The 144,179-nt window shown below is 41.2% G+C and overlaps 6 protein-coding genes across 11 annotated transcripts in view; 2 read left to right on the top strand and 4 right to left on the bottom strand.

The window, feature by feature from the left end:
- Positions 1-6,220: 6,220 nt before the first annotated feature.
- LOC139447191 (monocarboxylate transporter 14-like) lies at positions 6,221-14,174 on the bottom strand. Its single transcript, XM_071228407.1, has 5 exons — positions 13,979-14,174; positions 9,761-9,904; positions 7,484-8,320; positions 6,707-6,757; positions 6,221-6,384 (listed from the first exon to the last, which is right to left on the bottom strand). Exons 1-5 carry the CDS (start codon positions 14,172-14,174, stop codon positions 6,221-6,223), a joined length of 1,392 nt encoding a protein of 463 aa, XP_071084508.1.
- Positions 14,175-26,942: 12,768 nt separating this feature from the next.
- LOC139447190 (monocarboxylate transporter 14-like) lies at positions 26,943-34,608 on the bottom strand. Its single transcript, XM_071228406.1, has 5 exons — positions 34,413-34,608; positions 32,750-32,893; positions 30,869-31,696; positions 27,549-27,599; positions 26,943-27,164 (listed from the first exon to the last, which is right to left on the bottom strand). The coding sequence occupies exons 1-5, from the start codon at positions 34,606-34,608 to the stop codon at positions 27,016-27,018; spliced, it is 1,368 nt and encodes a 455-aa protein (XP_071084507.1). The 3' UTR covers positions 26,943-27,015.
- Positions 34,609-46,377: 11,769 nt separating this feature from the next.
- Positions 46,378-53,415, bottom strand: LOC139447192 (uncharacterized). Of its 2 annotated transcripts, XM_071228408.1 has the most exons (6): positions 53,250-53,415; positions 52,181-52,355; positions 49,886-50,010; positions 48,686-48,782; positions 47,828-47,956; positions 46,378-46,564 (listed from the first exon to the last, which is right to left on the bottom strand). In XM_071228408.1, the coding sequence occupies exons 1-6, from the start codon at positions 53,287-53,289 to the stop codon at positions 46,558-46,560; spliced, it is 573 nt and encodes a 190-aa protein (XP_071084509.1). In that variant the 5' UTR covers positions 53,290-53,415; the 3' UTR covers positions 46,378-46,557. The 2 variants fall into 2 exon arrangements, with proteins under 2 accessions (XP_071084509.1, XP_071084510.1); XM_071228409.1 differs by lacking the exon at positions 46,378-46,564 and having other exon boundaries at positions 47,824-47,956.
- A 6,790-nt stretch (positions 53,416-60,205) lies between these two features.
- On the bottom strand, positions 60,206-117,533 carry LOC139447189 (putative ammonium transporter 1). Of its 3 annotated transcripts, none has more exons than XM_071228405.1 (11): positions 117,472-117,533; positions 76,288-76,377; positions 74,735-74,962; positions 74,098-74,198; positions 73,536-73,673; positions 67,782-68,015; positions 66,127-66,265; positions 64,912-65,006; positions 63,483-63,609; positions 62,774-62,890; positions 60,206-61,990 (listed from the first exon to the last, which is right to left on the bottom strand). In XM_071228405.1, the coding sequence occupies exons 2-11, from the start codon at positions 76,373-76,375 to the stop codon at positions 61,830-61,832; spliced, it is 1,428 nt and encodes a 475-aa protein (XP_071084506.1). In that variant the 5' UTR covers positions 76,376-76,377; positions 117,472-117,533; the 3' UTR covers positions 60,206-61,829. The 3 variants fall into 3 exon arrangements, with proteins under 3 accessions (XP_071084506.1, XP_071084504.1, XP_071084503.1); XM_071228403.1 differs by lacking the exon at positions 117,472-117,533 and adding an exon at positions 81,891-82,050; XM_071228402.1 differs by lacking the exon at positions 117,472-117,533 and adding an exon at positions 78,846-79,032.
- LOC139447188 (polypeptide N-acetylgalactosaminyltransferase 5-like) lies at positions 95,607-132,729 on the top strand. 2 transcript variants are annotated; one of them, XM_071228401.1, is made up of 12 exons: positions 95,607-95,628; positions 114,259-114,780; positions 116,749-116,893; positions 117,444-117,610; positions 119,287-119,451; positions 122,482-122,692; positions 123,756-123,873; positions 124,781-124,969; positions 127,142-127,264; positions 128,098-128,190; positions 130,676-130,795; positions 131,865-132,729. In XM_071228401.1, the coding sequence occupies exons 2-12, from the start codon at positions 114,330-114,332 to the stop codon at positions 132,000-132,002; spliced, it is 1,920 nt and encodes a 639-aa protein (XP_071084502.1). In that variant the 5' UTR covers positions 95,607-95,628; positions 114,259-114,329; the 3' UTR covers positions 132,003-132,729. The 2 variants fall into 2 exon arrangements, with proteins under 2 accessions (XP_071084502.1, XP_071084501.1); XM_071228400.1 differs by lacking the exon at positions 95,607-95,628 and adding an exon at positions 113,615-113,724.
- A 9,245-nt stretch (positions 132,730-141,974) lies between these two features.
- Positions 141,975-144,179, top strand: part of LOC139447692 (uncharacterized) — a 17,271-nt gene continuing 15,066 nt past the window's right edge. For both annotated transcript variants that reach the window (XM_071229130.1, XM_071229131.1), the window contains exon 1: positions 141,975-142,046. The gene's annotated coding sequence lies outside the window, so the exon portion shown is untranslated. The remainder of the gene's footprint in view (positions 142,047-144,179) is intronic.

The raw sequence follows: 144,179 nt of genomic DNA, 5'->3' as shown, positions 1-144,179 counted from the left end.
CAGCTCGCTATGGCGGTCAATGAATGGAAGATGATTAGGTCATGTAGTGATTTGCTGTCAAATATCTCTAAACCACAACCACGTCTGATCACGTGGTGTAGGACATGGCCCTCCACACCATGACACTACAGCCAACGAAATTGACGAATTCACGTACACAATGTGGGGCATTTCGACGACGATAAACACGTTGTCTTCCATCTCGCCGGTGAAGAAGAAATCGTGATTCATCGCTAAACCACACTCGTCTCCAGTTTCTCAAATTCCAAGGCTGTAGGGTATGGCACCAACGCAAGCGTCGGTGTCTATGGATCTGTTGCCTCGCGAAGATGGTTCCTGACAGCGTGGTCCAAAATCCTCCTCAAACCAGGGATGCGTCCTGCAGTCTCCGTAGCTGTGGCATTGCGATGACGTAGGTGGAACAGTCGAATGTAGCGATCCTGTGCAGGGGTGGCAACTGTGGGTCGGCCGGTTCTCGGGCGGTCTGCAGTGGAATTGAACTGTGTATATCTGTCACAGAGACGGCAAATGGTGCTGTGGTGGACGTTGAAGTGTCGTGCAACAGAAGACTGCGATTCTCCACTTTGGATACGTCTTATGGCGATGTTCCGATTGGCAGCGCTAAGTCTCGGCATTTTCCAACTTGAAAAATGTTGACAATTGAATGACAAATTATTGGCTTATGCTTGCATTTTCGTAGCCACAACCACGAGTTACAAATGTCATAACTTGCACGTGCATTTTGCTTTACTGTTTCCCTCCATGACATTTTCTAACAAGTGTGAAAACAATACCGTTTAAGACACTGCAAATCTACAATGACTTGTCAAATATCAGGCCACCAGCATTTTCCAATAATATAAATCCAATTTATATACCTGATTGTTTGTGTAGTCAGGATTAATGAACAACATACTACCTGTGCGTTTCTTGTTTTGAAGAGTGTATGTGCACACAGCAGTAAGAGACAGCCAGGAGGATGTACACTCTCTCGTCACTTAATTGCATATTTTAACGTCTGGGACTTTCCAAGTAGATATAGCCAGTATTAACGTTATACTGAACCCATTAGTGGTCAAACAAATGCATGGCTTCCTACCAGTCAACAGTCTAAAACATAATTATGTTTTTTTAAGAATTTTCTTCTTTTTCTCAACTCCCAGCCTCGCTTACTAACCACCCCCACCCCCTCCACAACGAATGTTTCACATGCTTTAATTTGACCTTGGGATCGTTTATACCTACCACCTTGATATTTCTGAATCTTGATTGGGCTGGGGATTAGACGTGAGAAAATAGCATTTAGTAAACTCTCATGAGTGATATGAACGGTGTGATGTGGTTTAAGGAAATGGGCTTTCAACATCGCCTTCAAGATGATTGCACTTAAAATGACCTATGACCTCTTGGTAGGACGCGACCAGGGGATCGAATCACCGATCTTCCGCTCTCCTAGCCATATTCCGCTGACTCGTCACGATATAGCTGAAATATTGCCGATGTGACGTCAAGCATTAACTCGCTCACTCATATTCCGTTAATGACGCTCCACAGTATGACGTCATGTCACGAGGTTCCGGTAACGTTGCGGAACTTCTCGTGTCTCTTTTGCCGAAAGCAATACACGACCTGTCGTAAACAGGAAATTAATAACTCAGTCTGACTTTCTATTTCAAAAACTCTGTATCTGTGGAAACGTGACGGCCAGTGTATGATTCTAGGCTACGTCTCTTCAACTTGGCAACATACTGACTTTACATTATATGTCGTTACACATGCATCCTCGTGTTCTCTGCAGTACTGGCAGCTGCTCCATTCGGGAGTCATGTGGCATCCAAATACCCAGAAGTGTGTGTGCAGGAAGGGGAGCTAACCCATGCCCAGTGCTGGGGAAACATGGCGGGCAACTGGACGTATACCGAGGTGTGTTCTTGATTTTTTCGAATTTTTAAACCATGTTATGACAATGGGTCGACCTGACGGTAGATATACAGAGTACTGTTTCGTGCCTGGTTTAGATATTCCCATACCCCAAAGAGGAAGACATTGTAAAACCCTTTAGTTTCCTCGTCATTGTGCGATTAATTTTCTAGGGAGTTTTCTGATGAGATTACGATGTCATGCAAGATGTCTGCTTCATGTGTCCATTTACCCTGTGAAGATCCGACTTAGAACTAGTCTTTCAGATGCAATGCATGTCCTAGGAGGTGACGTTAAATTGGGTTTAACGTCGCGTCCAAGGTTATTGCACTATTATAGCGACGTGCATGCACGTGTGTGTGTGTGTGTGTGTGTGTGTGTGTGTGTGTGTTAAGCTACTTGTACTAGTCCGGACTTATGCCGATTTATAGTGCTAGCCCATTGAGATACCATGCCGCAGTTTTAACATGAATACCCCACTCAGACACAGTATACTGACTCCGAGCCGATCAGTCCTTGTTTTAGCCACTTAATGCCGAGCGTCAGACAGGGTAACAACAAGTACCATTTTTAAACGTCTTTTGGTATGACGCGGCCGGGGATCGAACCCCGGACCTTCAGCTCTCCGGGCGGACGGTCTACCACTAGACCACGGAGGCGGTCTGTAGCCATTTATCATTATTAGTCATTGACTTCAGAACGGGTCCCGTTTCAAATGTCTACATATTCAATGCATCCATGCAGTTTTTTAAGGTTAAAATCATATATCTCCGGGCGGACGCTCTACCACTAGACCACGGAGGCGGTCGCATGCCCTTGGAGGCGACTAACAGGATCGGGAGGTCATGCTCGCTACCTTGTTGATGAATGTCATCTCGAATATAGATGAATGCTGCATTCAACAACAAACAAAGAAACAACATACTTTTAATATATCACCCCAATCGTCTCTGTCTATTCACAAATGTGTTACCGTCTAGGATTGTTGCTGCTCCACCGAAAACGGGATGACGTCATATTATACTGGAAGAAAAAGTGCCTATTCTGGCTATTTCAATATTTGTTAAACTGGTTGTTGGCAATGCATGCTTATACAAATAGGAATCATTAAGCATTTGCAGCTACTGGGTAAATCGGTCTTCGTCAATGTATGCATGTGAATATTCAAAGCGCTTATTGTTAACCTGCTAGGCAAAACATAGCAAGACATTTGTGAATGAAAAAACCCTTCACATCACCAAAACGTCAGGAATAAAACAGTTCCTATAAGCACGTTGATTAAGTTGAAGTTTATATTATACCTTTCAGGAGAAGAGCCTTCAGCTGGGAACAACAGACACATGTCTTACACTTGGAGCGAATACAACCCTTGTAATGAGTCCATGCAACAGGGATGCGAATCAAAGATGGATATTTGAGAAATCTAAATTTCAGCTTCAAAAAGCATAACAAATTTTATTTTCAACAATGTCTTAAATGTATGGGTTTTGATAAAATCTTTGTAAATAGTCATTCCCACTCATAACTTGAATCTGTCTTGTAAAGAAGGATGAAAATAAAAGCGACTAAATCCTTTCTCATGACACAAGTTCACTGGGCGATTCCATGTGTTTGTGATGATTGCCACCTATGGGGCAGGATACGCACACCTGGTATCATCACTATTTCATAGTGCCTCATAGGCACATGCTTATGATTAAGTCGGAATCTTATAGTGGACTGTCCTTTTTTGCAGTGAACTCTTTCTGCTTCTGGTAGCGCAGGATGTTAACTCCTTTTGAGGGGCCTTAGACGACTGGGTCCCCATTAAGAAGAATTTTACACGTGTGAGTGATGTAACGGTATATAACACCATTTGTTATCACGGTTTTACACGCATCATATGTTTTATTATATAAATATTTCAATTTATATTTTAAGTTGATGTGTAAGAACCAGTTTGTATATTCGTTAATGCACAATATGTGAAATACTCATATATGTGGCATGTTTGCCTTTATTGGGATATTCGCAGGACGTCGACCAATTGAACAAAATTATTTGCCCAACTTCCAATTGCTCCTCCTTTCGTGCTTAATCCGCTTAACTGATGTTGTTTTAACATATATAATCTTAGGGGGCATCTCATGAGCGATGGATAGAGTCATGTCTTTTTCCCCTACATTTTAAGAGGCTGAGATTTGTTTTCATTAAATTTCAAATTCAACATATGAAAAGAACGTAAACATATTCTCACTGTTCACTTAAACACTACAGATGTAGGTAATTTTAAAACAGATGATTGCAAATTGCAGTTTAATAAAGCATTTTTACATTATGAAGAACATATTTCACAACACCACATGCAACTAATGGCCAGTGCGCAGTTTTCTTCAGATTGGCAGATAACTGGTCAACTTGACATGTTTGTACTCACAGCTGCTCGAGGAATGTACATTTCAGTGGCTAAGATTGTTGATGATGGACATAAATAGCATAACTTTTAATGTTAACTTGTTGATGATGTTGATGATGTTGATGATTGACATAAATAGCATTACTTTTAATGTCAACTGACGAAGAAACGTTACCAAGCTGAAATTTGACTTTGGGTCTAAACCCCGAATAGCGTTACAAAATGGTTGAGAATCAATCGCCCAAACACAACCAAGATTATTTGCTCAATAATGAACATGCTACAGTACCAAGATTAATGGAACTTGAGTTTTAAATTGAAAATTTAACTGCACTAACAACATTCCCACCTACAAAGATGTGGATATAAAAGACACTTTTTACTGTTCATTCACACCCAAACCACTGGACAGTAGCATGCAAGATTAATTCGTCAACAGAAAGAACAGGCTGTTGGTCAAGAAGCAATGTATGATCACGTTCCAAGGAGTTTTGGTTACAGATTTGGGCAGACCGGGTGAAAGAGAGACAGGCCTAGTTGTGGCATACCTCTTGTCACCACCACCCAGGAAACTTTACAAGTGTATCCTTCATCTGCGAAATGATATTATCACTGTGATGTCATTAGCTAAGACACTCATCCTGTGAGTCTCTGGACAGTGTCCAGAAGACTGCGTGGGTATAATGTCAGAGAGTGCAGATCACTATGAGACGTGACAGCAATATGTCGAACCGTTTGGAGGTGGCAGTATCATTAGCAGCCCCGTCAAGGCTGTATCATTAGCCCTTCAATGTGGCATCATTAGTCCTGCAAAGCAGCATATGTAGTGCGGTCAATGCGGCATCATTAGTCCTGCAAAGCAGCATATGTAGCCAGGTCAATGCGGCATCATTAGTCCTGCAAAGCAGCATATGTAGCACGGTCAATGCGGCATCAGTGGTCCTTTAATGTGGCATGAGAGTCTTATCAATACAACATCTATAGCCAAGTCAAGAAAGATCTGAGGATATTGAAAGGAAGCATCACTGGACAGCATTACACTGACAAATCTCTCTGCACTGTTGTATTTCAGTTCTTGCAACAGAACAGGACAAACACTATTTCAACTAGACAACATCTTGCCTTGGCCAGTAAGGTTTGCTGTCAAATTAGATCTACAACTATGGTGTTTGAATGGGTTGGTGTTGTCACGTTACCAAAGTGAAATAGCACTTCTGTGTCTGAACTTGGTGGACGCTAGTGCGGCCAGGGGTGTAACTTAACAGTTTTCAGTCATACGAAATACGAACTGGCCAACAGGAGACATAGATAAAAGCATGATTTCAAGGTGTACTGCTTGATTCCAAAATTCGTATCTTAAATGTGAATACAAATTACAACTTACAGTCCGTTTGACTCCAAATGAGAACGATGAATTGCAAAATAACTCGAAATCCAGAAAAGTGTATGAAACGTCAATACGGTACTTGACCATGAATACCCTGTACCCAACAAAATCTGAATTTTGTTTATTTTAAGACCCATGACGGATGAAGTTCTTTAAGAAACTATCATGTAATTTTGTATAGAAATGTGTACATGACACGTAGGGGGGACAAACCGTGGAAGGAACAGCACAAGCACAGGGTACAGGGTATTCATGGTCAAGTACCGTATTGATGTTTCATACACTTTTCTGGATTTCAAGTTATTTTGCAATTCATCGTTCTCATTTGGAGTCAAACGGACTGTAGTAGACACTATTAGTTGTAAAACATTTGCAAATTCCATCTTGCAATGGAAATCGGATACCGGAGATATTGTCATTCGTATAATGCGTGTAGTTTGAGTTACCACAAGAGAGAGTGAAACATTGTACTATTTTCTTGATAAATAGTTCACATATTGAAGAAAAGCAATTCATAATCAGTGGATGTGTAACATTTGCCCCTCTGTTTCAGATGCTACGGCTGTATATTCTTCAGCAGCTGCCTCGTCCATTTCCTTGTCATGATAGACACTTGACGTACTTGATCTCTTAAAGATCGGTATGCCCAGAGAAAATAGACTTCCAATCACAAGTGCGCTACCTGAAACAAGTATACATATATCGGCTACATATACTCTCCTGATTGTAAACACGTCGTCATACATATTGCCACTGGTAGGGCAGAATGAGCTAGCCCTTTTTACAAACAACTGTCATTATTGTCACCACTGTTTTGTCTTTTAAGACCCACGGAATGTGACTTTGGCTGATAATGGAGACAGGATATTTTCCCGTGGAGAGGTTATATCTTTAGTTCAGTTCAGTCAAAACAATTAATCAAAGGCAATCAAAGTTTTGGTTTAACACTGATAATTAAGTCTTGCACAAACAGTGTAGCTCCTTTAATTTTGGAAGCTGCTTACCACAACAAGCAAAGCTAACACCATAGCTCCCAGACACTTCCTTGATCAACCCTGCAAACGACATTATGATATATTAATAATGACACTTGGGATTTCAATAGTTTCGTGCGCTTATGGAGGTACAAATGTGAAAATCGGTGTGCATACGGTAAATCCGCGTGATATTTAGCCATCAATAACTTCACAGAATGCTTATTTAATCATCGACACAAAATAGATCTGTAGACAATGATACAAATTCAGTGATGTCTTCAGCATAATGTTGGTCCAGTGCCTTGAAGATGCGGGGTAGAATAGGTCTTCAGCAACCCATTCTTGTCTTCAAAGGTGACTAACGGGATCTGGTGGTCAGACTCGCTTACTTGGTTGATGCATGTCATGCCATCATATAGCTGGAATATTGCTGAGTGAGGTGTTAAACAACAAACAAAAAACAAACTACAGTGCAATGATACAAACGTAGGATACGATAGAATCACTTTCATAATTATATACTTTTACACAAACCAAACGTATATTGTTATATATGTATCTTCTACAAGAGAAGCAATGTTATATTCTAAAACATTGATATTAATTGAAATAGTGTTCCGAGCCACATTAAACCTAGCTCACTCACTCACTCATAATGTGTTCTTGATTTCACAGCTATTTCCTATCACAATATTTTCGTAGGGAAGCAATAACACATGTACATGCAATCAGTCACCTGTGCTATGTTCTATACGAGAATTTATTATCCTGCAACATATACATGCTGACACATGTTGCCATTACCTGCAAAAGGAGGTCCCAGAAGTAATCCAAGCCCACCGATGAAATTTGTCACTCCATATCCAGTCGCGAGTTGTTTCACGCCAACCAGCTCAACAGTAATGGGTTTTACAAGGGCCATGGCCCCACCACTGTACACACCATACATGCTACAGAACAAAACTTGATGCAGGTAGGAACCAGACAGAAGGGGACATAGTATGATCAGGAAACCTGCTACACCCAGCATACCCGTATGTAGCATGAAGACGCCTATTGTTGGATCAGTACCAGCAAACCCTGCCAACACCCGCGCTATAGTACTGGTAATTCCCATAGCTATGTACAACATGGCAGAATTCTGTTGGCTTGTTCCTTTGGATTCCACGAAATTTGTTAAATGTACATAAAGAATAGATTCTCCAAATCCCCATAACGTGTAGGAAAGGACGTATAGCATAAAGCTAACATTAGACACAACTGTCCTCATTTCACAGGCTGTTACGCGAAAACGTTGCAGATAACTGGTTGTGTGATGGGTATGTTCATCTACCTCTAGATCCATAAGATTATGGGTCAAGTCTCCCGGTGTATCTCTTGTCTTTGTTCCTGCTTGTTGCTCATGCGGTGATGGTCTAAACATCATACCACACACACATGCATTAGCTGCTATAGCGCCCAGTATGAGAAACATCCCACAAAGGCCGAAAGTATCAAGCAGGCATCTCACTAAAGGAGGACCCATGAGCATCCCTGCGCCTCCTCCGGACATCTGTATACCCGAGGCAAGAGGGAGGTATTTGTGGAAATAGTGACAGATGATGACAGCTGCCGACACGTCCATCAACCCAGATCCTATTCCTGGAACACATAACACGTGTAATAATCTAAATAATAACAAGAGGGGAGGTGATGTTAAATGGGCAACAATAACAACAGTAATAATAATAATGATGATACAGAAATAAGTGTCAACCAAGCGAAGTGTCATATCAAGTCGGCCCAGACTCAATTTTTCAAAGAGAGGCTATCTGAACGACCACTGCATCGAGTTTATGTGCAGTGTGTTGAGAAGATCAGCAATCCTGCAGAGTCCGTCGCTTGGATGAAGTCGTCTGGCCTGAAAAGTGAAACAGAAGGCTTTCTGTTGGCTGCTCAGGACCAGTCACTTCCAACTCCAAACCGTCAATGTGTGATTTTGCATCAGAATGTAAATATGAAATGTAGATTATGTAAATAATTTAATGAGACTGTCCAACACATTGTCAGTGGATGTCCAGCTTTGGCACAAATACAGTATCTTAAACGATATGATGATGTAGCTGGATCATTTTATTACCGTCGTCCAAAGTTCTTTGGAATAGGCCCGACTACAGCCTCTGACCTATCCAAGCCAACAAACCTGATCTTGTCCTTTTTCATAAATTCAATGACATCATTTATATCATTGATTTTTCTTTCTCTTTTGACACTAATGTGATTGACAAGAAACAAGAAAAACAGGGCAAATATGCGGACCTCTCGTTTCACGCTTGCATCCACAGTACAAAGTTGTCTGACTCCCCATTGTTCTTGGTCCCTTAGGTTTGGTAACTCCCAATTTGTTGACTTGATTCGGAGGGTACCTGGATTGGCTGCCAGGAATACAGCGCTTCAAACAATCTGGGTAATGCAGAAGGATGCAGTGTTGGAGAGTCTTCTCATTCTCCGAAAAGTTCTGGGTGGGTTCGACTGAGCAGCGCTTCCTGTTTTGTCTGCGTGTAGAGGTGGCAAGGGCCCTGAGCTGATAATGACCAGCCTGAATGAGCCAGGAGCACCCAAACCCTCCTTACTGTACTTATATATTTTAATCGGTAAATAATAATAATAATAATAATAATAATAATAATTAGAACAGTCGATTTCGGTTTGTCCGTGTTAATATTAATGTGTAATGATATGAGCAAATGTGTTTCGTCAGAAAAATAATATAGATACAATTTTAATGATTATTTTGTTTGGATATATATATAAAGCTGTGCTTATTATTTTTCGTGGTGTACATTAGTAAGGTGGTATCTCCGTCGCGTGGAAGGGCATAGTTTGATTACCCTTTCATAAAACCTAATTGATGTGTGTCTCTGACATATTTCTGAACCATTGCTAAAAGAAGAATATATTATTGACAGCTGACTTTGAATGGTTACAAATCTTAAGTGGATTTAACATGGATAGTTATTCTAAATCAATGAAGAGTGTTTTGAGGTGGTTTTGTGAAATACATGTTAAAAAGCATTTGTTTTTATGCATATTCTTCTGCACCTGCAGTAAGTCCATAGGACACAATCATCCCATCTACCGACGTGGCGAAGAAAGCAGCCGACACGCCAACCAGAGTCAGAAGACCTCCAAGAACTGCCGCAATACGGCACCCCAAGACATTCGTTAAAGAGCTGGTCACAGGGGCTGAAAAAGGTAGGGAATAACCAATCACATTGATACTTTAAGAAGATGCAATAATGGCAGGTCAAACAACAACAATAACAATAATAATAGTAATGTCAATGTACATTATGCAATGAATTTAAAGAAAAGATCCAACACATTGTATGTTAAGCAACATGATGACATGGCGCCATACTTTTGTTACCGTCATAGAAATGCTTGTGGTTTTGAGTCATGGTATGGCAGAATATGAAGAGGGCGTGGTGGAAAACGATAAATACCAAATGTCCTGAATAGGCCCCTGTACAACCTCAAACGTTTGCAGGCAAACAAATCTGACACTGTCCTTTTTGATATATCCAATGAAATTATTTATATCATTGAATTTCTGTCCCTTTTGGCACGAATGTGATTGACAAGATTCAGGAATCTGACACGCCGTGATATAACTGGAATACTGTTAAAAAGGGGCGTTAAACCCATCTCACTCACTCACTCACTCACTCACTCACTCACTGTGTGGGCAGAATATCTTGTTTGCTTGTTGTATAACGCCTCACTCAGCAATATTCCAGCTATTATGAGGGCGGTCTGTAAATATTCGAGTGTGGATCAGACAAGCCAGTGATTGATACCATGAGCATCGATCCACGCAATTGGGGATACGATGACAAGTATCGAACCAAGTCAGCGAGCCTGACCACCGGATCCCGTTTGTAGCCTCTTACGACAAGTATAGTAGCCTCTACCAGTATGGGTTACTGAAGATCTATTCTAAACCGGATCTTCACCAGTCAGACCTGTGGGTAGAGGGGAAAGTACCCTGATTTGATGATGAGCCTGACTGTGCCAGGATCACACGAGCTCTGCTGCATTTATCTATATTAATCTGTATAATAATCATAATCACATTATTAGTTAAGGTGTCTTTAGTTGCTGTATACAGTGTCATATAAGGTTAGTTAGAAAATATTGGGCGAAACGTGAGCAGTCCGCTTTCCCCTAACGACGGGATACTATCTATTCTATTGCTATGTGACGTCATATGTGTCACGTTTCTTGTTTGTGACGTCATCCTATAGTATATTCTATGACGTTGTTATTTGTATTCCGTGACGTCCGTTGTGAGCTTTTTTTTCTCTATAATGCTTATAAATACAATCACGAACGTGGTTTCTTTAATAAATAATGTCTTTGCTCATCACAATTAATGATATTAAAACACGAAAACAGTGTCGAATAACGAATTTCTGTGCCAGAATCTCCATGACATATGTGAGGTGGGTTTTGGAAATCCAAAATTGCTGTTACGGACGGCATACGGTACCGGTCTCATATAAGGTCAGTGACAACCATCTTGGATTTTTACTGACAGATATGGGGGGTCAGTAGTTCTTCTTTCTGATTGGTCAAACTCACTTTGTGGCATGGAAAACAATGCATGTAGGAAATTCCACACAACGGATTAACCCTCATGGAGCCTTGCAGTCAACTGACTTTGCATACCGTTCGGTGCCGCACTGCCGTCGCGGTTGTAAAAACGTATACATTGTATCAAAAGTGTTACAACGTTCTTATTTCTTCACACAGTGTAACCAAATTGTATAACATGCAACTCGATTTGATTGTCATTCCAACAGTTTCCAAAGACAATAAATCCAAAAGATCTATGCACTGCCTAGCCTTGATACAAGTGATGGTATTGTAAGTTTCCTACTTTTCTACATAATCGTAATATGGAAGTACCCGACTGTGGCAAGTAAAGTCAAGCAAGCGCCTTTGTTTGAAATCTAAATGTCCAATAATTCATATAATTTGAAAGTACATATCCTAACGGTGATAGACATATGACATATATGTCGAAGTACGCATTCATTGAGAATGTTCCGTGGTTTATATTTGCCGATAAAAAAATCCAGATGAAATTGTCAGTGTCAAAACAAAATTGACGGAAGTGTTCGTGATTGGTTCATACGCAGACCGTATAAAGGATTATGTTACAAAAAGAATGACAGTTTTGAATGTATATCTTGAAAAAATCCTGATAACGTCCATGTAGGTATCAATGTCCGTGCTCTTTCATTAGTGATAAAAACAACTTCGGGGTATTTGACATCAGACATAGGACATTTTCACTGGACAAATGTGTAACATCGCCAAACAGCCCTAACAATACTCAAATTGACATCGCTGATCATCGGAGCGCATTATTAATTCTTAATAATAAAAAAGATTATACTAACGCACTACCACCCAAAAGTAAGAAAGATTCAATCAAAATTGTTGAAAGTAACGTTTTCATGGGCAGCAAATCTATTAAACAAAACTATTTTCGATCACTCGTAACTCGGGCGCCACATGTCATACAAGCATTGCTTCGTTGTGCAGTCACACAGACCGATTATTTATACTTCGGGTGTTATAATATGTTGTTGGTACGAGCTACAACATGTCAAACATATACATATATACTATATATACTATACTATACTATATACACTATACCACCTTTATGTTAACGATCATAGCTATCTTTCCATATCTTAGTTTTGAATAATTTCTGTAAATCAGCATCATAAACAGAAAGACAATCTGGCTGCCGTTTCGTCTCTAGCGCCGTGCTAAATCGCCATGACACACAGTCGATAAACATATGCAATACTTGAACAAAACACTTCCTTTACGGACTAAACGTTAGTAGTCTTACGCCAATAACTGTGCAGTGGGGAAAAGTAAATATTTCTGACCCGTCTGATCACTTCCTTTTTCAAATTGGCTGTCTGATATCATAAAAGTTACGTGTATGTGGCATGGATTCAGAATAAAAAACTCGCCGTCATTAGCATAAAATTCAACATGGCACAAAAAGGTCGAGAAGAGTGGTAACCACTTTACTAATCTAACCATATTTAGCAATCTGTAGCACTGTATAAAATATATGTTACACGAGGCTAAAGCTGAGATGATTAGGGTGATGATGGTTATAATTTTGATTTTGCGCACTCAGAGTTTGACATCGTAATTCACAGCTGAAAATGGACATTTTCGCGGGACCATATATGCGGTTTTAAGTCACATAAATATTGATCCGATTTTGTGTTTTTAACAAGGTTTTTTGATTGCCTGCAGCTTACTCCATTGTTCCAATGACCCACTTTGCGTTCTAAATCATTTTACATTGTTTATTATGCATATAATACAAAGCCACACAACCATTTCCATAATGATAAGAGTCCATTGTTCGATGTGGAATAAATGGGGACATACTCACAGATTAATGGAATATGGTAATTCGTTGAGAAATATTAGTGTAATTTATTATGGATCCAGCAATGTGCTATCAGTAATGGTTTGTCGCACATTCATTAATGCCACAGGCTGGTTGACAACCCACGTAATCCCGGTATGTCCCAGTATTCCACCCAAGGACACAATGCCAGTGTGACAGATGTTGACATGACATCACTTCAGAAGGTCAGACAAATTGCAAAGGTTCCTATCCTTGATAATGCGATAGTTTCGCCTGTTGCGTCTACTTCAATGGAAGAAGAGGGGGCACGGGTGGCCCAGTCGTCTAAGGTGCCACAATTCGCTGTGTAGAATTGCGTCCCTTGAGCACGCCAGAAACCCTTAGATTGTGGGTTCGAATCCCGGTTCGCCCCGATTATGTTTCTAGGTCTGTCAGCACCATACCCGTGCTCGTGGGTTTAACCGAAGTGGTAAACGTCTGAGACCTGCATCACTTCGGGCTTTCCTGCCACATTAAGCTGACACGCCGTGATATAAGTGGAATACTGTTAAAAGCGGCGTTAAACCGAACTCACTCACTCACTCACTCACTCACTCACTCACTCAATGGAAGTACAGTCAAACACCGTTATGTCGAAGTTGAAGGGACCCGCGTTAATTCTTCAAGTTACCCGAGGTTCAACACTACCGAAAATAAAGGGACCAAGCTTTTACTTCGAGACAACCGTAGGTTCGGCACATCAGGTTTGACACAACAATGTTTAACTGGACAACAAAAGATACACTCCAAGTAAAATAGATTAGTGTTTACGAATAGCACCCATCTCTAAAGCTTATTATACTTACCTGTAAACATAAACGTCCCATACACGGTAGACCCCACCCACGATGTTTTGACCACGCCCTCCTTCATCTTCTCCAGAAGGGCAGTGTTGACCACGGCTGGTGAGTAGTAGACGATGCTGCAGATGACCAGTTGTAGCCAGCTGATGACCAAGACCACCCACGCATACCCTCGGTCAGTGTTCTTGTGCTGGGCCATCCCCTACCAGATCAGAAAGTGACAGATATTGGACACATTAATCAGTGTGAGTGAGTTGGGTTTAACGCCGCTTTTAACATTATTCCAGTTAAATCACGGCGTGTCAGCTTAATGTGGGAGGAAAGCCCGAAGTGATGCAGGTCTCAGACGTTTACCACTTCGGTGAAACCCACGAGCACGGGTATGGAGCTGACAAACCTAGAAACATAATTTGGGCAGACCGGGATTCGAACCCACAATCATAGGTTTCTGGCGTGCCCAAGGGACGCAACTCTGCAAAGCGAATCGCGGCGCCTTAGACGACTGAGCCACCCGTGCCCCCCACTAAAGAAAGTGACAGGTGGGGTAAATAAATTCCTATTAATGTAAAACTAATTTATTTTTATTTCATATAAATGTTTTTATTGGTTGGTTGGTTGGTTTGTTGTTTAACGCCGCACTCAGCAATATTCCAGCTATATGACGGCGGTCTGTAAATAATCGAGTCTGGACCAGACAATCCAGTGATTAATATCATGAGCATCGATCCACGCAATTGGGATCGATGACATGCATCAAACAGGTCAGCGAGCCTGACCACCCGATCCCGTTAGTCGCCTTTAACGACAAGCATAGTCACCTTTTACGGCAAGCATTTGTTGCTGAAGACCTATTCTACTCCGGAATCTTCACGTGTATTGTGCCGGGTTGTAATCATTGCAAGGCACACTGTATGGGGTTTGTGTTTTTCTTGGGATTTCTATTTAAAGTATGTACATATTCTAGAGTTTAGTTGCCCTCTGCTAATTTCCATTGGTAACCCTGGCCACGCTATCAACAAAGTCACCAAGCATGACCACCTTATCCCCTTACGACCCGGGGTAGAATAGGTCTTCAGCAACCCATGCTTGCCGTTAAAGGTGACTATGCTTGTCGTAAGAGGCGACAAACGGGATCGGGTGGTCAGGATCGCTAAATTGATTGATGCATGTCATCGATCCCAATTACGTGGATCGATGTGCATGATATAAATCACTAGATTGTCTGGTCCACACTCGATGATTTACAGACCGCCGTCATATAGCTGGAATATTGCTGAGTGCGGCATATTGCTTTACTTTTTTACTTCCATTACATTTTTTAACAAGTGTTAAAACAATGCCGTTTAAGAAAACTGCAAATCGACCAATGGCTGCCACCAACATTTTCCAATAAAATATATCCAATTTAGATACAGAATTTTTTGTGAAGTCAGGTTTAATGAACTACACACTACCTGTAACTCATGATCACATATGGGTACAGAGTACCCTCTTGTGTTAAAAAATCGACCACATCCATTACAAGATGTGATGAAATTAAGTTTCATGCTTGTTTACCAAAAGTACTTAAGCATTCCCACGGAAAAAAACGTCATGGATTTTTAAAAAAACCAAGAACATATATACCAAGAATATATTTTAACAAAGATATAATGAAATATTGATAAAATAAACTTTGTTTCATTTGTTTTTGAATAGAAATAGATTTGTGCTACACGAAATTGTGTATCGTGATTTTCCTCGAATTCACATACACATGTCGAGGAGAAAAATATCACATCTGTGACAATAATAATTTTGGGATCTTGCTTTTCGAAAGAAAGGACGAGTACGTCACATTGGAATGGATTACAAAATGTTCACCAGTTGTTGAGTCGATGAGTATCGTTTCCTTCTTATTTGATGGCATTCACTCGTCACGCTGAAGACCCGGTTCAATTCCCGACTTTATCACTTCCCGTTAATTACTGTTATTTATAGAATGACATTTATTGCCTTAATTGTTCAGAGCAACGTCATTGTCTTTCCACTGTTGTTCATTACTATATATGTGCTACCATTACACTGTTACTACGGTGTTAGTAAAGCTTGGTATTCCGAGCGCTGGTGTAGGGACGACCTCGAGTAGGATGTGCCGCTCGTAGGAAACGCCCTAAGGTGAGCTGGAGCTCCGCTCACCACTTGTACGCCTGAGCTGGAAGGTCCGCTCATCGCTGTGTTTGTGTTGTAAGAGCAGGTATTCCGCTCATCGTACAATTGTTTGTTATTGTTTACGTGTTGTGCATAAAGCGTTCCTGGACAGTGATGTCGAACTTGTCCTTTATTCCCGCAAGAGCAAAATTCCCCGTCAACATGCGCGTTGACAGTATAAACAATACCGCTTTAATAAACCCAAACATGTTTAAATATCTGGAATCAATGTCCAATATCTTGCATATTACACCATTTGCCTACAAATGCCAACTATGCATTTTTTTCAGGAAAAATATGTATCATTTGATCAATCACCTCATGCAACATCATTGAATTATAAAGTATTATGTTAGTAACGCACACGATTCGGTGTTACCAAGTATCTGCTCATGTTCACATATTATTTTATATCCACTTACCTTATCAGTTTGTGTACGTGAAACAGCAGGCGCTGTGTTTAATTATCATCATCATCCTGGGTGACCTGATAACTGATAACAGCAGAGTGAAATACCCTATGTCATGTGTGACTCAGTCACTATCACACCCTCAGAATACACAGAAGTAGCTATCCAAGGGAAAGTTTGTTCTTTACTACTCTGGGATTGAGACAGACGTCAGAAACAGGATGCGTCTGGAAAATGTCGTTCAGGCGTGAGATGCGTGCGCACGACTTTGGACTATCCAGTGGCGTTTTCAGAATTGACCTGGCTGTCAACGCAATGGCGAATGGAAGCCTTCGATGACCCAATTTACTGCAGGTTTTCGCTCTTCATGTAGCTCTCGTTTTTCGTACATTGACACATGAGTATCGTGGTCGCTATTGACGGAATCCCCAATGTTTGATTGTTCATGTGATATGTGAAATGTGCGGGTGTGGTCATGTGTTTCTATCCCGAGAGCCATCCGCAAGCAAGTCCCAAGCATGTGGCGGACATGAATGGAACACACGGGTCTGGTCAGTGCATCTCACGAGTCAAAAGAAGATTGAAACTGCGACAGATCAAATCTTCTCCTTCGAAGGTCACCTATGCAATGTTGAGTGAAGGTGGCGCAATGAAGCGTAGAAGGGGTAATCCCTTGAACGCACACACTGTATCCAGTGGGTTTGCTCTAGGTATTAAACAGCGCATTCAAGTAATGCTTTTCTGAATATGTGGGGTATAAGTAGTTGAAGCATTATTTTGTCAAGCTAAAAGTCGGTTTGATGTCCCATACGAGTACAATGTGAACCCTGTAATCTGGTGCATCTACATAGACGTTTCCTGGCGATATAGTGCTGGACGTTTTAATAACCGGTGTGTATCCATAATATGTTCAGAATGATCCGTTCACAGTGGCAAATGTGGCAGTGTGGCAACACAATGTATATGTATCATGTGTACAGCTCTCAAGCAAAAATGGGGCCACGGGTGGCCCAGTCGTCTAAGGCGCCGCGATTCGCTGTGCAGAGTTGCGTCCCTTGGACACGCCAGAAACCTATGATTGTGGGTTCGAATCCCGGTTCGCCCCGATTTCTAGGTTTGTCAGCACCATACCCGTGCTCGTGGGTTTCACCGAAGTGGTAAACGTCTTAGACCTGCATCACTTCAGGCTTTCCTCCCACATTAAGCTGACACGCCGTGATATAACTGGAATACTGTTAAAAGCGGCGTTAAAACCCAACTCACTCACTCACTCACTCTGCCATCTGCTGTTGAGATACAGTAACGGCTCTCGTCTGAGAAGAGGACTCTTCGCCACTGCTGGTGGCGCCAATGCTGGTGCTGTGTTGCCCACTGAAGACGGTCCCGGCGATGACGTGGTGTCCTCGGTTTGGCCTGTGACAGTGGAGATGTCTGCACGGTGTCCGCACTAATGTGTCGCTGGTGTGCCCCATGGTCTGTCGAGCAGATTCCGCAGCAGTAACAAAGCAATCTTGAAGATGCTGTCGCACCATCTGACGATCCTGACGTCGGTTGGTGACCCTTGGTCTTCCACTACGTAGTCTGTCATCTGTAGTGTTGGTGGTCTGGTACCGTTGCTGGGGCCTGTATATGGTCCTTACGTGGACTTGAAATGCACTGGTGACTTGCCGGGCGGTTTGTCCAGCTCGCAATCGTCCAAGGGCTTGTTGTCGCTGATTTCTTGTCAATCTTGGTATGTGGTAGCAAATCAATAACGAATGAATGTTATCCGATCTGGGTGGATTTTAATAGGGCAAGAAATGGGGGAACGCGTGTGCATTTCAATTTGCACGGAACTCACGTGCATCGGGTTACCATGGCCGTTGCCGTGATGCGTTTGGGCGATCGGATTTATTGTCATCTGCTTTGTTTTTTATCATCAAATTTCATTTTTTCCGGGTAAGGTAATGTTAAATTTTAGAAACTTTGACAAAAATTACCCATATATTTAAATGACAACTTTTCATGCAATGTTACTTGGGGTGACGTTTCTTTTGCGGTTCAGTATATATTCCGATTTGGGATAAGCCTTGGAACTTGGGACCGCCTTAGTGGTCTAGTGGTAGAGCGTCCGCGGTTCGATCCCCGGCCGCGTAATACCAGAAAACGTTAAAAGATGGTACTTTTTGTTACCCTGCCTGGTGCTCGGCTTTAAGGGGCTAAAACAAGGACTGGTCGGCTCGGAGTCAGTATACTGTGTCTGAGTGGGGTATTCATGTTACACTGGGGCATGGTATCTCAATCTTCCGGAGGCAAGAGGGTTAACTGACTGTAGAAGTCCAGTTTCCACTCTTGCCGAACTAGGCTCGAATTCCTGGGCTCGATCGTAGCGCCAGCAGTGGCTTTTTCGAGTTATGTCCCTTCCATGCCTCTCCTATGGACCAGTCAGATTCCACCTCTCGTATGACTTGCATTTGCTTCAAACAAAATGGCGGCGAGTGATTGAGTGGTGAGTATAGTTATACGCCGCTTTTAGCAATATTCCAGCAATATCACGTTGGGGACACCAGAAATGGGCTTCACGCATTGTATGTCGGGAATCGAACCTGGGTCTTCGGCGTGACGAGCGAACGCTTTAACCACTATGATGATGATGATGATGATGATGATGTCTCACAAATTATCTCTTAACAAAATTGAAATATTTCCCAAACATATCTCCTCGTTTGTGGCCAAGTGAGATAAGCTGGTCGTATCAATCCTCCTATTTGGAATGATGTGGTACCAATCATTCGGTCGGGTAAGAATCGTAAAATGTATGACTAGATGAATGATCTATTCATACCCGATACAAAAAAAAGCAGCCAGATTTAAGTAACAGTGCTATCACATGACAATTGAAAAATTCTAATTAGCAGATAAATTAGAGAAAAAAAGACTAATGTACGTAATCCCTATTAATCAAAGCTGTCAATAAACTGAAAATCATTCCTCTCGGAGACGCCCAAATAACGTTGAGTTCACGTTTACTGCAATTCAAAATACTTTAGCTTTACACTTTTCAGAGGAAAGGGTATACACACAAGAATTATATTGCTTCAGTGTGTGAATGCACGTAAAACTTGGCATCCCAGTTCCCAGCTTCATAATGCTTCACACAGGTGGCATATCTGAATTCTTAATGTGTATATGGAAGGTTATACATACTTTAGCATGACAAACACTTACTATTCGCCAGTCTACAACAACTCAAAATAGTCAAAAAGGTTTGTGTTGTCTATGCAATAAGCTACACGTTGGGAATCGCTTGTTCACCGGCAAATTGTTCAATACAATGTCTTTTTAAAACAATCTATTTCAATTTGTTTCCACTATTTTCTCTACATCCTTGTCTGTATGTTTATGATGCATAATCATATTGCACTTGTCAGTGTTCCCAACTCTCGTGTATAATAAATGGGGTGGTCGTTCAAGCGAAACGGACGACACTGTCTGTGTCTACTGGGCTGCCCCTTTGATATCGCCTCCAAACATACATGTAATTTAATGAACCATTATTCGATGATACACATCAGGAACGCGGAGAAAAACAAGATTCGTTCTTGTTGTATAGCAAGGCACAAATTCATCTTTCATAATTTGTGTCTTTGTGCCCACAGCAACACCAACACAGTTAATAAGACAACAAAAGGTGGAAAATTACAAAGGGTAGCAACTAACAAGGGACGCCAACAGATGATTGGCGCTGATGGGTGATTAGCATTAGACAATGGAAGCCAAAACTTTACAGTAATTAGCGCTGATAGTATGGAAGACAGTACTTAAGTTATCACAGATAAGTAATAGGCAATGGGCAATGGGCAAACAGGAGGCCGGGGGTAATTAGCACTGACAGGTGTAAGTATGGACATAGCAATGGGCAAACAGGAGGCCGGGGTAATTAGCACTGACAGGTGTAAGTATGGACATAACAATGGGCAAATGGGAGGCCGGGGTAATTAGCACTGACAGGTGTAAGTATGGACATAGCAATGGGCAAATGGGAGGCCGGGGTAATTAGCACTAACAGGTGTAAGTATGGACATAGCAATGGGCAAACGGGAGGTCGGGGTAATTAGCACTGACAGGTGTAAGTATGGACAAAGCAATGGGCAAACGGGAGGCCGGGGTAATTAGCACTGACAGGTGTAAGTATGGCCATAGCAATGGGCAAACGGGAGGCCGGGGTAATTAGCACTGACAGGTGTAAGTATGGACATAGCAATGGGCAAACGGGAGGCCGGGGTAATTAGCACTGACAGGTGTAAGTATGGACAAAGCAATGGGCAAACGGGAGGCCGGGGTAATTAGCACTGACAGGTGTAAGTATGGCCATAGCAATGGGCAAACGGGAGGCCGGGGTAATTAGCACTGACAGGTGTGAGTATGGACATAGCAATGGGCAAATGGGAGGCCGGGGTAATTAGCACTGACAGGTGTAAGTATGGACATAGCAATGGGCCAATGGAAACCAGCAAGGTAACTAGCACTGACAAAGATCAAAGTCCCGAACACGAGGCAGATAGGTTCCCTGGTCACAGTTCATGGCTGGCTGGTATCTCCTGATGTCAATGGCTTCTTGTAGTTTTCTTTGTCGCCAGTAGTTGGTAGACAAGACTTTGGTGGCTTCCCATACGATGTTATGGTTTTGGTGCTTCATGTTCATGGACTTGCCGCTAGAGAATGTGACATCTAGGTTGGCTTTGATCTTGATGAGGAGGGAAATCTGATGAGGGACAGGGCCATGGTAGGGTATGGTGATTCTGATGGGCGGTGGAACTTATGTGTACCGCTTCTACAGGCCTTTCAAAGGCCTTCAGCGTAAAGTTCTACCTTAGAAAACTCAAACCCAAGTGTATTTGTTGGAGTGTGTTGTCACCTGTGTCTGTGACTCGGTTACAAATGAAAGTGAACAATTTCCCCGGCACAATGAACATGGATGGAAACCATATGTCATATAAGGGGGGTGATGATAACTGAATCACAAAACAAGTTCCAAGGTGAGGTGAGGTGAAATTTGGTTCAACGTCGCGTTCAAGATTGTTGCACTTATATAGCGACGTGCATGCACATGTGTGTGTGGTTGCTTGTACTAGTCCGGACCGATGCCGATTGATAGTGCTAATCGACTGAGATACCCAACTTCCCGAGGTTAACTGACTATAAAAGTCCAGTTTCCACCCTTGCCGAATGAGGCTGGTATTATGGAGTTAGATTTTGGATGGACTTACGAATCTACGCATAGTCCAGTCAAAAGAAACTGTCATGCAGATTTCGGACGATTGCAAGATTTGCAAAGCATGTGCACCGCCAACTCGTTGTCAACAGATATTTTCCACATCTTTTCATGTTTTTAATCAAGGTGCTAACGTGATTTGACGCACTTCGCGTTGTAAGACCCGTTTTATCACAATATAGATCTTGATTATCGATCAGATCGTCTTGACTGGGCGCCGCCATTTTGTTTTGAAGCAAATGCAAGTGATACGAGAGGTGAAATCTGATTGGTCAATAGGAGAGGCATAGAGAGGCACTCACCAACATAATCAGGCACGATTATGTATTGTATATCGAGTAATGAAAGATTGTTACCTTATATATCTATCTATCTAAATAAATATATATATGCTTTATTCTTTATATGTTGCTTTATTCTTCCCCGCCCTGAAGCCGGGTTACTATACGGGTTAGTCTTATTTTGACTGAAGGATGGCGCCATTTTGGAGTCTCTAAAAAAATCGAGATTTTAAAATGAAATGAGAGTAACTTAATCCAGACTTGTTTTAACCAACCGCCTGTCACATTCAGTGATTTAGTCATGCTTCGTAATGTAGAAAATCCATTCAATTTGTTCATTTTGTTTTTAAAAGAGGTAAAATATTCAAGGAAAATATATCTCCTTTTGCTAAAGTTAACCGGTATAAATTTTGTAAGAATAAACTATTGCGCATTGAGCGATTGTCTCCTTCAGCTATAGGCGTAGTAAAGAGCTTTATCACGCACTGACCTTGCAATGCTGAACATCGTATCTTATTCAAGTTGTATACCTGAGAGTGAGTGATTATCTCCCTTACCCGAACAGCACATTCGTCACTAGTCGCCTCTTTCCGTAACTTGCAAGAAGACTCGTGCCCCTGTCGATGAATGTTACGTGCGACCATACGACAAACTAATCAGAATGCGCGTATGATTTCAAGTTCTTCGTCAAGGAATCCCTCAGAAATATTTTTTTTTATTTTACATACGTCTTACATCTAAATAAATACCCAAGACACGGTTAAATGTGTTCAATCACACTGTATAATTCCTCACGTCCAGATGTGTTTTTAATTGCATCTGAAATATATATAATATATTAAGAAATATATGCGAACCATTACGCAGCAAGTTTTAGCTATAGGTATGCCCGTAGGTATTCCTCATTCAGTCTTGCTTGACAACGGTATAAGGATCTATACCGAAACGTCGCTTTTCACAGTATTAAAGAAGTTGTTATCCATAAAAATTGTGTCTATCTTGGGGTTAAAGTAGTGTAAACTTATTGTCCCCCTGAGAGGGTATGTAAGACCACGTCTTTCAAAGTATATTTATTTGTGCCACTTTTTTAATTGTATCATATGTGTTGTTTTAATGTTTGCTAAATTTGTCAATAATCGCCAACAGCTGTAGGAATGATGTAAATCCGACTGGGGTCCATGCAGGTACCAAAAGTACTGTAAGTCCCCATGGACCCTAGCATGGTGATCTCACTTCGGTGGCTGGCGATCTATAGCTCATTTGTATCTTGTATTGTTACGTATGATGTTATATTTGTATGTATCTACTAGTTTTAAATATAATCTGTGATAAATATATTTACTGTCTATCGTTGACAGGTCTTTATTCAGTCTAATTATAAGTATAATTAATGTATTTCTCGTCACGATATGGCTGAAATACTACAGATGTGACGTTAAATATTAACTCACTCACTCAAAAAGCGAACAAAGTCTTGAAATAATTGGGTGGATGTCCAAAACAAACGAAAAAAATCACAAACACATTTTTTTAAAGTAGAATACCAATCAGCGTTGTCTTCCTGGATTTGAGGAATCAGTGTTCACCACATATTCGCATCCTCTACGATTAGGTATTGTCTGTTTGATACTTCGTAGGGTGTGCCTCGTATATACTCCTATTGTGTCTCTTGGGAACGGGATCTCTGTCAATGCTTGATGAGCACGCTATACCCTTGATCCATCTCAATAAGGCTTGGCTCATGTTCCCCGATTGTCGGCAGACAGGGGTTCCAGATTAAATATGACGGGCCTAACCTTTGCAGCAACCCATGCTTTACGCCAACCCAGTTACCATGGTTACACAGGTTCAAACATTTGACATCTCATTTGCACATGCGGTAACGGGCCCGTGAAAATCCGGGGTAAAGTAGGTCTTCAGCAACCCATGCCTGCCGTTAAAGACGACTATGCTTGTCGTAAGAGGCGACTAAGTGGATCGGGTGGTCAGGCTCGCTGACTTGGTTAATGTATGCCATCGATCCCAATTGCGTGGATCGATGCTCATGATGTCAATCACTTGATTGTCCAGACTCGATTATTTACACCGTCATATAGCTGGAATATTGCTGAGTGCGGCGTTTAACAACAAACAGAACAGAGACAGCGGGTTAAAGTCTTAGTAAGGGCCATCTCTCAATTCCACAGGTCTTAGTAGCGGTACAAAACCTTCTCCCACGAACGAACTATCGCACAGGTTGCACCTGATGTCTATATTATTATCATTAACATCTTTTACCTCGACTTTGCCAAACTGCACCAGACGTAGCCACCACACTCCATCTAACTTCAACCGTTTGAATAAGTTTACCCGAAAACGATAGTATTGTGCTTTCCTGTGTTATAAGTTACAACTCGTAAATTAAGAAACCAGATTTTACATGTAATATAGTGAGTGAGTGACACCAGAAATGGGCTTCACTTATCGTACCCAAGTCGGGAATCGAACGCGGGTCTTCGGCGTGACAAGCGAACGCCTTTTCCACGAGGCTTCCCCACTCAACTCATCTGATATAAAGTACACTCAGTTCACTGTGTAGTGCCTCGTGAGAAACCAATGCGCATTAGGTATTACTGGAGTTGAGAAATGATAGAAGGCATTAGACATGTTTTTTTTGTTTCTTTTTTAAATTGACTTTCGCTCAGTTCCTTGTAGTATACCGTGGGCCAAACTGCATGCTCCGACGTTCATAAAATGTGGGTAGCTCAATCACGGATCGTGTCCATAGTTTGGGTCTGCAGTTCCTCGTCTGGTTAAAACTGGATTGTTCACAGGCAGCCGTCGTATGACAGTGGTATTGCTGTGCGGCGTCAGACAACAAACATTAACATTTTCATTGACATTAAGTGAATGGTGGGTGTTACCGGTAAATCTGGATATGTCTACCCTGTTTGCAAATACCTGGACTCATCCCTGACTTACAGTTGCCCATTCACATAATTCTCACTGTTATTTTCCCCTTATGCTCAGTGTAATCTATTTAAGCAGATGGTCGAGAATTAGTAGCCTCTTGTGTTGAGGTTTTGTTGCAAGGATGTTCGACCATGGACATGCAGTCACACACTGTAAGTGTTTACAATGTATGCACAATCACTGAATTCAAGATTATATTGGATATATGACAAGAAACAAAGCTTCTGTATTTATTTGTGCTCGGGAATTGCCAAGGTTTTCACCAGGAATGGGGATGTAGTCCAGTGTTTACTCATTTCAAGAAAACTGTCTTGTGAAAAACGTATGAACGTCAAAATTAGTTGTTCATATTGCAATGAACGCCAGTTTCTCGGTCATGTGACTTGCCTTTCGTCCAGTGGACAAACCGTATATCTTGTTAACTTAGCATCAAGAAGTGTAGTAGGGGGCACGGGTGGCCTAGTCGTCTAAGGCGCCGCGATTCGCTGTGCAGAGTTGCGTCCCTTGGGCACGCCAGAAACCTATGATTGTGGGTTCGAATCCCGTTTCGCCCCGATTATGTTTCTAGGTTTGTCAGCACCATACCCGTACTCGTGGGTTTCACCGAAGTGGTAAACGTCTGAGACCTGCATCACTTCGGGCTTTCCTCCCACATTAAGCTGACACGCCGCTGTCACGCCGCGATATAACTAATATAAACCCAACTCACTCACTCACTCAAGAAGTGTAGGCTTGTTGACATGCATAAACATCCTGTTATGTATGGTAATCGTGCAGGCAGGGCAGATGGTTCGTTTACGTGCGCTTCAGTTGTTTGCATTTTAAGAAATGACACTGTAGTTTGCATTTCTCCTCGCCTTTCCAATGTAGCATATATCAATATTTAGAAAAAAATAGTACAAAATATCCCTTTGGTCAGTGGTACAAAAACATGTGTACGCGTACGTTAGTGAACAGCTTGTACACATTCTCAACACATCAAAGGAAACACTGCAACGTCCCTCAAGGTTACTTGAGGTCCAGGTATTAAAACATTATAACGACGACACTGTTCTAGGTTATCTAACACAGTCCAAACTTAAAACGTGGTTTCTTTCATACTGAACTACAAACGAATTAAATTCAAAGGAAATAATCAGTGTCGATTATCAGCTGAAACAAACTTCACTGGATGTAAAAGCAAAAGAGTTACATGAATGAATCACTGAAAATCAGTGATGACACCAGGTGTTCGCGAAAAGGGTAAGCATGTCCTGCTCTATCGGAAGCACCCGCCACGTACACAATGTGCATACAAAGTGAGTGAGTGAGTATGGTTTTACGCCGCTTTTAGCAATATTCCAGCAATATCGCGGCGGGGGACACCTTAAATGGGCTTCACACATTGTACCCATGTCGGGAATCGAACTCAGGTCTTCGGCGTGACGAGCGAACGGTTTAACCACTAGGCTACCCGACCACCCCGTGCATATAAAGTAGTGTTTGTAATGATAGGTGTAAAACATGTCTAAATGTTAAAAGTGTTCTTCTGTGTTTAATCCACAAAGGGCGTAAAATGGAACATTAAAAGTAGTTTATTTTCTGAGACACCAGTGTGGCAGTCAGGAGCTATACAGTCTTTTCTGCTTCATAACAAAACCGTTGGCAGTACGAAATATAAATACATTATTTTAACTCATATGTATGTATTGCTAGAACTGAGCTGTTTGTACGCTTTGAGCTGAGCTGAATGTACTGTTAGAAGTGAACTGCATGTATTGCTAGAACTAATTAAGCTGTTTGTACTATTTGGGCTGATCTGTATGTAATGTTGAGCCATCAGTCTGTCTGTAAGAGGGTCCACCAAGGAAAAAATGGATAATAAACAATTGCAGAAAGGCATATGTTGTGGTAAAATGACAGATGGTCTAATATAACGAAAAACAGAACTCTTTCGCAATGAGTGTATGACATTTATTGGCCCTCTGTTCCACATGCCACAGCTCTGTATTCTTCAGAAACAGCCATGTCCATTTCTCTGTCACGGGAGACACTTGTCGCACTTGGTCGCTTAAAGATCGGTATGCCCAGAGACAGTAGACTTCCTATCACAAGTGCGCTTCCTGAAACAGTTATATATCTGGGTTACCTACTAACATTTACATACAAGCTCCTGTTTGGAAATATATTACCACACACATTGCATTGTGTGTAGTATGCATATGTAGAGTTCATTAATATTATCATCACCTTACTTCTTTAAGAGATTCCTATCACAAGTGGGTTACGTGAATGATCCATGGTGGATGTGGAAACTCACTATTATTTCAAGAAACTCCAAGTTTGAAACTACATTAAAGTACACAAGCTTATTATATTCCATGTAACATTCAGTGTGTACATCACCATCTCATTCAAATAACGTTCACATACATTACTACAATAAATTATAGTGTATCGTTGTCTTTGATAGCCAAATATGAACCATCAAGACTTATGGTTCTTACCAGAACAAGCAAAGCTAACGTCGTAGCTTCCCGAGACGTCCATGATGAAGCCTGAACAAAAATAAACAATATGATACGAATCCGTCTAGATTATAGGAACGTATAAGATGTTGACAAGATCAATGGGATTCGGAGGGAACAACCATTTGAAGGGAGTGGGACAAAAGACTGGCCGGTTGTGTGCAATGCATTAACTCATGTAAACTATGTTCACTGGACCTTTTTGTAAATTGCGTAATTGCAACACTTAAAAAGATATTACTGGTGTTGTTTTGCCATCTGCAGTTTATGATAGAATACGTAACTGTACAAGTAATGCATTGTGTTATTACTTAAACAATAATCAGAGAAGTAAGGGAGTTCTTACTTTACTTTGAGATTAATGAGAGCAGTGGTCACCATGAGGTGTACTGAGAAGTACAGCACCAATTATCTGAAGAACTGAGCAGTAGACTGGAGTCTGGAATGCTACACACTGGCACGATCAGTAAACAACAAGTCCAGTGTAGCTCCTAGACAGTGAGTTGGAGAGTGAATGAGTTGAGTCATTTTCCGCACATTAAAGAAATCTTCAAGTTTCAGCGTTTCACTCAGATCACAGTTGAAATCCCCAGTAACTAGGACATGTTCACCTTCATGCTGCTTGACATGAGAAAGTGAATGTGACAACCGTGTCCATGACACTTTTGGGGGAACATACACACAAGCAATGCAGAACATGACAACAAGAAAGGAAATGTATTCAATACTGCGAGATAGCATTACATCACACAGCTGGACACTGTTCTGAAAACTTGTTGAAACATACACAGCAATACCGTGTGTCTAGTGTCTCCTAGATAGACTTTATATCCTGGCAGGTCTCTTTCACTGTAAATATTCATGTGTATTTCTGTAAAACACAAAACATCAAGCACACCAACAAACTTACTAGGCTGGTTCGGGTACCCCTGTTCATGTTACCAGCATGCACTGCGAGGAAGTAGGCTGGTTCAGGGTGCCCCTGTTCATGTTACCACTACTCACTTCGAGGAAGTAGGCTGATTCGGGTGCCACTGTTCATGTTACCGGCGTGCACTGCGAGGAAGTAGGTTGGTTCGGGTGCCCATGTTCATGTTACCGATACCCACTGCGAGGAACTAGGCTGGTTCAGGGTGCCCCTGTTCATGTTACCACTACTCACTGCGAGGAAGTAGGCTGATTCGGGTGCCCATGTTCATGTTACCGGTGTGCACTGCGAGGAAGTAGACTGGTTCGGGTGCCACTGTTCATGTTACCGGCGTGCACTGCGAGGAAGTAGGCTGGTTCAGGGTGCCCCTGTTCATGTTACCGGCGTGCACTGCGAGGAAGTAGGCTGGTTCGGGTGCCACTGTTCATGTTACCGGCGTGCACTGCGAGGAAGTAGGCTGGTTCAGGGTGCCCCTGTTCATGTTACTGTCATGGACTGCGAGGAAGTAGGCTGGTTCAGGGTGCCCCTGTTCATGTTACCGGCGTGCACTGCGAGGAAGTAGGCTGGTTCAGGGTGACCCTGTTCATGTTACCGGCGTGCACTGCGAGGAAGTAGGCTGGTTCAGGGTGCCCCTGTTCATGTTACCGGCGTGCACTGCGAGGAAGTAGGCTGGTTCAGGGTGACCCTGTTCATGTTACCGGCGTGCACTGCGAGGAAGTAGGCTGGTTCGGGTGCCACTGTTCATGTTACCGGCGTGCACTGTGAGGAAGTAGGCTGGTTCGGGTGCCCATGTTCATGTTACCGTCATGCACTGCGAGGAAGTAGGCTGGTTCAGGGTGCCCCTGTTCATGTTACCACTACCCACTGCAAGGAAGTAGGCTGGTTCGGGTGCCCATGGTCGTGTAACCGGTACCCACTGTGAGGAAGTAGGCTGGTTCGGGTGCCACTGTTCATGTTACCACCATGCACTGCGATGAAGTAGGTTGGTTCAGGTGCCACTTGTAAATTGTGTTTTCACAATAATTCACCATATACCTTGACCAAGTTCCTTTGTCAAGTGGTATACATCTCAATTAGGTAATTATGGTAACGGTTCTCAGACAACCATGCGTAGATGTTTTTGTAGAATAGGTAAACGGTTTCCGAGTTAAGCTTTTGCTAAGGAAACATTCGTAAAACTCCCAAACTATCAAAAGGCACCAGTTTACCACTAGACCTATTTATATGCCAAGTGTGGAAGAAATATTGTACGGTTTTCAAGATCTGTGACAAATTTAATGATTTTCAGTGTAAGTCGTGGCCATGGAAATTCGAAAAATAATTCTCTAAAAAGTCCCAAAGTATCAAAAGGCATCCGCTTTCCTTTAGACCTATTTATGTGATAATTTTGGTGAAGAAATAATGTACGGTTTTCAAAATCTGCTCTGGAAACAAAGACTACCGCCATTTCAGTCTAAGTTCAAGTCGTTGCCAGGGAAACTCAACATTTCTTTTTAAATCCCAAACTATCAAAAGGCCCCAGTTCACCACTAGAACTATCTATATGCCAAGTTTGGTGAAGGAATATTGTACGGTTTTCAAGATCTGCCCCGGATACGAGGACTACCGCTATTTTCAGTCTAAGTCAAAGTCGTTGCCATGGAAACTCGAATTATTTTTTTTTTAAATCCCAAACTATCGAAAGGCACCAGTTGACCACTAGACCTATCTATATGCCAAGCTTGGTGACGATATCTCTCATGGTTTTTGTGTTCTGCTCCGGAAACGAAATGTGACGGACGGAAGGACAGAAGGGCGGAAAGACGGACAGACGGCCCCCATTCCTATATTCCCCTCCCACCTCGTGGCGGGGTTTAATAATGCCGTTAATTAGGCTTTACCCGAAAAAGTAACATGTTCGCTGGACGTGCTGGGTGTTCTGAGAGCTATAAGTTGTTAAAAGAAATTATCTTGTTCCTCTCTGGTCTGCAGCTGAGTCCCTTAGACTTGTCAGATTCTCTCCTTTACCCCAGCCGGGGCCCCCATGCTTACTATACAACACATCGAGTAGGGATAGTAGGGGTAGTGCATGTAACAGATGTGATGCCAACTCACGCTGCCTATAATGTCTGTTATGACGACCGTTTTTTGAAGACCGGTAACTGCTGCTTATAAATTAGCTTGTTATAACCGAAACAGTGTTCTGAGCCGAGTTGAACGGCTCCCTTCCTCATTCATTCACTCGTTTGTCACAGTGCATTCTTCATTTGACAGCTACGCCATATCGTAATATGCTTGTTGGGAAGTGACAATAAGTAGACATGTAATGAGACAGTGTAATGAGAAAACTCTATCATCATGCAACGCTGATGCATGTTTGTGTGTTACATACCTGCAAACGGAGGTCCGAGAAGTAATCCAAGGCCAGCAATGAAATTAACCATTCCGTATCCAGTCGCCAGTTGTTTCACGCCTAACAGATCAACAATAATTGGGTTTAATAAGGCCATAGGCCCACCACTGTAGATGCCATAGATACTACAGAACAGGAGCTGCTGTGTGAACGAACTGGCAAGAAGGGGACACATCATAATCAGGACTCCCGCTACACCCAGCATACCTGTATGTAGCATGAAGACTCCTATTGCTGGATCGTTACCAGCAAACCCTGCCAACACACGAGCTATGATACTAGTAATTCCCATAGCTGTGTACAACATGGCGGAATTTTGTTGGCTTGTTCCTTTGGATTCCGCAAAATTAGGTAGATGTACATATATAATAGATTCTCCAAATCCCCATAATGTGTAGGAAAGGACATATAGCATAAAGCTAACATTAGACACAGCTGACCATATTTCACTGCCTGTCGAACGTAAACGTTGCAGACAACTGGTTCTGACTTCTGGTTGTTCTTCTACTTCTTGATCCACAAGATTACGGGTCAAGTCTCCCGGTGTCTTTGTTCCTGCTTGTTGCTCATGTGGTGATGGTCTGAACATCATACCACACACACATGTGTTAGCTCCTATGGCGCCCAGTATGAGAAAGGTCCCACTAAGTCCGAACGTATCAAGCAGCCATCTCACTAACGGAGCACCTATGAGCATCCCTGACCCTCCTCCTGACACCTGTAGCCCCGAGGCAAGAGGGAGGTATTTCTGGAAATAGTGACCATTTATAACATTCGCTGATATATCAAGGAACCCGATTCCTAGACCTGGAATAAAAATAATAATATATAAATATAAAGCAAAATGAATTATCCCTGGACCTAGAATAAAAATGAAATTAAAATAGTAAAAAAAAATTTAAAATATCAAAAGGATTGTCAAAGCGTGATATTATTAGCCTGGTCAATGGTAAATAATCATTCAAATTACTATCTCAGCTTCCAACATAAGGTTGCAAGACAGAAGTAAAGATTTATAATTGTATCCTGTATTAATTTTACAACTAGCCATTTGGCGTAGAGATCGTTCCTTTTGTTGACGTCAGTTAAAGGTTGACAACTATGGATGAGTACATGATTCAGGAAAATGACGTCACGCACGCACATCACTCACGTGTGTGATATCTGATGCCAAAACTTATACCTGGTGTCTCCTTCCGCGATGTCGCTAAACGCGGCATCCATCTTCATTCTCTCAACTATGAATTATACTATGGTCGATAATGGTAAAATTGGTGTCATTTGTGGCGTAAACAGATTACAAGCTAACGAGCAATAGATGTCATGCTGCCATGTCATAGCGACTAAATCAAAGTGTTTTCTTTCCTGTAAGTTTGTGGAAGATTGATGTAAATGTTATTTTTATTCATGTTATATTCAACTACAACATAAACGTACTGCAGCAGTTTCGTCATTGCAAATGTGAAAAATAACATGTGTACATTATTGCCTGTTACTAACGTTATTGCTTTCCCCGTGTATATATATAATCATATGAATGAACTAATTGCAACATACACATGTAATTAAGTAGTTGATCGTCTTCACTATGTTGTTATCCAAAATCTAAGTGCCGCTAAATGATGGTATATACATATATATATATACTTGTGGTAACAAGTTTCTGTGTATCACTGACTATCAATGGCAAAAGCAAAAGAACGAATCTGCAGCAGAACAATATTGATGTCATGAACGACAAACACCAAGCAAGAACGTTTTGAATGATTGAATGATTCTGAAAACTCCACAATAATATAAGTTCAATGTGATTTGTTATGGAATGCAATTATATCGTTTTCCATAAAAGTGACGCTTTACCGGCAGTAAGTCCATAGGACACAATCACCCAATCTACCGACTTGGCGAAGAAAGCAGCCACCATGCCCACCAGAGTCAGAAGACCTCCAACCACTGCCGAAATGCGGCACCCAAACACATTCGTTAAAGAGCTGGTCACCGGTGCTGAAAGAATAGTAGTATTCTGTTAAAAAAAATATAAAAATAATGATAATCTTTGTAGTCCCTACGTGAACTGTCACAGTTGTGAAACAAGCATGACATCGTAGTGGATTGACATGACGTCACGACACATGTTTCAATGTATGACGCCATGTGTTTTCGTGATTATTGAGCCCGCCTGTTGAGCAGAATGTGGACAAAAGCAACAAAATAGAAGTTTCTCTGATATGTACTGACAAGGCTTATTACCGATTAGAATGATGAATGAAAATTTGGAAATGTATGATTGACGTCATGTTTGCTTGCAATATGTTATATGTTTTGTTTGTTTGTTTGTTTAAAAACGTTGTTGTTTAACGCCGCACTCAGCAATATTCCACCTATATGACGTCGGTTCGTACATAATCAAATCTGGGCCAGACAATCCAGTGATTGACATCATGAGCATCGATCCATGCAATCTGGATACGATGACATTCATCAACCAAGTCAGCGAGCGGTTGAAGTAAGAGGGAGTGTGGTGGCTACGTCTGGTGCAGTTTGGCAAAGTCGAGGTAAAAGATGTTAATGATAATAATATAGACATCACGTGCACCCTGTGCGATAGTTCGTTCGTGGGAGAAGATTTTGTACCGCTACTAAGACGTGTGGAATTGAGAGATGGCCCTTACTATGACTTTAACCCGCTGTTTCTGTTCTGTTTGTTGTTTAATGCCGCACTCAGCAATATTCCAGCTACATGATGGCGGTGTGTAAATAATCGATAAACTTCGTGAGCATCGATCCACGCAACTGGGATCGATGGCATGCATTAACCAAGTCAGCGAGTCTGACCACCCGATCCCGTTAGTCGCATCTTACGACAAGCACAGTTGCCTCTTTGTACCACTGCTACCACTACCATCATCACAACCACAGCATGCCCACATTTTACTATAAGACGCGGGTAGAATAAGGGTTATCTTTCTTTAAAGAAGTACTTATTGTGTTCATGCACCAGTGAGGAGACATTCTAGAGGGGCAAGGACTCTCTATTCCTCCTTATGGTACGAGTTGATCACGAATGGTGCAACAATGCCTAAGAGGGACTGCGTATGTTTTGATGTATGTTCTGGTACCAGAGTCGATTTCATCGACAAACACCCAAACCCTGCACGCTTTTCCTCTCGATAATAAGGGAGTGAGTTGGGTTGAACACCGCTTTGAACAGTATTCTAGTCATATGACACGTCCTATCAGTTTGATGTGTGAGGAAAGCCCAAAGTGATGCAGGTCTCAGACGTTTACCCTTTGGTGCTGACCAAAAAAAGAAACATTGTCGTGGCGGAGTGGGATTCGAACCCACAATCATAGGTTTATGACGTGCCCACGGGACTCAACTCTGCTCAGCTAATTGCGGCGCCTTAGCCGACTGGGCGTCTCGTGCCCCTTCACGAAAATGTCACTTTAATCAATGGTATATTCAAATTGACATGATAGCTTATTATTTACAAATACCTCTCTTCCATACTTTAGTACTCACCTGTAAGCATCATCGTCCCATACAAGGTAGACCCCACCCACGATGTCTTGACCACGCCCTCCTGCATATTTTCCAGGAGGGCGGTGTTGACCACACCCGTTGTGTAGTAGAAGATGGCAGAGATGACCACTTGTAGCCAGCTGGTGACCAACACCACCCACGCATACCCTCGGTCAATGTCCTTGTGGACAGCCATCTCCTTATAAATCCGTGGGAATTCTGGGATAAACTAGAACAGCGCAACCATCTTTCAACAAGAGGGGACACTCGGGTGTTGCCTTGGTGACATCGATCTCGATGGCATGGATCGTCCTACATAAAATTAAACACTGTTTTTTATGGAGTACTGCTGCGTGATGAGTTCTGCTACAATCAAACCAACAAATCCCTTAAATTCGGTCAGGTATGCGTCGTCTCATAGCTGTCACACCAGCTGCAGGCGTAGTTCGTGCAGGGTAGAGCTGACCAAACAGAAGTTAGTTATCACCAGAGTGTATCATCTCGCAAGGAAGACTCGTGCCTCAGCAGAAACATTCCATGAATAATAACCAAAGCGGACGCTGTGCAAAGAGGTCGTTGGCCCAAATCTCAAACTGGCCCCTGAAAATGTACCAAAGAATAAAGTGAACGTTTTTTTCATACATTAAGAAAAAGAAAATATTGTCCAACTTGCAACCAATACATTGTACATGGATACAACATTGCCCTTGTTGTGCAGTTTTGTTTACTTAGTTTACAGGTGTATTCCTGTTCATGAATATGCTTGTCTCATTATTGACGCACATGTCACTGATGAAGACCTTTCCACGTCGTGAAACTGAATACAATACCTTTGACACACATCAGAGACATTTACATGTGACAAGATATCTCGACTAGCAGTGTAAATAACGAGGTGGGGAAGACTGAAATGTCCGCATCCAAACGGATCTGTTTGCTTACATATGTTATCCTGATACTTGTTGGATAACAGGTTATAATGTTAACTCTAAAATAGAAGCGAGAATTCCGTGAGTCAGTGATCAGTCAAAGAGATGTTTGAGTATTCATTGTGAGGTTCAGTGCGTTATAAATAAATAATCCAACAATAACCGTACATACACATTTTGATGGTGAAAGTAGCATTTCAGTGATAGAATTTTGTATTAATAAATGCTATATATTCTTTCAGCATTAAATCATTCAGGAACAATTCGACAATCTACTTAAATCATATATCAAATATACTTCAAAGCCAGGCATATAGATAACATAAATAGTTTGCCTTGTAGTCAAATATTGTATTAGTTCTCCATTAGCTGTATAGCTCATGAGTGCAATAAATGCACAACTATTAATGCCAATATATTTAATCCACTTACACTCTAGTGTTCGGACCGCCTCCGTGGTCTAGTGGTAGAGCGTCCGCCCTGAGAGCGGAAGGGGTTCGATCCCCAGTCACGTCATACCAAAAGACGTAAAAAGATAGTACTTGTTGTTACCCTGTCTGGGTCTGAGTGGGTTATTCATGTTAAACTATAATTCATGTTAGTATCTCAGTGGACCATATAAGTGCAATAATCTTGGACGCGACCTTAAACCCAACTTCAGCTTGCGAGTTTTCAGCTTGGCCTTTGGCATGATTGATAACTAAAGTGGCAGTTCTAAAGTTAGTACTTGTAGAAAGACTTAAAAGAAATATATGGCAAATATATACATACCAATGAATATAACAATATTACGGTGGCCCATAAGGGACATGGAGTCTGTTTTTCAATATTTTGATGTTTAACTTACTTTTATCTTAACCTTTAGCAAATTAACACAATCTGCCATACAAATATGTGATAAATCATGTATAAAAACATCCGAATACATAGAAAATGTACTTTTAAGTAGCTTTTGAGTCGCTGAAATGTGAAGTGAAAATGTCAAAAACTAAAATGGAAATGTCAAAAACCAAAACGAAAAGGTCAATAGTTTTCTGTATTTTCATTTTAGTTTTTGACATTTTCGTTTTAGTTTTTGACATTTTCGTTTCGTTTTTCAGCGATTCAATATCTTCTTTACACATGATTTATCACATATTTGTAAGACAAATCGTGTTAATTTGCAAAAGGTTACGATAACAGTAAGTGAAATATCAAAATATTGAAAAACAGACTCCGTGTCCCTTATGGGCCACCGTACAATATGAAGTATTTAATCATAAATTGTGTACTGTCACAATTTGGATATTGACTGTTGTGTATCTATCTATTTATATCTCGGTGAACTATTTATGTATAATGTTACCATGAGCCTAGTGCGAGCTTCGGGTGTTTTACAAGTATGCATATTTAAGTGACGACCGGACAGTTCTCCATAAATATACAAAGTTGGAAAACCCCGGTTTCATGTGTGTAACCGTACTATAGCGCAAACACCAAGTTTCTCTTCATAATGTACAACGTTGCGAACACTTGGTGTTAGCTTTGTAATGCTTAATGTTTTGAATATGCACCTCGAGGCATCTGTGTTGCTATGAATCATTGCAAACAAATGGTGGCTTCTGTGTAGCTAAACAACGTTGCAAACAACTGGTGGCGTGTATTTAGCTATACAACGTTGCAAACAACTGGCGGCGTCTGTGTAGCTATACAACGTTGCAAACAACTGGCGGCGTCTGTGTAGCTGTACAACGTTGCAAACAACTGGTGGGGTCTGTTCAGCTATACAACGTTGCAAACAACTGGTGGCGTCTGTGTACCTATACAACGCTGCAAATAACTGGCGCCGTTTGTGTAGCTATACAACGTTGCAAACAAATGGCGCCGTCTGTGTAGATATACAACGTTGCAAACAACTGCGGTGCCTGTGCAACTATACAACTTTGCAAACAACTGGCGGCGTGTATGTATTAGTACAACGTTGCAAATAATTGGCGGTGACTGTGTAGCTATACAACGTTACAAACAACTGGCGGCGTGTATGTATTAGTACAACGTTGCAAATAATTGGCGGTGACTGTGTAGCTTTACAACGTTACAAACAACTGGCGGCGTCTGTGTAGCTATACAACATTGCAAACAACTGGCGGCGTCTGTGTAGTAATACAACATTGCAAACAACTGGCGGCGTGTATGTAGCTATACAACATTGCAAACCACTGGAGGCGTCTGTGTAGCTATACAACGTTGCAAACAACTGGTGGTGTATGTGTAGCTATAGAACGTTGCAAACAACTGGCGCCGTCTGTTCAGCTATACAACGTTGCAAACAACTGGCGGTGTATGTGTAGCTATACAACGTTGCAAACAACTGGCAGCGTCTGTGTAGTAATACAACATTGCAAACAACTGGCGGTGTATGTGTAGTTATACAACGTTGCAAACAACTGGCGGCGTGTATGTAGCTATACAACATTGCAAACAACTGGCGGTGTATGTGTAGCTATACAACGTTGCAAACAACTGGTGGTGTATGTGTAGCTATAGAACGTTGCAAACAACTGGCGCCGTCTGTTCAGCTATACAACGTTGCAGACAACTGGCGTTGTATGTGTAGCTATACAACGTTGCAAACAACTGGCGGCGTCTGTGTAGTTATACAACATTGCAAACAACTGGCGGCGTGTATGTAGCTATACAACATTGCAAACAACTGGTGGTGTATGTGTAGCTATACAACGTTGCAAACAACTGGCGCCGTCTGTGTAGCTATACAACGTTGCAAACAACTGGGGGCGTGTATGTATTAGTACAACGTTGCACATAACTGGCGGTGTCTGTGTAGCAATACAACGTTACAAACAACTGGCGGCGTCTGTGTAGCTATACAACATTGCAAACAACTGGCGGCGTGTATGTAGCTATACAACGTTGCAAACAACTGGCGGTGTGTTTTAGCTATACAACGTTACAAACAACTGGCGGTGTGTTTTAGCTATACAACGTTGCAAAGAAATGTTGGCGTCTGTGCAGCTATACAACGTTGCAAACTTCTACGTTAGGGGGCACGGGTGGCCCAGTCGTCTAAGGCGCCGCGATTCGCTGTGCAGGATGCGTCCCTTAGGTACGCCAGAAACCTATGATTGTGGGTTCGAATCCCGGTTCGCCCCGATTATGTTTCTAGGTTTGTCAGCACCATACCCGTGCTCGTAGGTTTCACCGAAGTGGTAAACGTCTGAGACCTGCATCACTCCGGGCTTTCCTCCCACATTAAGCTGACACGCCGTGATATAACTGGAATACTGTTAAAAGCGGCGTAAAACCCAACTCACTCACTCACTTCTACGTTATCTGAACACCTGGTGTACGACAGGGACGTTATACAGTCCGACCCGTTATCTGGAGATCCCTTATGTCGAACTCGTTGTCCGGTCCCGACCACCCGTATATAAATCCATATAATTCGATACAAATATACACTGCATGTAAGCGTCAGAGAAGGTGCGTTCATTATAAACGCTGTTCTCTTAAATGAGGTCAAGTTTCGTCTCAATCAATCATCCAACACAAATGCTCCAGACAGCCGGTTTGTTTGTTTGTTTGTTTGCGCAGCACTCAGGAATATCTCAGCTATATGACGGCGAGCTAAAATAGTCGAGTCTGGATCAGACAATCCAGTGATTGACATCATGAGTATCTTCGCAATTTGCATACGATGGCATACATGAACCAAGTCAGCGAGCCTGACCATCCGATCCCGTTAGTGGCACGGATTGCTGAAGACAAACAGGCTTATCAAGTCAAATCTCTATGAAATATATTGAATATCGCTACAATGACTGGTAAACATCAGAAACTCGGTCGTAATCGTTAATCAAACACACATTGAGAAGCAAGATACCGGCAATGTTATGTTCTCACACATATCACTCAATACAAGTTAAAGGACACCCGCATAGTATATGACTATAGTTATCGTGTCCTGTCTTGACATATTAACAATACTAATGTAAAAATACCGGGTGTTCTTCTCAAGTTGTACGCAAGAAACAATACAAGCGTGTATCAGTCTCCATACTCAGCCTGAGACCAAATTCCGGCTGTGTATCAAAGTGCTCACCTAAGGTAATTATTAATAATTTTATATTATTATTTTATAAAGCTGCAATATAATTACCCGATCATGGAATATACCATTGTTGGAAATATGATAGTTTCAGTTACAATTTCTTCTGACCACTGCAGAAAGGCACCTTCAAGTTATATCATTGGTATATTTAACCGAGAGATCCGTAAGGAAATGCGTACAACTTATTGCTATTTCGGGCTTAGTATGGGAGACAAATACACACGGTTGTCTTAATCTCAAAACAAGCGTCCGCCCGGAGAGCGGAGGGTCCGGGGTTCGATCCCCGACCGCGTCATACCAAAAGACGTTAAAAGATGGTACTTGTTGTTACCCTGTCTGCGCTCGGCATTAAGGGGCTAAAACAAGGACTGGTCGGCTCGGAGTCAGTATACTGTGTCTGAGTGGGGTAATCATGTTAAACTGCGGCATGGTATCTCAGTGAGCTAGCACTATAAATCGCCGTCAGTCCGGACTAGTACAAGCAGCCACACAAACACACACACACGTACATGCACGTCGCTATATAAGTGCAATAATCTTGGACGCGACGTTAAACCCATTTCACCTCACTTCATCTCACCATAGAAAACAATGCTTTGCAGAACTGGAAATATAAATGAAAATAATGATGAATCACATCACATCTGGTGATGTATTGTCGCAATTTTCACATTTTCATTGACCATGTTTCCTATCGATCTTCTCTTCGTCCCTTGAGCGATATGATGTAGTTTTTGTCTGTGCTTAACCCTATACACAAATATCAGTGTAATGTCAGCATGTGCGCTTGAGTAAGTGAGTTAGTATGGTTTCACGCCGCTTTTAGCAATATTCCAGCAATATCACTGCGGGGGGGACACCAGAAATGGCCTTCACACATTGTACCCATGTCGGGAATCGAACCCGGGTCTTCGGTGTGACACGGGAACGCTTTAACCACCAGGCCACCCGACCGGGGAGGCGAAGGGAATTAACTCTCAGCATTCAAGCATTGCGTAAAATTGTTTACTGGACTACGGAAGTTCTCAGGTAAGAGCATCTGCGCATGTGTCGTGCAATTTGACCGCTGCAAGGAGAAATGTATCAATTAGACCCAAGGCGCGGCAATGCTCGTTAAAAATAATCTCCTGCTGAGGCCTGTCCCACGGTGAATGGTCTCGGACACAGCTGTTACACATTAGCAATAACGTGTGGTGACATATTGTCTGACCTGAAATTGCTTGATCATTAGGTGTTACCCTTACCACGATTATGTATTCCAACATGGCAGATGAATAGACTCCGATAGCGCGTGATTCGTCCACAGAGAACAGCTGTCCGGACAACAGAATGCCGCTGTTCCGTTTACCCCCATCGGTATGTTCACATAATCACACTGCGATGTCACACACGGAAATGGAGTAACTTTAAGCTGGTCCAATCAACCGATATTTAAGGTGTTAATAAACCTAAAGGAGCAGTAATATGGGAGATGATAGCTAATTCGGCCAAAAATATGTCCCGTCGAGGGAAATTGCTCACTGCTGGTTTGAACAGCGGCCGGTTTTATCGTGGCTGTTAGCCTCGCCTTCCCACCTAGTTTCTATTATCAGCGCTCGATTGTCCGCTGTTTGCGATCTCTTGACCCACTCTCTAAATAAACAGTATCGTTGCATTGCTTAAGAGGCTCTGCTATATACAGGAATACCCGCGAAAGACAACAGCTCCATTGAGTCAACAGAGCACGATAACCGATCCGAGCCGTGTCACAAGACGTTCTTTAAGATCCGGACAAATCGGTCTCCCTGACGTCGTCTTGTTTATGCCCTCTCGAGGCAAGATATGCCAATATACACACAGTGATCGTGGAAACAACATGGTTAAGTGCATTGTGCAAATCAAATAATATATATGTAGTGTTTTAAATGTGTTCATTAAAAGTTTGTCGAAGTTGAAGTTCACTTTTTAATGTTATGTCCTTTATATGATGATCTTAGAAGTATTTTACTTGTAGAATGTATTGTTTTAAATCCGTTATTTGATAATATTAGCGTTGATGACGCTTTCTTTTATATTTTAAAATGTAAAGAATTTCAGCCTTTGTTAGCCAGTACACTTTAAAAGACGTTTAAACGTAAGCAATCATTTCACTAGTCATTTAGCGAGACATATAAATTTTATTGTCAATGTATTTTATAGTATATAATGTATACAATGTTTTATTGTGTCTCATAAGCCTAATGGCTTGGTGTTACTTTTTAATAAGTATTCTCGACATACTCGTTAATTCGACATACTCTTTTGCAACCAACCATGTCGGATTAACGGGACTTGGCTGTATATAATTATATGACATGGTAGATGAAATTGTAATATATATGTTCATATGGGTTTGTAAATTAATTGGTAACCTGCATAAATTACACATATTCATTCATGAAGATCTGCCGTGATCATCTTAATAACTTGGTACAGTGCATTTGCCAATCGAATACACGTATGGTATATTTATCCATGAATAACAGATCGACCTAATCAAACGTGGCGTAGATAATGAAAGGTCCCCATAACACATTTGTTCTCCGTTATAGATCTCACCTGAGTTTCTTTGATGTCAAACATGTCAAAACACATCGCTAAAAAGTTTAAAACCAAAAGGCTTGCTGGGAAATGTTACCTGTATCGAAGGGTGTTTGTATACTACTCAAAAGAAGTGAAGGATCACCCGATTCTTTCATATTGGTAATGTTAATCTGTCATGGCATGAGAGATTAATTATTGTAATATGAAAGAATCAGGTGATCCATAACTTTTTTTGAGTAGTATATATTGTGTATGAAAAGACACGACGATGAGATTCTACTAACGTCATTCATTTAACGTCATTCTCAGATTGGGGTATTATTGTATACGGACATAAAGTCCTAGTTGTTATGCTTACTGATGACACTGCATTACTCAGCGCACACCTGCAGGTCTACAAGTTGCTCTTAACACTGTTACACGGCATGCTTATGATTGGAGTGAGTGGGTATGGTTTTACGCCGCTTTTAGCAATATTCCAGCAATATCACGGCGGGGGACACCAATATGGGCTAAACACACTGTACCCATGTCGGGAATCGAACCCGGGTCTTCGGCGTGACGAGCGAACGCTTTAGCCACTAGGCTACCCGACAGTCCCCTTATGATTGGAGATTAGCTTACAATGCCATTCAAAGCCATGGTGTTATATTCAGTAGATTGAATTCCCAACATAATCTATTCATATTTCAACTGGGTAGTGTTCCTATTAAAACATCAGATTGAGTAACGTGGGGGGACTCATTCTAATAGGGCTGGGGCGAGTCCCTATTTACTACCAGGGTACCCACCCCCCTTTTACCCGACCCTACCCGGGTACCTGCTGTAGGTCTCAAGGGATAGGTACAAAATGTCAGATTGGGAAACGTTTGACCGTACTCTTGTCAAAATGTATTTAGATACACGTATAATCTGATCTGGTCATGCATACACTGACGTTGACTGATGTTTTATCATTATGCAAACATATAGAGTCAGCGGGAATGTGTGCATAGTCGGAAAGAAATGTGAACATTTGTCACTTATAGTGTAACCATAGATACGTTTTGCCATTAAACAATATAATCACGTGACTAACCACAGGTCCGGGTAATCCTGTGGGTACCAAGATCCTACTCAGTACCCACCCGAAACGAGTTACCCGTCTCAGCCCCACATTCTAAACACTAAATTGACATGTACAAATATGATGGTGCGATGTTGCCAAAACGCAAGGCGCACAGTAAACTCACTCAGATCTGTAGGATTAAATAGCTATGATCTCCACCCCATTGTATGTGTTAAAATATGGCACACAATTGTTCTCTCTACTAGATTCTATGTGTGTGAGCTGCTAGGCGGCATACGTGGTAAGGATACGATTCAGATAGAGAATGTTCAACGGTACTTTGCCAGAGTCATCCAAGGTCTAGACCAAAAATCATCAACTGATTCGACCATAGCAAATCTTGATAAATCCAATGAAATCACTTATAGCATTGAATTTTCTGTCCCCTTTGACACTAATGTGATTGACAAGATTGGGGAAAAACATGACAAATATGCGGACCTCGCTTTCGAAAAGTCACGCTTGCATCCCAAGTACCAGGTTGTCCAACTCCCCATTGTTCTCGGTGCCTTAGGTTTGGTACATCCCAATCTGTTGACTGACATTGGGGGGCTACCCGGGTTTGCTACCAGGAATACAGCCCTTCTGATAATCTGGGTAATGCAGAAGGCTGCAGTGTCGGGGAGTCTTCACATTCTCCGAAAAGTTCTGGGTGGTTTTGACTAGGCAGCGCTCCCTGGGAGAAGTCCCATTCGCTGTCTGGGCTGCGTGTAGAGGGGGCAGGGGCGCTGAGCTGATCTGATAATGAGCCTTACCAGCCTGACTGTGCCAGGATCACCCAAACCCTCTTTGCTACAATTTTTATTTTAACCTGTAGATAATAATAATAATAATAATAATAATAATAATAATAATAATAATAATACAGCGACTACAACATATTGGGAACGTCAGGCAATAGTAAATTGGACAAGTAGACATTGCGTCGATGTATTGAGATTATTTGAAATAGTTTCCTCCAGGGTTCATTTGCGACAATTATCGGATCTTAAAACCATGTTTATCGATAACACTATCCATTATATACAAAAAAATTATCTTCATCACATTGGACTCGTGAAGATCCGGGGTAGAATAGGTTTGCAGCAGCCCATGCTTGCCGCAAATATCAACTATGCTTGTTGAAAGAGGCGACTAACGTGATCGGGTGGTCAGCCTCGCTGACTTGGTTGATGCATGTCATCGTTTCCCAATTGCGTGGATCGATGCTCATGATGTCATTCACCACCGTCATATAGCTGGAATATTGTTGAGTGCGGCGTTAAACAAACAAACAAGCAAACAAAGCACGAGTGACCCTTGTTCTGAACACCTGATTCACCTGCAGATCTGCTGAAGTGTGATTCTCTGTTCAGTTACAAAGAGTAGACCAACTCATCGCCTGTAGATCTACTGAAGTGTGATTCTCTGTTCAGTTACAAAGAGTAGACCAACTCATCGCCTGCATATCTGCTGAAGTGTGATTCTCTGTTCAGTTGTGCTTGTGATGTGACGTCACGTATTGCTCAGATCGGTGTTCTTGTGATGTGACGTCAGGTATTTCGCTCATTGAAATGCTTGTGATGTGACGTCTGGTATTCCGCTCATAGGTGTTCTAGTGGTGTGCCGTCAGGTATTCTGCTAATCGGTGTTCTTGTGATGTGACGTCAGATATCCCCCTCATTGTTATGCTTCTGGTGTCACAGCAGGTATTCCGCTAACCGTTGTGCTTGTGATGTGACGTCAGGTATTCCGCTAATCGTTGTGCTTGTCATGTGAGGTCAGGTATTCCGCTAATCGTTGTACTTGTGATGTGACGTCAGGTATTCCGCTAATCGTTGTGCTTGTCATGTGACGTCAGGTATTCCGCTAACCGTTGTGCTTGTGATGTGACGTCAGGTATTCCGCTAATCGTTGTGCTTGTGATGTGACGTCAGGTATTCCGCTAATCGTTGTGCTTGTGATGTGACGTCAGGTATTCCGCTGATTGTTGTACTTGTGATGTGACGTCAGGTATTCCGCTAATCGTTGTGCTTGTGATGTGACGTCAGGTATTCCGCTAATCGGTGTGCTTGTGAAATGACATCAGATATTCCGCTAATCGTTGTGCTTGTCATGTGACGTCAGGTATTCCGCTAATTGTTGTACATGTGATATGACATCAGGTATTCCGCTAATCGTTGTGCTTGTGATGTAACGTCAGGTATTCCACTCATCGGTGTTCTTGTAATGTGACGTCAGGTATTCCGCTCATTGTTATGCTTGTGATGTGACATCAGGTATTCCGCTAATCGTTGTGCTTGTGAAATGACATCAGGTATTCCGCTAATCGTTGTGCTTGTCATGTGACGTCAGGTATTCCGCTGATTGTTGTACTTGTGATATGACATCAGGTATTCCGCTAATCGTTGTGCTTGTGAAATGACATCAGGTATTCCGCTCATTGTTGTGCTTGTGATGTGACGTCAGGTATTCTGCCTATCGTTGTGCTTGTGATATGACATCAGGTATTCCGCTCATTGTTATGCTTGTCATGTGACGTCAGGTATTCCGCTGATTGTTGTACTTGTGATATGACATCAGGTATTCCGCTAATCGTTGTGCTTGTGATGTTACGTCAGGTATTCCACTCATCGGTGTTCTTGTAATGTGACGTCAGGTATTCCGCTCATTGTTATGCTTGTGATGTGACATCAGGTATTCCGCTCATCGGTGTTCTGGTGATGTGACGTCAGGTATTCCGCTAATCGGTGTTCTTGTGATGTGACGCCAGGTATTCCGCTCATTGTTATGCTTGTGATGTGACATCAGGTATTCCGCTCATTGTTATGCTTGTGATGTGACATCAGGTATTCCGCTCATCGGTGTTCTTGTGATGTGACGTCAGGTATTCCGCCTATCGCTGTGCTTGTGAAGTGCATGCAGAGAGAACTGTGTTGACACAAAGGAAATAATTTTGTGTCAGTCATACTTACCCGAGAGTAAAGACCATGAAATAATCTATCAATATATACATCTATCCAACATTTCAATGTAAACATGTAATGAAGAAGGCAAATATTGTAGAAGTGAGTGACTGAGTGAGCATTGTTTTACGCCTCTTTTAGCAATATCACGGCGGGGGACACCAGAAATGGACTTCAGACATTGTATCTATGTCGGGAATGGAATCCGGGTCTTCGGCGTGACGAGCGAACGCTGCAACCACTAGGCTACCCGACAGCCCCTATTTTAAAAAAGTAATGGATACTTTCCACTGACAAACCAAGGAACTTACAGGAAGTTGGAACATCATTTTTATTTTATCAAAGAAAGAGAACACCATTAAACAGAGACAACATGCGATATAACCAGTGTCGCGTCTTCTGGATTGACACGTGTTATTCGAGACCATACAGTGTACGGACAGCTTCGAAGGGAACCAGAACCTTTTTCCGGAAAACGGTCATCAGCCATAATTCAGTATCTGAAACGAAAAAATATACATTTAATTATTAGGAGGTAAATGAATGATAAATGGTAACACATCAACAACACAGATATTATTTAATGGCGACCAGAGCCCCCTTCCACAAAGCGATCTTAGCACTAAGGTGATCGTAAGTGCCATACTCTAACATAGGTTTACGATTATCGTAGCGCTAAGATCGCTTTGAGGAACGAGGCCCTGATAATATGTCAATTTGTCAGTGTGCCATAGTACCCCAGCCACTGGTTTACCTGGCCCAGACTCGATCTTTTTCATGTTTGTTTGTTGTTTAATACCGCACGCAGCAATAGTCCATCTATATGACGGCGGTCTGTAAATAATCGAGCCTGGACCAGACAATTCAGTGACTGACATCATGAGCATCGATCCACTCAGTTGGGGTACGATGACATGCATCAACCAAGTCAGAGAGCCTGACCACCCGATCTCGTTAGTTGCCTCTTACGACAAGCATAGTCGCCTTTTAAGACAAGCATTGGTTGCTGAAGACCTATTCGGCCCCGGATCTTCACGGGTCTAGTTGGGATAACGTTTACTACGGGGTGAAGCAACAAACACATGATGCATAACCAGGGATGAGGAGGTAACCGGAGTCAGCGAGTCAAACGCCGCCTCAGCAATATTGCAGCTGGACCGGCATTAACCAAAAACGTAATAATATTTTAAGTGAGCCCATTGTCAAGTCTGGGGTCATATTCTGTAGTTGTATTCTAAATATATGCTATCATCTTTAATATAATGAGATAACAGAAAAAAATTTGCCTGGGGTGAGTTGCTTGTGTATTTGTTAACTAGGGTAGTGATTGCGATAATATTGAGACAAAACAAATTTGTGTACAGTGAAACGTCCAGGGTTTTTCCGTGATCCAGTTCATGGTAAGAATGTTTACAGCCAATCAGAGTTGCAGCTCACACTCATTCAAATTACAGTAGAGCTAATCCACTGAAACATCATGCCATTATTCAACAGGAATACCCTGTCATTAAATCCGAGCCGATCAGTTTTGTTTTATCCCCTTAAGGCCAGCACCGGGCAGGAAACGACACTAAGCATCTTTTGATGTCGTATTACGCGGCTAGGGATTGAAACGCCGATCCTGTGCTCTCCGGGCAGATGCTAGATGCGTCCACTAGACCACGGACGAGGTACTCAGGTACATCGTGATGATTAGCCTCTTAACAAGTAATAACTGCACATCTGACCGCTTCAGTCGTCACTCCCGCTGTGTTGCAACTTACATTCGGTACCGACAGTCGTCCATGAAGACGCTGTATTCAATGCCAGCCATGCCCCGAAGTAGAGATGCTGTGTCGGTTGAACACTCAGGTCGGTTGCTGAGGCTGTTCTCAATGCAAACAGGCTCTTGACTGAAAAGTGGATAATTAATCGGTTGCATTTGATCAATCATATCAATTACAACGTCTACTTTAACAATCAGAATAAGTATGACGAAAACTCCATCATGTACAAGGTGCTGTCACACTGAAAGAGTATTGTTGATTGCGGGGATAAACAACATTCATTCACTCACACGCAGTTTACCAATCCTTGTATCGCATTCATAACCAACCATGCCATTCCGAGAAAAGTTCAAAGCCACATTGGCGTATGAACACGAGAACCATTTTTAAAGGAACAATTCCCATATTCTTACCGAGTCAATAGTAAGACGTAAGCGTTTCAGCTGCGCCCGCTTTTTCCTGTTGTAGGAAGTGGGAACCTCCCTTAATTAAAATATACTTTTGTTCAATAAATATTTAACATGTAGCTGAACTCATTTACTCTCAGGGGCGGTCGGGTAGCCTAGTGGTTAAAGCGTTCGCTCGTCACGCCGAAGACCCGGGTACAATGTGTGAAGCCCATTTCTGGTGACCCAAGCCGTGATATTGCTGGAATATTTCTAAAAGCGGCGTAAAACCATACTCACTCACTCACTCATTTATGACCAGCTTCACATCTTTTATCCGCAAATTATTCAGAGAGATCCAGGTGACCATATGCATATATATCGGATAGCAACCTCACGCTTTCAAAATTCGAACACCGAACTTTATAATCTATCTACATGAAACCCCACTATTCAATCATAATCTTACCGGCATTTCGCTTCATAGTCCCTGGATTCCATGTGACAATTACGTCTCGCTTCCACCGGGCCACCACTGCTAAGACATGGTTCCGACTGCACGAAGGCTTAAAACACAAAGGTCATCCAGTACTATGTGTTTGGGACGGGTACCACCGGTGGGGCAAGATACACTCGCCTTTTTGCGAACACTATCATCACTGTTTTTAGTGATCCCTCATCCTATCATATGGTCGGAATCGTACAATCGACCTTTTTTATGGAAATGGGAAGGGCTTTGTCGCTTTTATATATGCTTATAAAATAAGAAAACTTTAAAATGAAAAATATATTGCAAAAACATCAATATATAGACTTTAACAACGTTACATGAAGATTCTTATAGTGAGTGGGTGAGTGAGTTGGGTTTAACGCTCCTTTGAACAGTATGGCTGAGATTTTGTATTCTGAAAAGAGAGGTGAAATTTTATTTTTTTTATTTTTTTTTATTTTTTATTTATTTATTTATTTGTTAAATTATTTATTTATTTATTTGTTATTATTTTTATTTTATTTTTTATTTATTTTTTTATTTTTTGGGTGGGTGGGAAAGAATGTTAAAATTTTCTCACTGTTTCTCACTAAAACATAATAACCGCACAGATCTAGGTCATTTTGAAGCAGAAAATTTATTGAATGTTTGGTATCGTATTCAGGTGCGTGGGACATTGCCCATAGTGTGCCTCACTTGTCTGTGCGGTACAGACTCCATTATTTACAGGTCGGTGCCATTTAGATGCTATTTAGCAGGGCGTCGGGGTAAACTAATAATACAACATATCAAAACCAATCAAATATATACCATACACGAATGTGTAGCTAAACTTGTCATCTCCATGTACGTGCAATCAATCGATACCAGTACATTATGCATGTAGTTTGAGCGTGCACCAATGTATGGTCGAGTTTGATTACAGCTAATTCAAGCTGAGCGTCCAAATATTTGAAAACACCTGAAATTCAGTAGTTAGTGAGTGAACTGGATCAAACCTAGTTTTCGGTTTTGTCACGACGTGTTGACCAGTACAATGAAGGTGGAAAGACTAAACTGGCATAGTTCGTTGACGTTTTGAATTCGTTAGAATCCGCGAAGACGTTTAGTTTTCTTTGTCGTCGTTTGCATCATGCTACCTGGGGCATCTGTGAATTACTTTGAGTCTCTGATCATTACCTTGTTGGTTGGCACAGATGTAGGTGTAGACGGCGGTGAAGAACGGCACATCGAGATCCAAGCTGCTGACGCACATACCCCAGGCTTCATCGATCATGTCTTTGTTTCCTCTCAGTGTAGCCGCCCTGTACCATCATCATCATCATCATTATTATTATTATCATTATCATCATCATCATCATCATCATCATCATCATCATCATCATTATTATTATCATTATCATCATTATTATTATTATTATTATTATTATTATTATTATTGTTATTATTTACAGATTAAAATGAAAAAATGCATCAAAGAGAGTTTGGGTGATCCTGGCACAGTCAGGCTGGTTAGGCTCATCGTCAGCTCAGGGCCCTTGCCCCCTCTACACGCAGCCCAGACAGCGAATGGGATTTCTCTCAGGAAGCGCTGCGTAGTCAAAACGTTTAGGAGAATGTGAAGACTCCCCAACACTGCAGCCTTCTGCATTACCCAGATTGTCAGAAGGGCTGTATTCCTGGTAGCAATCCCGGGTACTCTCCCAATGTCAGTCAACAGATTGGGATTACCAAACCTAAGGCCCAGAGAACAATGGGGAGTCGGACAACTTGGTACTTGGGATGAAAGCGTGACATTTCGGAAGCGAGGTCCCCATATTTGCCATGTTTTTCCTCAATCTTGTCAATCATATTAGTGTCAAAAGGGACAGAAAATTCAATGATATAAATGATTTCATTGGATTTATCAAAAAGGACAAGATTAGGTTCGTTGGCCTGGATACGTCTGAGGCTGTAAATGGGTCTATTCCAAAGAATATTGTATTTATCATTTTCCATGACGCCCTCTACATATTCCGGGTCGTACCATGGGGGGACCTCTGTGTCAAAACCACAAGCATGGTGAAGACGGTAATACAATGATCGAGCTACACCATCATGTCGTTAACGATACTGTGTTTGTGCCAAAGCTGGGCATCCACTGACAATGTGTTGGACAGTCTCATTAAATTCATAACATAATCTACATTTCATATTTACATTTTGATGCAAAATCACACATTGACGTTTTCGAGTGGGAAGTGACTGGTCCTGAGCAGCAAACAGAATGCCTTGAAGTAAGTCTGTTTCACTTTTCAGGCCAGACGCCTTCATCCAAGCGAAGGACTCTGCAGGATTGCTGATCTTCTCAACACACTGCACATAAATTCGATGCAGTGGTCGTTCAGATAACCTCTCCTTGAAAAACTGAGTCTGGGCCGACTTGATACGGCACTTCATTTGGTTGACACTCATTTATGTACCGTCCAGCAGTACAGAACCATCAACAAAATCAACATTGACATTGAAATTATGTCCCACATCCTTGGCTCGTTTAAGAAAACTGTGGAATGCCTTGTTTTCATCAGGAGTCTTGACATGCTTCACAAGAGGATCATCAGACAAATAAATGTGTGCAAAAGTGCGCAAAACAATTATGTCATGAAGAGCCTCCACGTTAATCCAACCACGTACTCCTATTATAATAGGTAAATATAAGTGATTGAGGGTAGAGGGAGGGTGGAGAGATCTAGTGTCTGACATGTTTCTTTGTGAGAGGGTGTAAATACCCTTAATTTTTTGGTTCGTCCTATCAAAACACACAAAAAATATGAATGGACGGGTACGCTTAAGTATTTGTGGCTTAAACTTTATTGCGAGCGTTCAGCTCTGAACTCCAGATTTTCTTAAGTCTGCATTTGTATTCGGCCCGAAAACTCTTTAATTTGATATGGGCATTCTGGAGTTTATCCCTAACCTTTATGTACCTAATTTCGTATAGGCCTGCCCTTCCTTGAAATTATCAATTTCTTCTACCTTGCCACGATTCAGATGAAGAATGTTGCATTTGTCGAGTCCAGAGGTCATACTGATATCATCAGGGAAGGACTCGACAATAACAATCTGTTTTTTAGTGTTGATTCTGATTTGGCAATAAGTTCAAGGTCATCCATGTAAATGACGTGAGTAAGGAGTGTTGGGGATCTGTGCTGAGGAGGTACATAACCTTCCTCTTTGCTTAGAAATAAAACAAATCAACAATATATAACAGTGTAGTGTTGGTCGGGTAGCCTAATGGATGAAGCGTTCGCTCACACGCCAAAGACCCCGGTTCGATTCCCGACATGGGTACAATGTGTGAAGCCCATTTCTGGTGTCCCCCGCCGTTATATTGCTGGAATATTGCTAAAAGCGGCGTAAAACCATACTCACTCACTCACTATAACAGTGTAAAAAACAGAAAACAGAAAGCAACATCAATACAGTTCGACTTACGAACAGTCTAGATTCAAGGCCCCATCAGTAACCAAAGTGTTGAGACCGTCGCCTCTCATTATCTCCCTGACAACGGTGAGGTTGTTCAGCGTCTGTTGTTCCAGCTCCTGGCACTGAGCCACGTCTACGGGAGGAACCCAGTCTCTCTTCCGGAAGTGGCGAGTTGCAGCTGCAGCTGTGCATCACGCATGCATATCAACAGGTTACATTACTGAGCACATTTCATATACAACTAGGAAAACAATTTGCGTATATATTTAAAAAACAGGGTGTTAATTATAATTTGCACTGCATCCCTCTTAAAAATAATGCAGTTCTTATAAAGACTCATGTCAACTGACAACGACTAAATTTATAGTCATTTCTGATACATGGAGATTTCGTTTTACTGCGGTAAGTACAATGCATCCAGAAGAGTGAGAGAGTATGGTTTAATGCCGCTTTGAGCAATAGTTCCAGCAACATCAAGACTACCCCACCGCCCCAGTTAGTGAGTGAGTTGCGTTTAAGCTTTTAATATTTTCCCCATATATCACGGCGTGTGAGCTGAATGTGGGTAGGGAGCTCAAAGTGATCATAAGGCCTTTTTAATCCCACGAGTACGCTTATGGTGCTGACAAACCAAGTACCATAATCAGGACAAATCCTGGAATCATGAGTTTCTGGCGCCTATAAGGGACGAAACTCTACACACAGAAACATTAAACACGTTGTTCAAACGTTACTAGGCTCAAAACAGTCTACGAAACTTAAGGTTTAAAAACTCCACTATGATGCCCATATAACATACATTACCACCGAATAACAATGACTTGTTTGCTTCATTCTAAGCCACCATCAAATATGGGGATATACTTTCTTTTGCCAGGCAGTTTATTACGTTTATAAACGTGGACATGAAGTTAACAATATTGTCCAAGTTATGTATTTATTCTGTGCTGCTGTGTATTGATCGCATGAACATTATGTAAGAGGGAAAAGACTCGAACAAGTGATGCAAATCGTTCAATCACCATTGTGTTTTGTCTGTAATGTCTAATGGTTTATAAAAAAAATCAAATAAACCTACCTGTGAAGGCAAGAAGGACGAGTACACGGGATATCGTCATGGCTTGAACAGAGCAGTTCTTGATCCTGGTCTGAAAGACAGCAATACGTTTAGTGGTCCTTCTCCCACAAAAAGCGAAAACCTATCAGTTGCACGCGAACGTAACACCACTCAACTCTGGCACAAACAGATTTCAAATCATCGACATCCTGTATTTATCTAACATCACCACATCCTATGTCAAAATTACCTTATAATCTGCCAATGATTGTAACTATTTATGGTAAGATGAAAGTCATATCCACGGTGGGATATGTTTTAAGAGGTGAATAAAACATGACCTTAACATATACATAAGTACGTGGCGTGTTATGTCGCCCACAGAATGTCAGCCCGTGTTACGGCAAATGGCCTTTACCGTTAGTCGCACTGAAAACCAGCGGGGTGTGGTCAACCGTTCCACGTGATAGGTAGCCGTTGTCTATCAGCAAATATGTTCATTTCTGGTGACTTTGTGAAAACAAGAAAATAGTAGTTATTGATGTGGCTAACATAACAAGAAACTAACAAAGATATTGTCATGTGGTACATAACCTACAAGACTGTTGTGACATGAACATCGGATAGGGTAATATGTGTGACTAAAAAAATAAATTAGTTGACACACCCTACGTAATACAATAAGCTTTGAAAAAGGTTCTATAATAAGCTAGAGAGTGAGTGAGTGAGTTGGGTTTAACAGTATTCCAGTTATATCAAGGTGTGTCATTTTAATGTGGTAGGAAAGCCTGAAGTGATGCAGGTCTCAGACGTTTACTACTTCGGTGAAACCAACGAGCAATTTGGTACGTCTTGGTAGAAGACGGTTATGTCTAGACAGATACTGCCGACAGTGTACGTCTTGGTAGAAGACGGTTATGTCTACACAGATACTGCCGACAGTGTACGTCTTGGTAGAAGACAGCTATGTCCAGCCAGATACTGCCGACAGTGCACGCCTTGGTAGAAGACGGTTATGTCTAGTTAGATACTGCCGACAGTGTACGTCTTGGTAGAAGACAGCTATGTCTAGACAGATACTGCCGACAGTGTACGCCTTGGTAGAAGACGGTTATTTCTAGTTAGATACTGCCGACAGTGTACGTCTTGGTAGAAGACGGTTATGTCTACACAGATACCGCCGACGAAATACGTCTTGTTGGGAGACGGTTATGTCTGGACAGATGAATTGTACAACCGACAGATGTGTTCATTTCGGTCAAAATGTGTTTATCATCACGATTTAGATAAGTAAATACAATTATTATTAATTTCCTTCTCCTATATTAATTTCTGTGAAGTAAACAGTCTCTGATAGACACTACAGCTATTTTCCTAAAACAGAATATAGAATGTAATGGTGCAAACATCTCAACCACCGTCCAACCTAACGTCTCAACAGACCAAAGCATGTCTATAATCTGCCACGTAGGAAAATATAATTCAGCTATTTACCATTTCTTAAAATCAATACGGCCTATACCTAGGGGATAATCATAACAATAAATCTCCGCGAGAATTGCACTATTATACTTAATATACTACTGTGATAAATGGAAGAACACCGCCATAAATCATGAATACACACCAGGGTAATATACTGAATGACACAAGTAACGATGACATATCTAGGGCACCATCACTGTCCGACATAATCCCCGAAAACGACCGACACACATTACCCTTTGCCTCAAATTGTGTTAACGTGACAAATCTACACTGAAGGATGAACCTGTGTTCTACGCTTTTATCCCAACAGTATGCGTGTATATATACTGAACCAAATTAAAAACTTCACAATCCCAAACTTTTAACATTTTGACCAGTTATCATTGTTTGGCCCTTATTGTGTATTTAAACAGTAATGGCCACGTATTGTCTTCAGATAACACCCGTTTTTGTGCAGGTGAATCGATCAAAATCGTGTGCACAGCACTATAGTGGCAAAAGTGGTTTTTCACGTGCAACTGGTCACGTGGCCATAATACCGCACGTGTTTTCAGCCATACTTGTTACGGTCATTAACAAAAAAAGAAAAACACAAGAAAACAAAAGTCTTTACGGCCATTTTTCATGCCACGCCTTTCAAATGTGCAACGTGAACGTGCCATCAGCATGTTGCAGAAGGGAACGTCCGTAGCTGAAGTCGCAAGGACGATGGGTTGTAGTCGACGGACTGTTTATGATTTACAGACGCGTCTACAGCAAACGGGTACCACCGCTGATCGCCCTCAGGTCGGCTACGTGTGACGTCACATGCAAAGGATCGTCAGATTGTTACCGTTACTGATTTTTGATGGCTACATCAACCAGAAATGAACTGTTTAGGGGTAGACTGAGTGCGCAAACTTATTCGAAACCGTCTGAGAACTGCTCCCCTTCAAGCACGACGGCCATACTGCGGGCCGATTCTGACTTAATTACACAGACGTCAACGTCAATTGTGGGCACAGCGACACTTACGATGGACTCAGAGGATATGGAATCAAGTCGTCTTCAGTGATAAATCCCGATTTAATCTTCGATTTGCTGATGGTAGGGCGAGGGTGTGGAGGCGCCGTCATGAACGTTACGCCCAGTTTTGTGTACAGGAAGTTGATAAATTTCGAGGCGGATGTCATGGTGTGGGATGCTTTCTGTGGCTATGCACGTTCCAGGTTTCTTGTCATCCGATGCAACCTTAACGCTGCTGCTTACCGCGACCAGGTACTGGCACCAGAACTTCTGCCTTTATGGCAGCACATGGACCCAGTTTGATCTTCCAACACGACAATGCCAGACCCCAAACAGCAATTTTGACAAGGAATTTCCTTCCGAATGCGGGAGTCAACGTCATGGACTGGCCGTCAAGGTCTCCCGACCTCAATCCCATCGAACACGTCTGGGATGCTCGTGGCAGAAGTATGCGCACTCCCCAGAACCAACCACAGAATTTGCACGATCTTTGCACCATTTTGCAGCAACAATGGCGTCGTCGTCTTCCAAATCATGTGTTCACAAGCATCACAAGGTCCATGCTGAGGCGTTGTGTGGCAGTTGTCAACGCACATAATGGCCATACACGCTACTGAACTTGTGTGCCATCAGATTCTCGTGCTTGGGACTTATGATTTAAACAGTTGATGTTATTACCGAATATCGTAGGTGCTTGGAACAAAGTATGGTTACCACCGTTAATTTAAATGCTTCTTTGGATACTAATGATTAAAAATTACCTTCTCTGATACATTTGTCAGTTGTATATCATATATGGGATTACTTTTAAAAATGTGAAGTTTTTAATTTGACTCAGTATATGTTGAGTGCCAGAAATTGATCTGTATGGACGTGTGTTTTATTGCCATAACGGCCTCTTAGATAACTTAGAGCCACGAGTGTTCGCAGTCAAATTCACAAAATGATCTTTGGTAAAGCTCCGCACTATCTGCGTGAACCTGTTCCATATAATGTACCTGACACCTCCGCATATAATACGAGGTCATGAAACAGACTCAAAATACCATAGTGTCTTCGGAATTTTAATGAGAAGTAATTTTTCTACCACCAACTGTCAAGGAATGGAATAATTTGGACGAAAATCAAAATCATTATTAAAAAGATTTCATTGTACCAATAACAATAGTAATGTATAATGTGAAAATACAGCTTGGATGCACAGGTGAGGGCTGGGCGGATCGTGATGGATATAGGACGCCAAGGCTGTTTTAGACACAAAAGACTGTATTTCTGTTGGTCAAGCACATGGTCAACACTCCTGGCTGGAGGCTGCCATTTTGGTACATATGGAAATTGGTAAATGGTAAAAGAAACGAAATCAAGTATAACAAAAGTGGAATTAAACAACGAAACGAAATAACAGACATTTCGGCTCAAAAGGCTTTCTGACATAATGTACCTACGCTGTTTAGAATGTATGGAACAAGAACAACTCAAATAATTCATTGAGGTAAAAATTAGTGATATAAAGAATTGACTTGAATTTCTAAATTTACTCAACTTCAGATGAAAGGGATTGGTAACCAGGCCTACATGGCGTATGTAAATATCACTCCCTGTTACATAATTGCATTTGTGTTGATATCAAAACTTTAAGATCAAGAAACAATACAATTTATATAAGAAGACCACTCATGTTACCAACACTACAGTCAAATGCCTATAAGCCCAGAATACTCAATGTACAAATCTACCTCTATTTTCTATAAAATTATGTAAAGACCTTAATATAAGTTGAGCTGACACACTTAAATATAACTGAAATATTGTTGAAAGGGACGTCAATCGAAACCCACTCACACACGCACTCACTCATGTGAAAACAGTGCTTTCTTAATGCCGTCATTATACCCGTGAAATTCGAATATCCGGATTAGAATTGGTCTTCAGCAACCAATGCTTGTCGTAAGAGGCGACTAACGTGAACTAGTGGTCCCTCACTTGGTTGATGTATTTCATCGCATCCCAATTGCGTGGATCGATGCTCATGATGTCAGTCACAGCTGACTCGATCATTTACAGACCGCCGTCATATAGCTGGAATACTGCGGAGTGCAGCGTTAAACAACAAACATACAAACAAAGCTGACAGGGATATAATTGTAATACTGTTGAAACTGATGTTACTCCAAACCCACTCACTCACCCATATAAGAACACGAAATACTTGAAATACAGTCGTATACTCTATGCTCATGCATGTTACGGCTCACTGAGGTATTATTACTTTACTACGAGGCTACAATAAGATCGTATAAATAACAATTACTAACATGAATTGTAGTGACGTGGAATTAATACCAGTATATGTCATGTGACCGTCAATAAAGCGTATCCTATACATAACGGTCGTTATTATTAATTATAATAAGATCCATAAGTGTTTGGGCTGTGGATAATTATCAATATCACATTATTCTTCCATGAAACTATATATATTTTATTGGCAATCTAAACGCTGTCGATCTTGTTAGTATATGCTACAAAAAGTAAGTAGCAATAATTATGTGCTAAAAGGTATAATAGAGGACTACTGACGGACGGAAATCGAACATAAATGTGTTTCAATATGATGACTCGAAAACAAACGGAATTTGATATTCGTAGCTTTTGGAGCACTCTTAATTTATTCATATATATATATATATATATATATATGTACTTTCGTTTCATATTATGTTTCAAAACCCAATACTGTTGAAGAGAAGGAATATAAATGATATTAATGAGAATGAAAATAACATTTTTATAATAACATAGACACAAAAACCTGCTTGTTTATTTGGTTGTGTTACCTCTTGTAACGCAAATTCCACTTTACATAAAACTGTCCTAGGTGAGGTGAGGTGAAATGGTGTTTATCGTCGCGTCCAAGATTATTTCACTTATAAAACGACGTGCATGCATGTGTGTGTCTGGTTGCTTGTACTGGTCAGGACTGATGCCGATTTACAGTGCTAGCACACTGAGATACCATGCAGCAGTTTAACATGAATACCAGACACAGTAAACTGACCAGTCCTTGTTTTTGCCCCTTAATGCCTAGCGTCAGACAGGGTAGCAACAAGTACCATCTTTTAACGTCTTTTGGTATGACGCGGCCGGGAATCGAACCCGGACCTTCCGCTCTCCGGGCGGATGCTCTACTACTAAATCACAGAGACGGTCTAAACTGTCTTCGGAAGTGATTCGTGTATGTCAGGTTCAACAACTCACTGAGCAGTATCTCGGTCATGCAACAGCGTTTCCCCGCCACCTTTTGCAACATTCCACCAATATCATAGAAACGAACTTTTGTACCTATGTGTTGGTGTCCGACCCCTGACCGTCAGTGTGACAATATAACACTTTAACCACTCGACTAAACGGGAGAAGTGGTGACACAGAACTTTACCAAAGAGTATTGATATGTTGCCGGAATTTCAACCCAAGATCATAGGATTCATTCATGTACGCGAAATGGACCAAAACATATTGGGCAGCATTCAGTCTCTGTGCAACCTGTGCTGCCGGGAGAGTTCTGAAGAACAAATATGAGTATCCAATATTTGATAACATTAACATTATGCTCAGTATTCAAAGCTATCACCGGGGGTCCTGTTCTTCAGATCGCAACCGTCAGTACCGCCACTTGGTAACCGTTAAATATTTTTACCATTGAAAAAACCCAGACATACAAGAATGTCCTGATCTAAGTATTTTCTCCAAGACACTATACTGTATGCACTCTAACAGCTCACTGATGTGTTCCATCATTCTTTACAAATACCGAACAATTTTCCGAATGTCCACCCAACACGCCTCCTTTGGTAATGTCTGGTGTCAGAAAGAATACAGCCCATGTTGGGACCATCTAGCACGTCCACACACTCACTGTGCACAACACCGGGTGTTATATAGAATTAAAGAATTCAGCCAGAAAAAATACATATTTATTCATGACATAAATACATAAAATACAAGTGATATTTGAAGGAACTATATGAACTATGATTATGCAATATTACATTGTCAATACCTGTCTTCTTAAAACAGTGGCTTAGCTTTTTTACAGGGTGATGTATACGTTGTTAAAGCACTCATTAATCAAGTATAAAACATAAATTGATAAAGATGTATAAACAAAAGTACAAAAAAATAAAGACTTTTGTAAAAAAGTACAAACACTTCGTCTCGGTAATGGGAAGATCTCAGATGTATCTGTATACGGTAATAATGATGGAAATGATGACCATTAAAGTGCAATCAGTTCACAATTTACATGAATCCCAAACTTAAAGTGAAACTGGGGAATACTAATGTATCGGAGATGGAGTTCTTCCATCCTTGACTTATACTTGAAGTGATGTCATTCCGTTCTCCTCTCTCCTTTCGTTATATCTCATAAAATGTCCAGCGTATGCAATACACGGGATTTAATATATACTCTTAATAAAGGGTTGGTTTGGTTTGTTGTTTAACGCCGCACTCAGCAATATTCCAGCTATATGACGGCGGTCTGTAAGTAATCGAGTCTGGACCAGACAATCCAGTGATTGATATCATGAGCATCGTTCCACGCAATTGGGATCGATGGCATGCATCAACCAAGTCAGCGAGCCTGACCACCCGATCCTGTTTGTCGCCTTTAAAGACAAGCATAGTCACTTTTTTACTGCAAGCATGGGTTGCTGAAGACCTATTCTACCCCGGAATCTTCACGGGTCTCTAAATAAAGGAATCGATACTCGGAAACAACTGAATTTTTTTTTTTAATTTAAGAAATATATATCGAGTCGAATCCAGATCGTTCTAAGGTCCCGCCTGGCTGTTCTGATTCTGTTGTGTATTGATAGATGGACTGAGAGTTAGTAAAACTTATGTGAGTATAAAGCTGGTGTTGCCTTTCTTTTTTATGTGAGTATGAATGCTGATGGAGACAATTCGGAGATGGACCAATCACTGCTTGACTGAAATGACCCGATGCTGACCAGGCGTCATGGCTTAACTGACCTGCATAGGATGTTTGGCATCAACACTTGTTTCTGTTCTATACTTGGTATTAACATCTATATTTTATAACCCCTACCTTTTTTTAAGGGTATATAAGCACCTGGGTGTTTAAAGTTTAAGATGTGTTTTATCCTGCACAGAGATACCCTAGAACCATTCGCCAATGAAACTTCGTTCACGTTTCTCCATCTTGCATGTTTTTTCAGAAACGTCAAAATTATGTAAATTATTAGATATGTTTACAAAGCTCACAACTAACATTTTTTCCTTTTTGCACTTCCAAGTTTTGGACTTTTGACATTATCTAATTCAGGTTTGGTCAAAATGTGTTGAAAAGACTTATTTTACGGAACACATGAGGAGGTCACAGTCTGAACAAGTCTGGGACCCAAGATGACCTTGATTAAATATGTTAATACTACGGACATCTCATATGAAAATCAAACACTTGTTAATGGTTAATTATTAGAAAAACTCTCCACGAAAGCCTCTAATATCAGACATATTTATCCTTATTTATTGAGCGTCGACGCAAGTCCCAAACTAATTAAAGAGAACTAGACATTGTTCATTTCAACAATGTCTAGTTCTCATTTATGAGTTCTTAACACAATTAATAAGTTGATGATACAAATCATGTGGGTAAAGCAGAGCGCCCGTATTCCATTTGGTTCTTTGCAATCCAGAAAACAAATCACACTTTTGAACGTTCGGCATGGATCAGCTTTTAAAGAAGCTGTCCCGTACCAGCGACTCCTCGAGTGAGTGAGTGATTGAGTATGGTTTTACGTCGCTTTTAGCAATATTCCAGCAATATCACGGCGGGGGACACCAGAAATGGGCTTCACACATTGTACCCATGTCGGGAATCGAACCTGGGTCTTCGGCGTGACGAGCCAACGATTTAACCACTAGGCTACCCGACCGCCCCAGCGACTCCTCGATGATGAATGATCCAAGATGATGACTGCTACAAATCAACGTGCCCGATGCCTGCCAACTAAACAAAGCTTATACGCGTTTGAATTACAGATGGTGGCAGAGTGTGTTGACCAACTTCAATGACTGACTCCACTACATGGACGTCGTCACGGTATTTCCCTTCTGAACGACTGGTAGGGGGTGTTCGGTTCTCTTGATTCTGCCGTCATTCATCGTCTTTACTTCCGGTGAGTCGAAGCCAACAGAATGATTTTCTTCATATTTGTATCCTTCGTTGTCAATGCCAGGAACAACTAAATATATTAAAAAAATTCCCTTTTTAAATACAACATTGATGAAAGAAATCCTCAAAATAGCAGTCATTTTCATATTTCGATCATGTACTTAGTCCGTTCATGTGGCCTTCGACCACTGAATCCAGTGATTGACATCATAAGTATCGATCCACGCCATTGGGATACGATGACATGCATCAACCAAGTCAGCGAGCGTGACCACCCGACCCCGTTAGTCGCCTCTTACGACAAGCATTGTCGCCTTTTAAGGGTTTAACCTCATATGGGCTCTCCGACCCGTGAGGATCCGGGGTAGAATAGATCTTCGGCATCCCATGCTTGCCGTAAAAGGCGTTCATGATGTTCATGATGTCAATCACTGGATTGTCTGGTCTAGACTCGATTATTACAAACCGCCGTCATAAAGCTGGAATATTGCTGAGTGCGGCGTAAAACAAACAACCAACCAACCAAATCACGGGTTAGCGCAACTTTGAACATTATTCAATTTTTATTACGGCTGTCACGCAAATAATTAATAATATGCTGGAAATATGTGTGACATTATGCTTGGTATTACATTTAAGTCATTTACAGAATGTGTTAGCAGCTAATAGGGCAATGAGTAAAAATGTAAAGAAAAATAGTGAAAAAAGATTTATTAGTATTCTGCATCATCGGTTTAATACAAAATAAGAATAGATTTCAAAGTAAAAAAATATAAAAGCCACAAACAAATAAAACGCTTACTATGCCTACAATTCGGGACATTATTAGATTTAAGTTATAGTAGCACCAAACCTTGCTTTATTTCTGACAGTCTACCGTCCTCCAAGACCTTTAAGATTCGCTCCACCCAACCGTGCCCATACGATTCCATGGGGTACGCTGGTTCGCCGTGCTTATGGATGTCGAGACCTGTACAGACATAGAAAGCACTCCATCATGATATGCCCATCATGATAACGAAAACATACTGTTTATTACGAATTATTTTGTAAACCTTTAAGCAGTATCAATATATCGACAGGGACACCATACTGTACTGTATTGTATTGTATAGTGGAATCGATTTAGGAGTTTTGACGTTACAAGTGAACAATCTATCCAACTGGCTAACTAAACGCCCCATAACTTCAACGTATTCATGTCATCAATCATCTTCCCGAGGCAAGGAGTTAACTGACTTTGAAAGTGGATAAACTGGACTTTCATAGTCAGTTAACGCCCTTGCCTCGGGAAGATGGTCATCAATGGATATATTATTTGGTTATATATTTCATTAACAAAACCAACAAAGAATATATATAGCCGTCATAAACTCGTTTAATGTGGAAATAGCTGATATAAATTTATTGAAAAACATATTTAAAATATCAAATTAGATTTTGCGTTAACATTCTAACCCTTCCTCAACCATTACGTTTTATGAACTAAAGATATTCGCAGTTTTGTTCCCGACTAAGTACAAACATGGATCTATTGTACATTAAGAGCAGGCAGTACAAACCTTTGCGTTCGACAGCCTCGTCCACCCGAAGTTTACCGAGCAGCCGGAGAATGCCGAACATGACGAGACACAGTATTGCTGTCCATGCAGTGATGGCCGTGACGCCTGCAAGCTGCCACGCCAGATTCTGAAGTTAACAGACTAATTATTTGTTTTGCAATCATGGTTCCACTTCAAGACAGACATGTTGTTATCATCATCATCATCATCATCATTATCATATTATTATTATTATTATTATTATTATTATTATTATTATTATTATTAATAATATTTTATTTATTTATTATTATTATTATTATTATTATTATTATTATACGTTTATATACCGCCGTTATCCAGGTGCTCGTTTCCGTTCAAATGCGGTTTATTTTGTTCCCCGACCAGTGGATCCGTTTGCATTTCAGTTATCATTATCAACTCCCTGCGGAGTATACAACCCCAGCTGCCTAGGGGCGCTAGAAGATTTTTACATCCACTTCAAATATCGAGTACCCATTCCTTGCTTGGTGAACAGAGGCACATTTGAACTAAGTCACTTGCCCAGGGGGACACCGCACGTTTTGACACTTGTGTTTCGGGTGTATGTACGTATGTACGTACGGGTTCTTTTGAGTGCATAGGGTATATGTACTATACACTAGGGTCAGTGACAACACTTTAAAGACTTGTAAACATTATAGGTCCCAAGGCTGAATAACAAGCCGGTTACTAGCGGGATACGATCTGAGCACCTGGCGCTTGCTTGCCCACTATCACATGTGATGGGCGCTTTGATGAGGCCGTTTTCTTCTATACAAATAACACGCGCATGATGTCATTTTGCAAGTTAATCATCAATACGTCACGGGGTTTGTATACAAGCCGTTCCTCCACCAACTTGTCTATTCTCAGGTACTGAAACAAAAGTCAAATGAGCCCAACCACATGCCCGTGCTTCAGTCAATCCCGACTCTTGTCTGACTTGGACGTAATGAAAGTACCGTCGGAAATGATCGAAAAATGGTTTTTGCCTGTTCGGACAAGATAAAGTGTTTCACAGGCTGTTGCTTATGAAAAATCGATCGCAAGTATCTACCGATCTACCGATCTACCGACCTTGGAAGCTTATCGACAATTTTACAGGAGAAAAGTTGGAACAAAAACAGCAAGTTCACATCTTTTTTTTCTAAATCCAATCAGGGAAGTCTGAAACGGACCCATTACTCTGTCAGAATTATAATTTTACAAATACTTATGCTGTACCCGCCCTTTCGTATTCTTTTGGGGTTGTTGATTGGACGAAACAAGAAATTCAGAGTATTGACACCCTCACACGAAGTGTATTCGTGCAGTGTAAAAAGGTATAGTCTTGCCCTGAACTGGTATAGTTAAAGCACGAGCACTCTTGCACTTTTTGTATTCAACATTAAGTAAAAAGTAATCTTACCAGTCCTGATTTCTTGTCCCAGGCAAAGACAATGCCCTCATCCTTTTTAAGAAACGCTACAGAAATCACACCCCACAGACCGCCCCCGAAGTGAACTGAAACATGAAAAGAGTATCAGAGATAAACGACATTAACAAACAACTGACCACTTCGTTGCTTCGTCGTATAAATAGTGTTCGGCAGTAGGTTCAAGAGTGGGCGCAAATATAGTTCAGAAACATAATTTGTTTGAAATGAAATACTGGTCTCATGTTTCATACACAAAAGCATTGTTCACATGATATGCTGAATATCCTGACTAAAATTTGTTTGTTTGTTGTTTAACGCCGCACTCAGCAATATTCCAGCTATATGACGGCGGTCTGCAAATAATCGAGTCTGGACCAGTCAATTCAGTGATTGACATCATGAACATCGATCCACACAATTGGGATACGATGACATGCATCAACCAAGTCAGCGAGACTGACCATCCGATCTTTTACGGCAAGCATGGGTTCCTGAAGACCTATTCTACCCCGGATCTTCACGGGTTTTAAGAAACGTGTTAAAAAGACATCTTAAAATCCAGGGTCCCGGTGCCAATCCCACCCCGATATTGGACGGTCGATTAGTTATGAAGAGGAACATCACTCATTATTTATTAAAAAGAAAACCGTGGAAGAAACGAATTAAGAAAGTCTATAGCACAGAAAATATGTGGAATACACTCTCAACCGTGCTCACAGGAGCTCTCTAGGTAAATTCAGATGCGGAATGGCCCCTTTTAAGGCAAACTGGACGTTCCACAAATATACCAATAAAAGAGATTTTGCTTCTATTTTACAGACCGGGTGGAAGACGAGATCCATGTTTTACTTATTTGCCCTTTATACGACGACGTGAGGGGTGATCTTCTTAATCGCTGAAGTCGTAAAGTTACTCATTTTAATAATTACTCTTATAGTGAAATGATTACACATATTTTATCAAACGCTGATTTTACTTTTTGCGTGGCCCAAACATGCAATATTATTTCATAATCAAAGCAAAACGATGTTCCATTTTATGTCATTGATGTACGTATGTATATCTTATCGCTGGGTATTACTGTTTACTTTAATGACATATTGTCTCTCGTAAGTCGCCAGGTTGTAGAACTTTATGTTTGTATTTTTTACATGATATATTGTAACTGTATTCTACGAGTGAGACAATGTGAGTTTCCTTCCTCACCTGCCACAGCGTCCAGTGGATCATCGACTTTCATTCTGATGACGAGACTGGACCACATTTTATACGAGATTCCGGCAAAGAAGCCGACGACGAGAGCACCCCAGGGATAGAAGACGTTACACCCAGCGCATGCTGCGACCTGTAGAAACAATTCCGTCATTAGGATAGTCAAACCTGGACATCTGACAGTCGGAAATGCATAAACTCTCCTCTCCTCACCATAGATATACAAAGACAGCATCTGGTCTGGGCCTCTGATTTGTTCGCTTGTCCCGCCGTCATATAGCTCGAATATTGCTGTGTGCGACGTTAAAGAACAAATAAACAAACAAACATAGGCTTGGCAGCGTGTCTGCAAAAGGTATGGGTCACATACACTCATGGAACAAGTTATGTACTACCCATTTTTATGTTTAGATAGCTTGAACTTTAATGTATCTGTTGGAAAAGAGACGATCAATGCAGCATGTCCAAATGCCAAAGTGGTAAACACCAATATGACTTTGGGTTTAATTTGTATTAATCCGACTGTGATATACTAGTGACTGACAACTGTCCAAGAGCAGCGTTAAACAAGCACTACACAGTGCGTCCTGTATGATTTGTTTGTTTGTTTGTTTGTTGTTTACGCCGCAATCAGCAATATTCCAGCTGTATGACGGCGGTCTGTAAATACTCGAGTCTGGACCAGGCACTCCAGTGATTGACATCATGAGCATCGATCCACGGTATAGGCATTCTTCAACCAAGTCTGCGAGCCTGACCACCCAATCCCGTTACGGCAAGCATGGGTTGCTGAAGACCTATTCTACCCCGGATCTTCACGGGTGTGTCCTGCATGAGATTAGACTGTGTCATTTGTAACAGATCCGTTGATGGCATTAATCTCCTTTTCTCTAAGTCTATGTGTTTGGGCAACCTAGTGGTTAAAGCGTTCGCTCGTCACTCCGAAGACCCGGGTTCGATACCCCACATGGGTACAATGTGTGAAGTCCATTTCTGGTATCCCCCGCCGTGATGATGCTGGAATATTGCTAAAGGCGGAGTAAAACAATACTCACTCAGTCAGTCTAAGTCTTTGATGCCACCAATACCTACCAAAACGTTGGCAAAGAACAATCTATGTTTCTCTTCTGGTCGTCAGCACGATGCAAAGCGTAGCTGAGTGAGTGTGATTTTACAAGGCTAATGATGGCGGGGGACACGAGAAATCGGCAATGATGCAAAGAAGCGCATGAAGCATATAACAGGGTAGCCAAAGAACTACCATCATGGAAAGGTTGCAAAACAAGCCATTAGTTAATCGATTTCGACCTTTGTTCTTCAAGATAAGTGTATGACATTGTAAACAAGAACAATTGTGTTTTGTTAATTAATACAGGATACGATCAAATTACAATTATATTTATTCTTACATCACGTAATGACTATTCCAGGGTAGAATAGGTCTTCATCAACCCATACATGCCGTTACAGTCGACTAACGGGATCGGATGGACAGGCTCGCTGACTTGGTTGATGCATGTCATCGTATCCCAATTGCGTAGATCGATGTTCATGTTGTCAATTACTGGATTATCTAACCCAGACTCGAATATATTCAGCTCGCAGTCATAGGCTGGAATATAACTACATAAACAAACAAACAAACTTACCATGCCTGTGAGGGCACCATTGAGGGTGTTTAGGAGGCTCCAGTGGCGCGTTCCAAAGTATCCAGTCTTGTGGATGAAGAGAGAGACGAAGGCTGACATTGAACCGGAGATGATGGTGTTGACAACGCAGAGGCTGATGACGGCCCCGCTACCCTCGCCGGAGATATTCAGAGCAGACCCGCCATTGAAGGCCAGGAAACCAAACAACAAGATAAAACCTCCAAGAGCGGCCAACTGGAACACATGAAGACATACATGATCCAGACGAGATTCCCCAAAAGACAGTATCTGTCTCCAACGGATATTCGTACTCCTAGTTTAAATGCAGTCGTGCTCGGGAGGAAATCGACAAGACTTCAAGACTTTCATTCGAGTTTTATTTGAGGGCTCAGCAAAACTTTCAGAAAGTTTTTTGGTAGGAATGTGAAGGATATTTCCAAAGTTGACGAATCAGTGACAAAGATAAATATCCCTATTCCCTATTTTCACTTGTACCATATGTCTTTTTTCCAGGTGAACAATTGACTTGCATTTGCATGTGTTTGTGACGTGTGCCACCGTTTTTTGACAGGATACGCTCACCTTTTCACGAACACCTGGTAGTCATTTATAAACACATGCTCATAACAAAGACGGAATATTACGCTTCCTTATGGTCATAAAAATGCTTTTTGTCGCTTATATTTATATAAATGTATTCAGAAATACATTGACACTTTCAGCCCAGGTATCATATTTCCTGACAAGGAGTATTAGAGTAGTATCTGTGAAGAATAAAAAGGTTCACCTAAGACAGAGAGAAGCCTTCATTGCTAAAACTATAGAAGTCAAACAAACACCAACATATATGTTTATCAGGCTTCGCATACATGTAAGTTAATTATATGGCATCTTCTATCGTCCACAAAATCACCAGAGATGCATGGACACAATATGCATACATCTCAAAACTCTATTTGTGACCAACCATGAGATAAGGGGCCTTATACGTGAAAAATCCATTTGGACTTTTCATTATATTTAAAACTATACAGTATCTTCGGAAACCAAAAATGCAATTCACAAGCACCAATTCATAGTTATTACAGAGATACATGATATCAAACATTTGGACTCAGTTTCCGACGTATAACTGTTTATGTAATAATTGCAGGTTTTACACATGATGTTTGTATTACATTACGAACTAACGAGAGAAGATATAAGATATTTTTCTACAGTCCGCACCCATGGCGATCTTCACTGAAGTAACCTGACGTCAAACGTCAGAGCACATTTAGAGTAGTGGCCAGACCCTCAAACTGCCGACATACCCCTTCCCATAGTAGAACAAAGCAAACTTAGATTTTCCTTATGGTTTTGTACCCAACGGACTGGAAAATGATGGTTGTGGTCAAATATTTTGGTGGCAGATACTGTCTTGGGGTCAAAATGCACTCTTATTTTGTAAAAATACAGAAAATGAAAGGTAGTGTATGCACTGAGTCCTTATTTTTATCATTTATGTGAAAGTTAACACATAGTAGACATTGATTTATTAGTATTTGTTTAATTATAGCTTCTCACAAATTGAGATATTAGTAAAAAAAAATACGCCAAAATATGATAAATTTTGCTCTATTTTCATTTTCCAATTATTGGAAAATGAACCATAATGAATTATAAGTATTATCAACCAAGCCATTTGATATCTTAAAATAATTCGACACGTCTTATGAGGAGACAGCAGTGTTCATAATCCACATAGCTTTTATGATTTTAAAAAAAAATGGTAATATGTTACCCCGCCTCCCAATTTGTCAAAATGTGCAATTTTTATATTCCCATTGCTAATTTCATTAATGATAGATTTATACAAGACGTACATATCACTGTTTGCTAATGCATTTTCTATGTTGGATATTTTAGAATGTTTGCCTAAAATTAATGATAATTTAAATCACCTAAGAGGTACATTTGAAGGTTAATGCCACTTTGAAGGTCAAGTTCTAAATTAATACATATATAGTATTAAAAAAAGCAACAATTGCACATACAACTTTCATTACTGGTTCTGGGTATGCTTGGTTAAACCCTACAGAATATACAAAGAAACAAACGAAAAATTTGCACAACAAGATCAAAATAGCTGCTCCCCCTAAAAAAGGACAATCAGATGATATTGTGGACTCAATCTCAAGACACAGAGAGGTATATATAGAAAAGAATTTATGGTCATCAACTTCTTTATTATGAGGAACACAACGTTTGGGAGTAAATATTTTCTCTGTGAAGCAGAGTACATACATATTCTCCTGTAAGAACACCAAAGTAATAAGATAGAAAAGGTGGAAACTTCACAAGGGACGCCAACAGTTAATTGGTGCTGATAGGTGATTAGCAATAGACAAATGGAACAGTTAACAGTCTCCGGGCCAATGGCAGAGGAACCAGCAGCGCAAGTCCAAACCCCAGATCATATATATACCAGATCCCCTGCAACTGTGGCCATCAGTACATTGGAGAAACCCTCAGATCATTCAACACCAGACTCAAAGAACATCAGACCTCTGTCAACAAACTAGACCTGAAATCCGCTATTAAATCAGGGCCAATTAACTGTTGGCTTCCATTGCTTAGTTTCCAACTTTGTTATCTTATTACTTTTGTTGTTCTTACTGGTACATATATATGTTCTGTGCTTCATAGCATTAATTCACCTGATGAAGGAGTAAGTACATGTATATACTCCGAACTTTTGTGTTCCTCATAATAAAGAAGTCGATATCCATAAATTCTCTTCTTTATGTGTATCACTTCTAAATTAAATGTCATTCAAAGACTACATAAAGGTACCTAAACATCATAATCTGACATATATCAGAACCTTCATGAATACACTATTGCTCTCAATACCAAAGGAGTGAACTATATGATTATTTTTGTAATTACATACATAATTCTTCACAAGAGGACGTCACTTAAACCACAAACCGCGTACAGTTCGGTATGACTAGACTGTCAAATGTAGTCAAAAGTAACAACAAATGAATATGACCGAGATGTAAACGAGAAATATCTTTATTCATGGCATAAAAAATAAAAATATTGAGGCTATGTAGCTATGCTGCGTCCCAAACACACTTCTGCACTTGTACACAGCAGACGTAATTCAAAATGAATATATAGGTTTTTACTTTCCACAAAAAGCAGTAAATGCATTATCGTGTCAGTGGATTTTCTGTCTGGTCCATTACGTGATTCTCTGGTCTCTTTAAAGACAACCGTCGCATGGAGGGAAACATACAACGCGTACGTTGATGCAAAGTTTGTGTGTGGCAGGTGTTACCGGCCATTTTGTCCGCCATATTGGATAAAACAAATTTCTCAAGCTCATATGTAAGATTTGTACGATTCATGTACGTGTGTTCAAATAAAACAATTTGGTGTATAAGAATGTTAGTGGTGACCTTGTAATTTTTTTATATGCTATTATATATTTGTGGGGGTTTTTTTAAAGGATGGGGCGTGGGATCACATTTATACATTTTCATACATTATATTATACCTATATTAATTGTGGAAATTTTCATAAGCTCCTGAAGCATGCAGGCAGATTTAGAGATATCACACGACATGACTGTCAATATGGAGGTTACATCATCTTTAGTTTTGTAATATGGAATTCTTTTTCCTGTTTTTGACACATTTTGGCCGATAACTCGACTTTATTTGTTCTATTTTAGGTTTCCTAAGTCAGAACACTGATTGTATTTATAAAATGAACATTACAATATGCAAACTGACTTGTTTAGAGCCATTAATTTGATTTACCAAAATCTTTCATACAAATATGCATTTAACCACCAAAAAAACATGTCTGCCGCCAAAAGAAATAACCACAATAATAATTTTCTAATGCATATAGATGATATCCTGGGAAGAAAATTGTGGTTGTGCTTTGTTCTACTGTGGGAGGGGTTACTCCTTATATAAGCCTCTTTTTAAGGGTTGGCCGCTCCTCTAAGTGTATACCAGCACCCATAAGGTCCCCTTTTCTCTTGGTGGGTCTACATTTATTGACATAATTTACCTGAGTGTTTGCAGTTGTGAATATCTGGACTGGGGTTCAAGTACCTTTCCAGTCGAGATAGAGTAAGTGAGTTTGGTTTAACGCCGCTTTTAACAGTATTCCAGTTATATCACGGCGTGCAAGGTTAATGTGGGAGGAAAGCCCGAAGTGATGCAGGTCTTAGACGTTTACCACTTCGGTGAAACCCACGAGCACGGGTATGGTGCTGACAAACCTAGAAACATAATCGGGGCGACCCGGGATTCGAACCCACAATCATAGGTTTCTGGCGTGCCCAAGGGCGCAACTCTGCACAGCGAATCGCGGCGCCTTAGACGACTTGGCCACCCGTACCCCCTCCAGTCGAGATAGAGCTAGTACATATACTGACTATCACTTAGCATTGCAGTAGTGCATATATCGTGGAATTATGAAGGTTCAGAGCATCATTAATAAACAAAACATGATCTCGAAAGATCATCACGACAGCCATCGTCGCGTTTACATACGACCTTGAACTTCGTGTTGTAAATGAGAGTAGCGTCCCTTGGGCCAATGACCAGTCTTTAGAAATGTCGTCCCCATGCCTACCAATGCAATCTTGCATAGTGAATTGTTTAAAAAAGAAATTACACTCCGAAACTGTAACAGTTGTTGTAATTTATAGGTATTCTCAACACGTCCCCCCTACACTGAGTTTGAAGCTAGATTTTCCGTTGAATGCAAAAGTTTCTAAATTGGTGATTTTGAGCACGATTTAAAATTGTCGTCTTACGTTTCGTGTAATCGATCTTTATGTGGAGGATAAAACACGTCAAAGGTGTTTTTTTATGAGATTTAAAACCCGAATCTAAGGAATAAAAAAAGAGACCGTCAGCCCCGAGATTTTATCCCGAGGATGAGGGTTTTAAATCTCATAAAAACCCGAGGGTAAGTGTTTTATCTCACTTATAAACCGAAAAAAGAAACTTAAAACAACATTTATCAACGTATTTTTATGATTCAACTATTCTCTCCATGAACCTTAGGAAGCGGGCGTAAAATATCTGTTGCTGGCGTACGAATAAGACATTTAAAAAGCATTGTGATTTGTCAGCGCCTCTTTAGCGTTGTGGTATACAAACTGGGCTACCGATACGAAGGGTGCCTGTTCAGTCCTCGGGAATATGAAGAAAACATTTGTCATTTGATTTTACATTTCATTACATTGTGTTCAAATGCAAATAAATATCTGGCGAGAAACAATCTTATGTTACAATATAAACGGAAGTTGCGTTAATAAAATCCCTGGGATATTATACGAAATCCCGGTTTATACGATTTAACGCGACTGAAGGAATATAGGATGACGTCACTGGAGGTTAACAGTTCAGGTCGCACCTAGAGAGAAAATCTATAATCGAATCATGAGCTTCGAAAGTTGTATCCGTATGCAACTCTTATGACAACAGCATCCCTTTTTAACGTTTAATTTAGATAATAAGCAAACTTTAAGAGAGTAATAAAATACATTACTTCACTCGTTCACGTTAGATACAGTTTTTTATTACAATTTGTGTATTTCAAAACGTATCTAAATCGTTTTCGCTCGAAGACGTTGAGTTGGAATAAACAACGTATCTGACGGAGGACTCGGTTAGTCGTCTATATAGAGATGAACAATGGTACACGCCTCAAGTACTGGTTCCGGAACTAATACTTACAGGAACTGAATGTCCTCGAAGGTCGATTGGTCCTCGCTTGTCACGATGAAATCGGCCAAGTCTTGGCCCAAGCAGGAGAGCCCCGCAGAAGGCAGCAGTTCCTCCCAGGATGTGCACAACACCACTGCCAGCGAAGTCCTGGAGACAAATCAGCATTACTGTTTGTTTTGTTTGTTTGTTTGTTGTTTGTATGTTATTTAACGCCGCACTCAGCAATATTCCAGCTATATGACGGCGGTCTGTAAAAAATCGAGTCTGGACCAGACAACCCAGTGATTGACATCATGAGCATCGATCTCTGCTTACCCTTTTTGAACCATTGTACTGATAACACGGTCACATGACATCAACAATAAACCATTTGCTTCAGTGAGTGAGTGACTGAGAATGGGCTTCACACATTGTACCCATGTCGGGAATCGAACCCGGGTATTCAGCGTGACGAGCGAACGCTTTAACCACTAGGCTACCCGACCGCCCCATTTGCTTCAAGACAAATGCTTTTTGTATGTTATTTATTTAATTAATCAAATGATCACCCTAATGTTATGAGTTTACTAACTTGATAGACGGCGGTGGTGGTGCCATTGTCGTACGTGGCGCCGACGGCCAGCCAGCCAGCAGGTGACCACACCCAGTGTGTGACCACAGGGTAGACAAAGCCTAGAAAGGGGAACATGCATACTGTTGACAACGATCAATCAATTGTTAGTAACCTTAATTTGAAGACATTGTTCGTTGTAGTCAGGTCACAAATTACAGTCTATAAACTGTTATATAACTGTTCTCTTTAACTGCACCATTCCTCTGTGTGATTAGTCAAACTACAAATGATGCAGATTATGAGTTGGAAGCGTCTTTTGGTAATATGGATGAAAGATTATTTTTGACTTATTAATGACCGTCGCAAGTCTGAATGAAAATGACGGCATCACACAACCAAAACTTTGCTTCTACTTATACATCGAAACAACAACAACAACAACAATAATAATAATAATAACGTGCCTGAAACCCATCCTAAAAAAATGCTCAAAGTGCTAAAAGTGGAAGTAAGCACATTCATATCTACTCGTACGTAATTACACACATAAAACGAGAAACGTGGACAATTTCTCGAACAGCAGCTGTGGGAGGTAAAGCGGTACGTTTTCAGTATGGAATTGAATAATTGATATTAAATCCTCTATTGCACGCACCCGTTATGAAGAAGCTGTAGATGAAGTAGGCCAGGAACTCGCACCTCTCGGCCATGGCGCCAGACACAATGGTGGCAGCGGTGGCGGCGAAGACGTACTGGAAGAAGAACCCCGCAAACTCCGTGTCCGGCAGAGCATCCGACGCCCAGTAGGAGTAGCCGATAAAACTGTTGCCCGCACCATAAGCCAGGGGATACCCTATTGTCCAGTAGGCTATGCCGGCCACAACTAGAAGGAACAAGTGAGTGAGTGAAATAGTTTTACGCCGCTATATCACGGCGGGGGACACACGAAATGGCAATCGAATCCGTGTTTTCGGCGTGACGAGCGAATGCTTTAACCCCTAGGCTACGAGACCGCCCCAGAAGGAGCAAGGTGATGAAATATCATGTGCAATTCATCCAGTATACTTATTTAGAAGACTTTGTCTGAGGAATATAACATTTAAAGGGAACTGCAAAGGAGCCTACAGGATAGCTTCATATTCAGAAGACAGCTTGACTTACTAAAGTATTGTAGATTTGCTTGTGAGTTATCGGGTACCTTGTGACTCTCACGACAAACATGGGTTGATGAGGACCAAATCTCACCCGGATCTTCACGGGTTCACGCAAACATGTGTCTCGAGTGTAACAGCACACCTGACCAGCTTCAACAGCTGGGAGATAACGTGACGTTTTGGTAGCCATTGACAACACAATGATCGATTATTTCATTGTAAGGATCTCACCCGATCTCACCCAAACGACATCTCCTTTGGAAGCAGGTTTTGGGTGATATCGTCCAAACCTGATTCTCAATTACATTTTGTGCTGAAACAGCGCAGTGAATGAGTGAAATGTACATCTTTTTTATCAAAGCTTCCAGCCATATGACGATGGATGAGTGAGTGAGTTGGGTTTTACGCCACTTTTAACATTATTCCAGTTATATCGAAACGCGTCAGCTTAATGTGGGAGGAAAGCCCAAGGCAATGCAGGTCTAATGATTGGCTTTTACCACTTTGATGAAATTCACGAGCACGGGTAAGGCGCTGTCAAACCTAGAAACATAATGGGGGTGAACCGGGATTTGAACCCACAATCAGACATGTAGGTGTGCCCAAGGGACGCAACTCCCGGCGTCAATTACGGCGTCTTAGACGACTGGACCACTCATCTCTATTACGATGGAGACACCATACATAGGCTTCACACATATGCATTGTACCGATTTGGGAATAGAAGTGTTCCACTGTCCCACCGCCATACAGGACACTCTAACATCGTCCTCGAACCCTCGAAACCACGCCAAACTCTGCTGGATGGTTAACGTTCAAGGTAAAACATATCTATTGTGACGTCTTCCAGGGATATATTCTCACCCGGAATCCTTACAGTCCTGAATAATGCGTGAATAAATAAAACAACTGTGTTGGGTAAGATCCGGGGGAGAATAGATCTGCTTCATTTGTTCTGGGATTCGAACCCGTTTTCCCAGGTTTCTAGCACGCCTGAAGACACAAATCTCCACAGCGAGTACTGGTGCTTTTAAACTAATTCATGCAAACTCACAGGAGTCCATAAGATTCTTGATCAAAATGTTGGTGGAGTTCTTGCTCCGTACGGCACCAGCTTCCAGAAACGCAAAACCACATTGCATCACTGAAATGAAAAACAACAAAACACAACTAAAAACATATGTAGTACGTAGCCAGTTTTTTAGGCTATTCTTGTGTTAAGATATTGTTTGTTTGTTATTTTACACAAATATTCCAATAAAATAACAGCGGCCTGTAAATCAAATCTGGAACAATCAAGTGATTGATATTATGAGCAACGATCCACACCCACCAATCAATCACCGAGTCTGATCACGTGACCCATTATGGTGCTTCGTACAAGTACATATTGCAGTTGATCTATTCGTGACCGAATACCTCACGTGGTTAACTATAGAAAGGAGTGAGTGAGTGAGTTGGGTTTAACGCCGCTTTTAACAATATTCCAGTTATATCAAGGCGTGTCAGCTTAATGAGGGAGGAAAGCCCCAAGTAATGCAGGTCTTAGACGTTTACAACTTCGGTGAAACCCACGAGCACGGGTATGGTGTGACAAACCTAGAACCATAATCGGGGCGACCCGGGATTCGACCCCACAATCATAGGTTTCTGGCGTGCCCAAGGGACGCAACTCTGCACAGCGGTTCGCGGCGCATCTCGTAGAGAGGAAATGAAGAGGAAATGAATGTGTAAAGTCATTGTTAACATTACTATTATCATCATAATTATAATTATATTATATTGCTGTTTGCAATAGTCCAGCAATATTACGACGGGTGAAGCCTGAAATGGGCTTCTAACTTAAAACAAGACCCATGACATTAACAAGATGATTATGTTTGTCTGTTTGTTGTTTTACGCCGCACTAAGCAGTATTCCAGCTATATGACGGCGAAATGCCCCACCCCTGCCCCCACCCCTGCCCCCACCCCGGCAATGTAGCCAAGTAGAATACCATACCTATTATTAAACTCATCACATATTTATGTAAGTTCGACACAGTGATATCTGTGGTGGAAGATCGGCAAGGTTGGTGTTGGCTATGACAGGATTTGTTTGTTTGTTGTTTTACGCCACATATTCAAGCTATATGACGGCGGTCTGTAAATAATCGAGTCAGGACTAGACAATCCAGTGATTGACGTCATGAGCATCGATCCACGCAATTGGGATACAATGACATGCATCAACTAAGTCAGTGAGCCTGACCATCCGATCCCGTTAGTCGCCTCCCTTTAGTCGAAAAGCATAATCGCTTTTTAAGACAAGCATGGGTTGCTGAAGACCTATTCTACACGGGATCTTCGCGGGTCATACATTATATGAAGAACTACGGCAAATTAACATCTGTCGATATTATGTATGTATATCTCATCAACAGTCAGAGTATGGATACGATGTGGTGCAAATGTGTCTAGAATAAAAACATAAAATGCAACCTGACGGGTACCCTTTTACTGAACCGACGTTCACTGCAGTCACTTCCCACGGTTTACAGTAAAAGTGATTGTGTCCTACTGTGAAAAATAAAACTGACAGTCTACAAAAGTAGGAGTCATTATGTACACTTAAATGTGTGGCAGGCATCCCTTTTAGTGGTCTATAAAGCCTTGTGTCTGAAAATGATTGACAGAAGCATTGAAGAGAGAAATGTACTGACAGATCCGTCTCACAGCAATGGCGCCTGTCGGCGTCCCGGTACAACACAAATCCAACTCACAAAATACTGTGGCACATGTCACAACGATATCCAGAGGCTGTAGTGAAGGGAGAGATGCATAAAAAAAAAGTGTGTGTGGCTGCTAGTACTAGTCCGGACTGATGCCGATTTATAATTCTTGCCCACTGAGATACCATGCCGCAGTTTAACATGAATACCCCACTCAGACACAGTATACTGAATCCAAGCCGACCAATCCTTGTTTTAGTACCTTAATGCCGAGCGCCAGACTTGGGTAACAACAAGTATCGGGGATCGAACCCTGGACCTTCCGCTCTCCGGGCGGACGCTCAACCTCTAGACCACGGAGGCGGTCGAACTTGGCTGGGATGCATTTAGGGTGTTGGAGTGAGTGGTATCGATTTATGCCACTTTTAGCAGTATACCGCAATAATAGCACGGCGGGTGACACCAAAAAGTGGGCTCCACGCAGTGTACCCGTGTGAGGATTCTACCCCGAGTAGGGGGGGTCGGGTAGCCAAGTGGTTAAAGCCTTTCGCTCGCCACGCCTAAGACCCGGGTTCGATTCCCGACACGGGCACAATGTGTGAAGCCCATTTCTGGTGTCCCCCGCCGTGATATTGCTGGAATATTGCTAAAAGCGGCGTAAAACCATACTCACTCACGCACTCACTACCCCGAGTCTTCGGCGTGACACGTGTATGCTTTAAACACAAGGCCATCCCAAAGGATCAACGCTTTTCAATGATCCTATCATAAAATAACAACTATTTTGCATTTTTCACTCGATGGAAACTCCGACGACATATTTTTGAGACTGCTTATTCCCCGCCGTTTGAATTTACGTAATGCATACAACACAGATACAACAAGAACAAATTTGTACTTACAGTACACTACCATGCCCATCACTATGAGGAAGAACTGATCCAGATTGATTTTAAGGTCATCCAAACCCTTTTGAAGACTCGTATACTGCTCCCATGTTACGTTTACGACCGCCATGTTGGTGATACGTCTGTTGTCACCAGGTCTTCGCTAGTGCGCAAAACTTTACGAAATGAAAACCAAGAGCACTTTAACTGATGATTATTGCAAGCGCTTAAACCGCAGGCGATTGGCTGTGTATCTCGGGTAGGCCAGGTGGCCACGCTCTGGTGAACGCTGTGCCATGCGTGAAGCACGTGGTGTATCAATGCCTTTACGAAGCATGTGTTTCAAGCTATTGTGGGCAGTGGGTTGATCGTAAACATTGATACTGAAAAAGATCACAAGGGAGAACCAGTTTCAAGACACTGAGGTGTAGGGCGTTACAATCTCATTCAAATCAGATCTTAGTTTTCACTACCGCTAAACAAAGATCTGAGGACATTCCATTACGGGTCATGTCAGAACGACCTTTCGCGAATTTTGACCGAACAATGAAATGACTGACACGAAATCGACATTATCCAATCAGAAGGCAGTTTTCTCGAGCTTTACGACACAAGTTTCAAACCTGCGACTACGCTTCGAAACATATTTTGACATATTCTCGATTAAAAATAATTAAAACTGATAAGAACATTTTGGAATGGCTAATAGATGGTTTAAATTGAATGGATATAATCAGAAAACCCATAACTGTCGTTCGGAATAAATATTTCGTGGTGGCATGATTAGAAAACACATTCTGACATCACTTTCATGATCTGGTAAACGACGCTCTGATTGGTTGGATGAAAGGTCGTTCTGACGTGACCCTTAATGGGATGTCCTCAGATCTATGTTTAGCGATTGCGAGAACTAAGGCCAGATTTTAATGAGAATGAGGGCGTTATGAAGTCAGAACCGGCGTTTACTCTCCCGTTTACAGTGCAGTGGTGAACATTTATTAGACGATCTGTAAACGGACGCCTGTGTGAGTTAATGGTATTAAAGAACACCTTTCTGAACAGTAGGTTATCTACCCCTACAATGAGTGAGTGAGTGAGTTGGGGTTAACGCCGCTTTTAACAGTATTCGAGTCATATCACGGCGTGTCAGCTTAATGTGGGAGGAAAGCCCGAAGTGATGCAGGTCTTAGACGTTTACCACTTCGGTGAAACCAACGAGCACGGGTATGGTGCTGACTAACCTAGAAAAACAATCGGCGCGACCCGGAATTCGAACCCACAATCATAGGTTTCTGGCGTGACCAAGGGACGCAACTCTGCAAAGCGAATTGCGGCGCCTTAGACGACTTGGCCACCCGTGCCCCCACCCCTGCAATGTAGTCAAGTAGAATCCCATACCTGCTATTAAACTCACCACATAGGTATGTAAGTTCGACACAGTGATATCTGTGGTGGAAGATCGGCAAGGTTGGTGTAGGATTTGTTTGTTTATTTGTTGTTTTACGCCGCACTCAGCAATATTCCAGCTATATAACGGAGGTCTGTAAATAAGCGAGTCTGTACTAGACAATCCAGTGATTGACGTCAAGAGCATCGATCCACGCAATTGGGATACAATGACATGCATCAACTGAGTCAGTGAGCCTGACCACCCGATCCCGTTAGTCGCCTCCCTTTAGTCGAAAAGCATAGTCGCTTTTTAAGACAAGCATGGGTTGCTGAAGACCTATTCTACCCGGGATCTTCGCGGGTCATACATTATATGAAGAACTACGGCAAATTAACATCTGTCGATATTATATATGTATATCTCATCAACAGTCAGAGTATGGATACGATGTAGTGCAAATGCATCTAGAACATAAAAAAACATAAAATGCAACCTGACGGGTACCCTTTTACTGAACCAACGTTCACTGCAGTCACTTCCCACGGTTAACAGTAAAAGTGATTGTGTCCTACTGTGAAAAATAACTGACAGTCTACACAAGTAGGGGTCATTGTGTACACAAAATGTGTGGCAGGCATCCCTTTTAGTGGACTATAAAGTCTCGTGTCTGAAAACGATTGACAGTAGAACTGAAGAGAGAAATGTACTGACAGGTCCGTCTCACAGCAATGCTTACGTGGCGCTTGTCGACGTCCCGGTACAATACACTGGTATCGAACACAAGTCCAACTCACGAAATACTGTGGCACATGTCACAACAATAGCCAGAGGCTGTAGTGAAGGGAGAGTTACATAGAAAAAATAGAGAGAATGACACTGTGTCATTTACTTTATTTAAAAAGGGAACATGTATCAACAGACAACGTTGCAACAAAGTCGAACCTGGCTGGGTGAGTTGAAATGGGGTTTAACGTCGGGTCCAAGATTATTGCACTTATATAGCGACGTGCATGCGTGCGTGCGTGCGCACGAGCGTGCGTGCGTGCGTGCGTGTACTGATCCTGACTGATGCCGATTTATAGTTCTTGCGCACTGAGATACCATGCCGCAGTTTAACGTGAATACCCCACTCAGACACAGTATACTGACTCCAAGCGGACCAATCCTTTTTTTAGTCCCTTAATGCCGAGCGCCAGGCAGGGTAACAACAAGTACCATCTTTGAACGTCTATTGGTATGACGCGGCCGGGGATCGAACCCTGGACCTTCCGCTCTCCGGGCGGACGCTCAACCTCTAGACCACGGAGGCGGTCGAACTTGGCTGGGATACATTTAGGGTGTTGGAGTGAGTGGTATCGATTTACGCCACTTTTAGCATCATACCGCAATAATAGCACGACGGGTGACACCAAAAAGGGGGCTCCACGCAGTGTACCCCTTGTGAGGAATCTACCCTGGGTCTTCGGCGTGACACGTGAATACTTTAAACACAAGGCCACCCCAAAAGATCAATGCTTTTCAGTGATCCTATCATAAAATGTTAACAACTATTTTGCTTTTTTCATTCGATGGAAACTCCAACGACATATTTTCGAGACTACTTACTCCCCGCCGTTTGATTTTACGTAATGCATACAACACAGATACAACAAGAACAAATTTGTACTTACAGTACACTACCATGCCCATCACAATGAGGAAGAACTGATCCAGATTAATTTTAAGGTCATCCAAACCCTTTTGAAGACTCGTATACTGCTCCCATGTTACGTTTACGACCGCCATGTTGTTGATACGTCTGTTGTCACCAGGTCTTCGCTACTGCGCAAAACTTTACGAAATGAAAACCAATAGCCCTTTAACTGATGATTATTGCAAGCGCTTAAACTGCAGGCGATTGGCTGTGTATCTCAGGTAGGCCAGGTGGCCACGCTCTGGTGAACGCTGTGCCATGCGTGAAGCACGTGGTGTATCAATGCCTTTACGAAGCATGTGTTTCAAGCTATTGTGGGCGGTGGGTTGATCGTAAACATTGATACTGAAAAAGATCACAAGGGAGAACCAGTTTCAAGACACTGAGGTGTAGGGCGTTACAATCTCATTCAAATCAGATCTTAGTTTTCACTACCGCTAAACAAAGATCTGAGGACATTCCATTACGGGTCATGTCAGAACGACCTTTCGCGAATTTTGACCGAACAATGAAATGACTGACACGAAATCGACATTATCCAATCAGAAGGCAGTTTTCTCGAGCTTTACGACACAAGTTTCAAACTGGCGCCTACGCTTCGAAACATATTTTGACATATTCTCGATTAAAAATAATTAAAACTGATAAGAACATTTTGGAATGGCTAATAGATGGCCTAAATTGAATGGATATAATCAGAAAACCCATAACTGTTGTTCGGAATAAATATTTCGTGGTTGCTTGATTAGAAAACACATTCTGACATCACTTTCATGATCTGGTAAACGACGCTCTGATTGGATGAAAGGTCGTTCTGACGTGACCCTTAATGGGATGTCCTCAGATCTTCGTTTAGCGAGAGCGAGAACTAAGGCCAAATTTTAATGAGAATGAGGGCGTTATGATGTCAGAACCGGCGCTTACTCTCCCGTTTACAGTGCAGTGGTGAACATTTATTAGACGATCTGTAACCGGACGCCTGTGTGAGTTAATGGTATTAAAGAACACTTTTCTGAACAGTAGGTTATCTACCCCTACAATGAGTGAGTGAGTGAGTGAGTTGGGGTTTCACGCCGCTTTTTTACAGTAATCCAGTCATATCACGGCGTGTCAGCTTAATAGGGGGTGGGGGGTGGGGGGGTGGGGGTGGGGGGGGGTGGGGGGAAGCCCCAAGTAATGCAGGTCTTAGACGTTTACCACTTCGGTGAAACCCACGAGCACGGGTATGGTGCTGACTAACCTAGAAAAACAATCGGCGCGACCCGAGATTCGAACCCACAATCATAGGTTTCTGGCGTGCCCAAGGGACGCAACTCTGCAAAGCGAATTGCGGCGCCTTTGACGACTTGGCCACCCGTGCCCCCACCCCTACAATGTAGTCAAGTAGAATCCCATACCTGCTATTAAACTAACCACATGGGTATGTAGGTTCGACACAGTGATATCTGTGGTGGAAGATCGGCAAGGTTGGTGTAGGATTTGTTTTTTTATTTGTTGTTTTACGCCGCACTCAGCAATATTCCAGCTATATAACGGCGGTCTGTAAATAAACGAGTCTGTACTAGACAATCCAGTGATTGACGTCATGATCGTGAGCATCGATCCACGCAATTGGGATACAATGACATGCATCAACTGAGTCAGTGAGTCTGACCACCCGATCCCGTTAGTCGACAAGCATAGTCGCCTTTTACAGCGAGCCTATGATAGGAAGATTTTTTTTTTCATGAAACTGCAGGATGACTGTCACGTACACACATACTGTATCAGTGGCATGGGCAAATGCATCTTATGGACTTGGTCAACTGTTGTGTAAATAGAGACTGCGGTGGAGACATTAATACACCTGTATCTTCAGAGGAAGTGCGTCACGTGTTACGTTTAGCAAAGACGGGCAAGTCACCAGTTTGTCAGATAATGAAAAATGATAATACGTTTCAATTTCATTCAAAAACGTTTTAGTAAATGTGTTCTGGAGTCCGTTGTGCTGACAATGTGGGTCCAATGTGTATATAACAGTGATACCCTTATCCAGTGCTGATGAGACCCTGTGGCGTATGGAAGCATCACACTTGTATACTCCAGTTACAAGTTATACTACGGCAACCTTGACAACACACTCAGTACATATGTTGCAATTTAATGACAGAATGTAATAATTCTTTTGGAATTGTTCTATATATCTATATATATATATCGATATGTCATCAAGCTGACGTGCCGCATTCCCAGTACTAGTGCTGTTCAAAACAGTTACACCATCTCTTTCCAAGTCGCCTCTGTAGTGTAGTGAATAGAACCCCTGTCGGGAGACCATGGCAGGGTCATACCAAACTAAAGTCAAATGACTGTGCCTATATTGACCTTGGCTGGCGCTCGGTATGAATGGGAGAAAAGAAGGTCTGGTCGGCCCGAAGTCAGTATGCTGCATGGTATCTCAGTGGGCTAACGCTATAAAACCGGCATACGTCCGGAGTAGTACAACACAAATCACAGTTTGAATTTAAATTTAACGGTTTTACAATTGATTATATTGAACTTCATAGATACCTTGGTCTATGCATAGGGTTACATGAGAACCTAGACATGAAGAAGACTGTTAGAGAATTGTATAAATCTGCGATTCGCTTTCTATCATCTTCAACTGCAAAATTTAAGGTTGATTGAGGTATGCCATAACTTGTGTTTAAGAAACTATATGAAACCCTTGTTGAACCAGTTATGTATTATGGATCGGGGATTTGGGGTATAAATACCAATAAAGTATGTATTTCCTTGGCATCACAAAGCGCTCTTCCAATGTAGTTTCGAACGGAGATATGAGATTTTTATCATCCAAAACTGGCTCCCAAAGGAGATATCGCTTGGATGAGCTCAAGCGATATCAACATTGTAGATATCGCTGCAATGAAATTGCATCACAGTACTGTGCAGACCATTGTGATGTCATTGTCACCACGACGTCACATTCAAATGACATCACTAATGGCTCTGCTACTGAAGCTGTTAGCAGTACTTTTTACACCTTAGACTAGGGCTGCAACGATACAGGAAGGTCACGATGCGACACGCATCTCGATATTCTGGTCACGAAACGATACGTATCTCGATACGCAATGATAAAAAAAAAACAAGACTTAAATTATGTCAAGATTGCACCTTTCAAGATTTTGGAATAGTCAAAAAAGTTTTATAATAACAAGACTACTGAAGTTGTTCAGCTTCAAAGTGGACTTTTCTCTAACTTTCCTTAAAAACAATTCAAAGTTCAAACACCAGAAAATAATGAATGTGCTCCACCAGTGATACAACGTCAAAGAATTTTGATGCAATGGTCGAAGAAATTGTATCTGAAATTATTGTTTTATCAGGAATAATATATTCCAATAGCGTGTTACCTTAGTTGCAGATTTTATTATATATATATTTAAAATTATAAGAACCACAAGTGTAGCATTTTGGTACTGGTGATTGCTGTTGCAGGATATATTTACGCATGGAACAATTTGACCAGTCACCCTATGGACTTCCCGTGCTACATGTATTAGCCAAATTGCCACAAATATGACTTTTAACGAGTCAAAGTATGGCATTTTTAATATATGTATCCATTCTATAGCAACTGAAGTTCGTTTCAATGCGTCAAAAGCGATAATCTGACCGTGGTTGCTGCATCTTAGTCTGTCTTACAGACCCTGATACATTTATATCAACTACAGCCTATGCAAGTCTATAATGTTTGGCAAGTCTAGATTACTGCAGTATCAGGAAATCTGAAAATGAAGAGAATCACTGGGCTCCCTTTTTATTAGATTTTTATTAAGATAACTGAACAACTGGTTTTTTTTCTGTACGATATGTTCATTTCAGAGACTATATGTTAGTCTATCTGTATCTCTTCACACACGATTTCACATAACATAAGTCCAGATATACAATGAACACGTTTTAATATCAAGATTGTATGATAATGGTATTGAATTGCATGCTTCAGTTCGGATTTGCTGACAGGTATTTCCATTGTTATGTGCTTGCAGGGATCAGCTGATAATGTTTTTTGAGATGGGGAAAAACATCTGTCGGTGTAAAACCTGAGCTTATTAAAAATGTAAGTACGTTTTTGGGAGCCATGCGTTACCGCGCGCTTTAACCAAGTTAGCGATTTATCGAAAGGCACAATAGCGAGGAAACGTTGTACTTGAGATTTGCGTTCCGTATCGTGGCGTATCGATAAATGGGCCTACGTTTATCGTATATCGTATCGTGGGTCAAGTAATTGATACTGTCTACAAGCTGAAAAAGTTGGACGAATGATGTTGGATGATAAATAAAATCTCACCCTCGTGTCTTTTGATATCAAATATATCAACACTCGTTGATATATTATATATATCATCAGTAGTTAAATAGCATATACACTATTTTAGACTCTATATAAAGCTCAGTGATGAAACTGATACCCCTATACGGTGTGAGCAAGAAACTATTTAGTATAAAAATTCGTGGAGAAATAGTATTGTAAATATTGCCTGTAATAATAACCTTAATGACATTTTAACATCGCCCCACACAAAAAAATAGATAACTGTGGGGTTGACCGAAATAATGTAAATAACAGTAGGCAAAATTTATAAACGTAAACAATTTACAATGTAATTCATGAAGATTATATTAACTATTTTACAGTATATTACCATGTATAATACTGTTTTGTACAGAATACGATCAGTATCAGTTTTATGTATACAGTAAACTACGGTTATAACGAACCGTAGGGACCTCTAATTTTAGTTCGTTATAACCGTAGTTCGTTATAAGCATATATACAGCATAACAACAGCAAATAATCGGGACAAAAAAGTAAGTTCGTTATATCTGTCAGTTCGTTATAAGCGTGTTCGTCATAAACGTAGTTTACTGTAAATGTATTAATGGTTTTATTCTGTCCCATAATCATTATATCTGGGCGTTAGTTGTAAATTAAATGAGTTTCCATTTTCTGTATACATGTATACACAGTTTAAGTAGTCACATGGGCATTATTTAAGCCATATAGTGACGAAAAGCTTATGTAACGAGTGACACATAAATATACTAGCTCTTTCAGTACAGTCAGCCACACACTCGTCGCTTTGTAAATACAATAATCTCATTCAACCCACTCGGCTCACAGCACATTCAGAGAAAGTCAGTGGGGCGGCATGACCTTAACAATTACCCTTAAACTAATTGCTTGAAATACTGGAGTCAGCCAAGAACACAGTTATGTCGGTGATGTTGGGCAGTTTGGCTGGCAGATTGTGTGTATGAGTTTCATCACAATTGCATTTAAAAATTGTAGACAAAATATGTATGAGCCACTCCATACGGATTTAAAGGAGTTGCGTCCATAATGTAATATGATCATGAAACTATTAAAGTTTAGATTGAGAACTGTTTTAATACACAGAGAAGTCCAAAAACATGTGAACCCTCACGTGACTAATTATCGTATCACATCAAATTTGAAAACATCACACAATGTCTCATGTTGGAGGTCACTACAGCAATAATTTCAATATAGAGATATGAATATGATAAATGTAGATACTTTGTACATATTGTACAATCCTCTCGTGAAGTAAAATATCACATTTAGCAGACTTCGTAACTTGAAATAGGGGCGGTAGGCTAGTGGTTCAAGCCTTTCGCTCGTCACGCCGAAGACCCGGGTATGGGCACAATGTGTGAAGCCCATTTCTGGTGTCCCCCGCCGTGATATTGTTGGAATATTGATAAACTTACTACACAGACATTTCCACCCCTATTAAGAGTGTTTATCTGTAAACAGCGCGCTAACTGTTCGACTGTGAGTTTCACTGTATGTCAATTCGGTCATTATTGTGACTCAGAGCGGAATAAAAATACTGTAAAACTATTTGTATGTGAAATTCTAAGTGAAGTCTATACGTGGATTACTTCAGAAAACAATTCCCACCAAAATAAAACAGTTGTAACAGACTGTCAAGATGACATTAATGTATTAATATATTCTGATATTCATGCAATGGTATATAGATGTATTAGTAGGGATTTAGGAGATAGAGCATTAGCGCAATATTTGTGTATTTGTTAGTAGGGTTGAGTAACCGTAAGTATTTGTAATTGGAAAGTGTATGTTAGAGGGACAGTGTGTGTGCGTGTGTGAAGTATGTGAAGAGTGTGAAGTATGTGAAGTATGTGAAGTGTGTGAAGTGTGTGAAGTGTGTGAAGAGTGTGAAGTGTGTGAAGTATGTGAAGTATGTGAAGTGTGTGAAGTGTGTGAAGTGTGTGAAGTATGTGAAGAGTTGAAGTATGTGAAGTATGTGAAGTATGTGAAGTGTGTGAAGAGTGTGAAGTGTGTGAAGAGTGTGAAGTGTGTGAAGTGTGTGAAGAGTGTGAAGAGTGTGAAGAGTGTGAAGTGTGTGAAGAGTGTGAAGTGTGTGAAGAGTGTGAAGAGTGTGAAGTGTGTGAAGTGTGTGAAGAGTGTGAAGTGTGTGAAGTGTGTAAAGTGTGTGAAGTGTGTGAAGAGTGTGAAGTGTGTGAAGAGTGTGAAGAGTGTGAAGTGTGTGAAGTATGTGAAGTGTGTGAAGTGTGTGAAGTGTGTGTGTGTGTGAAGAGTGTGAAGAGTGTGAAGTGTGTGAAGTGTGTGAAGAGTGTGAAGAGTGTGAAGTGTGTGAAGAGTGTGAAGAGTGTGAAGAGTGTGAAGAGTGTGAAGTGTGTGAAGAGTGTGAAGTGTGTGAAGAGTGTGAAGTGTGTGAAGAGTGTGAAGTGTGTGAAGGGTGTGAAGAGTGTGAAGTATGTGAAGTATGTGAAGTGTGTGAAGAGTGTGAAGTGTGTGAAGTGTGTGAAGAGTGTGAAGAGTGTGAAGAGTGTGAAGAGTGTGAAGTGTGTGAAGGGTGTGAAGGGTGATAGTAAGCGGAAGGTAGATGAATGGGTGTGAGTGCGTTGGTTACGTCATTATCAACATAATTCTTAACTTTATTTAATAAATATATTCTTAATCCATATTTGGGTTGTGTTCTTACTCCGTGTTGTGACACAGACGTTTGTTCCAGTCTGTTGTGTCCAGATATATGGTCAGATTCCGTGATTCTGTGGCATTTGAGTGATTAACTAAATACGTTCTTTGGCTTAAAACGATTTGAAATGACCTTCTGATTCCGTGTTGGCTGATAATAGAATGGACGGCGTGTTGCATTTTCGGCTAAACGATGTCACATATTTAGTATTTTTGTATGCACATGTACTTGTGTTTTTGTTCGTTAATACATAAATAGGCAATACGTGAAATTGTTGTTCAGGTATTTGTTTATAAGAAAAATTCTTCCCTATGCTTTTTTACGCTTATGGAGTTATAAACGTGAAACCTTTTAATACAATTTGCATAAATCTTATGTTTATTACCTATATGAGATGACAGTACGTGCAGCCTCTTTAAGGATGTTAGTATCTCCGGAAGTGACGTCATGGTAGAACAATGTTTCATCGTGAAATAAACCACGCTTCCTTCTTCATTCAATTTGTAATGTGCGATTTATATACCTCTATACACACATACAAATATATATTTTAAATATTTGTATAAGTTCATGTTTCAACTATAGCTACGTGAATTCTACACTTCTCTTGTACAATATAGAATACGATAAAAACGACAACTAAGTCAAGGGAAGACATTGTGACATTCGTACAGACAACAGATAACACATGAACAGGTAACTGCTATGTCCGCTAGGGTCACTGTCACAGTTACAACGTCACACTGGGGACTGTCTCGTGTACTGGCGGGGAATGGCGGGATGTGCAGTTGTAACTACACATATGGGGATTCTAAATGATAAGTGCATATAATTATAAAGATTGATGAATGAATAAACACCAAACATAATATTATATTTCTACATTTGTAATCAATATTGTTTTGTCGATCTACACAGACGTGTTGGAAAACAGACACCTGCAATATATCCATGTTTATATCTGTGGTGATATGTCGTTCAAACTCCTTTTAATAGTCTTGTTATTTCCATAAAAAATTAAGACAATGTTATTGTATTTTCTATCATAATACAGGTTATTACTGTGTTGTATCAACGCAGATAAATAAATTTCTTTACGTGCAATTTAAAAGAATGTGAGAGATCTAGTTTGTGTAATGAAGGCGTCAAAAAAAATATTTGACGGGAGCCTTCACCTTAAAGTTCGACCCGTGAATATCCGGGGGTAGAATAGGTCTGCAGCAACCCATGCTTGCCGTAAAGGCAACTATGCGTGTCGTAAGAGGCGACTAACGGGATCGGGTGGTCAGGCTGGCTGACTTGGTTTAAGCATGTCATCGATCCCGATATCGTGGATCGATGCTCATGATGTCAATCACTGGATTGTCTGGTACAAACTCGATTATTTACAGACCCCCGTCATATAGCTGGAATATTGCTGAGTGCGGCGTAAAACAGCAAACAAACAAAACCTTAACGTTCAGATAACGTGAAAATAGCAGCACATTAAAGATTAGCACGTACTGATCAATTAATAAAAAAAAAATCATGTTATTTGTTATTCTAATATAAATCTAGTTTTATTATATCTAATTTTTTCAATTTATGTTGATTTCTGACTGACAGATAATAATCGATTATACAGTGGATTAGTTTTATATTCTTTCACAAAATATACACTGCTTCGTTCTGAGGCGGAATGGAAGTACACATGTAGCGACATTAAACCTGGCCATACAATCAAATAACACTCATGAGCGAGATTTCCGTTCAAAAATAGCAGAGATGGAGATGTTGACGTCACTTCCTGAACGGAACTACTTAGTTCAGTGTATTTACAATTAACAGTATGAAGAGACAAAACTCTGAATAATCGAGGGTGAAGAATTGGTAGAATACTGGATTAACACATACTGGATTATTAACTCATATTGCTGGATTTCATGACATAATCATGTGGACATGATTGTGTGGAGAGCTTTAACTCATATTGCTGGGTTTCATGACATAATCATGTGGACATGATTGTGTGGAGAGCTTTAACTCATATTGCTGGGTTTCATGACATAATCATGTAGACATGATTGTGTGGAGAGCTTTAACTCATATTGCTGGGTTTCATGACATAATCATGTAGACATGATTGTGTGGAGAGCTTTAACTTGATTGCTGGGTTTCATGACATAATGATGTAGACATGATTGTGTGGAGAGCTTTAACTCATATTGCTGGGTTTCATGACATAATGATGTAGACATGATTGTGTGGAGAGCGTTAACTCATATTGCTGGGTTTCATGACATAATCATGTAGACATGATTGTGTGGAGAGCTTTGACTTAATTGCTGGGTTTCATGACATAATCATGTGGACATGATTGTGTGGAGAGCTTTAACTCATAAATCCGAAACTAACCTCATTGAAAATGGATGTAGCGTAAAGTGCACGAATCATGAAAAATAGTAGTATATTTTACTTTCATCATTATGTAGCCAGTATGATGTACAGGTGCAGTACGATGGGCGAGAAAAGGTGCGAAAATGTAAACTTTTCCTGTTGCGCTTAATTATAAGGTCTGCATTTGTAGCAACCCAAACGAGTCTTACGGTGGCTGATTAGGGCCATTCCATATCGCCTTAAGATAGCAAAGCGATATCGCGACAACGAGATAGTACGATACGATATTGCAATATCGCGACACGGAATAGCGATATTATGGTGGTTGATTAGGGTCATCGCTATATCGCCCTGAGATATCCACGCGATATCTCCCCAAAGTGATAGTGCGACACGACGTTGCAATATCGCGACACGATATAGCGATATTGCGATACAGCAACAAACGAAATAGCGATAACATGCAACGACATAGCAATAGTATGGTGCCTGACAAGGGCCATCGCTATCTCGTCCTTAGATATCCAAGCGATATGAGGACAAAGCGATGGCACGAAACGATATTGCGATATCGCGACATGATATAGCGATATATCGATACAACCAAAAACCAAATAGCGATAAAACGCAACGACATGGCGTTAATACGACACGGCACGGCGATACCATGACACGACATTGCAATAGTTTAACTCAGTACGGCGACATAGCGTTATGGTGACATGGCAGTCTTGTTCAGAAATAACGGAAAGCTGATACGAAGGATCATGCTGAACATCTCTCATAATAAGAGCGCGGAAAGTAAGACAGACAAACGCACTCGTAAACCCATATACTGTATTAGCAAGCACGAAGGCAGCCTATATCTAACCGTAGCTCAATTGCAACTCCATAACACATTATTCCATCCTTGCCGCATTTCGCTGCCTCCGTCATCTCTGTTGGCTCTCCCATCAGTTCAGTACAGCGTAAATCACTGTACTCAACGCTGTACTCAAAGCTGTACTCAATGCAGTAAATATGGACAAAACAGGTTGCTGTTTATAAAAACGGTTGTAACTTATGAAAATAAGAATATAATGGCATTATAAAAGAAAACCCCGAGAAGTTGTTTCATTTTATAAATATGCAGGCGTATATTTGACAAGTACATAAACTTGGTCAAGTCTAATACACGTAAAATTGTTTTGCCAAAACAAATTCAGTGGACCTATTAAAAAGTCTAGAATTTTATTACAATATTACGTTTGATGTTTACTTTTTAATAATTAATACAAAAATTATACCGATTCTATGGTATGGAGTCCCTTAAGCACGCCAGAAACCTATGATTGTGAGTTCGAATCCCGGTTCGCCCTGATTATGTTTCTAGTGTTATCAGCACAATACCCGTGCTCGTGGGTTTCACCGAAGTGGTAAACGTCTAAGACCTGCACTTCTTTCCTCCCACATAAAGCGGTACAACTGGAATACTGTTAAAAGCGGCGTTAAACCCAACTCACTCACCCACTCTAATTTACTATGCAAACAGATGCAGGAGATATTTTGTTTTGAGGTGAAACTAAAGAAAAATACACCAATGTGTGCCAATAAAAGTAAGAGATTTATTTCCCAAGGTCATTTCCAAAGAATTCAAGCTCCAATCACAACACTGCACGTGCACACGTGGTATGTCAGATTTACTATTGTCACTCAGACTCATACGCAGACGCATATTGTTTTCTTGGGACCAAACGCTGAAAGAAACTTGATTAAACACATTTAATCATGAAGAAAGCTACAGCATTGATCTTTCGACATATACATTCGTTAGGCATGATACAGGTTGGCACACGTCAGAATATAGTTGACCAAACGAGGCACATATCTTTACACTGTCATCATGCTTCCAGGAATTCGCGCATATCGTGTTTGTTTGTTTGTTGTTTAACAACAAAACACAAAATATTATTAGCAGTGTGGCAATTAGACATTTGAGTGCAAGTCTCGTTAATACAAATATCGTATTCAAAACTTCGAATCCAGCGCATGGGTATGTCTTATTTGCACTTTAGTCCTGTCTATCAATTTCAAAGGCTGAGACGAAAAATAACAGGTGGATATAGAGGCTGCAAATATGGTCAGGTTGGAGCTGACAAATTTGTGTTTGTTGTCTGCGCAAAAACATGGCACATCACATGGCAGACATAGGACAATAAGTAATAGACTCTCGAAGTATATTTGTTATACGCTTTAACCATCCGGATGTTAAACTTGTTCCAAAAGAATAAATCCAAAAGATTAAAAATGTCTTGTTAACCTCTTAGAATCTCTCTTTTAAAAAATCGTTGGGGAAACTGGTTTCTGTTCAAGTTCGAAAACGCAGAGACTCGCTGCCGATCGGAACATCGCCACAGGATGTATCCAAAGATGGAATCGCAGTCTTCTGTTCCACGCCACTCCAACGTCCACCACAGCACCTTAGCCGCCTTTGGGACTGATACACACAGTTCATTTCCACTGCAGACCGCCCGAGAACCAGCCGACCAAGTGTAACCACAGGTTCGCTACATTCGACTGTTCCACCTACGTCATCGCAATGCCACTGCAACGGGGACTGTCGGACGCATTCCTGGTTTGAGGAGGATATCGGACCAGACTGTAAGGAACCATCTTCACGAGGCTGGAATCCGATCCAGAAGACCAGTTATCGTCCCAGGTTTGCAACAGATCCATCGACAGCGATGGTTGCGTTGGTGGCATACCTCACAGCCTTCGAATTTGAGAAACTGGAGGCGAGTGTGGTTTAGGGATGAATCATGGTTTCTTCTTCACCAGCGAGATGGAAGACAACGTGTTTATCATCGTCGATATGAGTGTTTTGCTCCACATTATGCACGTAAATTCGACAATTTGCGGTAGTGTCATGGTGTGGGGGCCATATCCTAAACCACGAAATTTGACTTGGTTGTGGTACAGGGACATTTGACAAGATAACAGAGTCGCAGGTAGGTTTCCGACCTGGGTACTACACTACAGATCATACGTAAGCTTTCACCCTATTATAAACTAAGACTATTACAAACAGGGGCGAAATCACTTTATATTGCATATACAGACAACCTCGGAAACCTACACTACTTTGGAAACCTACACTACCTTCAAAACCTACACTACCTTAAACACCTACAATACCTTGAAAACGCCTTGACAACTCCATCTTGGAAACCTACACGGCCTTGGGAACATTTACTTGTTCCACCATGACAAAACTACCTCTCAGTACTTGGTTTCCTGCATATAAGTTGGCATTGTCTTGTCGAACTAAATAAGTTATTCACGCAATATCTGTTTTGCGTACCATTTTTTGAAATGTAAATTTTGAGTGTATCCTTTTTAGCTCTGTCGATCGGTGAAATAGTTTGTTTAAACTTGTCAAATATGTCAATACCCTTCTTTGGTAAAGAAATGAGGCAATTTATCTTTGTCCTTGAAACGTTTCCTGACCACAGTTACACCTGTTGGTGAGCGTGTGGCATTTAGCAGCCCAGTGCAGTCAATTCAAACCACCGCTGAGGCTCCTTCTTCTCCATGTTTGTCCCACGGCGACGCCATTTCACGCCTCAAGCGTCGGTTACAGGAGCACTCTATTTCATTGCTTGAGGTCGAAGAAGTCTGCTTACATCAAAGGCGGACACATGCCTTGTAACGTTTACGACAGAAAACAGTGAAAACACATCAAGTCACAAACACCATCCACACCGAACTTCGACAGGTTTACACGTGAAAGCTTTACCTCACAATGCACAGGTTGAATGTTTCGAGTAAAGTCACAAAACTGAATAAAACATAAAATTTAATGTAAATCCTGTGTTTCACTGCATACCTTTTTTGATAATCAAACACTGTACGGATAATAAAATGTGGCTGGTTTAACCCTATATTTGGTGGCGTGTTACGATATGTTTAAAAAAGTATTTTGTCTTGGAACGTGAGAGTGCTCACAATTAGTTACAACATCTCGCAAGCTAGCGCTCGTGGAGGTTTTTTTTTATTCACGGCGCCGCTTTTAACATATATATATACATATATATATATATATATATATATATATATATATATATATATATATATATATATATTTCGACTCTATTCCTTTTTTCATGGAAAGCATATATTTTCTGATTCGTAGAAGTCTTACATCCGTGTTTCACGTGCAACGGTCTATATCTCCATAGTGATATATTTGAATAGGTAGCGCCTATATGCGTACTCTTTACATTCAGGCCGCCTACTGTACAGCTGCCGCTGCTCCAAGAGGTAGGTTATTACACGTTGTATGTCACCTACTATGTATTTTACGGGGATTGTGATCGGGTTAGCGACATGGAACTTTTTGTTAGTCACAGGATAAGCTTTCGTTCACTGCTTCAAAACACGCAATTGTGAAATATGTTGGCTTATCTGTGTCGTTTTTGTATCTTCGAATCATCGCGTGACTTAAATGAAGACGTCAGGACTGAGATGTGAAGGAGTGATGTGAAGGCGCGATGTGAAGAAATGGTGTGAAGACGCGACGTGAAGGCACGGAGTGAACGCAGGACGTGGAGGCGCGATGTGAAGACATGGTGTGAAGACGCGACGTGAAGGCACGGAGTGAGGCCACAATATGAAGGAACAATGTGAGGCGCTTTGTGAAGGCACGGTGTGAAGACATGGTGTGAAGACGCGACGTGAAGGCACGGAGTGAGGCCACAATATGAAGGAACAATGTGAGGCGCTTTGTGAAGGCACGGTGTGAAGACATGGTGTGAAGACGCGATGTGAAGGCGCGATGTGAAGACATGGTGTTAGGACGCGATGGGAAGGCACGGTGTGGTTTGTTGGCTGGTTGTTTTACGCCGCGCTCAGCAATATACCTGCTATATGACGGCGGTCTGTCAATAATAGAGTCTAGACAATCCAGTGATTAATATCATGAGCATCGATCCTCACAATTGGGATGAAGGCACGGTGTGAAGGCGCGATGCGATAAAAACCTACTTGGCTCACGAATGTTACCTTATCCCAATTGCATAGATCGATGCTCATGATGCCAGTCACTGGATCGTCTGGTCCAGATTCGATTATTTACAGACCGCCGTCATCTAGATAATTCATTGAATATTGCGGTATTATACAACAAACAGACACACAAAAACGATACAGAACAACGAACCACAACAGGTAATTAAAGATATAGATATATCCTTTTGTACTTGATGATGAAATACTCTATTCCTTTGGGAATATCCAATCGAAATAATTAACACTAAATCTCAAGATCTCACTATGCATTTTAGACAGTAGGAAAATAATTATGTATAATTAATAGAATACTTTTCTTTTTCCCATGCTATACTTATGTAAGCTTATAACCTGATAAGTCGAACTGCCTTGCGTCACACATGAAAACATACGCTTTAGCCAGGCCCTCAACTGAAATATTCATGTAATTTGAGTAGAAAAGTATGGAATACTGTAAGGGACATTCTCGCGATCTCGCATTCTTGCGATCACGACCTTTGGAAGCGAGCTAAATATGCCAAAAACACGAGAATGCGAGATCACGAGAACGCGAAATTTGGACAAAATATCGCGTTCTCGCGATCTCGCATTCTCGTGATTTTGATACATAGCACTTTTTGTCAAAAGTCCACAACACGAGAATGCCACATTTGGACATGATGCAAAATCTCGCAATCTCGACTTGTCAAATTAGGCCACAAAAACACGAAATCGCGAGAACGCGAGATTGCGACATTTAATTTTCTCGCGATCTTGCGTTCTCATGTTCTCGTTTTTAGACGCTGTCCGTGCGCATGCGTTATATCATAAGGTCAAGGCGCATGCGCATGTTAGTAGTCCGGTGGTCATGCTTCTTTCATGCTCTTCATTCTCTTAGTAGCATTAGGAAACTTATGACTTGAGCTTGAAAATGCTATCATGTAATTTACAAACACAAAGTCCTATGTAGCCTAGAGTCCTTTCCCTTTGGTACAGTTTCCTATGTACTTTAAATTTGGCCCCCAACGTGCTCATTATAATTAGACAACATAAATTGTGTACATGAATGTCCAGTGATAGTGAAAACATTAACGTGTGAGGAAGCTGGAAACAATACTTCACTGTCAGTGAGAGAGTAAATATTGCTTAAAGCCACATCTGCAGTATTGCAGCTATTCGCGGCTGCACTTTCTATTACAGGAATAATCACAGACCAGTGAGGCAATATTATACACGGCTAGCATATTCTTCAAAACAAAATTCTCAAGACCAATTTGTAGCATTCGGCTAAAATGAGATTGTCCGATGTTTTTGCAGTCAAATGTCCCTGTACCACAACCAAGTCAGATGTCGTGGTGTAGGATATGGCCCCCACACCATGACACTACCGCAAATTGTCGAATTCACGTGCATAATGTGGGGCAAAACGCTCATTTCGACGATGATAAACACGTTGTCTTCCATCTCGCTGGTGAAGAAGAAAAGAATATATAATTGTTGATGTAGCTAAGGTACGTGCACGTGTAAAAACTGTATTTTGCTGTCAACCAAAGAAGATCTTCGACACCTTATAATTTTATAACTGTTTTGAAATGTCTCGCCTCATGAACACGTTCCTTATTTCAGTATTGTTTTCAATTCCACCCATGACTGTAAACAACATTTTATATATTTTACATGTATACGACGACTACATGGGCAAGTATAACGGTAAACAGTACACAAACGTGTGTTTGTTTAACATTTTTGTGTGTTGAAACACGAGTTATAGTAAAGGGAAAAAATAAACATTTAGTCTGTTCGGGTAACTAATTCTAGCTATTGATTCCTGAATAAGATATATACTACTCAAAATTTGATAAGGATCGTAGATATTTTTCTTAATAAAAAACAAAATAACTGCATAACTGGCACTATTGTGTTCAAGTGAAATCAAAAACGTCTCCAACACACGTGCACGTGCATTTCATGCCTTGGGAAATGCGTTTCACATCACAGTTCATGCTTTTGCTACCATTGCACGATTTCCAATCAGGCAACGGTGTCTGATTCATTCTGAAACTGTAAACTCAATTGAGTGTTTACACTACATTTATCTACGCAATGCCCCCTCAACGTGTAAGGCGTCGCCTGACGACAGAACAACTGGGCAGATGTATTGGAGTGCTTGATGCTGGCTATTCACAACGTGACGTTGCCAATGCACTAAACGTCAGCCAGAGCGTTGTAAGCAGGGCCTGGTCCCGACAGCAAAATTTTGGTACAGCAGCACACCGACATGGGGGTGGTCGTCAGAGGTCGACAACCCAACGCCAAGATCATTTTGTGGCTCTTCAGGCACGACGTCATCCCTTCTGGACAGCAACCATCCTACGTAACGACCTCCTGAACGCCTCGGGGGTGAATGTGTCCACTCAGACGATACGGAATCGTCTTCACAATGCAGGTCTCTACTCGAGAAGGGCATGTGTCCGAATCCCCCTGACTGTTCGACTCCGGCGGGAGCGATTGGAATGGGCTGAAGATCATGTCACTTGGACACGGAACGATTGGGTTCCAGTTTTGTTCACCGATGAGTCCAGGTATTGTTTGGACTTTACAGACAGGAGGCAGCGGGTGTGGCGACGACAACGTGAACGTTTCCATGATGCCAACATCAGTGAACATGACCGTTATGGTGGTGGTTCCATCATGGTCTGGGGTGGAATCAACAGAGATGGAAGGACAGATCTTCATGTCCTGGAGAGAGGAACAATGACGGGGGTGAGGTACCGGGATGAGATCCTCGATGTGTACGTCAGACCCTACGCTGGTGCTGTTGGCCCTGAGTTCATCCTGATGGATGATAACGCCCGTCCTCATCGCGCCAGGGTGGTTGAGCAGTACCTTGAGCAGGAGACAATTGTCCGCATGGATTGGCCAGCGCGCTCGCCAGACTTGAACCCGATTGAGCATGTCTGGAACATGCTGCAGGTTGCCCTTTCACGCCGTAGAGCACAACCCACGACTTTGGCAGAGCTCGGACATGCCCTCGTGGAAGAGTGGAACAACCTTCCCATTGGGAACATCCGGGTGCTTATTGACAGCATATCTCGACGTTGTCAGGCCGTCATTGAGGTCATACTCGATATTGACACTTTATCGACTAAGTGTAATGATGGACTATCCCTCATAACTGTGTAATTCTTTCTCTTGTTTGCTGTTAACATTTTTTAATGAAATGCCTTTTGGTGTTTGCAGATTTCAAACATTCCATATTGATACAAGTTCATGCCGTTCATGAATTTTCATTCATAACATGATTAAACACGTTTCTGAGTCAGAGTCATGTCTTTTGTTATGTTTGTGGTAACTTACACACATATCACCTAGTGATCCTTATCAAATTTTGAGTAGTATATAATGTACTTCAGGCATACACATATTATCTCGTGTCATGTGACACCAGATGTTGTTATCAACCAATACCCATGTCATAAACAACCATAGAAATGTGACACATCAATGCTAGAGAATTAACAAGTCCGATTTTCCAAAGAAATAAACTCCTTTGGGCGTAAACGTTGACAATGGCGGTAAAAATATATTAAAGGATCACTGAAAATCAGTAATGACGTAATTGTTTGCAAAAATATGTTGTTGCCTCAGATGAATAGATGAAGTTATGCCAAAACAGTAAGCTCTTAGAACTCTTGTTTGCCAGCTGGGACCATGTCAGTAGATCATGTACGAAATGTATTTACACTTGAACGCATTGACAGAGAGTATTGTTATCTTGAACGGTTTCTGCAAACGAAGTAGACATTTGGGCTTCCATTTATGCACACGAAGATGTTTCATTTATCAAAATATGCCTGTGTTTGTTTGAAGGGAACATGTTCTTCACCGACATTGCTACAGGCTTCAATGCAGGGTTTGAGTACACAAAGACTATTCAGAGACAATCAATTCAATCAATTAATCAGTGCTGCTACCAGTGCAAATAAAGAATGTTTATTATAACATGTTAATGTCATTGTGTGTATATACAACACATAAATAAAGTACAAATTTACTTTTCTACAGTTTTATATACATAAAGTACAAGATTACTTTTCTACTTTTCTTGGATCACTCCATTCTGATACTTAGGTAACATAGGGTAGACCAGTCAGTGCCTGCCGCCATGACCTATGTTGTTTTAAGGCGTGTGACAAATGGGACGCGAAACTAATGGGAGGATACCGACTACACTGGCCCAGGCTGACCCAAGCGGGATTCTCTCTACTGGTCAGTTCTCCATGCGATACTCACAGCGTTGTGTGTCTCCCAGAGCCAAGAGAATAAATATGAAAAGGACTCAAGTCAAGAATGATTTGGCAAGTCAAGAGTTTTGAAATCAAGATTACAGAAAGAAGTAAACATTCCTCCAAGTCTGGAGAGTGTTTAATGATCTGCCGCCCAAACTGATTTCTGTAGGTGAAATAGAAACGGACAATGTACGCCCATCACCTTTTTTTAGGTATTTACCCTATACACCATTCAATATTTCTTCATTAAACTTTATACAAATTAGACATGCACTGGACTGGCACCTTTGGCTATTAAGGGAGTTTTTAGGGACTTTTTTCATATTGCGTTTCCAGACATATGAGGGGAGGGACTATCGGTTCTGGAGCATACCTCATAAACTGTTTACCAAAGGCAAATTATCATGTTGAGTAATTTCTAGAATCACTTATGTCTTTGATTGGCATTTGGAAGTTGGAAGAACATGAATGATGGAAGCTGGAAGGACAAGACGTAGTCCTGAAACTTCATTATCAAAGTACTTTATAAAAGTTTTGTTTTCATTGAAATACGTAATTGCCTTTACTTAAAAGACGTTAATCCCCATTGCTATTCATCATGACCAGTGTAGTGTACTTTACTGTCAGTCAGCCTAGTGTCGGGACTAGGGAGGGAATACCCTGACACCAGGTATAGGAGTACCACTCATCAATCGTGCTAAAATCCTAAACAGAATACACATTTGGTGTCTAAACACTTTTAGTGTCTAAACACACGAAATAAAGTGCATACCATCAGGGTATAATCTCGGCAGACGGCCACACAAAATTCAAGTCAATTCTAAAATCCACACACATGAGTTCCAAAGAGGGACAGATCAACTGGAATTGCTGAGGCAGAAGGCGACCTCCCATACACATAAAACAACAACAGGAAGTGGGGTGGTGTCTGTCTTAGACAAGATTGGGTTAGGCCAGGTTCACACATTGCCGATTATGGCTCCCGTTTGAGATCACGAAAAGTGAAAAAGTCGGATTACTATCCTCATTGATCTGGAATGTCCTTTCATTGTCTGAACCGAGTCGTATACGTTCGTAACAGAGTCCTACGGATCGGGAAAGGCCCAAGCACTCCCGACAATATGGTGCGTCCCGTAACATTCGAGAAACTCAGCCGATTTTGTCTAGTCGGATTACAATCGTGACTATGTCGTGACAGATTCTGCTGTATCGGATCAAAATCGCAACAATGTGTCTGTGTTGCCTCGACGGTGTCCTGTGGATCGGGACGCTGTCGTGATGAACGGGCATGAATTCTTCATTGCCGTTTCTTGTCGATTGAGTCCAGATTGCGTCCAGTTCTGATCGAATGCTTCACTGTCCAGTCAATTTCGGATGTCGCATTCGGGAGAATCGGGACGCTGTCGGAGCAGATTCAGTCGTTTTTAACCATGCGTAAGATACAAATCGGATCAGATTCTGAGTAAGAACGGGAGAATCGGGACGGATTCGGCTGGAAACGGCTGAATCGGGAGACTTCCTGAACAATATCTGATTATTTGTAAACTTCCCGCCACGAATCACAGGAACTTGATCAGACATTTTTCAAATTTTAATCGGGAATGGTCCTATCATGGAAGGCAGTGAAAATCCTGAATGTGCGACTGAGCCCTGAGGCAAGGTACTCAGGGGCACCAACACCACCACCACTACTAGTATGTGCTGACATGGCGCATAGTGCTTCTTGTATATATGTGGTGAAAGTGCCCCAAGGATAAGGCCGTGTTCAGTGTTGGTAACGGGTTTATAACACAGAGATTTGGGGAGGCTCACTCTGATCCCATCGCACGCATGTTGGTTTGGTTGGTTGGTTGGTTTGTTGTTTAACGCCGCAGTTAGCAATATTCCAGCTATATGACGGCGGTCTGTAAATAATCGAGTCTGCACCAGACAATCCAGTGATTGATATCATGAGCATCAATCCACGCAATTTGGATCGATGACATGCATCCACCAAGTCAGCGAGCCTGACCACCCGATCCCGTAGTCGCCTCTTACAAGCATAGTCGCATTTCACGGCAAGCTTGGGTTGATCAAGGCCTATTCTACCCAGAATCCGCATGTCGTTTCATAAGTGTCAGGGCGAGGCCTTGCTTATTTGTGTTAGTGTGAGGGTGGTGGGGTCGATGGATGGGGTCTGCGCTCTCACTATGCTATGTTTCGTTTTCAGCTCAGTCACACGTGTTGTCTTTAGAAGTGTGGCTGATACAATACAATAATCATTCATTTGGATCTTGACTAGAGTGTATGAAATTCCAAATATCTATTTCAAAGTCTATGTATTTCTTATTCTTTGACCTTTTCTAAGTCTGAACGTTTCCTAATGATTTAAGCTGAAGTCAATGCAAATGTGGTAACCCAGTATATTATGTGTAAGGGAAATATTCAATAATTGAATTTGACATTACCCCTTTTTCCTGACTTGAAAATTTACGTGAAACAGAACTGTGCGGAATAATATGTAGTATTCTGTGACACTGCCATCTGACTATTTATCATACAATTAGCCTCCCTGCCTCTATAATTGCAAGGAATATCAGAGACTAATAATCGGTATATGGTCTCTGGCAATATCAAGTCGAGACAGCCAGCCAGTTATTCGGTTGCAGGTTACAGATTTTTGGTTACGTATTCGTTGATTATATTTGACCACGAAACGGGAAGTACGTGTGGCCGTTTCTTCAACATTCTCTTTTCTAATATTTTTGACAGGATGCGACAGTTGCGTTGTCGTGGATCGATTACGTACTGGAAACAAGCCGCGACGTCATGTGAGCGTGGAAGGGCAAATTTGAGCAAGTTGAAAACAATCTGCGTAGAACTCTACTGGTATAATTCATTGCTTCCACAAGGAGCCACGTATACAGCACCAAACTCTAAAACGCTAGAGTTGGCCAATGACAATGTCAGTCAAGCAAAGGGAGAAGTTTGATGAAATCATTCTCTCGCCGTACATTCTGATGCCAAATAACGACAGATTCTAGACGGTAAAACGAAAGCGGTTAGAAAGCGTAAAAAACGTCGTGTTTTCATCCATTGCCGTACACGGGAAAAAACGACGTGTTCGTGTTTGCAGTGACTAATTGCAGTAAATAATTAATTGCGGGAAAATGTTTTTTAAAGTATCACAATTCCTACGCGAATTCTGATTGGCTAGCGCTGTTCCACTCAAACCATCATAATGTAACCATTTAAAAAACCGCGAGAACGCAAGATTCTAAATAAATATTTTGAAAAACACGAGAACGCCAGACTGCGACACTTGACCATTGTCGCGAACTCGCGTTCTCGTACGCGTGCTTTTGTGCCAATTGCCTATACAGTTAATACAACTATTTTCAAAAACGCGAGAACGCGAGATTGCGACATTTGACCAATATCGTGATCTCGTATTCTCGTGCTTTTGTGCCAATTGCCTATACAGTTAATGCAACTATTTTCAAAAACGCGAGAATTCAAAAACGCGTGAACGCGAGATTGCGACACTTGACCAATGTCGCAATCTCGCGTTCACGCGTTTTACGGCCAATTACCTCTACATCTAGTGGCTCAGTCGTCTGAGGCGTCGCAATTCGCTGTGTAGAGTTGCGTTCCTTGGGCGTGCCAGAAACCTATGAGTTTGGGTTTCGTCCCATTTCAAGCTGACAAGCCAGGGTATAACTGAAATATAAATACTGTTCAAAGCGGTGTTAAGCCAAACTCACTCACTTATTCAGAGCCATGCCTGTCCCTCAGGCTGGATATTGGGGGTACTTTTCCAGTATAAGCATGCCTATCATCTGGGTGTCAAGGCCGCAGTGAATTATTAGTTAGAGTTTGATTGAATTTTAAAATACATGGGACACGGAACGCATTTTATTATTACCATTTTATTGTTTTCTTATCGAAGTATTTAGGGTGTTTTGAGGCAATAGAATAATGTAAGGCAGGATGGTTTGTAGCCAGGTGGGAGAGGATGAAAATCTACTAATCAATTTTGTATGGCCTAAAGTAGCGACTATGGTGTCGTGTAAAAGCATCAGACAATCTCATTTAGCCGAATAATACAAATTGGTCTTTGAGAATTTTGTTTTGATGAATATGCTAGCCGTGTATAATATTGCCTCGTGGAGAAAACCCCTGGCCTGTGATTATTTCTTTGACTGATGGTGTCGCCGCGAATAGCTGCAATACTGCTGATGTGGCTTTAAGCAATATTTACTCTCTCACTGACCGTGATATTTTGTTTTACACTTTAATGTTTTCACTATCACTGGACATTTAGGTACACAATTTCTTTTGTTAAATTGTGTTGACCATGTTGAGGATTTTAATTTAAAGTACGTAGGAAACTGTACCAAAGGGAGAGGACTCTACTCTAGGACTTTGTGTATGTAAATTACATAATAGCATTTACAAGCTCAAGTCATAAGTTTGCTAAATGTTACATGGAGAATGAAGAGCATGAAGGAAGCAAGACCACCGGACTACTAACGTGCGCATGCGACTTAACCTTACGATATTACGCATGTGCACGGACAGCGTATAAAAAACGAGAACACGAGAACGCGAGATCGCGATTTCGTGTTTTTGTGGCCTAATTTGGCAAGTCGAGTTTGCGAGATTGCGAGATTTTGCATCATGTCCAAATATCGCATTCTCGCGTTGTCGACTTTTAACAAAAAGTGCTTTGTGTAAAAAAACACGAGAATGTGAGATCGCGAGAACGCAATACTTTGTCCAAATCTCGCTTTCTCGCATTCTCGTGTTTTTGGCATATTTATCTCGACCTTTCGAAAGGTCGAGATCGCGAGAATGCGAGATCGCGAGAATGTCCCTTACATTATTCCATAGAAAAGCCAAATATACTCTATGTGTTTATAACTGTATGATATAGTTTGTGAATAATTACTTAAGCTGTTGCCCCGTGAAGATCCGGGTGAGTATACCATGTAGGTCTTCTGCAACCCATGCTTTGCCGTAAGATGCGAATAACGGGATCAGGTGGTCTGGTTCGCTAACTTGGTAGATGCATGTCATTGTATCCCAATTGTGTAGATCGATTATCATGATATCAATCGATGGACTGTCTGGTCCAGACTCGATTATGTACAGACCGCGGTCATATAGCTTGAATATTTTAGTGCGGCTTTAAACAGCAAACAAACATTAAATCACATTGCAAATCACAGACAGCTCTGCCACCTGGAATGGTATCGCGAAATACACACATGTACATCAATTTAATGTGCGTGAGTAGGGTTTGACGCTGCCTTTTTGACAGTGTTCCAGTTATATCACGGCTTGACATCAATTTAATGAATATGGAGTATGCAAATAAGGTTACACATTATCAACCTTATATAAACTGACCTTGTTCTAGGAATGAACCGGTAACGTTAACAATAAAACACTTCAATAGTAGACACAATAGGTGGATTCAATTGTTACAATTTACATTTGGACTATTCCCAGTTTGTCTCTTCCATAAATGGACGCACAGCATGCTCACACATGTTAATGTATGAGTGGAGGTCTCAGACGTTTGCCCGGGAGGCCAGGGTGTATGGCGCATAGTGTAGTCACCCACGCGTCTAGTTTTGCATAGGGTTGTTCATAACCTCGCGTCATGTTGTAATATTCCAAGTATACATGCAGGATGGTAACCACACCAACTCACTAGAACAGGTATGGTGCTGACAAACCTAGAAACATAATCAGGGCGAACCGGGATTCGAACCCACAATCATAGGTTTCTGGCGAGCCCAAGGGACGCAATTCTGCACAGCGAATCGCGGCGCCTTATACGACTGGGCCAACCGTGCCCACTTGCCCACACTGGGAATAAGAACAAAAGGTCAACATCCTAAAAAATGTTGCATTTTCAAGTTAGTTACACGAAAAGGTCACATTAAATTAGTCAAGAAAAAGCGACAAAAACAGTTCCATCATTATAAGACATAAAAAATCTACTAAAAGCAGGGTCCATTGTACGATTCCTACTATACCATAAGCATGTGTTTATGAGGTGAGGTGAAATGGGGTTCAACGTCGCGTCCAACATTATTGCACTTATATAGCGACGTGCATGCACGTGTGTGTGTGTGTGTGTGTGGCTGCGTGGACTAGTCCGGACTGATGCCGATATATAGTGCTAGCCCACTGAGATACCATGCCGCAGTTTAACATGAAAACCCCACTCAGACACAGTATACTGACTCCGAGCCGACCAGTCCTTGTTTTAACCCCTTAATGCCGAGCGCCAAACAGGGTAACAACAAGTACCATCTTTTAACGTCTTTTCTTATGACGCGGCCGGGGATCGAACCCCGGATCTTCCGCTCTCAGGGCGGACGCTCTACCACTAGACCACGGAGGCGGTCCATGTGTTTATGAATCACTTCAAATAGTCTTGACAGCAGGTGTTCGCGAAACGACGAGTATATCCTGCCCTCCGGTGGCAGTAAAGCCCTTTTATCGCCAATATTTGAATGAAAATATCATGTGGGCAAACTAAAGAGGTAATAAACACTCGACCTGTATTGACTGATTTACCCCCGGTATAATACTTTCAATATTCCTTTAGAGAAATAGCGGCACGATAATTTTCTACTTATTGCATCAATAAGTGAAGCTTGTGTTGTACCGCTTCACTGTATCATTCACACTACTGTGTGACACGTGTGGTCAGGTGTACGCGTCATGTTGCTTAATAGTGATGCATGTGCCAGTTGGAAGCGTGGCGAGGGTGTATGGTGCATAGTGTAGTCACCCACACGTCTAGTTTTGTATAGTGTTGTTCATAACCTCTCGTCCTGTTGTAATATTCCAAGTATTCATGCAGGCTGTTACTTAAATCCTCCCTGGATTCTGTCATCGCCACTTAAGTAAGTATTTAAAAAAACATTTTATGGTTTTATCCTCATCCATTGAATGGGAAACTACTTTAGAATTATTTATGTTCGTATGTTCTATTGGTGTGTACTTAGTGAGTTCATAATTGTTTTATTTAGATAAGGGGGGCACGGGTGGCCCAGTCGTCTAAGGCGCCACGATTCGCTGTGCAGAGCTGCTAAAATTGGGCACGCCAGAAACCTATGATTGTGGGTTCGAATCCCGGTTCGCCCCTATTATGTTTCTTGGTTTGTCAGCACCATGACCGTACTCGTGGCTTTCACCAAAGTGGTAAACGTCCGAGACTTGCATCACTTCGGGCTTTCCTCCCACATTAAGCTGACACGCCGCGATATAACTGTAAGACTGTTAAAAGTGTCGTTAAACTCACTCACTCACACATGCTACCTATGCGTTTCTTTTTGTGAAAAGTGTACTTGTACACGCACTTGTATATGTAAACTATACATTAAATACACATGTGACATTGTAGTAGTAGTCGTTGTTGTTGTAGTTATAGTAGTTGTATTGGTAGTTGTAGTAGTAGAAGGAGTAGTAGTTGAAGTAGTTGTAGTAGTAGTTGTAGTGGTAGTTGTAGTAGTAGAAAGAGTAGTAGTTATAGTAGTAGTAGTTGTAGTAGTAGTAGTTGTAATAGTAGCTGTAGTAGTAGTAGTAGTTGTAGTTGTAGTTGCAGTAGTAGTTGTGTTGTAGTAGTAGTTGCAGTAGTAGTTGTTGTTGTAGTAGTTGTAGTAATAGTTGTTGTTGTAGTAGTTGTAGTAGTAGTTGTAGTAGTAGAAGGAGTAGTAGTTGTAGTAGTAGTAGTAGTTGTGTTTTAGTAATAGTAGTTATAGTAGTAGTTGTAGAAGTTGTAATAGTAGTTGTAGTAGCAGTAGTAGTTATAGTAGTAGTTGTAGTAGTAGATGTAGTAGTAGTTGTAGTAGTAGATGTAGTAGTAGTTGTGTTGTAGTAATAGTAGTTGTAGTAGTAGAAGGGGTAGTAGAAGGAGTAGTAGTTATAGTAGTAGTGGCCAAATCTCGCGTTCTCGCAATCTTGCAATCTAGCATTCTCGGGTTTGAGGCATAATTAGCTCGCTGCCAAAGGTCGAGATCGCGAGAATGTCCCTTACAATATTCCATATGTGAACTAATTATTATTCGAGGGGTAAATAATGCATTCAAAGAGTTGGAAATAAATGGACGAATCAACCATTCAGTCGCTCAGAAATGCGCATGGCCTATCGATGAGTGACCTCAATAACCATATAACAGTGAATGAGAAACATACGAAGAGTAATATCGATGATTAGAAAATCGATACAGTACTAGTGTGCTTGTTTCCCACTATTTAATGACTCCATCCCTCTGGACGACCAACGCGATATACAGTATACACTCTGGATTAATTGTACCGCGTCTCCCTCGCTACGTATACACCTTCAGAAGACAACTGATATAACGTTGAATGAGTGAGTGAGTCGGGTTTAACGCCGCTTTTAACAGTATTCCAGTTATATCGCCGCGTGTCAGCTAAATGTGATAGGAAAGCCCGAAGTGATGCAGGTCTTGGACGTTCACCACTATGCTGAAACCCACGAGCCCGGGTATGGTGCTGACAAAAAAACCTAGAAACATAATCGGGGATTAACCGGGATTCGAACCCACAATCATAGGTTTCTGGCGTGCCCCAGGGACCTAGCTCTGCACAACGAATGGCGGAGCCTTAGACGACTGGGACACCCATGACCTGGTATCGCCTGGCCCCTGGTGACAGAAAAAAATCAGATTTTGTTCAACCATGAGTGAGTGAGTGAGTGAGTGAGTTTGGTTTAACACAGCTTTTATCAATATTCCAGTTATATCGCGTCGTGTCAGCTTAATGTGGGAGTGATGCAGGTCTCGGACGTTTACCACTTTGGCGAAACCCACGATCCCGGGTATGGTGCTGACAAACCTAGAAACATAATCGGGGCGAACCGGGATTTGAGCCCACAATCATAGGTTACTGGCGTGCCCAATATTTGCAGCTCTGCACAGAGAATCGCGGAGCCTTAGACGACTGGGAGGGACCCCCGTGCCTGAAATAATGCAGTCAATATATATATTGATTGCATTATTTCAACGCTATTTATATATATATATATATATTGATTGCATAATTTCAACGCTATTTTGGGCACGGGGGTCCCTCCCAGTCGTCTAAGGCTCCGCGATTCTCTGTGCGGAGCTGCGAAAATTGGGCACACCAGTAACCTATGATTGTATATATATATATATATATATATATATATATATATATATATATATATATATTGCAAAGAAAACCCTTTCATGTAACCTTATCCGCAGCATGTGCAACCGTCGTTTGAAAAAACAACTGAGCGTGATGCTTTATTGTTATTTCTTATAGATTTATTTTTAAGTCAGATTTTCCAATGCTTTCATTCTCAAAGTAAACTAATCTTAAGTTCAAATAACTAAACTCAAACATATATATATTGAAGTTCAAACGTTCGATCAATATCGTATATGTTCAGAACTGGATTTATAGAAAAGCGATATAACAGGTGTACTCCTGTATAACAGGTGTTCAACAGGAAGTACTCCCTTCTTGACAAATGAAATTATTATAGAATAATGGTGTTACAATGTCTATAGCAGTCACGTTTTGACTGACTGTTTTGAACTGATATTCAGGTGAATAATACAGTCAATTAATTAGCATATTGCGTTAGCAAGTTTAAGCAGGGTAAACCACATTTAAGCAAACACTAGTACTTGGATAGAACGTAGCGATGGTACGATTACATGACGATGGTGTATGAGAACGCCCCCAAATACGCTCTATTATTAGAACGATGAGGTGGAACGATTGCATGACGATAGTGTAAAAACACTCTCCCACGATACTCTATTAATAGAACGATGCGATGATACGATTGCATGACGATAGTGTAAAAACACTCTCCCACGATACTCTATTAATAGAACGATGCGATGATACGATTGCATGACGATAGTGTAAAAACACTCTCCCACGATACTCTATTAATAGAACGATGCGATGATACGATTGCATGACTAATCGTATAAGCACGCCCCTAAATACTCTCTATTAATAGAACGATGCGGTGATACGAATGCATGACGATGGTGTATAACCACGCACAAATGACACTCTATTAACAGAACGATGCGATGATACGATGATAAAAAACGAATACATATACGGGTAGGATGACTTGAAGTGGATTTCGGACATTTCATCTAAGAAAACCTCACAAGTCTGAGAAAAAAGTCACTATGCATGAGATTTAATTATACACGTGGTTCCTGGTACCCCATCATCAGTGTCACCAATTCCAGTGAAATTCAGCTTGTTAACAAGTCAAACTGTTTCATAGGCATTACTTAGAAGTTGACGGAAAACAAGGTAGACACAATTTTGTGGATTACAACTTCTTTAATACTGTAAAAAGCGACGTTTCGGTATAGATCCTTACACCGTTGTCAAGCAAGACATTGTGTCTACCTTGTCATCCGTCAACTTCTAAGTAGTGCCCATGAAACAATTTATCCGTCGTCTACATGGAGACGTGGCAATCAACACCATCAACAGTCTTGCTTGACAACGGTATAAGGATCTATACCGAAACGTCGCTTTTTACATTGTTAAAGAAGTTGTTATCCATAAAAGTGTGTCTACCGTGTTTACAAGTCAATTGAAAACACAGGATGCGTACGCTTAAGACCAACCCTGTCATTACCAAAGGATATGAATGTGTCTCGATCTATTGTGAACGAACTGCCATGACACTGATTTTGGAATATTATCCACAACGAACATGAATGTCAAGCATTTAATGGCAATACACTTTGTATTTACTTCACACAATGTTTGATTACGGTGTAAAATAGACATTGGTGTATGTTCTGAATGTGATACATTTTCAAAGCCAATATATCACTGTCTGTGATCTAGGCTACGATTGTTTTCATTTGATGGTAACGTTGATTCCTCGCTTGGTCAACCAGCATCCACCAGATGCTATTTAATGGTTAAGGATGTCTGATTTGAATTTGTGTTCACTGCGCAGCTGGAAATGTTGTGTATCGAATTAACGACAGGCTTGTAGTTAAACAAGCGCCCAAATGTAATTAAAGGTTAAAGCGCCATAATTCCCATTTTTACGTGCATTGTTTCACGACTTTGACATATTTGCTTAATAATCTCTTTCGTGACGTTACTGCACTGTATTGAAGGAAATACGTGCATGCAAACATTTATGTCCTTTTGCGACATGTAAGCACACTAACATATAGAAATTGGGATGTTGTCTTTCAAACTGCAGCGCGAAACCAGGTTTTTTTATTATAAATAATACAAACACGAACTGGTTTTTCGATTGTGATTTATTTGATAGGGAATCATTGTCGTCCTTTGGACCATAGGGCTGCAGTGTTTCGGCGACAGTTTTCAGTCAACGTTTGTATTTTCTGTTTATCAAATCCAATATTTAATGCACACTTCCATTTACCTGGCGTTTTATTAATTCGAAAACCAGTATTCCTACAGATATTACCGTTAATGAAGAAAGGAGTTTTCCGCTTTTAATGTATACATAATGCGCAAGTGAGTATGAATTTTACGCCACTTTAAGCAATATTACTGCAATATCACAAGACATCTAACAACATCTAATCTTACAAATGAATAAAACAATGTGTTCCCCTTCAGTAACTAAAAAAATATTGCAGTTAAGGGGATGATAAATGGTGTCAGATGCAATTTTGATTCATAAACACATGCAGGGGCACGGGTGGCCCTGTCGTGTAAGGCGCCGCAATTCGCTGTGCAGAGTTGCGTCCCTTGGGTACGCCAGAAACCTATGATTGTGGGTTCGAAACCCGGTTCGCCCTGATTATGTTTCTAGGTTTGTCAGCACCATACCTGTGCTCGTGGGTTTCACCGAAGCGGTAAACGTCCGAAACCTGCATCACTTTGGGCTTTTCTCCCACATTAAGCTGACACGCCGCTATGTAACTGGAATATTGTTAAAAGCGGCGTTAAACTCAAACTCACTCACTCATACATACATGCTCATGAAATAGTTGGAGTCGTACTGAGGGTATTTCTTATGATTATGGAAATGGTCTTATCGCTTATATTTATATGTTCTGTACTTCCAAATGATATGCCAAGCATCTGAACATACACATTGAAAGCAATCAGTAAGTACGCTCCCAATTCTGCACCAAACAGAAAGAAAATATTGATATAACTGCTAAGGTGTAACTTCATATTTTCATTTGAGCTAAAAACAATGTAAGCGTAAAATACATAAAAGCGACCCCGTTCCATATTCACAAGAAATCTTAACCCAAAGAAGAGTCGATTGTACAATTCCGACCATATCATGAGCATGTCAAAGTGAGAACGAATTATTCGTTAGGTTTAACAGAATAGAACAGAATTATTGCAGTTATGAAGTCTGGGGCTTCACCACTCAAAGATCATAACCAGCTCGAATCAGGGATTCGCACCTGCGATGCGCATCCAGGCTGGACTAAATGATTGACATGTGTGTTTTTGCTAAGCATAGATATAAGTAAGTGACATGTTGTCCCACTGCCTTACACTATGGTTGGATTCTGGTTATTCAACTTGTCCAACTTGGAAATTTGATTTAATACTCATGACTGCAAAACTGATGTTCATAAGCGTATGAACGACACATTTTGACGTTCCTACGTTTTTCACGAGACTATTCTTGAAATGACGTGAACGCTGACGGTCTACTTCCACATAAACGTGCCTCAGCACATTGATCACGCCCCAAATGTTGCTACAAGTAGAATTCATGTGTTAGTAAAACAACACTAACGATCCTCCTAGTGTACGTGGCGACACCTTACCTTGTCACTTTATGCGAGCAAGCTCAATTATCGAATGTCCCAGTCGATATTCCTGTATGTTAAACACGTACACACGTAACACTACAACTGGGCTGCTGCCAGATGTGCAGGATTTAATTGACTTCACAAACCACCGTTAGTGATGTTTTATGACAAACCTAAGACCTGAAAGTATAAACATTGAAGTTTGCTTTGAAACTACATAAGTTATTGCGACAGCGACATAGTGTATGGAAAAGGATGCGAACGAATATCAGGTATGAAAAGGTATAATATATCATGGGGAAAGTCTTTATCATGATTTCGTTATCAAATAATCATTCATTATCAAATATTAAGTATATCAAAATGGATACAGGTGTAAGTTCCGTTTGTCGTGTGTGTTTGCAAGGTTAACAGTTTCAGAAACATCAAACGTAGAAATATTTGGAAGCTGTTTATGTTTTATTCAAAATTCAATACCTTAACGTAAAAAAAATATTATATGTATACCAGTGTCTACACTATTCTATCATTTACCAACTGACAGTTTCCCTATACTTCATCCTGAGATATTGCCCCTCAGAATGTCACTAATCAACATTCGTTTACCTCTTTCTGGTTATTTTCTTAAAATGAAACATGCTAATTCTAGTTCCTTTTACATCATCAGAAAGCACGCTGATGAGACAGACGTTATCGGGTCGTTTGATTTGTTTCCCACTGTTTCGCCACATCACTCGCAAATGAAAATGGATGGGCAGAACAAAATATACGAGGCAAAGATGATATCTTTCTTTTTGTCTTTTCAGGTCAGATTCCGTGTAGACTGAATATATACCCAGGTCCCTGGTTTAAAAAGACAAGAAGAGAACAACTAAACATGAGAAAATACTTCCGATTAATCGGTCGCTTTTTCTTAATAGCCTTAGGCATCACAACGTATTCGCTAATTTCAGGTGTAGTTGATCAAGGGTTGCATCGTAGCTCAGTCAGTGAGAGAGATGATAAGGGCTTAACAGAAAGGAAAGGTGATCAATTCCCTCGAGAAAACGTGCGATGGAAAGATTTAAACGTAGCCGAGATGAATCAACCATTAAGTGCCGGAAATTTGAATGACACGAAAGAAAAGATTCGGCAACAACTCGACCACGTTCACCTACTGAACAAATTGAAGGAATCTGAAAAAGGTGACAAGATGAAGGGTGAGCCCCCAAGTGACGTGAAACGCTTTCCAGGAGTCGTTCAGGTGTCAAAAAACAAGGAAGTAAATATGGAAGTTCCGGACTTACCATATCCATCGTTTGTGAAATACAGTTCCGAGAATGGCCCGGGTGAGTATGGATATGTTATAAGTATGGTTATGATATTAATATGGATATGATAAGAGTATGGATATGATATAAGTATGGATATATTAGAATGGATATGTTATTAATACGGATATGATATTAGTATGGATATGTCATTAGTATGGTTATGAAATCAATATGGATATGATAAGAGTATGGATATGATATTAGTATGGATTTATTAGAATGGATATGTTATTAGTACGGATATGATATTAGTATGGATATGTTATTAGTATGGTTATGATGTCAATATGGATATGATAAGAGTATGGATATGATATTAGTATGGATATATTAGAATGGATATGTTATTAGTACGGATATGATATTAGTATGGATAGGCTTTTAGTATGGTTATGATATCAATATGGATATGATAAGAGTATGGATATCATATTATTATGGATATATTAGAATGGATATGTTATTAGTGCGGATATGATATTAGTATGGATAGGTTATAAGTATGGATATGATATTAGTATGGATATATTAGAATGGATGTGTTATTAGTATTGACATGATATTAGAATGGATATATTATAAGAATGGATATGATATTAGTATGGATAGGTTATTATTATGGTTATGATAATAGAATGGATATGTTATTAGTATGGATATGATAAGAGTATGGATATGATATTAGCATAGATATATTAGAATGGATACATTATTAGTATGTATATGATATTAGAATGGATATATTACTAGAGTTGATATCATATTAGTATGGATATGTTATGAATATGGATATATTAAAATGGATATGTTATTATTATGGATATATTACAATGGATATATTATTAGCATGGATATGATATTAGTATGAATATGTTATGATTATGGATATGATAAGAGTATGGATATAATATTAGTATGGATATATTAGAATGGATATGTTATTAGTATGGATATGATATTAGAATAAATATGTAATTGGTACGGATATGATAATAGTATGGATATGTTATTAGCATACATATGGTATTAGTATGTATATGATATTAGAATGGATATATTACTAGTGTGGATAGAATGGATATGTTATTAGTATGTATATGATATTAGAATGGATATATTAGTAGTGTGGATATGATATTAGTATGGATATGTTATGATTATGGATATGATATTAGAATGGATATGTTATTAGTATGGATATGATATTAGAATGGATATAATATTAGAATGGATATGATATTAGAATGGATATGTTATTTGTATGGATATGTTGTCAGTTTTGTATGTTATAAGTATGGATATGTTAGCAAGAATTAACAATTTGATGAGACCTAAACGCTCAGAAACTAGTATAATGGTGCCATGCTTTATTCGCCGTAGGACATCCTCTGTTGTCTAGTGGTATAGCGTCCGCCCTGAAAGCGGAAGGTCGGGGGTTCGATCCCCGACCGCGTCACACCAAAAGACGTTCAAAGATGGTATTTGTTGTTACCCTACCTGTCGCTCGGCATTAAGCGGCTAAAACAAGAACTGGTCGGCTCAGATTCAGCATACTGCGTCTGTGTGGGGTACCTCATTGAGCTAGCATTATAAATCGGCATTAGTCCGGACTAGTACACGCAGCCACATACTCGCGTGCATGCACGTGGCTATATAAGTATAATAATCTTGGACGCGACGTTAAACCCCATTACACCTCATTTTAATCGCCGGGGAATATGCATACACTCCTGAACAAGATGTGATGTGTTAATTACATGACGTCACGTATCAACGTCACAATCGACTTAGTCATTGGCCGCAACTGTAAGAAGACTAGTTTGGACATTTTTGTGATGGGGGTTGGGTGGGGAGACATATATTTCCTTGGATGCTTCAATTTTTAGAGATGATAAAAGGTTATGCGACATTACTTTGTGGTTTCTGCGTATGGTACATCCCTGAAACTAAGGCTGCTATACTCTGAAACATTCCGTCCTGCAGGAGAATATGGCGTGTCTTACATTCCTGAACTTAACGCCACAGAGAAGATGGTAATGGACAAAATGTTCCGTCTACATTACTTCAACGTCTACGTCAGTGACAGAATCTCCGTGCACAGGCGCCTGTTGGACACGAGGTCACAAGAGTACGTATCCGCTGTACGATGTGATATCCTGGTAGGTGTGGTGCCTTTACTATGAAAGGATTGCAACTTCGGTTTATCTACAATATCATATTTTGTACGCGTAAAACATTTAACGTATTTGACGTCATAAGCGCACAGGGCGCTCTCAAAATTAGAAATAGGGGGCTCTTATTATAATATAACTTTGGTGAAAAACATACAGAGTTGAAAGATCGTAAATATTGCGGTCTATTGCACATAATTAAGGCTGCATATAACACACGAGTGCGTATTATACACGAGCAAATAAGTCTGGTGTACATTGATCAATCGGAAGGGGTGCTTATTGGGATGGTTCACTAGCCAATACATTAGTAAATATCGCCGTGGGCGCTTATTAGAGCGATGCGCTTATTACGTCGAGTACGTTATTCTGAAAGGAGAAAAAGTTATTTCATCATATGTTTTACTGAGCTGTATATCTATCACAAATATTGCAAACATATTATAACAACATGTTATAAAGGGATTGATACACGTGAATCTGCATTAGTTGTCTGTGTATTTGTAGATGCAAGGATCAAAAGTTCCGCACTGACCTGCCAATGGCAAGCGTCATAATTTGCTTCAAAGACGAGGCATGGTCGGTCTTACTTCGGACAGTACATAGCATCCTGGACAGATCGCCAACTCATCTGCTGCAGGAGATAATCCTGGTCGATGACTTCTCTTCATCTGGTGAGCATAATGTCATGTGTATAAATGGCATGCACCTTACGGAGACATAGCCTTATCGACACGTTAAACCTTACCTCTGTATAACGATACTTGACGGATGTTACCACTCTGCAGAAGCAAAAGGTCATTTATACCACAATGACGTCATCAGCTAGACACTTGCGTCAAACATTGCAGTCTTCAACAATGAGTACCTGTAGAATCACCACGTTTGCATCGAATACCTAAAATAGGATATATTGCGAATATACTATTCAAAGGGAATTAAGTGTATGTTGTTGAACGCTACAGTCATCAATATTCCAACAATAACACGACAGATTGCAAATCATCGACTATGGACGGGCCAAACAGGAAGTAAAGCAGATTTTTTTCATCGAGGTATGATGGCCACCAGACAATCCGATAGCGATCGTTATTTTGTGCAGCAAGCTTTTGGGGTTGGAAAGTTTATACTTGGAATATCAAGGGGGAGATATACCAATCATACTCTCTTGTCGAATAACGTCGTCAAAGGGAAGGGTTGAATACTCTCATTCGTAAGCCGCACAACTCATGGTAATCTACACACAGCATGACAATATAACTTACGTTAGAACTTGCATGACGGTGATTTTATACGCATGGGAAAGGTTTATTAATACAAATTGTAACCCAAACGCCAAGCACAAACTACACAGCTATAAGTCACCATCCTCACAGCCTTCATCTTAAATTTGGTCAATCTAACTCCATAATATAAGTTTTCAAAGCAATAGAATAACCAGCCTAGATTGTTCTGCCGAAACAGTTTTCTTTGGGCATAAAGGGAAAAACAGCCGTGGACGTTATATGAATTAACCACTGAAAATCGGTGATGACATCAGGTGTTTGCGAAAAGGGTGAACATGTCCTGTCCTACCGGTAGCACCCGCGATTCATACAATTTGCATAAAAGGTAAGTACTTATGGCCTGACGCCGTACAGCAGTACTCCTGCCATGAGGGGCGGTGGGGTATCCTAGTGGTTAAAGCGTTCACTCGTCACGCCAAGACCCGGGTTCGAATCCCGACATGGGTACAATGTGTGAAGCCCATTTCTGGTGTCCCCCGTCGTGATATTGCTGGAATATTGCTCAAAAGCGGCGTTAAACCATACTCACTCACTCCTGCCATGAGACGTCTGCCTGTACACAAACCAGACAATCCAGTGACACGAGAGTATTGTACCATCACTAACTTTGTTGAAACTAATAAAAACGATATGTTAATTTTGAATTACGTCTGCTGTGTACAAATGCAGATATTTTGCTGCTAATAAGAAAAGAAAAACGTTTAAGAAATATATTCGTATGCAGTTTTATAGTCAAGGCCCTAACATTTTTTTTGTAGTTGACTCAGCATAGATAAATGCTGCTAGGCTTGTGAGGAAACTCGGGGACTTCAGTCCATCAGCAGAAACATCGATCCAGTTCAGGAAAATTTAAAGTGTCAATCCAAGAGAATAACCAGTCTAGATTTTCTGCCGAAACAGTTTCTAGTTGGCGAAAAGGTCAAAATAGAAGTGGAAGTTATATGAATGCACCACTGAAAATCAGTCATGACACTCGGTGTTCGCGAAAAGGGTGAGCATATCCAGTCCATAAGAAATACAAACATATAAATACCTGAACAGTTATGGTGCCATGTCTCCTTCAGATCACTTGAAAGGACCTCTGGACAGGTATATGTCGGATTATCCCCTGGTGAAGATTCTGAGGACAACAAAACGAGAGGGTTTGACCCGAGCTCGACTGATGGGGTATGAGGTCGCCCAGGGTCCGGTCCTTGTCTTTTTGGACTCGCACGTGGAGTGTTTCCCAGGTACATACACTGAACCATATTTCAGCTTCATGGACATGGTGGCCGTATCGTTGAAGGCACTGCAATTCGCTGTGAAGAGCTGCCAATCCAGAACCCTATAAGCGTTGGTTCAAAACCTATAATTGTGTGTTCGAAACCTATAATTGTGGGTCCGAAACCTATATAATTGTGGGTCCGAAACCTATATAAATGTGGGTTGGAAAACTATAATGGTTGGTTCGAAACCTATAATTGTGTGTTCTAAACCTATAATTGTGTGTCGGAAACCTATTATCGTGTGTTCGAAACCTATAATCGTGTGTTCGAAACCTATAATTGTGGGTTCTAAACCTATAATGGTTGGTTCGAAACCTATAATTGTGGGTTCAAAACCTTTTATCGTGTGTTCGAAACCTATAATCGTGTGTTCGAAACCTATAATTGGGTGTTAGAAACCTATAATGGTTGGTTCGAATCTGTAATAATTTGTTCGAAACCTATAATAGTGTGTTCGAAACCTATAACTGCGTGGTCGAAACCTATAACTGTGTGTTCGAAACCTATAACTGTGTTAGAAACCTATAACTGTGTGTTCGAAACCTATAATCGTGTGTTCGAAACCTATAATCGTGTGTTTGAAACCTATAATTGTGGGTTCGAAATCTATAATTGTGGGTTCGAAACCTATTAACGTTTGTTCGAAACCTATAATTGTGGGTCCGAAACCTATTATCGTATGTTCGAAACCTATAATCGTGTGTTCGAAACCTATAATTGTGGGTTCTAAACCTATAATGGTTGGTTTGAAACCTATAATTGTGGGTTCAAAACCTTTTATCGTGTGTTCGAAACCTATAATCGTGGGTTCGAAACCTATAATTGGGTGTTAGAAACCTATAATTGTTGGTTCGAATCTGTAACAATTTGTTCCAAACCTATAATAGTGTGTTCGAAACCTATAACTGCGTGGTCGAAACCTATAACTGTGTGTTCGAAACCTATAACTGTGTTAGAAACCTATAACTGTGTGTTCAAAACCTATAATCGTGTGTTCGAAACCTATAACTGTGTGTTCGAAACCTATAATCGTGTGTTTGAAACCTATAATTGTGGGTTCGAAATCTATAATTGTGGGTCCGAAACCTATTATCGTATGTTCGAAACCTATAATCGTGTGTTCGAAACCTATAATTGTTGGTTCTAAACCTATAATGGTTGGTTTGAAACCTATAATTGTGGGTTCAAAACCTTTTATCGTGTGTTCGAAACCTATAATCGTGGGTTCGAAACCTATAATTGGGTGTTAGAAACCTATAATTGTTGGTTCGAATCTGTAACAATTTGTTCGAAACCTATAATAGTGTGTTCGAAACCTAAAACTGCGTGGTCGAAACCTATAACTGTGTGTTCGAAACCTATTACTGTGTTCAAAACCTATAACTGTGTGTTTCGAAACCTATAACTGTGTGTTCGAAACCTATAATCGTGTGTTTGAAACCTATAATCGTGGGTTCGAAATCTATAATTGTGGGTTCGAAACCTATAAACGTTGGTTCGAAACCTATAGTAGTGGGTTCGAAACCTATAAACGTTGGTTCGAAACCTATAGTAGTGGGTTCGAAATCTATAATTGGGTGTTAGAAACCTATAATGGTTGGTTCGAATCTGTAATAATTTGTTCGAAACCTATAATAGTGTGTTCGAAACCTATAACTGCGTGGTCGAAACCTATAACTGTGTGTTCTAAACCTATAACTGTGTTCGAAACCTTAAACTGTGTGTTCGAAACCTATAATCGTGTGTTTAAAACCTATAATCGTGGGTTCGAAATCTATAATTGTGGGTTCGAAACCTATAAACGTTGGTTCAAAACCTATAGTAGTGGGTTCGAAACCTACAAACGTTGGTTCGAAACCTAAAATAGTGGGTTCGAAACCTATAATTATGGGTTCGAAAACTATAATCGTGGGTTCGAAAGTGTAATTGTGGGTTCGAACCTATAATTATGGGTTCGAAACCTATAATCGTTGGTTCAAAACTTATAATCGTGGGTTCGAAACCTATAAATGTGTGTTTGAAACCTATAATAGTGGGTTCGAAACTGTGATTGTGCGTTCGAAAACTATAATCCTTTGTTCGAAACTTATAATCGTGGGTTCGAATCCTGGTCAAATCCTAGATTATGTTATTAGGTTTCCTCCCAAATGAATCTGACCCGCCGCAGTATAACTGGAATACTGTTCAAAGCGGCCTTAAACCCAACTCACTCATACATTGATATGGGAGAGAGTTATTTTGCCATGTAGTACAAATAGATGCAGTGTTTGGAGCAACCATCTCTTAAAAAATACTGACTAAGTGGAAACGGCATTTTGGTTAAAACCAAGGTCTCCCTAATCAGACCTCCAAAAACCTTATTGAAGTCTGTGTTGATGTAATGTCTGTTTATGATCTTATTTTGGTAAATGTGCTCCTCTATCCTCTGGCAAACTTTTCAGAACAACAGAACAACTCTTCGTTCAAGCAAACATTTCACCTCGTCTCCAGTTCGCAACGGATAATGACTCCACATCTCCAATATCTTTTACCATATGGCTTGTAGATCCTTATATATATATATATATATATATATATATATATATATATATATATATATATATATATATATGTGTGTGTGTGTGTGTGTGTGTGCATTATTAACGATGGTTATGTAATACCTGCATCTTCAACTTTAGAGGAAATAAAGACAATATTTGTATCGAACTAACCTGTCCCGCAATTCAAGCTTATCCCAATACAACCTTATACGTGTTACGTTTTTCCCAATCTTGCGTTCAGACTATTCAAAACCCACGCCAACGAACATTCTCAAAACCACACCCAAAACCACACCCAAACTCGGGGACGTCAGTCCATCAGCAGAAACATCGATCCAGTTGAGGAAAATTTAAAGTGTCAATCCAAGAGAATAACCAGTCTAGATTTTCTGCCGAAACAGTTTCTAGATAACCCTTAGCAAACCTTCTTCTGTACATGTCTTGCCTGTTGCAGGCTGGCTGGAACCTCTGTTGGATCGTATTGCCGAGAACCCGACGAACGTTCCTTTCCCGCATATTCCCTACATTAATAAGGACCACTTTGGCAGTTTCGCCTCCATGGACAACCAAGTAGGGATATTCAACTGGAAGAATCTTATATTCACCTGGATCTTCAACCCAGAGAAAGTGGAGAAACTGCGCAAGTCGACCGCTGATCCCCTAAGGTAGTAAATACAGTTCTTACATATTTCATAGATCTGTCGGAATTGGTATAAAATTTATTGTATTTTTTTCTGAAATATTTAAGAGCAACAAGACTGTTCCTATGATCAAAGGTGAGACACCTGTACAGTTTCAAACAACTATATCATGAGCATGTGTTAATGGATCACGATCAAATTGTGATGATACCAGGTGTATAAGAAAAAGTGAGCGTTTCCTGCTCAAACGGTAGCACCCGTCACAAACACAGGCAAAGACAAGTCAAGTGATCATCCGAAAAAGAAACACCACCAGAACATATGGTGCAAGTCAAATTTGGAAATGTACTGACTTTACAACATTTTCTTACGGAAACCTCTCCACATTCAAATCTGATGTTTACAATGTTTTTACAACTTTTGAGGGACAATCGAACATTGTCCTGGCATGCATATTTCCAAGAGCTTTACGCGACTTGCTTAAACGTTGTTTGATCGAGGTTACAACATTCAAGGCCTCAGCAAAGCTTTCAAAATGTTTTGTGGTGGCCATGTGGAGGACATTTCCAAATTTGATGCATCAGTCAAGAAACTGATGTTCAATGCAATTTCCTATTTTGACTTGAACCTAATGGTCCAGTATTTGTACAGGTGAACACTTGACTTGCCTTCACATGTGTTTGTGACGTGTTGCACCGGGGGAGCATGATACGCCCACCTTTTCGCGAACACCTGGTATCACCATTATTTGATAGTGATTGTGAAACGAATGTTCATAGTACAGTTGGAAACGTACAAAGGACTGTGCCTTTAGTAGATAGCTCCTATAAAAATGTAAATGGAAATGTTTCTTATCGCTTACAGTACAATCATGTCAGTCTTGACTTCGTTCGTCCAGAAACCTTTTTGGAGAATATGTTAGGGAAGACGTCTATATACATCCAATACACATGTTTACATACTCATGATCATGATTCATTTGTACAGGAATCCGTTGAGCAGGAAATATTACGATGGTTATGTCCGGATTAACAAGGTTTTTTTCAGTGGCTTTCTATTTTGTTGTACTTTATCTTTTATTCGTTAGGTCAGCCACAATGCCAGGAGGCCTGTTTGCCATTGACAGGAAATACTTTACGACACTTGGCAGTTATGACCCTGAGCTCTTGTACTGGGGAGGTGAAAACATGGAATTATCATTCAAGGTGACCAAATAGCTCAACAAATTGTCTGCCATCACTTATACTTGTCTGTTGTACAGGGTTATTTTGTGGGACATACAGGACACGTGATATGTCAAAAGACACTTTAAGAGTGAGTTTGGATCACGTGATATGTCGCATAACACTCTAAAAATTAGTTTGTTTTTCATGATATGTCGCAAAACGCTCTAAAAGTGAGTTTGGTTTACGTGATATGTCGCAAAGCGCTCTAAAAGTGAGTTTGGTTTACGTGATATGTCGCAAAACGCTCTAGGAGTGAGTTCGGTACACGTGATGTGTCAAAAGACCGCTCTAAGACCTGCTAGAACACTTGCAATGTTTCAGCTGAGCAACGTCTTTCGTCTGAAACCTCAAGATGTAAGCAATTTTCTGACCCATCATTCAAGTGTGGTTATGACCCATCTCTGGGCTATATATCAACATCCTGTAGGTTGGTCAGATTTCACACTGGCACCACACATGCATCTTGGCAAGCACGCTTCTTAGAAAAGCAGAGTGCATCCTGAGATCACAAATTTAAAACATAGATGTAAACAGATGATCATGGAAGCCCCTTTTGTTCCTGCGTTTGCATTTTGTATCTTGAAAACATAAACATAAATGAGTTGATATTACCCCAATACTTCACACGTGTACACTGTATGCATGAGACAAAAACGTCGCATGCGTACCCCCGCTTCATCAGCGTTTCCTCCAAGTGATAAATGTCTGTCTAATGTGTCACTTTGGCTTTCTCCCACACAGAGGTAATTTTCGGTGAAAATATTATTCAAAAATGCGTTCAAACTCTGATACTCGCTCACTGAAACGTTGTCAAACAGAAAATATGAAATGTTGAGGAAGAAACATTTAACTTGTGTAATATTATGTTCTTTCTCTCTGTGATCAGGTCTGGATGTGTAATGGAACAATTGAACTCATTCCATGTTCCCAAGTCGGACATATCTTCCGTCACCAGAACCCCATCAAATGGCGCCATACGGGCAACAGCGTTGTCAACAGAAACTGCATGAGAGTTGCGGAGGTGTGGATGGACGACTACAAGGAATTTGTATACGATGCCTCCTTTCCACGAGCAGTAAGATGTTCCTTTGAAATGAACATGCGTGTATTCTTTATTGTCACTTTAAGTCGCCTCCTCAAGATGTTCCTTTGATATTGACATTCTCATATTGCTTTATTGCAACTTTAAGCCGCCTCCTCAAGATGTTCCTTTGATATTGACATTCTTATATTGCTTTATTGTAACTTTAAGTCGCCTCCTCAAGATGTTCCTTTGATATTGACATTCTCATATTGCTTTATTGTCACTTTAAGCCGCCTCCTCAAGATGTTCCTTTGATACTGACATTCTCATATTGCTTTATTGTAACGTTAAGCCGCCTCCTCAAGATGTTCCTTTGATATTGACATTCTCATATTGCTTTATTGTAACTTTAAGTCGCCTCCTCAAGATGTTCCTTTGATATTGACATTCTCATATTGCTTTATTGTAACTTTAAGTCGCCTCCTCAAGATGTTCCTTTGATATTGACATTCTCATATTGCTTTATTGTAACTTTAAGTCGCCTCCTCAAGATGTTCCTTTGATATTGACATTCTCATATTGCTTTATTGTAACTTTAAGTCACCTCCTCAAGATGTTCCTTTGATATTGACATTCTCATATTGCTTTATTGTAACTTTAAGTCACCTCCTCAAGATGTTCCTTTGATATTGACATTCTCATATTGCTTTATTGTCACTTTAAGCCGCCTCCTCAAGATGTTCCTTTGATACTGACATTCTCATATTGCTTTATTGTAACTTTAAGTCGCCTCCTTAGGATGTTCCTTTGAAAACAACATGCGTGTATTTTTTTATTATCACTTTAAGTCGCCTCTTCAAGATGTTCCTTTGAAATGAACATGCGTTTATTCTTTATTGTCATTTTAAGTCGCCTCCTCAAGATGTTCCTTTGATATTGACATTCTTATATTGCTTTATTTTAACTTTAAGTCGCCTCTTTTCCAAAGGATATATACTTTATTGTCACTATACATCGGATCCTTTCCACAAAGGCATGCATGTATTGCTGAATTGTATGTATAATTCATTGACAAGTACCTGCTCTCTCCTGGGAAAACCAGCGGTATATGTTTGAAAGGAATGTATTTTGTCACGATCCCTAGCATCCTATTGCATTGACGCCACAGTTGACTAACTTCGACCATGGCCAAGCTCACTGATTTGCGTGGATCGTTGCTTATTTTTCAGCCACTGGGTTATCAGGTCCAACCTAGATATTCGCAGGCCGCCACTGCTGCACATTCATTCATACACTCCTTTAAACCGGCAATTCATAATGATTACTGAGTGAGTGAGTGAGTTGGGTTTACGCCGTTTTTAACAGCATTCCAGTCATATCGCGGCGTGTCAGCTTAATGTGGGAGGAAAGCCCGAAGTGATGCAGGTTTTAGACGTTTACCACTTCGGTGAAACCCACGAGCACGGGTATGGTGCTGACAAACCTAGAAACATAATCGGGGCGATCCGGGATTCGAACCCGCAATCATAGGTTTCTGGCGTGCCCAAGGGACGCAACTCTGCACAGCGAATCGCGGCGCCTTAGACGACTGGGCCAGCCGTGCCCCCTCATAATCATCAAGTCATACTAGTAATACTGTTTAACTAAATCAACATCTCCAAATATGTTCAAAGCCCCAGGCAGCTGATCAGTGTGAATTCGAATTTACAACCCAAGCTGACTTTTGAGGTGCTAGAAGGAAAACATTATCATTACCATCTCATCCTACCGGGTACCCATTGACTGCTGGGTGAACAGAGGCCTATTTCGAACAACGCCTCTTGTATGAGGAGACACCCGATGTAAAATGTGTCAGTAAAATGTTTCAGTGTCAGGACCGAAGGCCTTGTTATTCAAGACTCAAGGTTTCAAAACACGTTCACACATCCATCTACTCCGCGCGACCGACGAAGCTTAACTTCCCCTGTTACGTGGCCTGTATACAGAACTATGTGCCATCATGGGCGATGCTAGGTACATTGATAAATTGATTACGTAGTCATCGAATTGGTTTTGTGGAAAGTGAAGATTTAGGGGTGATCTTTCTGGGGGTTAAAATGACAAATTCCTCTTTAAGATAACTGATAAGAATGTGTTTCTCCCATCGCGTAAACAGGATGCAACGGATCATGCATTATCTCCCTTGAATATGTATTGTTCATTTATATTTCTTTCTCGCAATAGGATTTTGGAGACATATCGGACAGAAAGCGATTGAGGGAGAGTTTACATTGTCACGACTTCCGGTGGTATATGAAGAATGTATTCCCGTTTCCGGAGCCTGTGAAATCCATAGCAGCTGGAGAAGTTCGTACCTTAATGTCCATGACATAGATTTCTTTCATAAAAACTACATACAGTTTTAACTGTAAACTCTTTATTTAGTGGACAGAATATCTGTCCAGAGAGCGGAAGGTCGGAGGTTCGATCCCCGGCCCCGTCATACCAAAAGACGTTACAACATGTACTTGTTGTTACCCTGTCGGGCGCTCGGGCTCTGAGTCAGTGTACTGTGTCTGAGAGGGGCATTCATGTTAAGCTGCGGCATGGTATCTGATGATCAGCGGGCTAGCCCTATAAAATCGGCTATTGTCATGATAATCTTGGATGGGAATGTTAAACCCCATTTCACCTCACCTTCACCCAGTACAATAATACTTAATGATTTGAATTATATCCTCAGTGAGTGAGTGAGTATTGATTGATGCCAATCTTAGAACTATTCAAGCATTTCGCCGAACCCGGTTCTTGGGCGCGACCAACTGGTGTCTTAACCTATGTAGTACCTCTACCACTCCGCTAACACGCAGTTACATTTTCATTGCTTTACAATTGCAAGTCGAAACTTAGCGGTTAAAACACACCAAATTTGCAAATATTTTTTTTAAAAATATGTATTATTATAAATATTTTTTGGTATCGACTGAAATGCTGAAATGAAGCACTGGTTTGAGTGATTTGTGAAAACAGAAACATTACACCACCCGTCGAAGATCCAGGCTCGATCACACTGCTGCGGTGTTGGTAGAATAATTCTCAAAACAGCACTCACTCACTCACTCACTCACTCACTCACTCACTCACTCACTCACTCACTCACTCACTCACTCACTCACTCACTCACTATATTTCTGTTGTAGATACGTAACGTGGCGAAACCGATTTGCCTGGACAGCATGGGCACAACCATGAAACCCGGCGTGTTTGGCTGTCACGGCCAGGGTCAAAACCAGGTTTGTAGATAAGGTTCTTTCCTCATATGATGTCCATCTGGAACTAATCTGGCAACTCATTATTCACATCTGTCAAAACGGAAACATGATATCAACGTTTAGCTTTCAAATCATAACATTTCTGATGTAAATATCAGACTATAAATTCCTGTGACATGTTGGTTTACACCAAGCCAAAACTCATGTAAATCCTTGATCATGTGAACCAAACCTTTAGTTTTCCTAATTCGTTTTTAGTTTTCACATTTTCAACCAGGCTGACTTATTTGAAGCAGGAAAATGTCAAAAAAAGACACAATTTCCCACATTACAAAAGTGCAACTCACATCTTATAAAGTTTCATAAAACATGTCACGGTGTGTTTATACCTTTAAAAATTAGATACGAGATCGTTAGTCAGGTTTTTCTCTACCTGTGGTTAAAACATAACTGCTTTCATACCTAACTGGGTAGTCGAGCATACTAGATATTCGAACGATGAGCGTATCCTGGCATAACTAGGGGACGCAAATCCCCTAGGCGAATTCAGGTATCCTCGGTAGTGAATTTAGTCATCTTACACATTATGTCTGTCACGATGTGGACATCGTAAGTGATGCAGCCCTGTATAAAAGAGTGTAACAAATCACATTAGAGCTGTCAAGATAGCTACATCTTAAGTGTTGCGTCTCTGTGTAAAAGAGCGTTAAAACAAATAAGGGTTATCTAGATAATTATAAGCACATCTTAAGTGATGCATCTCTGATTAAAAAAAGCGTTAAAACACATTAGGGTTATCTAGATAATTATAAGTACATCTTAAGTGATGCATCTCTGATTAAAAAGAGTGTTAAAACACATTAGGGTTATCTAGATAATTATAAGCACATCTTAAGTGATGCATCTCTGATTTAAAAATGCGTTAAAACACATTAGGGTTATCTAGATAATTATAAGTACATCTTAAGTGATGCATCTCTGATTAAAAAGAGTGTTAAAACACATTAGGTATCTAGATAATCATAAGCACATCTTAGGTGATGCATCTCTGTTTAAAAAGAGTGTTAAAACACATAAGGGTTATCTAGATAAGCACATCTTAACTGACGCCTCTCTGTTTAAAAAGAGTGTAAAGGGAACACATTCAGGCTACTAGATAGCCACATCAAGTGATGCAGCTCTGTGTAGAAGAGTGTTAAAACACATTAGAGCTGTCAAGATAGCCACACCTTAAATGATACATCTCTGTGTAGAAGAGTGTTAGAGCTTACCAGTAGAGCTGTCAAGATAGCAACACCTTAAATGATAAGCACATCTTAGGTGATGCAACACTGTATAAAGAGTGACGAAAAGCACATTAGGGCTGTCAAAATAACCACATCTTAAGTGATGCAGCTCTGTATAAGAGAGCGTTACAAAAACACATTAGGTCTGTCAAGATAAGCACATCTCAAGTGACGCAGCTGTGTGTAAAAGAGTATTAAAACCACATTAGGGCTGTCAAGATAAGCACATCTTAAGTGATGCAGCTGTGTGGAAAAGTGTTTTAAAAACACATTAGGGTTGCCATGATAAGCACATCATAAGTGATGCAGCTGTGTGTAAAAGAGTATTAAAACCACATTAGGGCTATCAAGATAAGCACATCTTAAGTGATGCAGCTGTGTGTAAAAGTGTTTTAAAAACACATTAGGGTTGTCATGATAAGCACATCTTAAGTGATGCAGCTGTGTGTAAAAGTGTTTTAAAAACGCATTAGGGCTGTCATGATAAGCACATCTTAAGTGATGCAGCTGTGTGTAAAAGTGTTTTAAAAACACATTAGGGATGTCATGATAAGCACATCTTAAGTGACGCAGCTATGTGTAAAAGAGTATTAAAACCAAATTAGGGTTGTCAAGATAAGCACATCTTAAGTGATACCACTATGTGTAAAAGAGTGCAAAGTGAACAAATTAGGGCTATCCAGATACGCACATCTTAAGTGATACAGCGCTTTGTAAATGAATGTAAAGGGAACACATTAGAGTTGTCAGGATAAGCACATCGTAAGAGATGAAGCTCTGTATAAAAGAGTGTTTAAAAAATCACTGAGGCTGTCAAGATAGCCACATCGTAAGTAATGCACCTCTGTGTAAAAGAGTGTTAAAAACAAATTAGGCCTGTCTAGATAAGCATATCGTTAGTGATGTAACTCTGTGTACAAAAGTGTTAAAACACATTAGGGCTGTCTAGATAAGCATATCTTAAGTGATGAAACTCTGTATAAATGAGTGTTTAAAAAATCATTAAGGCTGTCAAGATAGCCACATCTTAAGTAATGCAACTCTGAACAAAAGTGTTAAAAACACATTAGGGCTGTCTAGATAAGCATATCTTAAGTGATGAAACTCTGTTTAAAAGCGTGAAAAAAACATAAGGGCTGTCAAGATGGTCACATCTTAAGTGATGCAGCTCTGTGTAAAAGTGTGAAAATGAAACCGAGTGTGGCTCGTGGCTGTTACAGTGGTGGCAGCTGAGGGAGGATGGGACTATGGGGTCAGCTATGCAGAACATGTGCCATGTGGATGGTACTCTCGTGTTGAAGGAAGGCTGCCCAGAACAGTCGTGGTCTTACGACAAGAAGGTTTGTTTAATGAAAAAACAATTGAACTGTTCATATGTTTAGAGCCTGTAACGAGTGGTATATTTGGGACGACATATTTTTAGTAACACGCACTTTCTAGAACTTTTTGGAGTTGAGGTCAATTCGGCATTCGAAGCAACACTCTCATTAATCGCCAGAAGCCGTAGTCAACGATCTAACCAGCTCAGCCACCGAGGCATCCACAAAAAATGAAAGACCGACAACTGGTCCTATTACGATTTCTTTGTAAGACAACCATGATTTATTTCTCCCTGAGCTTCTATATTCACGTATATGTAATGCCCGTTTAGTCAATTCTTTTAAAATAAAATAAACATCCAACGGCTGCTAGAATATCAGTGAGTGAGTGAGTTGTGTTTAACGCCGCTTTGAACAGCATTCCAGTTATAATGCGGCGGGTCAGCTTCATTTGGGAGGAAACCTAATAACATAATCTGGGATTTGACCAGGATTCGAACCCACGATGATAAGTTTCGAACCAAGGATTATAGTTTTCGAACGCACAATCACAGTTTCGAACCCACTATTATAGGTTTCGAACCAACGATTATAGGTTTCGAACCCATAATTATAGGTTCGAACCCACAATTACACTTTCGAACCCACGATTATAGTTTTCGAACCCACAATTATAGGTTTCGAACCTACTATTTTAGGTTTTGAACCAACCATTATAGGTTTCGAACTCACAATTATAGGTTTCGAACCCACTACTATCGCGGCGTGTCAGCTTAATGTGGGTGGAAAGCCCGAAGTAATGCAGGTCTCAGACGTTTACCACTTCGGTGAAACCCACGAGCACGGGTATGGTGCTGACAATCCTAGAAAAGTAATCGGAGCGAACCGGGATTCGAACCCACAATCATAGGTTTCTGGCGTGCCCAAGGGACGCAACTCTGCACAGCGAATCGCGGCGCCTAAGACGACTGGGACACCCGTGCCCCCTCTATAGCTAGAATATCAAATGTCGGTCCTTTTGTGTCATGTACAATTCGAATGTGACATGGAAATTATTAAGTATTAATAATGTGGACACTATTTGTTTCAGAATCAAACCCTGCTGCACAGCCCCTCTAACATGTGTTTACAAGTGACCGTGAATCTCAAACTGACGCTCGACAGATGCTCGGGAACGTCATGGCAAAAATGGATAGTGCCATTGAAGGATAAACAATCAAAGCATTAAGGCGATGGTTCGTGTCACCTTGGACGCTGTGGATAGTGTCTCATGGTAAACTCTGGATAGTGTCTCATGGTAAACTGTGGATGGTGTCTCGTGGTAAACTGTTGATAGTGTCTCATGGTAAACTGTGGATAGTGTCTCATGGCGAACTGTGGATAGTGTCTCATGATAAACTGTGGATAGTGTCTCATGGTAAACTGTGGATAGTGTCTCATGGTAAACTGTGGATAGTGCATCATGGAAAACTGTAGATAGTGTCTCGTGGTGAACTGTCATATGTGATATGAGAACTATGTTTATCAAATGATGAAGACCTCATTGCCATCCAAGGAGGTCTCCGGGTGTTTGTCATGGTAAATACAGGTGACTGGAGGTGCAGGTGTAACATAACATGTGTAGGCATGAAACTGTAAATTAAGCCAGACATCTGCCACGCATTGGAAAAGTCGTCATCGTCATTGAACGTCTCTCCCATGAACTTGACCTTCTCATGTCACGTGTATGGTTCCAGCTATCCGTTCCTCGAAAAACTGATGTACCCATGGCATATTACTCTGAGTGGTCTGATCTCGATCACGTAACAGTCATTTGAAATCCGATACATTGTTTTCTTCGTTCATACTCTCCAGAAGTTGCGCAAGAAATGGACGCTCAAACATTTGCTGGTGGTACTAGAGACTTCAGTTACCTTCATGTCACCACGCAATGAACGTAATCAGTTGTTATACTATCGCTTGTTTCGCAGCTATATGCCTACATCTGTACAGTTTGCATATTACTGCAATAAAGACAAGTATATATTCCGTCTTTAGGGTAGAGTAGTTACTCTCTGATTTAAATCATGAAATAAGCAAATAGACAACACTATATATATAATAGATATACTAAACTGGCACCCACGAAGACACCGAAGACAATGCGTTATATTGTCAGTTGCAGACATAGATATGGCTGAGATAAAGGTCATTCTGCAAGGATGGGATTGATATGGCCGTGATATAACTGGAATACTGTTAAAAGCGGCGCTAAACCCAACTCGCTCGCTCGCTCTTCTGTTACAACTGAGCCCATCATTTGTGCCTATCAGCATCCCATTTCAGGTCTTATTTTGGAGGTGAGATACAGATTTTGATATGTTTTCTTCAGTTTGTCTTCATGCATAATCTAAGTCAAGATGCAACCTTTATTGAAAAATGGACTGCCAGTAGGAAGGGAGAATTAGGTGTGTCAAAAATTATATAGAGCCAAGTACATCCCTCCTGTTACTGTCCCTGCTGTTACAGTTCGATGCTGTTACAGATGCTGTTACAGTTCGATGCTGTTACAGTTCGATGCTGTTACAGATGCCAGGGAAACAGTACCCCACTGGTGACAGATGGGATGTTTGAGCAATGTTTTCTTTCTACTATCACATCATTCAAATGTATTCCTACTTCTTTTGTGTTTTGCTTTGACAACGTATCAAACAGGGATATCAAGGCTTCCAAACAAACACTGTTGACGTCAGGAAACTGACAAAGGGAGACCATTATTAAAATACGCATCCAGTTTAACTGTTTCGAGAAATCGAGTGGGAGTGAGTGAGTGAGTTGGGTTTTACGCCGCTTTTAACAGTATTCCAGTTATATCAAGGCGTGTCAGCTTAATGTGGGAGGAAAGCCCGAAGTAATGCAGGTCTCAGACGTTTACCACGAAACCCACGAGCATGGGTATGGTGCTGACAAACCTAGAAACATAATCGGGGCGAACCGGGATTCGAACCCACAATCATAGGTTTCTGGTGTGCCCAAAGGACGCAACTCTGCACAGCGAATCGCGGCGCCTTAGACGACTGGGCCACCCGTGCCCCCGAGTGGGAGTGAACAATCCTAGGTCAAACGCTGATGAAACGTAAACTCTTCCAAACAAGAAGAGGATACTTTGAAATAACCTATTTGTCCAATAATGTAAGAGATATTAATTAAGTTTGTATTTGACAACGTGGTCGGCGGCCTGTCATGTACCAGACTCGTTCAATGGGGGAAAGATCTGGGCTCATTGCTGCAATGGCATTCGATGGATTTTGTGTTGCTGGAGGTGTACGGTGAGAACTGGCGTTGTCCTGAAAGACAAAACGTCGACCCACACGCCTTGTAAACAGGACAAAGGGTGTCAGTATGTTGTCCCGATAGTACTGTCAAGAGACCATTCCTTGCACAATATGGAGTGGGGTTCGCTCAATTAAAGTGATGCCACCCCCCACCATTACCGATCCGCCGCCCAAGGTCATAAGGTCTCAGTTTTGACATTGAATTGACGTTGATTTCGACGTCGCCAGACACGACCACGCCTATAAAGTATTGTCTGATCAACTCTTTCTCCAGTTGCCTAATGAAAGTTTACACCCATTTGATTCTTTCGATTCGAAGAGCGTGGTTTGGCATCAATCCTGTAGCCGTGTCGTTGGTCTGGAACGCCCTGGGCGGTCGGGTAGCCTAGTGGTAAAAGCGTTTGCTCGTCACGCCAAAGACCCGGGTTCGATTCCCGACACGGGTACAATGTGTGAAGCCCATTTCTGGTGTCCCCCGCCGTGATATTGCTGGAATATTGCTAGCGGCGTAAAACCATACTCACTCACTCACTCACTCACTCACTCGAAGCCCCTGAACGAGGTCGATCGTCAACATTGTGGTTTGTTGGTACCTGTTCCATAGTCTTCTAATCGCAGACTGTGAAACATGGAACGTATTGGCCACTGCTGGCTTACTCCTATCAGTTTCCAGCACGCCAATAGCCCATGGACGCTCCGCGTGTTGCGGACGCCGCATCACTACTTCCTACACAAACACTGAATAAAATCACAAACTGACTGATAGGTAGAATCAATACGATTGGCACACATAATGGTCCACAAAGATTAATCTACCTTCCTTGAAAGTGACAAAATAAGGAATGACACCCTACGTATGTAGGGATACTACGTTCATCACGTTCAAAGTACCGCATGTGTTTTGGTGTCAGGTTTTACAAACGTTCTTGCAGCGCATGTGTGTCGTCAACATTTATCTTTGTTCAAATATTTGGTATTACCAATTATATTTCATGATCCTTTACGTTCTTTGAAGAATATATATACAAGGCAAAGAGGTGCACTTCTGTGCTGCTGTTTTCTGTAAACATGTGTAATGTACAAAAGAAAATATTGATTGTCCTGTAGTAGTGAGTGAGTGAGTGAGTTGGGTTTAACGCCGCTTTAAACAGTATTCCAGTTATATCGCGGCGGGTCAGCTTAATGTGGGAGGAAAGCCCGAAGTGATGCAGGTCTTAGACGTTTACCACTTCGGTGAAACCCACGAGCACGGGTATGGTGCTGACAAACCTAGAAACATAATTGGGGCGAACCGGGATTCGAACCCACAATCATAGGTTTCTGGCGTGCCTAAGGGACGCAACTCTGCGAAGCGTGCCCCCGTCCTGTAGTAGGGTGTGCTTACGACGGTTACTTACAGAATGGTCTTGATGTTGGTCAGAGCTCTTTTTACGGCAAAAACGGTACAAACGTACGATAATTTAATTTAGTAATTGTACAGTGTTGTTATACCATAGCAATTGATTAAAGTTGCTTCAGTCCCAGATGTATATTGGTAATTAATCTTGAGCCAGTATTTCCTAAAGGGCTTCCCGAATAGCAGGAGGACAAAAGAACTATACATAAAAGCAGGGAGCCTGCAATTTAACCTGCAATTTGTTTTCTAGGTAGTCTTTTGTGAGCCCAAACATATGTCTCCCGATTTTGGCTTTACTTATTTTTTTACATTGATTTATTATACTGAATCGATATTTGATAAACAATTTGTATGAAACTAAAATGGTGTCATATTTCGTGGCCATCAAAATGTCATTGTAAACCAAGCTTGCCACATTGCAAAACCCATCAGTGGTAATTACTCGGTCAATTTCGCAGATAAAAGAATCAAGTTGTATGCCAGAATATAAATTGTCTAGAGCAGGGCAGGGATACAGTTTTTTTGCAGGAGGTCACTTTCCATACCGTATTATTGAGAATTACATGTCTCAAGAGCTTTGGTTTAATATATTATATAAGCTTTGTCAACAGTTCCCAGAGTCAGCATTCAACACATCTGCCTTGGAAGGAAGGAAGGGTAAATCAGTGCCTGAGTCAGGAAGAATTATCTTTAATAATAAATTGGGGTTCCAGTGTTGCTTGTTGGGAAATATAAAAAAAACATGTATTATTATTCCAGATTGGCAACTTCATGTGGTTAACGGTCTTGCCGTCTGGTCGAATAATTTGCGAATTTTAAACATTGCTATTGTAGAACTGCGAACTGGTAATGTGTGCAAGGTTGCACAAACGGATTCTCTGAAGAAAACAATATATTTGATCTCGAGGGCATGAAGATGGAATGTATTTTACTGGGCAGGACTACACACTCAAGTGTATTACGTATCATGCAGCTCTGTCTAAAGAATAATGTTCAATAACACAACAACGAGCAAAAGGGTAACATTTACTGAACACGCAACCATTGTGTTACATAATATACCTTCAGGTAACATAAGTATCAACGCACAAAACATAAAGACTATATTCTTCATCAGTTCATACTTACCAGGTTTGGTTCCTTTTTTATCTTTCAAATTTAAATGCTGATACAGTAAACTACGGTTATAACGAACATGCTTATAACGAACTGTCGGATATAACGAACTTAGTTTTTTGGACCCGACTATTTGTTGTAGTTATGCTGTATATATGCTTATAACGAACTACGGTTATAACGAACTAAATTCAGTAGTCCCTTTGAGTTCGTTATAACCGTACTTTACTGTACTTGTAACAGAACAACTATGTTACGTATGCGTATAATTTATGGTAACGTCATCCAAACGTAGAAATAACGTACCGTTGGTACCGTTGGTAGATTTGACCTTTTGTTTTAAAAAATAGCCAAATCAATTCCCGTTTGCTTGATTAAGTTATGTTGATTTGTGACAGTGAGTGAGTTGGGTTTAACGCCGCTTTTAACAGTATTCCAGTTATTCCAGTGTCAGCTTAATGTGGGAGGGAAGCCCGAAGTGATGCTGGTCTCAGACGTATACCACGTCGGTGAAACCCACGAGCACGGGTATGGTGCTGACAATCCTAGAAACATAATCGGGGCCACCCTGCCCCCAACCGCCACACACAATAGCAATATCTGTATTTCTCGACCGAGTTAAGATGTTTGCATTAATTATAAACATTATCAATCTGTAGCTTACATTAAGTGTATGTGTATCCCAAATTAATCAAAGGCGTGTGCTTTGGATCAATTAGCACGGAGACACACATTATATCACATTTGTCACTGTGATACAGAAGGGAGGTAACTCTTGTCATCTTCTGTGGTGGGCGCAAAGTGAGTGAGTGAGTAATGTTTAACGCCGCTCTTAGCAATATTCCAGCAATATCACGGCGAAGGACACCAGAAATGGGCTTCACACACTGTAAAAATGAAGATAATCGAACTGGGATCTTCGGCGTGACGAGCGAACGCTTTAAGCAGTAGGCTACCCCACCGCCCCTGTGTCAAAATTAACCCATTTGATTTATCTCTTTGGTGCGACGACCCTTTATCATACATGCCAGCAATGACGTTTCTGAAACAAGCTCTATGTGCATAAACAAAAGGCTATGCACAATGATAAATGTTATGTCTTTATGTATTTTGTACACAAATAATACATCTTTTTTATTGGATATATGATTTCAACAGTGTCTGTAACAGTGTCACGGAAATAATCCTGTGTTAAGATGTTTAAATGTAAGGAAACAATGCGATGTAACCAAATCCCGACCCAAATACCGTCTCCCTACCGTACCCGACACATTCTCCCGAAAGAGCACCTTCTTTCCAGGATATTACCATCTCCCCACCTGACAACAGTCTCTCAACGCTACCACCGCCTCCCATCCCTGACACCGTCCCCAGTAGCACCGTCTCCCCACACTACCACAGTCAACCCATCCTAGCACCATATCTCCACCCAACACGAACTCCCCACCCTACGTCCGACCCAACGACCTTGTTCCCACCCTAACACCGTCTCACCAGTTTAACAGTGTCTCCCCACACTACCACAGTCCCCATCCCCCCAACCCTAGCACTGTCTCCCCACACTAGCACTGTCTCCCCACCCTAGCACCGTCTCCCCACTCTAACACTGTCTCCCCACACTAGCACCGTCTCCCCACTCTAACACTGTCTCCCCACCCTAACACTGTCTCCCCACCCTAGCACCGTCTCCCCACCCTAGCACCGTCTCCCCACCCTAGCACTGTCCTAGCACCGTCTCCCCAACCTAGCACCGCCTCCAACCCTAGTACCGTCTTCCCACCCTAGCACCGTCTCGCCACACTAGCACCGTCTCGCCACACTAGCACCGTCTCCCCACTCTAACACCGTCTCCCCACCCTAGCACCGTCTCCCCACTCTAACACCGTCTCCCCACTCTAACACCGTCTCCCTACCCAAGCACTGTCTCCCCACCCTAGCACCGTCTCGCCACCCTAGCACCGTCTCGCCACCCTAGCACCGTCTCGCCACCCTAGCACCGTCTCCCCACCCTAGCACCGTCTCGCCACACTAGCACCGTCTCCCCACTCTAACACTGTCTCCCCACACTAGCACCGTCTCCCCACTCTAACACTGTCTCCCCACACTAGCACCGTCTCCCCACCCTAGCACCGTCTCCCCACTCTAACACTGTCTCCCCACACTAGCACCGTCTCCCCACTCTAACACTGTCTCCCCACACTAGCACCGTCTCCCCGCTCTAACACTGTCTCCCCACACTAGCACCGTCTCCCCGCTCTAACACTGTCTCCCCACACTAGCACCGTCTCCCCACTCTAACACTGTCTCCCCACACTAGCACTGTCCTAGCACCGTCTCCCCACCCTAGCACTGTCCTAGCACCGTCTCCCCACTCTAACACTGTCTCCCCACACTAGCACCGTCTCCCCACCCTAGCACTGTCCTAGCACCGCCTCCATCCCTAGCACCGTCTTCCCACCCAAGCACCGTCTCGCCACACTAGCACCGTCTCGCCACACTAGCACCGTCTCCCCACCCTAGCACCGTCTCGCCACACTAGCACCGTCTCCCCACTCTAACACTGTCTCCCCACCCTAGCACTGTCTCCCCACCCTAGCACCGTCTCCCCACCCTAGCACTGTCTCCCCACTCTAGTACCGTCTCCCACCCTAGCACCGTCTCCCCACTCTAACACTGTCTCCCCACACTAGCACCGTCTCCCCACCCTAGCACTGTCCTAGCACCGCCTCCATCCCTAGCACCGTCTTCCCACCCAAGCACCGTCTCCCCACCCTAGCACCGTCTCCCACCCTAGCACCTTCTCCCCACCCTAGCACTGTCTCCCCACTCTAGTACCGTCTCCCCACCCTAGCACTGTCTCCCACCCTAGCACCGTCTCCCCACACTACCACAGTCCCCCCCCCCCACCCTAGCACCGTCTCCCACCCTAGCACCGTCTCCCCACCCTAGCACCGTCTCCCACCCTAGCACCGTCTCCCCACCCTAGCACTGTCTCCTACCCTAACACTGTCTCTCACCCTAGCACCGTCTCCCACCCTAGCACCGTCTCCCACCCTAGCACTGTCTCTCACCCTAGCACCGTCTCCCACCCTAACAATGTCTCTCACCCTAGCACCGTCTCCCACCCTAGCACCGTCTCCCCACCCTAGCACTGTCTCCCCACCCTAGCACCGTCTCCCAACCCTTGCACCGTCTCCAACCCAAGCACCATCTCCCACCATAGCACCGTCTCCCCAACCTAGCACCGTCCGTCACAGGTGACTATGCTTGTCGTAAAAGGCGGCTAACGGGATCGGGTGGTCAATTTCCAATTCCGTAGAGATGATGCTCATGATGACATGGTCTAGATTTGGTGATTTACAGACAGTCGTCATGTAGCTGGAATAATGCTGAGTACGGGGTAAATTTGTTTTGGGTTTTTGTTGTTGTTTTACGTCGCCTTCAGCAAGATACCAGCTATATGACGGCGGTAAGTAAATAATCGAATCTGTCCAGTGATTTATATCATGAGCATCGATCTACGCAATTGGGATACGATAATATGCATCAACCAAGTCAGCGAACCTGACCACCCGATCCTGTTAGTCGCCTTTTACGGCAAGCATGGGTTGCTGAAGCCCTATTCTACCCCGCACCTTCACTAGTGCGTAACAAACAATCAAACATGATATTGTTGTTAGCTGTGGTAATTTTCAATGGCACAACATCACAGAGATTGTAACAAGAGTTACCTCCTTTGCTTGTTGACCAACACAGGGCAACATGGTCGTAAGGATGGGCGAAGTGACATATTCCAGATTGCTGACTGTGCCTATATAAGAGAGACACGAAGACGATTCTTCGAGGTATTTTACGACCTGACTTGCTTCTTTTTTTCACTTGCGAAAGGCGGACCTATCTGGAAACACCCAATTCCTGCCATCTTTAAGTCTCTTCTAGATTCACAGCCAACAGTAGCAATATTCTGGACATTCGTGAGCTCACTGACTCACTCAGAACACCGATTTCTCATCCGTGAAGACCCTGGTTACAACTGGTCTTCAGCAACCCATGCAAGTCGTAAGAGGCGACTAACGGGATCGGTCAGATTCGCTTAATTGGTTATGCATGTCATCGTATCCCAATTACGTAGATCGATGTTCACAATCCCTGGATTGTCTGGTGCAGAGTCTGTTATTTACAGACCGCTAGAATATTACTGCTTGCGGCCTTAATAAAACAAACAAGCAAACTGATTTCACAATTTAGTTCTTTAAGAATCTGGGTTAAAATACCATGCCTTCATCAATATGGCTAGTGAAGCGCTTCACGAACATTTTAACAGCTAACAGACGTCGTAACATATCTTGAGTTATCGCCCTTACACGCTTGGATAAGCTCGGTTACGTTCACTAAGCTAAAGTTGATAGTCGTTTAGTTTCGCAATGAAATGAACACATATTTGTTTTAGTACTTCAGCATTTCACAGGCGATAGATATGAAATTTTCATCTGCACCAAATGAAATGTTTCTGTCAGCAAGGTACATGGTAAACTTGCCAACTCGGTAACCAATCAAAAGCCAGTATATTAATGAAGGATATAATATATGTTCGTGTTAGAATGTCTACGAACATTATCTTATCAACGTGTGAATAGGTCTCAAATTTCTCTAGTACTTGTCGTGAGCACGTTGACTTGATTATGCGTCATCGTAGCCCGACCATGGGATACTTTGCTCATAATATCAACCACTGCGCATGATGTGGCTGGTCCAGACACGATTATTTACAAGCCGCCGTGATATAGCTTGATTATTACTGACTGCAGGGTTAAACAACAAACAAATCACTGTGAGTGAGGGAGTTAATAGTTAACGTTACATCGGCAATATTTCAGCCATATAAGTGACATTAAAAATACATATATTTAGACTAAATAAAAACCTGTCATCGATGGACAGTAAAATAACTAGAATATCTCAGATTAATATTTAAAACTAGCATGCAACCATAAAACGATATCACATTATGTAACAATACAATATAAAAAAGGGCTCTAGATTGCCAGAAACTGAAGATAGATCACCATATTCGGGACCATAAAATCATTGTCCTTGGATTGGTTAAAGCGTTCGCTCGTCACGCCGAAGACCCGGGTTCGATTCCCGACATGGGTACAATGTGTGAAGCCCATTTCTGGTGTCCCCGCCGTGATATTACTGGAATATTGCTAAAAGCGGCGTAAAACCATACTAACTCACTACTACGGACCATGCGGAATTATGCGAAGGATAATAGGAACCTGGTATCACTGAGTTCACTATGACCGAGAAACACTGTGTAATGTTCTTGTGTAAGGAGATATCCATCACTATCACTGTCAGCGTTCCAGACACACGACCTCACGGGGAGGCGTAGCTGTACATCAAGCTTGGCGACGGACACACATTGCTTGTCGTCAGTAAGGTAGGTAGTCACGTTATTTGGATTGCAACAAGGTATTTCATTTTACTTTCGTTGTACAATTACCATTAGACATTAATTTTGATGTAATGAAATGTAATTTTGTAAGTTTTAGATGAATATTACTATATCTTGTCAAACCATTGCGTCATGGGGATCATCAGTCATAGGTTCACGTATTTGTCTGTTCATATTAGTGTCGGGGGCACGGGTGACCCAGTCGTCTAAGGCGCTGCAATTCGCTGTGCACAGTTGCGTCCCTTGGGCAAGCCAGAAACCTATGATTGTGGGTTCGTGTCCCGGTTCGCCCAATTTTGTCAGCGCCATACCCGCCATATGACTGAAATACTGTTAAAAGCGGCGTTAAATCCAACTCACTCACTCATATTAGCGTAAGTAAAGGGGAGTTGTTCACATAAAATCACTTTTTTCTTATATGAAACAAAACGCAATTTTAGAATAAATTATTATCAACGTTTGCAAATATACACTCATTTTCCCACATTGAAAGTAGACAGCTCACAGTAAGTATGGAAATGTTATGTCGTCAGTAGGCCTTCGTTTTCCGGGCGACAAAATGCCACAGTTACTCCCCTTAGATTACGACGTCATTGGTGACAATTTAAACTGGTACCCTGTCTAGTCCCAACGCAAAACATTTCTAATACCAGTTTATGGTAAGACAGCATGGCAACTGATACACCGTCTGGCTGCGATGAAGTGTCCTTGACCTATCAAGAAACCGTATAAAGAACATACGCTGATGAACCAACATGAGCCATTTATGGAGACGAACATGAAGGGGAAATTCAACAAAAGAAGTCCCGCACAACCTGTTGTGTCAACCGACCCCAACACAACACCTAGGCCCCGGTATCTACGCAATCACCAAAGACACGTACCATAGTAAGAATTAAATATGGACGGAAAAGTAATGTTTCTGAGATATGCTTCGAACCCGCCTGCTTCGTTAGCTGGCCTACTCATCCTGCTCCACTACGCACCTACGCTCCATGGTCACACTGTTACGACCCTATCGTCGATATAGGCAATGACGTCAAATCTAAGCTTGCCATTACCATAACTATTCCCATCACATTAGGCTACTTAGCCGAAGACCCGGGTTCGATTCCCGACATGGGTACAATGTGTGAAGCCCATTTCTGGTGTCCCCCGCCGTGATATTGCTGGAATATTGCTAAAAGCTGCGTAAAACCATACTCACTCACTATTCATGTTAAACTACAGCATGGTATCTCAGTGAGCTAGCACTATAAATCGGCATCAGTCCGGACTAGTACAAGCAGCCACACAAACACACACACGTACATGCACGTCGCTATATAAGTGGAATAATCTTGGACGCGACGTTAAACTCCATTTCACCTCACCTCACCACACGTAATCAATCATGGGTTTAATAGGTCGGGTCACAGGGGAGAACTAGAAATGGCCGAAGTAACAGTCACTATATAGACGTTAGGTCTGGGACGGGTAACTCGGGTATCCAGGTCGGATGGGTACTGAGTAGGACCCGGGTACCCACAGGACTACCAGGACCCGTGGTTAGTCACGTGTTATATTGTTTAAAAGTATCTAGAACTCTATGGTTACACTACAAGTCACAAATGTCCACATGCCTTCTGATTTTTCATATCTTTGAATATAGATATAACTTGAGTCAACTTCAGTGTATGTATGACCAGATTGTTTAATACATGTATCTAAATACATTTTGCCAGTGCTATGGTAATAAAATGTCCAATCGGACATGTACCTATCTCTTGAGACCTACAGTGGGTACCCGGGTAGGGTCGGGTAATAGGGGTGGGTGGGTACCCGGGTAGTAAATTCGGACTCGTTCCAGCCCTAATAGATGTCACAATAATCATTCGATTTGGTGTTAGATTGGGGGAATAAATTACGTTGAAATCGTCAGTCGGGGAGACGGGTTCCGTGACCCTTAGAGCTAAGGTCGGAGTCACTTCGCCACCAGTTTTCTGATTGCTAGATAACGACTGTGCATCATGTACTGAGGCTCTTCTGGGTACTTTAAGACCTTACTGAGGGAATGAGAGACTGGTATTACTTGCTTCGACACTACATATTCGAACGATACAACATAGAAGCATTGCC

This window comes from Haliotis cracherodii, unplaced genomic scaffold, assembly GCF_022045235.1.
Source record: "Haliotis cracherodii isolate W230 unplaced genomic scaffold, xgHalCrac1.p SCAF_7, whole genome shotgun sequence".
NCBI lineage: Eukaryota > Metazoa > Mollusca > Gastropoda > Lepetellida > Haliotidae > Haliotis > Haliotis cracherodii.
The sequence above is the reverse complement of the archived record's forward strand: the minus strand, read 5'-3'. Positions and strand labels throughout refer to the sequence as shown.

Coding starts and splice junctions, on each gene's coding strand:
- LOC139447191 (XM_071228407.1), bottom strand. CDS start 14,174: ATGGCCCAGCACAAGAACACTGACCGAGGGTATGCGTGGGTGGTCTTG. Junction 9,905..13,978: donor TGGGACGTTTATGTTTACAG/GTAAGTATAATA, acceptor TACCTTTTTCAG/CCCCTGTGACCAGCTCTTTA. Junction 8,321..9,760: donor GTCCTATGGACTTACTGCAG/GTGCAGAAGAAT, acceptor TATGTGTTCCAG/GAATAGGATCTGGGTTGATG.
- LOC139447190 (XM_071228406.1), bottom strand. CDS start 34,608: ATGGCTGTCCACAAGGACATTGACCGAGGGTATGCGTGGGTGGTGTTG. Junction 27,600..30,868: donor TCTCGGACCTCCGTTTGCAG/GTATGTAACACA, acceptor ATTTTTGTTCAG/GCTTCATCATGGACGTCTCG. Junction 27,165..27,548: donor CGTTAGCTTTGCTTGTTCTG/GTAAGAACCATA, acceptor TAACTGTTTCAG/GAAGCGCACTTGTGATAGGA.
- LOC139447192 (XM_071228408.1), bottom strand. CDS start 53,289: ATGACGATATCCCGTGTACTCGTCCTTCTTGCCTTCACAG. Junction 48,783..49,885: donor CATCTGTGCCAACCAACAAG/GTAATGATCAGA, acceptor TTGTGTTTTAAG/CCTTCGTGCAGTCGGAACCA. Junction 47,957..48,685: donor GACTATGAAGCGAAATGCCG/GTAAGATTATGA, acceptor TCCACTTTTCAG/TCAAGAGCCTGTTTGCATTG.
- LOC139447189 (XM_071228403.1), bottom strand. CDS start 82,005: ATGGCGGTCGTAAACGTAACATGGGAGCAGTATACGAGTCTTCAAAAG. Junction 76,378..81,890: donor GATGGGCATGGTAGTGTACT/GTAAGTACAAAT, acceptor TTTTCATTTCAG/TGATGCAATGTGGTTTTGCG. Junction 62,891..63,482: donor CGAGGCTGTCGAACGCAAAG/GTTTGTACTGCC, acceptor ATGTCTGTACAG/GTCTCGACATCCATAAGCAC.
- LOC139447188 (XM_071228401.1), top strand. CDS start 114,330: ATGAGAAAATACTTCCGATTAATCGGTCGCTTTTTCTTAATAGCCTTA. Junction 117,611..119,286: donor CGATGACTTCTCTTCATCTG/GTGAGCATAATG, acceptor TGTCTCCTTCAG/ATCACTTGAAAGGACCTCTG. Junction 119,452..122,481: donor GCACGTGGAGTGTTTCCCAG/GTACATACACTG, acceptor TGCCTGTTGCAG/GCTGGCTGGAACCTCTGTTG.